Genomic DNA, 144,179 nt, shown 5'->3' on the forward strand with positions numbered 1-144,179 from the left:
AACCTCCATGTACAAAAAAAAGTGCCGTACCTGTACATGGATGTAACAAATGTATTCATTTCTTTTTGCATAACTTTAGAAAAAGTAATCAAAATCCAAGCTAATTGACATCCATTTATATTATTTTTACTGCTGTCAAATATCACAAAGGGTCAAATTTGATCCAAACAGTAAAGCAAGGTTAAACTGTGTCATACTGTGGTGCTGTCACTTTTTCAGATGAAGAACTGACAGTACCACACAGCTGGAACTGGCCACACTAAAACGCCTGCTCGTTTAGAGAATCAATGACTCACACAAGTGGCAAATTTTGGACAGACTCTGGTCAAAGGCATTCACAGTGTTGTACTTGATTGCATTTGATTGCCCTCACATACTCCGCACTGGCTGCCCAAGCTTTGCGACCACTATTTTTGCTGTTGCTGTTCTGGATTGCATTATTTGCTGAGCTGTTTTGTTATTTTGTCCTTGTAGATAGGACGTTGCTGTCAGTTTCCAACAGCAGAGGAATTATAAAGTTGTTGTATAAAGTCGGAAACGTTGTCAGTGCTTTTTCATAAATTCATATGCATGGTTGGCCACACACACACACACATACACACACACACCAAATGGCCATGACAGTCGAGATTCACACTGAGTAAATCTGTCACTGAAAAAACACATTTCAAATGCACTTTGGATACAAAGGAGCTTGCTCACAGTGATTTCTTTTTGAGAAACGCTGATTAGAGAGCCAGTTGAAAGGAACACGAAAAAGAAAAGTTGTCTATTTCTTCTTATACCACATTTCACAGTCATTCCTAATTATTCTTGTTTTTAGCTGATATTGGGAAGCTGATTGATGATAAGACTGACAGCACCAAAAAGATTTTTTTTGGGTGGTGGGGAAACATCTGCTGGGAGGTGATTGATTCCCAGGATCACCATAATCATAATGAGCTACTTTCCTTGTCCTGTCTGACTGATTTAAATACACTATCAAATGGTTCCTTCCTGGCCAGTACTAATTTAAAGCAGATGGCACCCCCTTTTTTTTTTGGCAGGCACCTTGGAAAAAGCAGGGCAATTAAACAAGTGTATGGATACATTATAAAGGTCTGCTGGGATTGTTTTTGTCCTCACAAGGGCCTATTGATTACTTGTCTAGTGACGGCAAAGGATGTACAGTCGATGTCTAGAGGTCGTCTGAACAGTGAGAGTTGAGCTCTCATGAAACATGGCTCCTTTTTTAAATGCAATACCATGAAAAAAAGAAAAATTTACAATCAAGTTCCCTACAACTCCATTCATTTTCATTAAGTTTTCAGCCAAAGCAAACCTAAAAGAATAACGGAGGAGTCAGGACAAATTTGGAAACATTCATTTCTGTGCTGTAATTGTCACTAATTAAGTCATGAGGGGAAAAAATCACTTTGAAAATGATCGCTTTTTTTTTACATTAAAGTTGGTGCAAACGCAAAGCCATTAGGAAATGCACAGATAAAGGCACTTGAGCAGTCAGCAAGACGCCTTACAGGGTCTGCCAGTATCTCCCTCTGGGTGCAAGCTATCTTGCAGTGTGATTGAGCAGAGCAGCTCAATGAATGCAGATATATTTACTCAGAGTGTTGGTTTGGGAAACATCAATCCAATAGACATTGGGTTGTTTTTTTTTCAAACATGGAAGAACATTGATCCACAAAACGTGCTAAATGATTTAAAAGCAAGTATTTCTCTAGCAGCACTTACATAACGGTTAAAGGGCAAAGCTTGTAAAGAAAAACAGACAAGACAAAAGCGGAGTTTAAGTCTATTTGTGACGGGAAAAAAAGAGGACACGCTCTACCAGCTACAGAGCAGGAACAGAATGAAAATTTATTCGTTAGATCATCACAATTTTATTTAAAGCTTCGTGGCAAACTTGAATAACCCAGCTGGAAGCATATGCAATCATGTGGCTCATAAATTGTGTGCCAAGTTCATTATATAACTGCTTCGGATAATCTTGTGTGACCTCTGGTCAATATTGTTAATATTAGCTCAGCATATAAATATATTTTTATGAATCTCTGAAAAAGGAGCTGAAGAGAAGGAGGAAGAGGAGGCTAAACTACTGAATAATTGGTAGCTTTTGTGTATAATAATAAGCAGGGAATGGAAAGTCAATATAAAGTGCATGCTGAAGGCGACACAGAGTTCTTAATATTTTATTTTGTAATTCTTTTGAAGGTATTTACACTGATTAGATGCAGTCAAAACACATGTAAAAGTAAAGACAGGATCGTCCTACTTTACTTTTCAGTGACTGTGGCACAAGTTACCTTTGCAGATATTGTCCTTAGTTGATTAAGTTTAGAAAGCTTAAAAAAAAAAAAAGCAAAGCAAAAAAAAAAGAAAAGAAAAAGAAATGTGGGTATTTTAGCCTCCAGATCAAATCATTTCACAAGATAATTTATTCTTCTTCATCATACCATAAGCTGTTGCACTGTAAGGAGTCTTTCTGTCCCTCACCACATGATGAGCTTTAAGGGCTAAGTTGAAAAATTGGGAAGAAGTTTGCAACCAGTGGGTCGTCCTTTTGAGAAATACACAGGTACAATTAGTGGTACTCACAACTGAAGTGAAGGACTTATAGTTAGAGAGCAAGCGAGCAGTCATTTCTTGAAATCTATTTACTGGAAGGAGGCAAAATGAATAAGCTTAACAATATCAGAGATTTTCTAACAAATTTTGATAACTAGATGACTGAACCAGAGCAAGAAAAGATCATCTTGAGTATTCCTGGAATGCCGACATCGGCACATAATTCCACACTTACTAAAAAAAACTAATTTACCATAATCAGTCCACCAGACAACTGGTGATTCATCACTAGGGTCATGGTCACCCAAGATTAGCTGTTGCATGAGGGGAGCTCAGGCCAGATAGTACTTCATACTCTATATGATAGAAGTGTCAGAATACACAGTGCACTACAACTTGCTGCACATAGAGCTAGAGATTGGTCACAGTGGCCATGCACATGTCCAGCTGAGTCACCAAAGTACTCCTGTGAGAACACTGCGTTCTTACTAGGGATGGGTATCGTTTAGGCTTTATCCGATACCAGTACCAAACCGGTACTTTTGAAATGGTGCCGGTGCTTAAACGGTGCTTGAACCGGTGCTTAAAGTATGAAGAACATAAACTTTGTCCAAAAACCTCTCATGTTTAGCTGTTTTTTGTAAAAAGATAACAATGTTAGCCTTTTCTGCAGCTATGGGGCATATATGGTATCACTCATGGCTGGAAGCAGTGCTTAATCAATGGAAAAAAACACAAACTTTGTCCAAAAACCTCTCATGTTTAACTGTTTCCCACTTTTTCTTTGGTCATTTTAGCTTTTTTGGCCAGGGTGAAGGGAGTATCTGCCATCAAACAAGAAGACAGCCGCATGTAACTACGACGGTGTTTGCTAGTTCACCTTACATGCATTAATGTAATAACGTGGTTAGCGTACTCAACGTAAATTACACACAAATAACATTAAGCTACTCACACAGAGAAGAACGGCTGCTGCTGCCATCATCATCCGTCATCATTTCTGCTACACTGGCAGGGCTAGGAGCCAGGACTCTCCTCTTCGGGTTTTTGGGGGATGTTGCTAACTCCGGGTCCGATAACAGGCACCACACCCGCAGTAGATGTGCACGATGTGAGGTCTCGCAGCAAGCTATCAAATACAGTGCATTTCTCGGCTTTTAACAAAATGCTATACGTCGCTAGGTGTTTCATCAGATTCGAGATGTTACCTCCTTTGACATTATCACAGTATCAGCTTAAAGCACTTGTTGCAGGCTACTGAGTTTGTATCTTTTGCTGTGAAGTACAGCCAGACTTTTGACCGCTTGGCCTTGGGCATTTTTAATCTGTAGCTCTGCTCTAAGAGAACTTGCATACCTGGGCCCGCCTACTATGCTTGCAAAGGTAAAATGATTGGCTAGAATCCAAAGTGTATGACATCTCAGGGAAAAAAAAGCACTGAAATAAAGCACCGAAATGTTCACTGCTTTTTGGTCTGGTTACTACTGTTTATGTCAGAACCGGTGCCATAATAGCACCGGATACCGGTACCCATCCCTAGTTCTTACATTTAATTAAAGCACAGTGTCAAGTCTCTTCTGATTCTGATCTCAGCCAATATGGTCAATGTTTTACAACACTGACAACATTGAACATTTTGTCCTGTCATATAGGAGGAACTCAGCAGAACTGGGTCAGGTAAAATGGGCCATTTAGGATTTGAGTGTTTTAGCCCTTTAAACAGCCAATAATATAAACAATTTAAACCTTTGTTGCATCAGTACCTGATTGTTACCATTTGATTCTACTGGTCTGACGTTGATAACAGATGTGGGCCACCGATATCCACGAGGTTGTTGAGCCTCTGAAGCTTCGCTATGGCAATGACAGCAAGTTTACTCAATATGCTGGATGATCTTTTGCATATCTGCTCATCATTTTGAAACCACCAGAAGTAGTATAATGATTGACCTGTCACATGACAAGACTGACCTGATAAGACTTGATAAATAAATGTACATGTGCAAGTAATGATTTAAAATCAGTGCCATGATGCCCTCTGTTGTGTTGCACTATACAAAAAAAGTAACTATTTGTAGACGTTTAAAAAATATTACGAATAATTTTTTTTTCTTGGCAAGTCATCGAAAGTGCCTTAAACAGGAAAAAAATACAGCCGATTAATATTTGATTTGAAGAGCGTCAGTACCTTTAAAAATTCTTACTTGCACACATTTTTCATGGTACATGAGATATTTGAAGCTTCTTGGAGAATTTGAGGAGGCCTCAGCTGCTTCTGTGTCTTCATGTAATCCCAGACTGATTTGATGATGTTTGGTCCCTACAGAGCCACAATCTAATCTGTTGAAGGACTTCTTGTTCTTCCCATGGCTGCAGATGGTTCTTTATGAGTGTGCTTGTGTAGTTGGTGCCATTGTTGTGCTGCATAATAAATCTGGGACCAATCAGATGTCTCCTTGATGGTATTCCTTGGTGGATTGTAATCCAAACATCTAAAGTCTAAAAAGCTTTGAACAGCACTGTATGCGGGACTTTGTATACTATCAAATGCATCAGATCAAAGAAGAGCCAGCATAGCTTTTGAGAACACTGGTTTATTCCCAGTGCAGTTAAGGAGTGTAAACCCAGTTATTAGGCAGATTAAGAAAGAAGCTTCCTCTATATTTCATGAAATTTACATGATGTCATAGATTCATAGACTGTGCTGCTAAAAACTGACATATTCCAGTGTATGCATTTATCTAATATGACATTATAATACCAGTTCATTTCTAAGTGTTATTTTCCAAGAATGCATAATAAAAGCAGCAGTTTTGTTTTACAAAAAGAAATAACCGTATGCATCAGTGGAAACAGTGGGAGCAATATTTCCCTGTAATGTTTAGTGAGAAGAATTATAAAGTCTGCATGAAGCAACACTCCAGCTTTTTACTCAGCACTTCATTAGTTCTGACGTCCCCAGGCGGCTTCTGAGAACAGGTAATCTGCTAAATCAGTTTACCTAATTAGGGCCGTAACCACCTGTAAACCATAAAAAAGACTAAATGTCATAAATTTCAAATGTTTCTGTATCTTTAGAGGATGGTGCTTCATAAAACCATTCAATAATTTATGAAAAACTTAATGCGTGAGCCATAATCATGCAAAGAAGTCCTCATCTTTTAATGCGAACAAGACAACAAGATGTCTTCAAAACACCCAGCACTTCCCTTTCAGTTTCAGCGAGCCGTATTTTTCTCTCAGCTAAGTTGTTATGCAAGTGTTCAGCTCAGACGCTTGCTCATTCACAATTCATGCTCATTGCTTGCACACCCACAACCCCAAACCTCTTTCCTGCCTCCTTATTTTTTTTTATTTATTTTTTTTTTGCTTCCCCAAACTGTAATTCTAAACCTCATAAAAAAAAACAAAGAAAAAAGGGTTTTAAATAGTCTTCATCATTCCATTTCACACTTTGCTAATGGTTTGCGCCTTCTGGTATGTGTGAATCTCCGTGTGACTTCCAGGGCAGGCTGTCATTTATTTAGTAGCAGACATTTTGTATGCGGTTTGCAACATTCTTCTTCATCTTGTTATCCTCTCCATGGACGGGAACAAGAGGCAATGCTGTGCTGGATGCGTCGTGTCAACATATTGGAAGTTAGGTAGTAAGTAGTAGCAAAAATAAATAAATAAATAACAAAAAACAAATGTTAGCAATGCATTAAGCGAAGTCCAGTTGCACATACAGTATCAGTACTTATCTAATCAGACAACTGCTCTCTAGTCACTTTTATACTAAGTTCAAATTGATTCAGTCTCCAGCTGAGTGTTGTGAAGAACACAGTATGTACAATTTGAATGTCATTATTTAGATGTGGGCACCCAGCGTAGCAGAAGTGATATTCTTATTAATGTCCCTATCCAACGTCAGCGTTTTAGTCATTGGAAGCCAACAAACTGTAAAGTGAAACAGAACCTCTGCACTGTGAGAAGCAAATTAAAACGCAGTGTGAGTGGTAGCCAGCCGTCCTAATTAGCCAATTTTGTCGAACATGCCTCAAAATGGTGCTTGTGTTTTCTTTTTGTTGTGTAAATGCAACATTTTAGTAAAGGAAAAAAAATCTGAATAATTCAACACCTGGCAAGTCACACTAGGTCAAGCCTGTTGTTACACGGGAGAGAAGTTTGTTGTCTCCCTGGAAACTGTGAGAAAACACGTCGAAAAGAAAGCTCAGAGACCAGTAGGTCTACCTCGGGGAATAGGGGTAATCTTTTGATGTCGGTGTTAAAAGGTGCAGAGATAATAATCCACTTTGGGAATTGGGAGCAGCTTAACATTTTCTCCATCATAAGTGCCTTCAGTTATGTTCCTCAGTTGTGCAGTAGGCAGAAATGATAATAATGATTTACAGTATTTCACCATGAACGTGAAATGATTTGCACAAAGCTGCATTTCTGACAAGAATAGCAAGTCGTGTAAAAAGAGGACACAGGTAAAGATGACAACAACTGTGGTAACTTCCAAAGTCGAACAACTGAGAAATGAAAATAAAATTTGCCTTTCATTTGAATTTCTGTCGAGCTGTTTGTTCTGGCACCTCACAAAGTTTCAGTTTACTATGACAACAAGGTCAAATTGCCCATATGAACTCTTCTGAAACATCGATCCTTGGTTAAAAGTGTAGAGACAAAAGCATGCTTCTTTTGCTGCAGGAAATGACACCTCTAAGAAGCAGATTTTATCACCCATGGCTAGCTGTTAATTATATAACGACTTAAGTAGGCTGAAAGCATTCTAGTCTACAGCTGGATAAAGATAAATATATTGCAGGACAACCTGCCAGCAGATATCCCATCGGTGCAGATGCAGTGAGACCCAGGTTTGATTCTTTGCATGTCATTGCCCTATATCGCCTGGCATCGGGCATCCTCTGGGCAATAAGAGGAACACCTTAAAGCCAAGATCTACAAGACAGTCATACAGCCAGTGGCCCTTTATGGAGCACAATGCTGGTCAGCCACCAATAAACACGAGCAGATCCTCAACACCATGGAGATGAAGATGCTCAGGTGGATGGTGGGCTTAACCCGCCTTGATCATGTGATGAACAAAGATGTCCGAAAACGTTTCAGAGTTGCCCCACTCAAAAAGAAGATGAGGGAAGGGCGCCTACGGTGGTATGGACACGTCACAGAGAGCGAGGAGAATTCAGTGTCAAGAACAGCCCTTCGACTTGACCCTGGAGGCCGCCGACCACGAGGAAGACAGAAGAAGCTGTGGATGGACGCAATCACCGAAGACATGCACAGTGGATCTTGCACCAGAGATGAAGATGTTAGGAAAAAAGGCTGCCCGAAGGACATCCAAAGCTCTTCTTTGAGTGTTGCCTGCCTTTTGTTCTGTTCTCTGTCAAGATGATCCTCCACTGCTTCAATAATGTTGAGGAGGCCAATCCATGACTGATTTTTTCTATCCAAGTATGCTTTTACTACACTGGCAGTTTGTTTGGGATCATTCTCATGCTGAAAAATGAAGCCGTTATCAATCAAAGGTTTTTCACAGTGTGAATAAGTTGCCCTAACTTAGTCATCTTAAGTAGGGTGTACTTAGTTTTTTAAGGCAACAAGTTTACATAACTTTTTTTAAGTTCTGGGATCTAATTAGATTTTACACTGTGGTCAGTCGAAATCTGGAGGTACAGCCTTAAACCATGGCAGAGCTTTTCAAAATGGCTTCTTGACAGCCACTCTTCCAGTGAGACCATTTCTGATGAGGCTTCAGTGAACAGTAGATGGGTCAACTGAAGAGCCAGATGCATGTCTTGTGCCCTCTGTCAAGTCTTTCGGTTTCTAGATTTGGATTTTCTGGATTTTTTTCCAGCCTGCTACTTCTTTCTTTGCCCTCCACTTGTAACTTGTAAATCTTTGGCAATCACATTGTTGGTGCATCAGTGCTATTTGTTCCTGTCTAACTGAGATAATTTTGGCATTATTCATAGATTCAGCTAAAGAAGATGCAAAAGGTGGAGTGATATGTGGCTTAGCAAACAAACAAAAAATCCTCTCAAAAATTCAGCTCCAAGGACTGGCCTGAAATGAGTGTAAAAGCAGCCAGTGTCCAAAGAAAAAATTTGAAAGACCTTCAGAAAGTCTAGAGAACTCTTTGAAAACTGATAAGAAAGTCTGGCTCCTTCGAAGCAAAATATGAAGAAATAATAGAAGACTCAAAACCTTTGCGGATAGTATTGTATAGATGAATAATTCACAAGAGAGTCTGAAGTTTTATGTCACAAGAAAAAGAATTTGGCACCTTCTTGAGTACATAACTCCTGTAAATCCAAGGAAAATACTATTAGGCTGTGGAGGACCAGGACAAATACATATGGAAAAATGCATTGCGGTCAATGATAACAAGCTTGACTGGAACAGAAGCATCACCTTAAATAAATGCTTATCTCCATTAAAAGATATTTACATATGAATGATCAGAATCTGCAGGTAGGATAAGATTGATTTACGTTCATAATAGTGTTCTTTTCTTTAAAAAATAAAGAAAAATTCACCTGTATTTGTAAACAATGACCCAGCAGATGAAACAGGCCGTCAGGCAGACTAGATATCCACTGGCATACCCACAGGCTAAATAGACAGACTAGGAGTTGGATTCTGAGATTGAGCAAAGTCATAAATATATATGCTAGCATTGCTGATCTTTTCAGCCATCTATAAGCCCATATTTCCTGCCACTGTTATCCATTTCCTTTATTTTTCCTGTATAGTTTAAGTATTTCTTTTCCTGCGGCACTGAATCTGAACCTAAAGTCTTGCAATGCTTACTTATAGTTTTGATTCACTATGTAATTAAGCCTTTCGTAATGGTGCATGGTAACCTCAGTCATTTTAGCACACACAAACATTGCAAACACTTGGTTTATTCCTGCTCTTTTGCTCAATCCACACGTTTTCATTTAATTTGTCCAGAGGTGTCCCAAGGCAGCAATGGCTCTATTGAATGATCCCCAAGCTGTGACCTTTAAGTCAGACCTGCCGCACTAATTAATCCTAGCAGAGCGATACATTCAGAGGCTGAAACAGCATGTAACACAGGCATCAGCCTGCTTAGAAGCCTGGCAGATGAATACATTTCACACCACGAGGAAGCACTAAAACCCCGTGTACATATTCCAACAGCAAACATACGAATGCAATACTCCCTGAGCTAAGCGCTTTAAGGAAGGTTTGAACTGATAATAAAGATTTGAATAAATGTTGAGGAGAACCTATGTCCTATCTTGGGAATATAATATCTCTGGGAACAGTTGGCAGAGAAATTCATGAGACAAATATTTGCACCAAAAGATAAAAGTAAAGAGCCAGGGATTTGAGTCCCACACCTCGCTGAGCACTGCTGGTTTGGTATTCATTTCCCAGCTGGATGAAAACAGAATTTAGTGGACACATAGATTATTCATCTGTGACTGCAGCACAACCACTTACAGCCCTATATCTCAAGAGCAGACCAGAATGTAAAGCTGACGAGAACAAGCGCACGATTGATGATGAATGTGAGATATTTATAAAGCTAATGTGCTGTCCTTAAATATGACGGCACATCTACTTCAACCGAGAACATGCATTTTTCTTCAGACTGCCATTGATAAACACAGAATGGCTTACAAGACAAGCAGCACTGTCTCCCCTTTCAGACAAGACACCATGATTTTCTGTTTTTTCCTTTTTTATTTATAGAGGAGGATTGGCAGGAAAAATGGCATTCACCCGATTCCATTTTTGATGTGATCTGGGATTCTTAAGTGAGTGTGAGTGATGGACTTAAAACATGGATGAATAACTGATGACTAGAAAACAGCTGAAAATTAAATGAAAAGCCCCGAGCTTGTCTTGCCCCCCTCCCTCCCGCTTTCGCTTGTTGTCCTGCTTCAAATGCAGCAAAGCATTTTCACTGAGTTACCATAGAGATGATTATTGCAGTTGCTGTTGTGAAAAATTTGGCTCAAAACCTCAGGGACAGTAAAAACATGGCAGATATGCAGAGCAAAGGAAAAAAGATAAATAAACAGGCGTGCTTCAGAGAGAGAAGCTATGTAGAGTCGTTTAGGGTCAAGAACTTTCAAGAATGGTGCGTATACCCTCTTCAAAAACTTTAAATTGCATTAATATCATTTTGTTTTCTGTGCTTTGAGTAAAGAAATTTTATTTTATGTATATTTATAAGAAGCCATGTTAAAAGAAAGCATGAAAGCAAACAGGTGAGGGTCGTGTCAGGCCTCAAAGGGCTTGTCACTATTTTCATCCAAGTGCCCTTGAATAAGACAGCTAAGTTAAGCTGCTCCAGTGGAGCTGCTCAGTGGTCAATAGTTGAAGACTAGCCTGAGTTGCTCCCAGGCGTGAATGTGTGCGACTGTACCATGAATGTTAAGCAGGGCATAGCTGGGCAAGAGCAAGCATGTTTAGCTGACCTTCCCAGTATAATGTAACTAAAAGAAAAAAAGAGATGCTTCAGTGGTGTTCTAAGGTTATGTGATTTTCAGCACAGCTGTGAGTCAGTCTATATTGGGCTGGGCTGGAATGATCCAAAATGTCATTCCAGCACCTTTGGTTAATGAGCAATTAAATCTGATATGGAGGTTAATGCATATTGCTATTAAATGAGATCTTGTCTTGTGTGCTGCAGCATGGCATTTCTTCTAATGATAGCATGGACATACATGTTTAAGAATACAAAAATAGTAACATCCCACAGCTTGTTTCTTCTCATCCCTGTGATGTGTTCATGCTGCAGTTACTGTGGAGTTGCTCATCTAGCTGATGCTGCAAAAGAGGGGTGAGCACAATAAACAGAGTAACGGATTTTTTGAAATGGCAGCTCCTTTCAAATGCAGCATTTCAAACACCTCAACAAATATCAGCAGACACACAAACTGTGTGTAGCAGACTGGTAACTAAACATATAGATGCTTTATTTCCAGGGACAGAAAAAAACATTAATGTGGGACACAAAGATGGAGAAAGATGTAAGAACGACAAAACAGGAGAAAGGGGTAAGAAATCATTCTCAAAGGTGAGCGCTGTTCAGCAAGTGCAATTTTAAAAACTCTACATTTAAATCATTTTTGGATGGATGGATGGATGGATGGATGGATGGATGGCTGGATGGATGGATGGATGGATGGAATGTCGCAATTCGATTTGATTTTTGTTTGTTTTATAAAACCAGAAATTTGATCTAGACATGATGTGTTGCTGAAATACAGTTTTGTGAAATCAGAATCAGAATCAGAATCAGAATCAGAATACTTTATTGATCCCTGGGGGAAATTATTTTTTGTTACAGTGCTCCATTATAAACCAACATTAAGACAAGACAGACAATATGCTAACTAAGAATAGTACAATATATACATATATATACATACATACATACATAAGTCACTTATAAATAAATATTTGGAAAAGAAACATGTGTAGTTGTAGCAGCAAACAGTGTGTTAAGTGGATGCGTTGTACAGGGAGATGGCCACAGGCAGGAATGATTTCCTGTGTCGTTCAGTGGTGCTTTTCGGTAATCTCAGTCTCTCACTGAACGTGCTCCTGTGACTGACCAACATGTCATGGAGTGGGTGGGAGGTGTTATCCAACATTGTCTTTATCTTGGACAGCATCCGCCTCTCCGACACCACCTTGAGGGAGTCCAGCTCCATCCCCACAACATTGCTGGCCTTACGGATCAGTTTATTAAGTCTGTTGGCATCTGCGACCCTCAGCCTGCTCCCCCAGCATGCAACAGCATAGAGGATCGCACTGGCCACAACAGACTCATAGAAAATCCTCAGCATTTTCTGGCAGATGTTGAAGGACCTCAGTCGCCTCAAAAAATAGAGACGACTCTGGCCCTTCCTGTAAAGTGCTGTGGTGTTTTTAGCCCAGTCCAGTTTATTGTCAATGTGTACTCCAAGGTGTTTATAGTCCTCCACAATGTCAACACTGACCCCCTGGATTGAAACAGGGGTCAAGTGTTTCCTGGTCTTCCTGAAGTCCACGATCAGTTCCTTGGTCTTTGCCACGTTGAGCTGCAGATGATTCTGCTCACACCACGTGACAAAGGAGTCGACCACAGCCCGGTACTCTGTCTCATCATCCCTGCTGATGCATCCAACCACCGCAGAGTCATCAGAAAACTTCTGAAGATGGCAGGTCTCTGTGCAGTGGCTGAAGTCTGTGGTGTAGAGGGTGAAGAGGAAGGGGGAGAGGACAGTCCCCTGTGGTGCCCCTGTGTTGCTAATCACCTTGTCAGACACACACTGTGGGAGACGTACATATTGTGGTCTTCCTGTCAGGTAATCAACAATCCAGGACACCAGAGAAGCATCCACCTGCATCGCTGCTAACTTATCACCCAGGAGGGTCGGCCTGATGGTGTTGAAAGCACTGGAAAAGTCAAAAAACATGACCCTCACAGTGCTCGCCGGCTGGTCCAGATGGGTGTAGACACGATTGAGCAGGTAGATGATGGCGTCCTCTGTTCCGAGACGAGGCTGATAAGCGAACTGAAGGGGATCCAGATGTGGTCTTACTATGGGTCGCAGCTGGTCCAGGATGAGCCTTTCCAGGGTCTTCATGATGTGGGAGGTCAGTGCCACGGGCCTGTAATCCTGGGGGCCACTGGGACGAGGCGTCTTTGGTACAGGGACGAGGCATGATGTCTTCCACATCACCGGGACCCTCTGCAGACTCAGACTCAGCATAAACAGTTTATGAAAGACTCCACACAGCTGGGGGGCACAGGCCTTGAGGACAAGGGGACTCACTCCGTCTGGTCCAGCAGACTTGCCTGAGTGAAGTCTCCTCATTTGCATCTCAACCTGGTATTGAGTGAAGGTGATGGGTGGGGGAGGGGTGTCAGGAATCTCACAGGAGGCAACATGTGAAGAGAGAGGCTGGCACAGTGGTGTGGCTCTGGATTCCAGGCTGACTGCAGGTGAGGTTGTGGGGGTGGGAGCAGACACTGGCTTGCAAAAGGAAATTGATGTACACTACTTTTGTATTATTCAAACTTTCAATTGAAATATTGTATTATGCAATTGGGTAGAGTTTCTTGCATGGTACACTGGTGAGTTTGCAGGGCTGTGGTGAAGTCTATGTACTATGTTGGCTCTCAAATTTGAGAGCACAGGTATGGGTATATATATGTATTTGTAGGTTGTGTATCCTTGAGGTGTTAATGGGGTTATTGAAAATGTGTATATGTGCGTATGTGTATATACGTATGTATGGATAGATAGAAACATATATGTATATATATTTTAAAAAATAAATAAATAAATAAATACACATGACATATAATGTAATTGCAAGGAGGTATTTCTGTAGTCTATTGATACTAGATAGTGGAAAAGGGGTGGGATTAAATAAGCTTATGCTTCTTCCTGCTCCTTTTTGAACATGAAAGTTATTTGGAGTTGTGGTTGCTCGTTTTCCTTTTGTTTTGCTTTGTTCATTTGTGTCTTTTAATTCTATTTTGTTGTACTTTTTCAACATGTTCAAAATAAAGATTCAATCAATCAATCAATCAATAATCAAATGGAAAAGTCCCCTTTTAAAACTTGTTTTATTAGTTTTAATCTTTTAACTTTATGCATCAAGCAAAAATTAAATTATATGCAACATTCTCTGACTGGAAGAAATTTGTTTAATATTTAAACCTATTTTCTGCACATCCCAGCACATAAAATAATTTTTTTGTGTGTTTACACTCAGTCTTTCAAATAGTCAAAGACTATCGGTCGTGTTGCTCTATTTTCACCTGTAAAGCAGGAGCGGGGTAGGTGGAGGTTTACCCTGGTGCAGGTGTGCCGCAGCGGTCAGTGGAAGAATCCGCAAGTTTCTCTGTGAATTTCCCATTACGTCGTTGCGCACTCTGTGCTTTCTTGGAAGTTTAGGGGGTTTTGTTCGCTGTAAAAAGAAGTTTTCTTCCCACGCACAACGGACGCTAATGTTTTTGTCACTTTTTATGGAATCAAACTCAAAGTAAGGTCAGTACTTCCACGCTTTAAACGCTGCACGCTCATACTCTCTCCCGCACTCGATATATTATCCATTGTTGATCTGCACACAGCTGTTGCCACGAACGTTGCACTCGCTTATGTCACTGTCATGAGACATTCTAGCAAAAAAAATCACGGTTTTAGTAATGCAGTAACGCAGCGTTCTGACGGGAAAGTAACGGTAATCTAATTACCGTTTTTGCAATAGTAATCCCTTACTTTACTCGTTACTTGAAAAAAGTAATCGGATTACAGTAACGCGTTACTACCCATCTCTGCCCAGACCTGTGTCATTATGAGGACACACAAGATTTTGTTCTTTCACTGTTTAACTACTAACACAAATCCAACTGATAAGTTGAAAACCACTCAAACAGCACTTCACAGTGATCTGCAGAACCACGTAAGGGCATAGATCGGCTATTATAACTGCTCATCACTGCTTTTTCACCTGTATAACACTACTATGCTAATTGTGTCGCACAAATGGAATAGCAAAGTTTTGTAGGTGCAGCTCTTAGTTGCACACGTAGTTGGTAAGGCCTTGCACTTTTTTCTAATCCTTTTTCGACTTCCTTATTCTCTCTGGAAATTGCTTAGCTGTGTTTGTCCAAGGTAGCCGATTGAGAGGAAATCAGAGTGGAAATTTTCCCTTTGAGCATCAGCATTGTGCTGTGTTTACTTCATCACATGAAGCCCTAATCAAGTCTGGTCTTCACTGCCGTTACAGTCACCTGTGTTTTGTTGTATTTTTAGAGCTAAGTGTTGCTGAGGTCTACAGGGTTTCTTTAAATATGCCAGGTTGCAGAGCTTGAAGCCAATCAGTCCTCACTTCTTCCTGTGTTGGTGAGTAGCTATGTGGGCCCTGGCCTGTAAAGGGTGTTCCAGCATCTTCCATATTTCCTAGCTCCCGCATCAAAATAAATAAATTCAAAGAGTTTTCATGCATAGTGTGAATCAATTTACATACCTGGTTGCAACAAGTCGGTAAAGACAGCGAGAAACCTGCTGTCTGGTGTTAGAGTCACAACAGCCACATTCTCTAATTCTGATGCAATCCATAAATTCATTCAACCTCGTCTCAAAATGCAGTCCAGCCAGCAGTAATGCTGCATGTAAGCCTGACTGGGATAAGATATTTTGCTGTGCAAGTAACCAAACTCTTCAGGACGGTAGAGCCACATCTGTCTTTGTGTACAAATGGATCAAACAAACATTTGTTATTGGTAGGCAGGTTTTTGAGCTTTTCATGGAGCTCTGTCACTGTTTGTCCTTGGTGTCATTCAGCTAATGACTCTGAGGCAAACAGTCTGTCACCTGCATGCAATGCTATTGGCTATTTGTCAAGTGTTGGTGCCATCATTTGCCTGAAGTTAGTAGGTGTTTCTTTAAGGAAAGAGAGGTGCATTAAAGTGGAGTATCATCGAGCACAAACACAAAAGACCCACGTTTGAAGAAAAAACGAGGATGCCTTAGTACCATGTTCTGAAGGATATTTTATAAACTAACAAAGCTGATTTATTGTCAAGTAGTACTCTATAAGAGGGGTGGTAGAGGGAAAATCTAGCTCCTATTTTTTCAAACAAAGTATCTTTTACTTCTTCTGTGTAAAGGAATGGTACCTGGTCAAGGACAGGACTTTCAGGATTTCAAGCATCTATGGGATAGGATTACAAAACATGAAAGCAAGTCATCTAGAGTAAATGCACAGCAAACATACTACCCAAATTGAAGAGCACACACAGAACTGAGCAGTATGACATTACCTTCAGAAACTGTAAAATGGTGCACAAAATAAAACTGTAAAGTACATTTTCTAAAGCTGTAAACATTCCTGAAACATTTCAGGTTAAAACAGATTGAAGACCAGGTGAAGATGCAGGATGCACCTTAAGACGAGTTGTTATTGTCTTGTCGTCCAAAGTATTCCCACACTCCCAAATGATATTACAGTTAATCAAATGACCACAAACCAATTTCCACACAGTGAATTTAGGGCTTTCGGGGAGGGTTGGACCACCTTGGACTAGGTAATTTTGCTTTGTTTAGGAAAATGAAGGGAACGCTTCAAAAGGGTAACAATTCTGCTTTCTTTTACACACATTATATATATATATATATATATATATATATATATATATATATATATATATATTAGGGGTGCAACGATATTCGTATCGATATTGAACCGTTCGATACAGTGCTTTCGGTTCGGTACGCATATGTATCGAACAATACAACATTTGTAATTTATTTTATCAATTTTCCTTCTGACGATGCTGTCTGTGTTGAGCGCTCAGTGAATCTGTGTTCGACTACTCCGCCTAGGCTGCACTGTCGAGCGCAGATCCACTGAGCGCTCAACACAGACAGCATAGTCAGAAGGAAGAGCGCAGGGCAAGCTAGCGAGACAGAAGTTAAGCTCTCCTTGCAACAGGCAAATTGAACGTCATTCAGATCTGGCGTTTGGAATTATTTTGGTTTTCATGTGACGTATGACCCTGAAGGTAAGCGAGTCATGGACTAAAGTAAAACAGTATGTTGAATGTGCCATGCAATGCTCAATTACATTGGTGTGAACTAGTGTGTTAGCGCAGTTAGCTCGTTAACGTGTTGGCCGTCTAGCCCCATGCACGGGGCGATCGGCGGTAGCTCGTTAACGGAGATTTGCCGTGTTGTGGCGTTAAGGTCATTTCAACGAGATTAACCTGAAAGCACTAGCGGGAACACAACGAATATGACTGCACATTTACGCCGACATCATCCTAGTGCAAAGACAAGTGGAAGCAGACAAAAAAAAGCAAGCATGCTACTAACTTTAGCCGAGTCATTTAGACAGCTGTTAGCACATGATTCTCCTTATGCTGCTGAGAATATAGCCCAGAAGAAGCGGATAGTATAGCTTTTATTTTGGAAAGAGACATTTCTCTGTAATAAACTCTCTTTTCCAAAGATGAGTGATTCCTCAATCAGATACAGGGCTTGCAATATCGCTAGCCCGACGTCCCGGAGCTAGCGATTTTTTCAGTCGGGCTACCAAAATCTATCTCTTCCCTGCCCGTCGGGCTATTGTAGGAAGGAAAAATATATGTCAATGCTTTTGCATTCTTTCAGAAATGTAGCTGGGTAATTATGTCATTGGCATCGGTGAGCCACTGTCAATATGTGACATATTGAAATCGCGTTTGAATTTGCGCTTGTTTTTTTGCTTTCACTTTGCAATCGTGCGAACTGTGTATAGAGAGCGACAGCACTGATCTGTGAGTGATGATAATTTGTGCACCAATTCCTCTGACATCGTCTTATTAATCGTTAGCTTACTATGCAAACATGACAAGTGAAATCTCCCACAGCAAGCTTAAACATGTGAGAGGTTGATCGCGCAGAGAATCGCTGAGCTTATGTGAGTGAGTGTGTAAAAACATTTCAGTTCTGCTGAGCCAAATAAGACAGGTCGGGGTGAAGAAGTGACAGCCAAAGAAAAGCTTACCACAAAACGGAGAAGTTATGACAAATCAGACTATAAGGCAAAAAGAAAGTGCAGCTTCATGGTTTCATGGACAAAAGAATTTCTGTGGCTGCAATATGATGAGCTAAATAACCAGGGCTGCACATAAGTGGTCCGCAGGTGCGCGTTCGCTGTCAAAATAAAAAACACGCACAAGGGTTAGGGTTAAATTTAAAAACTGTACTTTTGAGTTAAAATATATATTTATAATTTTAATAAATGACAAATTAAAAATGCATGAACATTTTTTTGTATCGAAAAAATATCGAACCGTGACACCAAAGTATGAATGGTAAGAACAAGATCCGGGCCATCAACACGTACGCCCTGCCCGTGATCAGGTACCCTGCTGGGGTAATAGGCTGGCCAAAGGAGGAGATAGAAGCCACTGACATAAAGACAAGAAAGCTCCTTACCATGCATGGAGGGTTTCACCCCAAGTCCAGCACCCTGAGGCTGTACGCTAAGCGGAAGGAAGGGGGCCGGGGACTGGTGAGTGTCAGCACCACAGTCCAGGATGAGACAACGAACATCCAAGAATACATTGGGAAGATGGCCCCAACTGACCGAGTGCTCAGTGAATACCTCAGGCAGCAGAAACCCAAGAAAGAGGAGGGAAACGAGGAACCATCATGGAAGGACAGGCCCCTGTACGGTATGTACCACCGGCAGATAGAGGAGGTGGCTGATATCCAGAAATCCTACCAGTGGCTGGACAAAGCTGGACTGAAAGACAGCACAGAGGCACTAATCATGGCAGCACAAGAACAAGCTCTGAGTACAAGATCCATAGAGGCTGGGGTCTATCACACCAGGCAAGACCCCAGGTGCAGGCTGTGTAAAGATGCCCCAGAGACAATCCAGCACATAACAGCAGGGTGCAAGATGCTAGCAGGCAAGGCATACATGGAACGCCATAACCAAGTGGCCGGCATAGTGTACAGGAACATCTGTGCCGAGTATAACCTGGAAGTCCCGAGGTCAAAATGGGAGATGCCCCCAAGGGTGGTGAAGAATGACCGAGCTAAGATCCTGTGGGACTTCCAGATACAGACGGACAAAATGGTGGTGGCTAACCAACCGGACATAGTGGTGGTAGACAAACAGAAGAAGATGGCCGTAGTGATCGATGTAGCGGTTCCGAATGACAGCAATATCAGGAAGAAGGAACACGAGAAGCTGGAGAAATACCAAGGGCTCAGAGAAGAGCTCGAGAGGATGTGGAGGGTGAAGGTAATGGTGGTCCCCGTGGTAATCGGAGCACTAGGTGCGGTGACTCCCAAGCTAGGCGAGTGGCTCCAGCAGATCCCGGGAACAACATCGGAGATCTCTGTCCAGAAGAGCGCAGTCCTGGGAACAGCTAAGATACTGCGCAGGACCCTCAAGCTCCCAGGCCTCTGGTAGAGGACCCGAGCTTGAAGGATAGACCGCCCGCAGGGGCGTGCTGGGTGTTTTTGTATATTAGTGCTGTCAATAGATTAAAAAAAATTAACTAACTAATCTCACAATTTTCTGTTATTAATTGCGATTAATCTCAATTACTTTATTAATAGCCTGGCTCCAATTACATTTTTTTATTCTTTATATTTTAAGTAATTATCGTTGTTCACCGAAGTCCGGTGGTCTCCGGTGAGAGCGACATTCCTTACTTGCACAAGCTTGCTGCACTGCTGAGCCCTCTGGTCCCCATACAAAGTGTGCAGTCTCGACACAATGGTTCCTCTCGAGGGCAAATTGTAACACTCATCTCCTGATGCAGCACGAATGACTTCTCTCAGTCCATCATCTTCTACTATGCTAACTGGTCGGCAGTTTTTAGCTATCCAAACAACCAAGGAATTGGTTACCTTTTCTCTCACATTTTTTGTTATTCGTCCACAAGCACCATACTCCTGAAGCGTAGACTGGCGAGGTCCCGTAGAGGTGGATTCAGTTGGGTGTTTTGCTCTCAGGTGATACGCCAGTGATGAACTGCTTCTGTGGTACTTGAATTCAGCGTTGCAAATTGTGCATCTTACTCTCGTTTTGTCCAACAAGCCATCAGGCAACTTCTTAAAGAGAAACTTTCCACCCAAAAGTCCGCCCTCGTCCATGCTTGCGTGTGTTAGCTAGTGTTAGCTAGATAGTAGCATGGTGTCACTTCTTCTTCTTCTTCTAATCATTTCTGTCAGGCCAAACGCCAGCATAGCACACTGTTGCCCCCTCCTCCAGAGGTGCTCATGAATTTAAAGGTCTTAGATTACAGGAAATTAATAAAAAAACAAAATCAGAGACAGCGTTAAATTTTTTTAATGCATTAAACATTTCGCGTTGATCTTAACAATTAACGCGATAATTTTGACAGCACTAATATATATATATATATATATATATATATATATATATATATATATATATATATATATATATTTCTCAATCAAAAAAACAGCACTATATGTATTTACTTTCCTTGCCCTTAAAAAACAGACACGAAAAAAAACAAGACGAGTCCAGACAGCTGCATTTTGGGTGGTATCGGACTCCCTATAGTCCAACGAAACCTGCTCCCATTTTCTACCCTTTTCAGGCATCACACCTGTAACCTTTAAATCACAGGAGATTCTCTCTCCACCTTTTCCAAAGTGTTGTTATACAGTAGCCGTTTCCTCTTGGACTTTTGTCTAGCTATCAACTTGTCCACAGAGACTCTCTGCACTGGCACTAAATTTAATAAAAGCACAACACAGAGAAAAGTTTAAACTGTGTTACGGCTAACATTACTTGATCTGGTGTGTTTTCTTGGGGTATGATGGATAGGCAGCTTGAGGAGGTACTCCGCAGCATTGTGCTATAAGGGACTGAATGAGCTGCCAGAGGAGATCACTGCCTTTCTGATGAGACTCCAGGCTGTTAGGAAGCCATTATGCGGCAAAATACAGCATTCTTCCATCTTCTCCTTATCAAAAGCGCAGGTAAACTAACCTCTGTGCTGTGAGGAACACAATGGCTGCGATCAATACATCAATCGGGAAACGATGCAGTTTGAGACAGCTCTTAATAGTAATCCTCTGTTCAGTCATCCTTCTGGTGAAATAGAAGTTACAATACCTTTATCGTGTGCGGGGCTGTTTTTATGAAGGCCCAGAGTGACTGTGGAGACAGCAGCAGGTGAATTCCCAAGCTTGGCTATGAATAAAATGCGAATCAATAATAATGTGCGTTTTCTAACAGAATTTCAACAACAAGTTCCTAGGATCTATGTGAAGCTTGGGTTATATCTAAGCTCAAAGATGATAAACTTTATAAAGCACCTCAACTACCGCAGCATCTCATATCCTGAGGCATCACCGGGAGCTGCAAATCATGACTTATGAAGAGATCCCTCCATCCTGCGGCTGCAGACAAACAAAGCAGCATGTAAACTGAAAGTCAAATAAGCATTTAACGATCAGAGGAACTTACATTAGACATCCCTTTGTAAGTTCTGCTAACTCCATTTCAGTTTTAGTGGAATATCTCGCCTGCTGAACGACATGATTCAGCTTTTTAAAAGGCTACTGATTTTTTGGCCTATTGAAGGAAGGAAATGACCAAAAAAAATGTTTGTATTAATAAAATATGATGAGATAGGCTTGTGTTGGAGGCAGATTATTCATTAAATTATTCCCAATACACACGTGAAAGGAACTGTAATGATCTTGTCAAGATCTAATTCTGTGTTTTAGAATTCCTATTTGTGTCAGCCTTGTTCCCATTTTTTTTTTAACAAACATCACTTTAGGCAAATTAAAAGCCACCCATGGTGATGTCATGAAAATGTATCACTGCACATCAAAGCCAGTCCCTTCTCAGTATCAGCCCACACTGCGGTCATTCCCACTGGGAGGAATGCTGATGAGCCACGGCACTGACTGGTTGGACATGATAACCCAGCATGTGAGCTCACCATTACAGTCATTACGTGTTCACCAGTGGACCTGGCTGTAAATTAATTTAGCCTTTTCCCAAATCCTCATGTTTTCTTTCCTGTGAGGTTGAAACTGTGGGACAGTTTGAAACAAAAAGATTTAGAAATTGAGCCTAATGTCATTTAATAAGTTAAGTTATAATCTGTTAGTAAGATGTTAATACTGTTTATTGTTATCGAGCTAATGTATTAATTTACAAACATATAACTGAGCCAATTATTGGGTACACCCCATATTACTGTATATTTGCTTTCAAGGGCCAGACTTTCTTATATTTTTTAAAGAGGTCTTTAATAGTACTTTTCTGTAGGTCTTTCAAAGTTTGTCTTTGAACATTTTCATCTTTGATCATTTTCAGGCCAGTCCCCATACCTGACCATTTTTAGAAAAATGCTATTTTTTGTTTGTTGGTTAAGAATTATTATTATTTTATTTTTTTAATGACACATCACTGAAGGGATAGACATACCAGAGAACCTAAATTGTATCCTAAGGTCCTTGTCCTTGTTGAAATAACATAATTTCTTCCCATTTATTTAGGTAAACATACAAAGAAATACAAATGATTGATGGAGTTATGAATGCAGATTTTGATCCACCATGCAATACCATCTGAACGCATCAAATTGGCAACAGCTTGATCCCATCAGTAAAAACATACCTGGATAGAAAAGCACATAATGGAACACAATCAGTCATGGATTGGCCTCCACAAAGCACAGACCTCAACATTACTAATGCAGTGTAGGATTATGTTCACAGAAAACAGAACAAAAGGCAGAAACATCCAAGGAAGAGCTTTGAATGTCCTTCAAGATGCCTGGACAACTATTCCCAAAGACTCCTTAAAGAAATGACAAGAAAGCTGCCTAAGAGAGTTTAGCCTGTTCTGAAAAATAATGCTGGTCATACCAAAATACTGAGTTTATCAGAAGGACAGCTTAAATCTTTGGAGATAAAATTAGAGCGCCAAGGCTGAGGTGGTTTGGACTTGTATAGAGGAGGTTTGTGGTTATACTGAAAAAAGGATGTTGAATAAGAAAATTCAATCTAGGAGGAAAAAAGGAAGACCACAGACAAGATTCATGGATGCAGTGAAGGAGGACATTCAGAGGGTTGGTGTGACAAGAAGACATGAGTCTTCTTCTGAGGAGGCCACTGTGGTGACTCCAAAAGAAGCAGCAGAAGCTTGTTGTACGGCAAAGCTATCTTTGTCTTATGTACCCTCATGCACTGCATTTCCATGTATGTTTGCATATTTCAATACATGCATACACCCAAATTCCTGTTTTCAAAAGAAAATATTATAAAATATGGGGTGACTTTTGCACAGTATTTAAAAGCTAACTCCAAAAATGTGAGTTTATTTAGAAAAATCTGCAGTTCACTCTCTAGATGAAACATTGTTTTTCTGTCCTTATATCCTCATAAGCTAGACAAATAAAGCCTTTCCTCTGTCAGAAGAAGAAACTAATCCGCTGCTGACTTGGGGGAGAAAAAAGAAAGAAAGAATGGGGCTCTGTTTCAAGATCCCTGTACATCCGCTCTTCTATCCTCATTCCTGCCCTCAATTCCCAAAGCAATCTCAAGTTAGTGCTTCTATTAAAACAATACCACCTCATGCAAATTGCTACTGCCAAGCCCCGTGATTTCGTTTCTGGTCCATACTACTACTGCTCTCCGATGCTTTAATGGAGACTGCGCCAACCTGACACTGCAGGAGGTACGTTCAATGTTATCAATAAAACAATCTGATAACGATCGCTGGCACTTTCAGGCTGAAAGGAGCAATATGTGACACTAAACCGATTAGCAGTTCATTGAAGACCGCTGCCAACAAACCAGGGCAATTACAAAACAAAACAAATCTAACCTGCACCTGCACCGCTTCCAGATTGCACAGCATTTTTGGTATTTAAGCACTGTTATCCTAATTGGCAGGTAGCAGCTCATGCCACAGATACATTTCAATAGGAATGTTAATGACCCGACACACACTGCCGGTTAGCTTCCCTGAGCATACTTTTAAAGGAAAAGCCTTTACAACTCAACACAAGATTTACCTGGTCTGTGCCTTTAGCAACTGTTTAATTAAATAACTGATTTACATGCTGGGCACCTTGGTGCTGCTAACCTCTCCTCTTATAAGGTGTTACAGCGTGCACAAGGGCACTTGCAGAGTACCCTGTTGAGTTCATTAGGGCTGCTGCCTGCTCCGAGGAATATTCTTGTTTCTTCAGCTCAGACGATTGACTCGGCTGAAGTCAGCTGAACTCTCTTGGTAATGAGGACTTTGCTGCAGGTCTGTTGCTGGACTTGACTCAGCCATTTATAGCTTTATGAATAAAGTTAACTCTTTGGTCTGAGGGAATAAATTGTCAGCTCAGGCTGTCCAGCTACTCCACCCAAAGAATGACATCAAATGCAGCTGTCATCAACGCCGCTTTGTTAGTGGAGTCCAAAGGTTGCATGTTATGTTGTAAAAGCAACGTCCACCGATAACTAAACAGAAACCCAAAAAACAACCCGAGATGTTTTCAAAATGAACCGAGCACACTGAACTCCAAACCAATTTCAATAGATTTATTATGTCAATTATTGGGATCATGTCTGTGAAAGGTGCTTTATAAAAAATTAATATAGTGCTTTTCTACTCCGAGTACTCAAAGTGCTTTTATACTACAAGCCTTTCACCCATTTATTTACAAACACACACACACACACACACACACACACTCTACAAGCACATTTTTCAATGCCAATGTGCTTTTCATCTAACATTCACAAATTCACACTCCACTGGATGTATTGGGGACAACTTAGGTTTCGATATCTTGCCCATAGATACTTCACTGATCTTTCGATTAGTTATTAGTAGATCTATTTTACCTCCCGAGCCACAGCCGCCGCTGTGTCCAAATTTCTGAGTATGACTGGAGATAGTAAACAACGTTTATCATCTAAACTAGAAAAACTTCCATAGGAAATTAACCTTAAGGGCTTTGTATGACTAACAAGATGAAAACAAGCCAGCTTCCAAAGTAAGTTCATTTTAATTTTGAACCTGCTGTTACTTGTGATAAAGTTGAGTAAATCCTAAAGACGGAGCAGTTAAACTGCACTAAAGGGTTAACTTTGGCCCGATTTAGTTCTTGCATACAAGCAGAACACAGCAGAAGTACAAGAAGGAACTTCTGAGCCTCTAAACAAATAAGCTTTCTGTGCCACTGTCAGTCATTATGTTAATTCACTAATGCAGATTAAAAAGTAATTGTTAACAATGTTTACACATAATAATCTGCCTTGGCTGACTGCTGTGGAGCAGATAAGAATAGGCTGTAAAGATGTCCAGTGTAGGGCTTTATATGCTTCATTACACACTTTTGTTCCCAGTGAGTTAATTTAAATAGATTCTGTGGGCACAAAACCAACTGTAACCTTATTTTCCCCTTTCATTTTCTCTCACCCGCTCCACACTCACCTTGTGTTCAGTAATGAGGTGTCGGTTTAACCTGCAACTTTTTGTGGAAGTTGACTTTGTGTTGATCAGAGAAAAACCTGAAAGTTTTCTGTGAATGCTCACACAACCTGTATGTTGCTCAAATATACAGTCTTAGAAAATACTAGCATTCAGAGCAAAGCTTCACTTTACCTTGGCTCGATAAAACTCGAAAACCACACACGACTGTTGTAGAAAGCTTGGGAAAAACGGCAGCCTCAAAAATAATCATGCATTATGAAAGTTTTACGTTTTGTTCCAGAGGTAAGAAAACCTATTACACAACCCAAATGAAATTTGTTATGCTAATAACTAAAAATCCAACCACTGAACTGAAGTTCCTCATTAGTATGTCACACAGTGCACTTGGCTAAGTGTTCATTTTATTTACTTATTTAATATTTTTCAGCTTAGATGCCTCCACTCAACAATTTTCCTCATAACCTCTGGATGTTCAGTGGATAAATGTCACGACGCAAGAGTCGTGCCCACGAACTAACGGAGAGAAGAGAAATCTGTTGAAGGTTTTAGATTAACGATTATGGGTGTTGTGTTGTCTTAAAGTCAAGCGCAAGGACAGGCTTCATTTTTCAATACTGACAAAGGAAATGCTACATTAGATACTGCATTGAGTTGCAGATACTCGTGGAGACCATCCCTGGATAGACGTGACATTACGACTTCCACTCTCTTCACGTCCTTTCATTCAATAGTGACTTGAGGATAAATGACGCTTCAAAGAACTTAAAGGACACTTTGCTCACAATTTATTCAAGGGACATATTTGTGGTACTGACTCTCGACAAACCTCAGAGCAGTTCACGCTCCAACAAAGAGAGGTTGAGTAAAAATGGAAGGTGAAACAAAAGCTTAGTCTATTTTGTAATCTCAGAAATTCCTGCTCTCCCTCAAAGATTGGCACTGACAAGCTGATACTAGTCAATACTAGTGTTCGACTTTATGACTGAATGTGGTAAATTTGACTTCTAATCTCTGAACGAAATAATCAATTGGCCTAATCATCGTTTCTCCTTAAGAATGAGTCAAAACTGAAACCAGATGCAGTGACTTTACAATGGCAGTCAAATGAGGCGTTTTCAGAAGTGGGATTTATTAACATTGCAAGAGAAGCACTTTTGTCATAAATGCTCACCTGGCAGTTGTTTCTGTATCTATACCACATTGCCTGCACCTTCTGCATCCCCATTTAAGTGATGATTTGTACTTCTCGAGTTACTTTAAGGATGCCTAAAAATCTAGGGACAGCAATGCCGTTCTACAAGGAGACCACATCTGTTTCTTACATATGCCACGTGAAAGTACAGGCGACACAGCTGACAAAATGATATGAGAAATGTTTGTTATTCGGGTGGGCAACCAGTGAAATTAGTGATGAAATCCATCATAGAGCAGGAACAGCAGAACAGAACGAAACAGATCACTGTGGCGTCGATCCGTAAGCTGCCGACATTGTGTGGAGAAGGAAAACATCCATAAAGCTTTTCATAGTGTACAATGGTTTCTTTAGGATACCAGTAAAACACTGTTTTATTCTTTCCATTTATGTGCAAGGTATGAGTTCATGGCAGAAATTACAATATAAACACTTCGTGTGCGTATCGTAGTTGAAATAATCGGGGTTTACAGACACTGTAGGGGCATATCCACCTCCAGACTCAGGCTGCTCATCTCAATTTCGAGGCAGGGGGTAAGAGGTCAGCTGCCTTCTTACGCAATTTACAACATCTTCCTCTTCTCAAACTCCTGCAGAGATGGACAACACAGAGGAAGAAGAAAAGAAACAACGTGACATGAAGTGAGACAGACGTGAATGATTTATTCATGCAGAATTCACTCAGCTCTGTTTTGATCCCATGTATCAGATCTGCTGTTGAAGGGGGAAAACAAAGGCGGCTAGAGCTGTGGAGTGCCTGTTTTTTTTTTTTTTTTTTTTTCCTTCTTTCCTGGAGAGTGCAAATCATGTAGCACGCACATCTCACTAAGTTCCAGTTGCCAGCATTAAAACAGCACACTTCCTCTGATTGATAGGGACTACCCATCTGCAAAAATCTGATTTATGCGTGGTTATGGTTGTTCTGTTTATCAGCACGGTCCAACCATGTGACTATAAATGAGAAAGCATTATGTTAGCCATTAAAAAGGATGTTGCTATTTACATATTCAATTTGGGAAATATCACACAAATCATAGGATGATAGAATACGTCGTTCCCAGAGAATTTTCCATTCCACAGGAGGAAAGTAACTTAATGCAAAAGTCATTTATCAGGTCTACAGAACACACAAGTAGTCATGCACATGTCGGCCTATTCCTCTGTGGCGTCTGGATACCTGAAGGTCTACTGCCACCTTCAGGAGGAAACAGGCTTGTGTTTGAATAATGTAAAATGCTCGGTAGCCAACGCAAGCGCATTCTTTGAAGCAACAATTAGATGGAGTGGGAGGAGGGAATTGGGGAGCCATGATCTTGTTCACCAAGTTTGTGCTTTACAGATGAGGTACAATTAGAAGAGGGGAGGAGGTTAGGCTTTTGGCTAAAAAAAAGGAAAAAAAATAAAAAAAATTAGAGGACACAAAAAAAGGGTAATGGGTTGGAAAGAGTGGCAAGAAAGACAAGAGGGGGTGTTTGTGACAAGCAGACAGATGCTTTGTTGGTCCGTGTCAACAGACACTAACTCAAAGGTAGGAATCATAGCACTAAGGTAAGAAAGCAGAGCCGTCTGTGAGGGAGGGGGAGGAGAAAAAAAAAAGGAAGAAGAAAAAAAGAAGCCTTCTTTGTGAGACAGCGTCTAATGGTTGACAAGTCAAGAGCAAGAGGGGGAGTAAAAATGAGCAAAGTAGAGGTTGCCACTCAAAAGCGACAGGTGAGAACACGCCTGGATTGAAACTGGGGAGAGCAGACGAACATGTAATGTGAAAGAAAAGCAAAACCTTTACAAGCGAGCAATGACAGCTGTGACACTTGGGCGCGGATACATGAAGAAAGCAGGCATTGTAAATATGGTCAGCACGCCTGCTTTAACTTTTAAATATATTACAAAAACAAAATCCAGATTCGATATTTTTGTGTCTCCATAAACCTTTGCAGCTTTATCAGCGGGATAAGATAATACTGTGATTTTGTAAACAAGTAAAAGGTCATAATTATTCTTCCTTTGCATATAAATTAAGTTGTTCTCAGATAAATATAGGTTTACTGATTTCTTCTCCTTGCACCCAGCGCAACTAAATTTTGCCTTTGTTTATCATTGCGAGTGTGTTACTACTAATTTTTGGCTTTGTGTGGGACGTGGAAACCTACAGGAGCTTATTGTATTTTTTGCATTTCTTGCTGGTCTGCAGTGGGCAGAGATTGTTTTGAAATGGATGTCACACACATAGTTCAGCAACAAAGGAATCTCATGACATTTGTAAGGTTGTTTGCTTATAACTAATACTGCATGATAAAAACCACATCCATGCAGCTCTGTTGAAGATTTTTTTTGTAGTGGGGTGCACATAAGATTTTCTTTTCCCCCTTAATTTGGGCGTTTAATGTTATTTGGAGATTCAACAGTTTAGAAGTTGTACTGTAACAAAAACATACAGTACATGCAAAGAAAATGTTTTTAGTTAACTTGAATAAGAAATAAAAAGGGTGTCCTAGCTCTGCTGAAACAATAAAAATGGCACAAACACTAAAAGGATGATCACAATCCTGAGATCTGTGGGAAAGAAGGTGCAGCAAACAAATTGTAAAGATGAATAAAATATTCCACAATAAATATCAGGAAAAAAGAGAAAACTTCAGGCTTTAAATCTTTTAAGGCTATGACTTTATATCTAGTTAAAAATGAGCCATGAACTGGTCGTTGTCTAATCTTCATCCTGTTACCCCCCGTCTGATAGAAAAAAAGCCGCTGATTCAGTGCGTTAGTGCAGCTTGATGCTGAAGATGTACACCTTGTTCAGTTTCATTTTCCTGTCTAACATGCATTAGACAACAAAGGACCAAAGTTACACCCGAGGAATAAATATTCCTCATTCTGCTGCATTTTATTATTAATATTATTTTTTTTACTTTTACTAAATTTTCAAATGGCTACACACAGAATGACAGAAGGAGGCACTATTAGTATACTGTGTCCTACTTACAAGTGAGCTCTCAGTCTGAACTTGATTATTCTTATGATGAACATGGTGCAAGGATTGGAGTGGGAACAAAAAGCAGTCATGTTCCATTAAGATGTTTAAGAGGTTAAACTATTATTAACACTTGGAATTAGAGATTTTACTGAAACCTTGGCCCTTCTGAAATGTCGAAGTTTTCTCGAGCTCACAAAATACTGTTATAACATCTGATTGCATTTGATGACGCATGTATAGATTTCTGCAGATGCACGTTTGGACTCCTGATGTTCAGGTTCATGCAGGTCAGCTGACACAGTAATTCCCCGGTTGTTGTTCCTGCCTGCGGAGACAGCATTATTTCTACTTTCTTCTCTTACATGTTATTACTCCGATTAAGGCGGTCAATGAGATTAACAGAGATGTATGAACACAACGTGCAGCAATATGAGCAACCACGCAGCACGTTTTTCATCATTACACGCAATGATTATGAATTAAACTTTGGGAAAGAAAGTCATGTAAATCTATATCTGCGTGCAGTTGTGCCAGCAGTGGTAATGAAAGTATAAGATGATGAATGGGTGTAATACATGCTTTCACTTTTTATACATCTTGTTAACAGTTCTTCCCTAGAGATAAACTGAAATAAAGAGGCAATGCCAGCAACTCTGCCACAGTAAACACACATTTATTAATTTCTGCCCTTCTCTTCTGCCTTTCTTTATAGCATATTAAAAGTTCAATCTCAGCCTTTGCTACTCAGAAGAGATAAATAACTAAATAAACCTCCTTACATGAGTACATTAACTGTGATAAGAGATACAAGTGACCAGGATCACAAGATATTTTGGTCTGCAAACTAAAGAGAAGAATTATCACAATTTCACTTACATGTAATTATGCTTAAAATATGTTTATTCATTAGTTGATACATTGCATAAACTTTAAAAATAAAATAAATGCAAACAAGTATATTTTATAGTTCTACATTAAACAATGAACCACATATTTATGCATGGGGTAGATATCATAATTTTTTGCTTTCTATGCATTTCTTGTCCTAATTTTTAAATTGCATGTATCTGAAAAAACATAAGTGTGACATAAATTGTTTGGGATATAGTTAAATTAATAAGAATTCTGCTTGCTTCTGTTTAAAGCGAAGCATTTTTAACACCGTTCCCACCAATGACTAAATATTCCAGCAATAAGTATTTTCATATCATGCGATACTGTTAAATTTAACTATCAATCAGCTCTGATCCACACACAGACACATGGGGGGGATTAATTATTTATTGGATCACCTGCTGAATTTGTAACTTCGCCCATGACATTAATAGTCTCTAATTTTTGTGGCAGTTTTGTTTGAGAGAGAACAACTAAAAAAAATGCATTTTTCACTCAATGAAATTCAAATAGATTTGTATATATGTATGCATGTACAGTATGTAGGTAAAGTATTTAAAACCCAGCCAGAATTCCCAAAGCAACGGATTGCAGTTTGTGTGCCTCATGGGGACACATGCCAATGAATTACAGATACCCCTGATCACAATTCAGTATGTTTAGAAATCACACTTGTTCACAGAATCTCTTCCTTCTATTCCAACCTTTCCACCACCACAGGTGAGACCAAAGAGCTGTCAAAAGACTGCAGAAGACTACTGGTTTAAGCCAGGGCCTCCTCGCGGTAGGATATCCCAGACCGGAAAACCTTACCCAAGAAGCAGCCGTCTCCCTTCGATGTGGAGGAGTAGCAGTTCTACTCTGAACCCCTCGCAAAGCACTGAACTCTTCACCCTATCGCTCAGGGAGAGACCATCCACCTTTCGGAGAAAGCTAGATTAACAGATTGATGGCTTTCTCATCAACAATGCGCCATTTGGTGACAGACTGTTGCATAACATTTAAGACAGTTTACCGACATAAGCCATCAATTCAATTTTACCAATTAGATTAAACGTCAGCTAGTCGACTAATTACACACATACCTAGTCGTGGGTTTTCCAGTATGACAATGTCCCAAATCATATATAACAAAGACGCCAACAAAGGAGTGCCTAAAGAAGCACATTAAAGTCATGGAGGAACCTATCCAGTCTCCAGACCTCAGTCCTATTGAAATACTGTGAAGATTCAAGCTGCCAAGTATCATTTAGAGAGTGTCAGTAAAGAGGGGTGAACCAAAATCCCTCCTGTAATCTTGCAAACCTGGTGATCACCTTAGAAAGCATCTTACCACTGTGCTTTCCAACAAGGGTTTCTCCACCAACTACTAAGTCACATCAAATACTTATTTCAATCAATGACAAGCAAAATTAATTAAAAATAATTTTGCAGTGATTTTCTGTCTCCCTCCATTAAAACAAAGCTATAACAATAATAATTTCTTTATGTGACCAAACTTAAAAATTCAGGAGGGATCAAAATTATATCCCTTACTATAGAGACTTTTTTTTTTCTTTTTCAGGGCTGTCAACACTAACGGGTAAACGCCATCATCACAATTAACGAGATTAAAATTTTTAACGCAATCAACCCATCTGGAGCGTAGAATGACTCTGAATGTCTCTGCCAACGCATTTTGGGCAGTTTATTCAAAGTTTGTCCGTTCTGCGGTCCAGATGCGCTCCAAAAATTTTAATCCCGATGACGGCGTTAACACGTTAACGTTGGCAGCCCTAGTTTTTTTTTTTTCTTATAAGAATCTTACTGAATTTAGGTTTAAAAAAAAAAGAAAAAAAAAGAAAAAAGTGCTCCTTACACAAAATAAACCTTTTGCAAAAGTTAATGTACGTCACTGGACTCCCTGAGCATTTTACTGCTGTAGGTGGATGAAGCAGAACTTGTTGATCAATGGTTTAGCAGTTTAATATATAGCACTGAATCATAATTTATGAACTCATCATACATTTCATTTAAAGTTTTTAATCTGAATAATACTGATAATGATAATAGATGCGGACAGATAATTTTTTTCTAAAAAAAGAAAGAAAGAAAGAATAACTATGGCTTTTTCTCTAAAACAGACTCTCATTAACCAACTAGTTTGCAAACACAGAACAGTAGAAAAATTTTTAAAATGTGGATTCATGATCAATTTAAAAAATAGAGATATAGATAAAGAGAAAACTCCAGACAGTCAAGAGAATTCGGTTTGAAATGTTTGTATATATAATGTGTGTATACGTGTTTGGAAGGTGTGTGTGTGTGTGTGTGTGTGTGTGTGTGTGCGCGCGCGCGCGCACGGGCAAACTATTGATGTGGTTTTTGCCCTTTATTGCAACTTAGAGACAACACTGTTAAACTAACTTCTTAAAGACTACAACCACAAAAACATGACAATGTAATTTCACCTTTCATTTTCAGCAAGACTCTGATTTTAGGCGACAAAATTGGGTTACTCTAACAAATACCAGCTCTGGATCAAGCTTAATTTCACCATGACAAAACCATGCAAATACACCCACCTGGGCATTTGTTATTTATGGCACTGCTAGCTAAAAAGCTTGCTGTTCTCAACTGATCTAAAGTTGCCTGCAGTCATTTCTGACAGTTATCAACCACTGACACATTGGAGCCGTACTTTCCATCACTGTTCATGATTACTAATCTTTGAGCCTTTGAATATTTACTGGTCCAAGTGACTCACCTTGAACATAGTGCTGCCCAACTGAGCAGGGGACATGCTGACTACAACTCCAGCTGACTGGAGGGCTGCAATCTTCTCTTTGGCTCCACCCTTTCCGCCAGCGATGATGGCACCAGCATGGCCCATTCTACGGCCAGGAGGAGCAGTTAGACCAGCGATGAAGGATACCACAGGCTTTGAATTATCACCCTGGAAAAGGAGGAAAAGGAAAATCGGAACATAAAAATGGGGTGAAGATGCACAGAAAAGGGGAAACTGCTCAAGAGAAAGTGTCAGATGCAAATAGCATCAGAAAGCACAAGAAGAGAAAAGTTGAATCCTCTTTCTGCACCTGCATTTTATTCATTCATTAGAAATGAAACACCCCTTGTCCTCCTATTAGAGAATCCCATGATAACAGGCTTGTCTAACCTGCCATCTCTGTCTCAGTCTGCAATATTAAAACAAAAGGGTCAATCAAGCCATTTAATTGCATGGGTTGGTGTATGACCAGATAGGGGTTCAGGCTCCCGCCGTTTCATATCATCTCATTTCTAAAATGGTAATTAGTCATGTAGGCACTGATTAGCTCAGCACCCATCTATACTGCTTTCTCACTGATGGATGATACATTCAACAGTTAAGATCATTTCCAAGGTGAAGAGAGCTAATATTTCATCTTCACCAATAACACAACTAGCAAGGGGGACTGTGTGTGTGTGTGTGTGTGTGTGCACACACGCACACACACACACACGAACAGCAGCTAATATTTCATACTTAGGAATAACAACATAATTGCAGAGGACTGCTTGGTGCGTGTGCGCATGCACAAATTTAAACTAGCGCACAAACAAACACAAGTGCACGCACGCAGCCTTAGTCCTGTGCTTTCAACAGAGGCTGTGGCTCATCCGGTGAGCTGCTTTCAGAGGGTGAATGTGGCATGCTTTACAGCCTTTACAGCAATATAGTGAGGTCCTTCAAAGACACCCACTTCAAACTGCCATTTCAGCTTCAGATTCAAACCTGACACTGGCAGGAACAAAATGGCAGCTACTAATATATACTAGAGATGACTTCTGATAATTAAGACTCACAGGACATATACCAGCCGGGGAAATGCTGAGGACCTTGGCTCAGAAATGCACCACTAATGAGGCATTAACACTTGAATAGTTAACAGGGAAATGAAAATAGGGAGGGAACATCATTTTAAAGTGCTCTAAATATGTTGGAAGCATCTGCTCTATGCATCGAAAATGTATGCATAAAAACAAATTAGCACAAACAGCCCACTCAGTATTCAGGAGTCAAATCACGTTCTAAATAAACAAACCAACCTCGTGTGGATCAAGTCTTAAATCTAACTCAAACGCAAGAGGTTTAATTACTCCATTAATCCCTGCTTCCCCGGGCTCCAAGTAACAACTCATACAGGGAAGGGTGTCATATTACAATATCCCTTTACCCGTCTTTTGTCTTCCACTGTTAGCTGTACAGATTTATTACCTTAATTATGAGACCAATCGCATAATATAACGTTCTAACACCTCCTCTGTGCCAACATGACTGGAAAACGCCTTTGTTCTATAAACACAAAATACCCTGCTCTAAATTGAGGAATTGTTTTCATAAGCTTAAAAGTAAAACTGGGACACGCAGGTGGCCTCACCAACATGATGAGGGCGGGGTGTAAATAACATGTGCCAGCGCTTCAACTTCAGACTTCATCCAAACTACAGCCTTCCTTCATTTTCAGGGTTTTTTTTTTTCCTCACAGAATAAAATGTTTATTTAAAAGGTCAGTGGAGATGGGGTGAGGACATTTTATTTATACATACCCACCACAGTAGTCGAGGTGCCAAATACTATGACGTATTTGGCATGCATGACCCAAATTTTAATATGGCGGGGAAAGCCTTTTTCTGTTAGAAAGCCTGTGAGACTCTTGTATTGATAAACCGCTGATACAGGTGATGTTATAAAACCACTTTTTACTTGGCAATAGAGGGCATCAACACCAATGAAGGCTTAATGCTGACATATGCCCTACATCATAAAATCTGACAGCAGAACCTAGTGGGAAGTATGAGTTTGTTTTCTTGCATTTCACTGAATTAAAGCAGCGGTAGACAAAATAGTGTGCAGTAACTCAGCTGTAACACTGATGGATACTGAAATCAATACTTTCTCCCCTTTTGGTCTAATATGTCGTTCGCACGTCAGGAGATCAATTTATTAAATGTTGCATAACATAAATCAATCATGACACTCAACCTTTAATTTCAATGGGCATTGAATACACAACGTGTCCAATGTGGCACAATTTGTCAAGCTAATGCGAAACGGGGCATTTAAGAAACAGTTTTGGGTTTAACGTCTTGAAATGAGTAATGTGGCCCTCTGTGAATACATACTGAAAAAGCTCAGCACAAAACTGTTTATTTCACATGAGATATTTTAATCTTTCCTGTACTGGCTGTGTTGTGCCAGGTTCAGCCAAGGCTCAGCTGGGAAAAATAATAATTTGCTAAAAATAAAACGCATCCCTTCAATAAAACCCAGTTATTATGGAGTATGAACCTGTTTTTGAAAGATGTCGAATCAGTTCGGAGGTCTGGTTATATAAAAAGAGAGTGGATGATGTAACCACGCTAAAAGACCAGAGAATAGTAGATTTGTGGTGGTGCTGGTGTGTCGAAATTTTAGCAAATAAAAAAAAAAAAACTGATCGATTTATACTGTAAAAAACAAACAGAAACAAGAATGACCTCCATGATTTATGAAGTCTGCTACATGTGCTGCGCTCTAGGGACGGCCATATCGTTTTAATCTTTGAGCGTTTGTTGAATTACACAGAAGTTGATAGTTTATGTGACGACATGTTGGTCTGGTAGTGAGCATATCTACAGCTGCTGGTAGAAGGTGATGGCAAGGCACCGTTGATACTAAAAGATGGAAATCCAAAGACTATGCCAGCTCTGTGTTCAAATCCAAAATAAGATTAATAAAAATAAGAGCCTTTTTGAAAAATCACAAATCTATCAGAGGAGATCAAACCAAATACCAGAATATCAAACAATGACCATTAGAGAGATGTGTAAGATTAATGCTTAAATGTGGGATTTCGTTTGGAACAAGACATAAGGTGGGTTGATCGCTTATATCACTGCTGTCAATCAAATTTAATCAAATCACACCTACGCTAACCTGATGACGCACATTGCCTGTTTTATAATGTGCTTGACACTAAACAATAATATTTGATATGTTCTTTTTCCCTCCACTCACCTTAGACCTTATTTTAGATAAATCCAAGTTTCAAATCAAACTGAAAGTTTACTGGACCAGGTTTTGGAGTTTTCCACCCTGCGATTAAAACCAAGAAGATACTGACAGAAGCAAAACATACTTACGTGTATTAACATTTTATTTTAAGGTAGCCTACTGCTTATTCCAGACACTGCCATTTTCACTTATGGGAGCACACCGCTGGCAGTGCATCAGTGACTTGAATTTGAATGTATCCAAATCTAGAAAAGTTGAGTTAAAGTAAAAACAATGTCTTCAGATATCCTTCTACCCTTTTTCAACTATTACAGTTAAAGAATGCCATTTTATGTACGATGTTCTACACAACTAACTTTCAACATGAGATCTGCAGCTTACTCCCACGCTCTGCTGGGCTTTTTCTTGCATGTGTTTCATTTGAACTGTCCCTTCCTGTCAACACTCTGGGTGATTGGGTGGCGGGTGTTTGTACTTTATTTGTAGAGTGTGAGAAGTTATTCTCCTGAGACGCCAGGAGGAGATTTGCATGCATTAGAGAAGCTGAGGGCAAATCAAATTCATTTCTTAGCTCGAGAGCACCATAAGCGCGCACGTGGACACAGAAGCAAACACATGCACACGGAAAAATTAACAGGCTAAAAGTATTCAGACCCCGAACAAAAAATTATTTTTTAAATATATACAAGTTCACAGCCACTGGGATACACAAGTCAATCCTCACCCGACTCTTTATCATATGTGGTCTCACAAAATGTTCACTGTTCATCAGCACTGCTGATTTCAGAACATGTCCTGTGAATCATACCTTCATCCCATCTGTCAGCTTATCTTGATCACACAAATCACACTGACACAGAGAAGTAAGAAAGCCAGCCTGAAGATACGATCACGCTCATAGCTCATATGATGGCTTCCAGTCTTCACTTGAGCTGACATATTTTGAAAGGGCATAACTGAGAGCTAATTCAGAAAAGGATACATTTTTTATAAGAACAGATATATGTGTTAAGGTGAAGCGCTGTGTGAGGGGATATTAGCAGGAGAGTGAAGTGAGATTATGGGTGTCCAGTGTGTCATTTCCTTACAGAGTTGTGCTGTTTCAGGTACTCTGCTGCATTCTCCTCTGCATTTCCTCCAATTTCTCCAATAAGAATAATGCCCTCCGTCTTGGGATCCTGCAGGAACACCTCCAGACAGTCTATGAAGTTTGTGCCATTAAATGGATCCCCGCCAATACCTTGCAGGAGACAAAGCAAACACTTGATAATGATAATGCCTGTGAAGGAGGATCACATGGCTGTTCAGGCTTCATCAAATAAGCAGCCGCTGGAAGCCAGCTTCACGTCAACAACATCCGATAACCACTACCAAGATAATCTGGGGATGCTTTGCCCGGACTGTTTCACACAACAATTAATATTAACTGATTTAATTTCCCTGTAAATCTGGTCTCATTTTCATTGAGCAGTGCCTTGATTAGCAAATGATGTACAATATACTGTATATCAAGTGACTTTTAAGCTCTAGTTTAGCATTTCAGCAGGGCAAAATTGACTCTGCACAACAAATAAACATTGGACACAGATCCTTTAAATGTCCTACTACTTGCAATGCCAGTGCTGACCAGTGACAGAGAGCTAAAGCAATGAGCTGGAAACGCTGTAAAGCTCTATAAAATCAAAAATAACTGCAGAGTCATTTCTGAGACATTTTGTTAGGGGAGAAAAAAAAAAGTTCAACTGGACAGAGTCAAAAAAACCAAACATTCTCAATCATTTTTCAGTTTTACCTCAATTGTCCCAAATCATCTGCATCTCTGCGTGGTACTTTAATGTCTTTTGTTTCATATCCAGGAAACAAAAATTACAAAGCTTTTGAAAACCACAAGGGTGCAATAATCATTTTTAACAATACTTTCCATCAGGATCTACAAAAGCAAGGGCAAATCTCCACAAGACAAATCTCCACAGACTCAATGTCTTCTTAATTTATATTCGCACCATTAGAAAACCTGGCAACACCAAGAAAAAAAAATTACATGCATACTAATCAAAGCGCACCCACATTAACAGCAACAAAGATGACAGTGATATTAAATATTGCATTAACTGTAATTTGTTGTAGCCCCTAGGTCATACTCAAACTTCAGAAGTCACGAGCAGACCCACCAATAAACTCCGTTTAATGAACTCTACAATATTTAATACTGTTGCGGCACTAGCTTTATGAAGTCTGGCTAGAGGACACTCCATAATTAAAATGTCTAAATAATGATGAAGCCAAGTTGTTTTTCATTTAATTCCAGAGTCCAAGTAGCTCTTTGATATGGATTTTCTGGTGGCACACAAGTTGGCCAAAAGAATTTGTTTTTGTAAAACAGTTAATCTTTTGATGTTTTGCCAAGATGTAACAGAGCTGGATGTGATTGTGTCGTTACTGAATGTCAAGATGTTCTAATAAAATCTAAACAGATATTCTGAGCTGCCTCCTAGAAAGCAAACATGCTGATGCTCATACTGTGAATAACAATAGGGAGCGATACAAAATTGACGAATGAATACACTGGGTTTTTAAACAGCGGGAAACAGAGTTTGGGAAAATGTCACAGGTTGTGCTATCAAGCAGCATGTGTTGTTAATCCATGCTGTAAATCAATGAATTATTAAAACAAGGCTATGAGACACTGTAGAGAAAGTAGGGTAATAAAAAGATGGGTGGGTTAATGGAAAGTCCCACATAAACATGTGAGATATGCAGAAAATATGATATTACCTGCAATCCTTTATCTGCTTTTATTTACATTTGTAATAAATGTGTCATTATTTTACAGAATGTGTAAAAGCTAGTATTGTCTTTTTTGAGATGTACCTAAAAAAAAACAAAAGAAGCATGAATTTAAGAGAAAAAAGGATATATTTAAGATATATGGTACACAATCACATTTTATGTACGGCTATAGATGAGCGAGTGAGATGAAAAACACTATCCTTAAGATTTTCAGGACAAAGACTTTTGAAAGTAAGTTTCTATATCCATCTGAGCCACTCAATGGATCTGTCCGATCTCAATAGGGCTCTTCAAAGATAGCAGCACCTTTAATGCTCAGATCTGAGAGGAATATTCTGAGCACTGATCAGAAAAGTGCCTTTTTATTAGAAAACGTCTGAGCTATTTGCTGAAATGTATTAGCATCTGATGAGTTTTAGAGCAAGGTGATCTTCCAAGTTCACCTTCCTATTTCTACAGAGTCCTGTAAAATATTCTTTTTTTTTTTTAAATTTAATCTCTGGAGTAATTATTAAAGATGAAAGTCTAATATCTTATCACGTCTAAGGTCCTGCCAACATTCACAGTGAGGTTTAAATTAAATATAAGGATGTGATGTTGAGTGCTTGGTAATAAGTGACCAGCATGTCTTCAAACCAAATGCAGCACATACTAATATAAAATTCTCTCTGTTCATGCCTACAAAATCTCCCTGGCATCTACTTCGAGCAGTTAAAAGCTTGTTTTATGTTGCACAGATATAAAAATGCATTCAACAGCACTGCGTGTTCAGTTTAAACTTAATATGCCAAAAGTCATTGGTAGCTTACCAACACAGAGTGACTGGCCCAGGCCTACTTGCGTAGTTTGATGCACAGCTTCATATGTCAGGGTACCCGATCTAGAAACAATGCCTGAAAGAAAGAACTTCTTAGGTTTCTTTGCTTACAGTTAAACATCATTAAAAGAAATATTGGTCAAAGGTGATATAATAAAATAAAATGCAGCTGCCATTTTTTTGTCAACATCTTTTTACCAAGACATAAAATACAAAACGGATCACCATCATAACAGCTGCTCCCTCTATGGTGCGGTAAAAAAATAAAAATATAATAATAAATGGCAGGCGATTTACTACATATATAACAGACTTCCTGTAAAGGTTCACTAGCCGGGAGCACATGCTGCACGTCAAGCTGTCAACAGCAGGAGCTCGATGTAAGATCTAAATAGTGCTGTGTTTAAAAATAAAAAAAAAAAAAGGAAAAAAATTTCAACCTGGAAAGAAAGGCAGCGTGTTTTTCTTCAGCCATTTAATGACTGTGGTTGGAGAAGCCTGAACCAACAGGTGAGTGTTATTCATTTTGAATTTTGACCCCTTTATTGAGTGTCCCTGTTCAACTACTAGTTAGCACCAGAGATGGGCAATAACGCGTTACTTGAAAAAAGTAATCAGATTACAGTAACGAGTAAAGTAAGGGATTACTATTGCAAAATCGGTAATTAGATTACCGTTACTTTCCCATAGGAACGCTGCGTTACTGCGTTACTAAAACCATGATTTTTTTGCGAGAATGTCTCATGACAGTGACGTAAGCGAGTGCGACGTTCGTGACAACAGCTGTGTGCAGATCAACAATGGATCATATATCGAGTGCGGGAGAGAGTATGAGCATGCAGCGTTTAAAGCGTGGAAGTACTGACCTTACTTTGAGTTTGATTCCATAAAAAGTGACAAAAACATTAGTGTCCGTTGTGCGTAGGAAGAAAACTTTTTACAGCGAAAAAACCCCCTAAACTTCCAAGCAAGCACCGAGTGCGCAACGACGTAATGGGAAACTCACAGAGAAACTCGCGGATTCATCAACTGACCGCAGCACACCTGCACCAGGGTAAACCTCCGCCTACCCCCAGTCCTGCTTTACAGGTGAAAATAGAGCAACAGGACCGCTGAGTCTTTGACTTTATTTATTTTCTGCTGTGTTTTACTTGCATCTATTTGAAAGAGTAGTGAGTGTAAACACAAAAAATATTTTCTTTTATGTGCTGGAATGTGCAGAAAATAGGTTTAAATGTTAAACTAATTTATTCAAGTCAGAGAATGTTGCAGATAATTAAATTTTTGCTTGATGCATAAAGTTAAAAGATTAAAACTAATAAAACAAGTAAAAAAAAAAGAGACTTTTCCATTTGATTACATTTTGTATGATGGATTATGCAGAAAAAGTAGAATTGGGCTGAAAGATCTATCGCTTTATCACCTCTTCAGGTTGTAAATCGTGTTTTTAAAAACTAACTAAGTAACTAAGTAATTAATTACTTTTTAAAATAAGTAATCAGTAAAGTAATGGGATTACTTTTTGGGGGAAGTAATCAGTAATTAGTTACTGATTACTTTTTTCAAGTAACTTGACCAACACTGGTTAGCACAAATATCTAGTGAGCCAATCACACGGCAGCAACTCAGTCATTAGAATGAGAAAAGAAAGGTGATTTTAAGTATCTGAGCGATCCATGGTTTTTAAATAGCCTGATGTACTGATCTGAGTATTTAAAAAAAAAAAAAAAAAAAAAAAAAAAGAGCTGTTGATCTGCTGGGATTCCCATCTTTAGGGCTTACAAAGAATGGTGTAAAAAAGAGAGAATATCCAATGACAGGCAGGTCTCCAGGTGAAAATGCCTTGTTGATGCCAGAGGAGAATGGCCAGACTGCCTTAGGTTAATAGGAAGGCAACAGTAACTCAAATTACCACTCGTTACAACCAAGGTATGCAGAAGAGTATCTCTTACACAACTCTTCAAACGTTGAAGCAAAAGGGCTACAGCAGCAGCAGATACCACTCATGAACAGAAAAAAGGAAACTGTGGTGACAATTTGCACTGGACCACAGAAGACTTGGGGAAAAAAGGTTGACTGGTCTGAGAAGTCTTGACTTCTGTTACAGCAGTCGAATCTCTAGGAATATTTCTAGCATCTTGTTAAATTTGTGCCATGAAGAATTAAGAAGGTTCTGAAGTTGAAAGGGAGTCCAACCTGATACTGGCAAGGTGTGCCCATTTAAAGTAGCCAGTGAGGGCATACAACACCATGTAAGCTCTCTAGATTTCACACATTCTTAAATACATTAACTTTTGGCATTTTAAAGTTATATTCAATTATGCTTAATGTTTAAAGCTTTTGCCTGTGTGACCTTAGACACATCACCACTCACCGATTCTTCCTTTCTTGTGAATGTGGCCTGGCATGATGCCAATCTTACATTCCCAGGCTGAGAAAACAAATAAAACCCACATATTTCAGTGTATATCTAAAACAAAACACATTGTTTTTTGCAGTTCACATTTGCAGTTCATTATTACTTCATTGTAATTTTTTACAATTTAAAAACCTGTTTTTAAACTTTTTCTTCTATAACAATAAGTAATAATAATATAATAAATAACAATTTTTAAAAAGACAGTCATTTGTCATTTTCTCCATTTTATCTACTGGATAAACTCCCATGATATTAAAAAGGAAAAAAATCACTGTTATTATTAATGCATTAAATCTCAGGGAGTCCATGAGAAGGAATTTGGGCTTTCAACCCTCTCAGCCACCCCCACTCACAAAAAAAAAAAAAAGGAAATAGAAGTAAGTATATTTGTCCTCCGCTGTGTATTTATGTATGCACTTACATTAATGACTCCTGGGCAGTTTGGGCCTATGAGGCGAGTAGCGCTCTGGCGCAGAAGCTTATGTTTGACTTTAACCATGTCCTGCTGGGGGATGCCCTCAGTGATGCACACCACCAGAGGTATCTCTGCGTCAATGGCCTCAATGATGGCTGCTGCCGCGAATGGAGGAGGTACATAAATCACAGAGGCGTCTGCCCCTGTGCCCTGCTTTGCCTGAAGCAAAGAATAAAAGGCATTGGCATTGCATCAAAAAAAAAAAGAAAAAAAAAAAAAAAGGGACATTCTCAAGTTATGAAACAGTGCCACCTAATGTTACGTTACAAAAATCCATCTGCAAAGGATCACAGTAGGAAGAATACAAACTACATATTTTAGTTCTTGTTTTTAAAAAAGAATTACAACAGCAATAAGCACAATTACAACACAATTAGACAAGGAGTCACACACACCTCCTTCACAGAGTTAAAAACTGGCAGGCCAAGGTGGGTCTTGCCACCCTTGCCAGGGGAAACTCCTCCAACTAACTGGGAGCCATAGTCGAGAGACTGCTGACTGTGAAACGTCCCCTACAAGTGAAGAGGAAGAGAGCGCAATCAGTTTGTGTACACATGTGTAATGAAATGGGTACAGCCACTTCTACTGCACCAACATTGAGATATCATTGCAGACAGAGTGGAAGTAGGAAATATGATGCCATCCAAGATTAATCACCGGTGCTGCTGAGAAAAAGGATAAATACAGAAACTAGGCTGGATTCTAGCAGGGGGTGAAGGCACCGGTAAATATATTCAATGAGAAGGAATCTAAATGATCTTGACAAATAAGTAATGATGTAAGCTAAGTTTAATCTCCTAGCAGAACATTTGAAAAACAAATCAAAAGCAGCGTTGGATAGTCGCCAGCGCAGAGTGTGAAATATCTCCCAAGAAAGTTAGTTTACAAAATATTTCACACACTGTCACTTCCATGTGGGCCACGGAGAACATGTCGTGCTGCACTGCCAAGGTTTGTGCATTTTATTCTAGACACGCAGGAAAGCGATTCACCACTTTGCTTCAACCCTGCCCATAGAAACGCGTAAAATATGATAATCTCAGACATCCTAGCTCAAGCATCGGGTTAAGCATAGTTAAATCTCAAGAGTATACACATTATGATGCACTAATACTTGATCTGCAAACACAAATGGGCTGTTTATAACAGTCTGTGAATGCTGTAACTTTAGTAAGACACTTAACTTCCACGCCTACACGTAAACAGAACATTTAGAATATTTCACATGATCAAACTACAGTTTCAATAAAGAGCTGAAAGCAACTGGCAAACAATATATGTGCCGTACACATGCTTTAAGACTTACTTCAATGAACAGGATACAGCCGCAGTAACACTAAGGGATCACAATGCATTTTGTAGATCTGTGAAAGAATAATTTAACTGAACCTCAGTTGCACCTTCGCAGAAAATGAGCTCATGAATTCAGACCGAACTGATTTTCTGCTGAACGAATCCTATCTGCGTGCAGTCAGTTAATTATCACTCGAGAGGCTGAAACAATGTAGATGGAGCAGCACAGACCGTAACTACAAGCGCAAATAAATGACCTTAATGTAAAAATTATAACCAGCCTATTAAGAGGAATTAGAAGCTATGAATCAGCATTTTCCCGCCCATTTGTAATATAGTTCTTCACCCTGCTAACTTTGCTGTTTTTGCCGGTCATTATTATCGCAAATGTTGGTACAATAATTTTGAAAAATGACTTGCTTATCAAGCCAGGAAGACACGGCAATGTGCACTCAATAGCACTTGCTTCATTTCTCATCCTTTTCTAATTACCCAGAGTGTTCACTAGAACTATATTTAACAACCTTTTATTATGTTGAAGAGAAAATGGAAGATGAAAAATGAAATGTGAGGAAGGACGCGGGGCGGGGGGGAATATAAATCTGTGAAGTCCACGTTTCTGGCTTGTTGAACACACTTGCCAAGAAGATTGTAATTCTCCTTCACTGCCACTTTTCAAAGCAAATCACATAAGGTTTTTCATGCACGGAAAAAATAATAAATGAATCAAAGGCTCAACAATCTGCCAAGCAGAGTTAAGCTTGGTTAAAACCATGATAAAGGGTAGTTGTTGGGGGGAGGGGGGAGGGGGGGAGACAAGTCAAATTAAAAATGAAAATTATTTTCTATTTAAGAATAAGCTGGAAAAATTAAAGGATCAAACTTGATTTATAAGGCTGAAACAAATCCACAAAATCCACAGCAAACAGCAGAATCACAGCAGTATCAAGTGTTCCAGCATTTACACAAACTTAGCATCAGGGACTTTTTACCAAACACTTTTACATTTTGCTAACTTTAACTATTTAAATTATTACAGTGCCGCAAAGCCTTGAGCCACCCCTTATTTCTTTGTACTTTACTTCAAAGGAGCCAGGCTTTCTTGTATTTTTAAGGTGCTCTTGAACAATACTTCTCTGAGCTTTTTGAAGGTCTTTCAAAGCTGTTCTTTGGACACTGAATGTTTTTTCACTCATTTATAGCCCAGTTCTTGACACTGACCTATGAACAAAGCTCAAGGGACAAACCAGCGTTGTGTTTACATAGCATTGAAAAAAAAGGTTTTTAAAAAACTGTTTTAAATTGTAGTGATGGCAAAGCTTAAAGCTCTACAGCATATGAAGAGTATCCGAAAGTCTGGATGTAAAAAATCCAGGAAAGACATGCACCAGCCCTTCAGCTGATCCTCAACTGATCACTGATGCCTCATCAGAAATAGACTCGCTGGAAGTCATGTCCCACAGGTACACAAGAATTGGATTGAAAGTCAAATGTAAAAGAGTCCTATGGAGTGATGAATCCACGTGTGAAATTTTTGGTTTAAGGCAGGTGCAGGCTGTGTCATGGTTTGGGGCTGCATTTCAGCCAGTGGTGTTGGAAATCTTGCCAACAATTCATAAGTGTTGGACTTATGAACACAGGAAAATCCTCAGAGTCTGGACCTTAACTCTATTAAGAACAGAACAAAAAGCAGTTAACATCAGAAGGTCATTCAAAACAGCTTTGAATAACCTTCGAGAAGCCTGGAGAACTATTCCTGATTATTCCCTGAATGTTTGCACATGTTTTAATAAAGCTCTGCACTTACTTTCCGTTTTCCCAACAAAACAAAACAAAATGACCAGCAGACCAAGGCTTTTGCACAGTACAGTATTTGATTCCATTTTAAACCTTTTAAACAACTTTCAAATTGTTAGTGAAATTATGATTCTCTGTTTTGACATGAGTATGTGCCCTGAGAGAATAGAGTAAGGAGTAATAAAGGATTCTGCTCTCCTTGGGACAATGCAGGAGCTTTTCTTCATCTTAGCCAAGGTTTTAATGCTAAAAGGTCTGAGACAAATCTCTAAGACACAACAGACTTATTAGGCTGTAAACATAAAATTAACTTGAACTATACTGACATAACTTGTGCCATTAAAACAAAACTGAATTTAGGCAGAAATAAAGAATGAGATTTTTACAGCTGATGGAGATGCACTTTTAAAATGTCCTTCTGGTAATCTTACTCATACAGAAAGTCTTTGACATACAAAAATGAGGAATTGTGTGTGCAGTAAGGAAAACCTGAGATTTCACAACAAGATTGCAGTAACTTAAACTGATGTGAAGCAAAAACAACGAGAGGTTTTCAGTCCAAACCTGCTTCCCCGTGAAACCTTGGCAGATGACCTTCGTGTTCTTGTCGATGTACAGGTTCTTTCTTGTGCCTGTGTAGCAGTGTCTGACTCCACTGTGCTGCACTAATGGACGGGGGAAAAGGGAACAACAGAGTTTTTTTGTTATTTGTGAGAACTTAACATAGAGGCAAGACTACACATTAAACCTGTTTTGTTCAAAGGAGACATGTTTTGCAACAAGTAAACTGCAGTTTCTCTCAAATCTGAACCGATCCTAAACCACTCTTCTCACAGTGGACAGCAAAGTGTTTAATCAAATATTTACCTTTCAGGAGAAACCTAAGCTCCACACTGTTTTTGGCAACAATCTTTTACCCTCCAACTATCCTTCAAAGTTGCTGAGCAACATTTAAAACTTTCTTTTAAGACTTACAGAGATATGTTTTACAGAAAATGTTACCAAAAAAAAAACCCCACTCAATTTTTAAGACTTCTGTTCAGTTTTATGATAATTTTAGTTAACCTACGGAGGCATTACAAGTTAGTTAGTGTTTGGTGTAACAATGTGTCCAGCAGCTGCAGGTCACGACTCAGTTGAAGAACTTTAATCAAGGTTTATGCATGCTGCGAGGCATCTGATAAGACAAAGACTGTAGGTATTACATAATCTCACCTAACAGGTAAAATGAGAAATATGCTGCACTACTCACAACATGGCTATGAGACACTTTTACTACTATACTACTGCATTAATGTCAAAAGACTATGTAGTTAAACTCCCCTCACAGCAGAAAATTACCATGGAAATCAATAAAGAATCAAATATAAGAAGAACTGATAGTGACATTGACGACATTAATATAAATTAAAGCTCATCAGTCTCCAAGCAGCAAATGGGTAGCTAGGTGTTTCATATTTTACAATTCACATCCAACTGCAAGAAAAAGAACAACGTATTTTCTCATTGTGCGTACACACAGTTCGAAATGCATTTTCTATACAAATATTAATTATATTAAAACTGCATCTGTCTGACTAATAACAATTATTATTTCAGTTCTTGCAGTTCCTTCAATGTCATGTGAGACTCGAGCTTGTCTTGTGGTGATCCTTTCTTCCCTCTTACTCACTTTGTGAAGCTACTATTCAAAAATAAAGGTGCAGCCTATTTACTAAGAGGACACTGCCAAAATAAATAATATGACACCGCGATCTCTACAGGCTAAAACAAATAAACTCACAGGCTTCTTTTGCCGAACACACTGTCCTGTAGCCCAAATGCCCCAAAATCATTCCTGTTTTTCTTTTTCAGTTCAGCCCTAACGCGTGTTTGTGACTGGGCTAATATTAACCAGCAGCCTGACTAACTGAACTTTGGCCCGCTTTCAAACCTCCCAACAAGACACAATTTATCAGTGAGATAAGCAAAGTTCATCTTAGCTAAAGTCTCAAGAAAGGCGTACTAAATTAAAGTTATGTCGCCCTCTAAAATCTAACGCAAACTTATTTTTACATTTTTTTAACTGTCAGAAAGTAACATGCAAATAAACTGCCTCAAAAAGTTCATTTAGCTGCTTTCAGTTACTGCTCGATAACATGGGCTGATGAACCTGCTGTCACACACAGCCGTTGTAGTTCACAAGACATGCAAGGTCAAAGATCAACGATCAACAATTAACACTTGTACGGAAGCAGGCTGGTAGGTGCTTAAAGTTAGATTTTATTTAGCGTAAGGCTAAGGTCCTGCTAACTGTCAGTGAGTTTTCCCTGCATTCCTCTACGGTCTCCAGGCTAACGTGGCTAACTAACGTGTAAGCCCCCTGACAGCCGACCCACAGGAGCCTTGCTAGCCGGTGCAAAACTATACGTGCCTGCAAAGCTAATGTAGAGCACACAGACGGTAAGTATACGTGCGATACCGAAAGCAAACTGTCAAACAATTTGTATGACTAAACTATTGTTTGCTACAATACTTACAAAGCAGCCTAGCAAACAATCTGCTGTGAGACATCTTCGGTCATTCACCAATGACACTGGAGACTGAGGACCTCTCACAGGGATCTTAGTTGACCATAAATATCCCGGTGGAATCGAGAGTTTTAAAGAAAAGCACTATAACAAGTCGTTAATTTGCACTGAATTTATAATTGTCAGTATTAACTCAAATAAATTACTATTATTTATTTTTAGTAAGCGGTGAGCTTGACAGTTGCTACACAAACACCGGGGTTAAAAAAAAAAACAGGCGAAAAGTAGGATACTTGAACCCACAATGAACTATGGGTAATGAAGTTCTGACACAGTACTTGAAAGACAGCACCAGTGCCATAATGGCACTAGAGGGCGCATAGATCATGTTGATGTGGATAATGCCGCTGAATGTCACTTTACAGGACCCTGAGCTAGAAATAAATATTGTATATTGTGTTTAAGATGTTTGTTTCTTGACCTTGGAACAGCAGTAATTTGAAAGGGTTCTAGTTCACCAAGGTCCTGGCAGTCTTAGGAGCTTGAAAATAGGGCAACTGAACTTATTTAAGTTTGTTGAAGAAGTTTTGCCTCTCATCCAAGAGGCTTCTTCAGTTATAAAACCAAAAGGTGGAGAGTGCTGGGTATTTAAACTCTAGTGGGGATTGTCTCTTAGGAGGTGGTCGTTGACCCACTATTAATCATGTGTGTAAACACATGAGCCAAGGTATGAAAAAAGGCGTGGATCATTACTAACAGTAACAGTAATGATTCAGGTGAAACCATCGTTTTTGGAGTCCATATTTCGAAACACATTGAGGCGATTGATGTTTGAACTAGCACAATATAAATACATCTGAGGCTTTAGGATATTTTTAACTGCAGGACACAGGTAGGACACACACACAGATTATTGCCATTTTGTGAGATTTTATTTGTTTATCACAGGTACAGTAAAAACAAAGGTATTTAAACTTTTATATAGTAAAATGATACATAACAGTGAATATTACCGATACATCCAGAATACAATGCACAGCTGTAATCAACAAAACCAGACCACCTTAAATATATATATATATATATAAATATTAATATTAAACAGCCGTTAAATAATCTACAGACATCTTCAGCTATTAAAACTGCCGAGGTTTTCTTTCTTTGGAAATCCCATTCTAAAGCAAAGATAATGTGTACTGTTGCAGACTTACGTGTAACTCCTACTAAGAAAAAGGAGCTTATCCTACGTGAGTTTACCATGATTGGTGGGTTTCTAAAAATGAAGGCAGGTTTCTTTAAATTTTGAATTCACTGTGAAATGACAGTGCTCTTATAACTGCTGCTAATTTACAGTTCCACAAGTGTGAAACACGAAAAAAAGACTTTAAAAAAGGGGGAACTACTTAGGCTTAGGGGTGGACCGCGACAGTTACTAAAAGCGTGCAATAATTTTGAATCAGAATCATCAGAATCAGAATACTTTATTGATCCCTGGGGGAAATTATTTTTTGTTACAGTGCTCCATTTTAAACCAACATTAAGACAAGACAGACAATACACTAACTAAGAATAGTACAATATATACATATATATACATACATACATACATAAGTCACTCATAAATAAATAGTTGGAAAAGAAACGTGTGTAGTTGTAGCAGCAAACAGTGTGTTAAGTGGATGAGTTGTACAGGGAGATGGCCACAGGCAGGAATGATTTCCTGTGTCGTTCAGTGGTGCTTTTCGGTAATCTCAGTCTCTCACTGAACGAGCTCCTGTGACTGACCAACATGTCATGGAGTGGGTGGGAGGTGTTATCCAACATTGTCTTTATCTTGGACAGCATCCGCCTCTCCGACACCACCTTGAGGGAGTCCAGCTCCATCCCCACAACATTGCTGGCCTTACGGATTAGTTTATTAAGTCTGTTGGCATCTGCGACCCTCAGCCTGCTCCCCCAGCATGCAACAGCATAGAGGATCGCACTGGCCACAACAGACTCATAGAAAATCCTCAGCATTTTCTGGCAGATGTTGAAGGACCTCAGTCGCCTCAAAAAATAGAGACGACTCTGGCCCTTCCTGTAAAGTGCTGTGGTGTTTTTAGCCCAGTCCAGTTTATTGTCAATGTGTACTCCAAGGTATTTATAGTCCTCCACAATGTCAACACTGACCCCCTGATGGTATCAGATTAAAAAATAGACTTCAGACTATAGTGCTTCTGTGCTGACTCTCTGACGAACACACACACACACACACACCTTTTTTTTTTAGAAAGTGCACATGAAATTGCAGAAGAAGCCATCCTCACGCAAAATTCAAGTTGTCCAATCGTAGACGACCAGGTCCTCGGACGCTGATTGGTCTGACGCCACCGTCACGTGCCATCGTTACGTGTATTCACAGAGACGTCTACGCTTCTTCTCGGTTCTTTCTACTTTTCATCAGAAGGGGCTTACGTACCGGCAAAAAAAAACTGCGCTTAGTAATGAACGCCGTGACATAAACGAAGCTCAGGAACTATTCAAGTCAAACACAAAAGCTCCTCAACCGAGCAATTCACAATGGTTTTAGAGACGATAGCAAAAATAATAAAAGTCCAGCTTCCAGCCTACCTCAAGAGGCTACCGCTGCCGGAGACCATCGGCGGATTTGCGAGGTTAACAGGTAATTAGCAGCTGCTGTGTTGAACTTCAGACAGTCCTGGGGTGATGAGTAGTAAACTCGTGGGAGACAGAGTTTTTTTACTCTAGCTAGCTGCTTCTTCAAACGCTGCTTTAGTAGTGTCGTGAAGAGCAGTCCTACAAAAACAGGGATTATGTCCCAGAGTGCTTCTTTGAGTCATGAAACAGCTAAGCGTAAATCTTTTGTGCTTGTCTGTGTGTGTGTCAAAGACAAAGTAATGACCTTACGGTCGTGCTTGTTGGTTGTTTGCGTCTGTTTGAATGTGCAAACACTCGTGATAATAACCACGAATTCGTTATAACTTTACAAACATTGTCTTTTTGTAAGTGAAGTCCTGTGAATGGTGTGATGCTAATTACCTGCATATCGCTTGTGTAAAAACGATTTTTCTTAATTGTCCTGCTCATTCGAGCACTGGCCAAACTGTAATTTTGTGAAAAGCAAGTTTTAAACACATTTGTTTTATTTTGCACCATATGATCATCTGGTGGCGCTCCTGCAGAAGTTTTTAAATTATTTTGAATAAATCATACAAATGCGTCTGAGACTCTCTCGGGGCCCGTTTTGCATACTAACCTACTACCCTGTGGTCCCAGCTGCGCTGACTTTCAGACTGTTCTGTGAACTCTTAACATCACACGTAGTATCTGCTGAACCAGTTTAACTGAGAACCGAAATGCTGAACTTTGGCAAGTCTTGCGCAGTTTAAATATAGGAACGGAAGAAGTAAACCAGGGCTTCGTGAAGTCAATTCAAAACTTGATCTTTTGAGCCAGCATAGATCATTGAAAAGTTTTGGATTTGTGGATGAGGACGTTTAAAGCAAGGCATGTGTAGTTATAATACTCCTGAGTCTGCCTGAAGGAAGCATGTGCAGTTGATACTCTTTGTAGTATCATGATAGCTTGACCACAACACAATGAAAGGCACACAGTGTCACATGCACCCTTTGGTAATGGCATTTACATCACTAGCTAACCCTTGTGGAGAAAGTAAAACATTAATGCCCATCTGAGAAGGCCTTCAACCAAAACCAACACTCTTCTTTTGGGAGATGGCGTTGGTTAACACTCACTGACAGGCATAATATTAGTGGTTTTAAGTTAAAGCCTAGTTATGAAGGCCCTGCTAACTGTCAGTTTGTCCTAAGCAGCAAAGTGGGTCAGTTCATATTAGATGACGGTGCATAGCCATTCTCCCACATGCAAAGACATCCCTTTTGAACTGTGTACAATTTGTTAAAAGGATTAAGGATTAGAAATGTCCCATTAGGCATCAGAATCCTTTTAACCCGCATAAAGGTATTATCAAAAGCTGGGGTCTGACACAGTGCTAATAGTGAAATTACACAGCTGTCTTTAATCCCGATTGTGTCTTCACCATGTATAATTTCCCCCAGGGATCAATAAAGTATTCTGATTCTGATGTATGGTGGAGCATAAGGCGGGTTTTCCCAGAGCACTTTTAAGGTCTCGGTGTGGCATTTCCCCTGGTAGCTGTTGGTGTGATATGACACTCGAGTTGGATCGAGTGTAATAATACATTAGTAATGCAGATCAGACACAAGCTATACAAGAAATGTGGATCCGAGAATCCACATTTTGATCCACATTTTTAGCGTGCATAAATCACTAAGATTTCTCTTATGCATTATTTATGCAAAATTATGCTTATAACTCCATACTGGTACTCAGGTTGTTGCACTCTGCTTATCGTGTTGTTTTATTACTTGTTATTCTTTTTCGTTAAACAAACCTATTCATTGATTACTTTTTAAAAACATTTCTGTTTGTTTTTTGTTTTTGTTTTTTTTTTCATTATTCTGTCTCTTCGCTCCGGGACCGTGTGTACATAATTTCGTTCCACCTCATGTTAACATGTGATGCAAATGACAATAAAGCTCCTTGAATAAATTACATATATGAGGCTTGACTGGCTCACTAATGAGTTCATCAGAATGAGGAAGAGTGTACGGAAATGCACACAGCACTGTTGAAGATGTGTTTTTGTCACACTTGACAGACAGTGCGAAATTTAGTTGAGGTCAGTTGATTAATATAACCCCAAATCACAATAGTAGTATAATTGTGTATTATGGCGTAAAGACCCCATAATGAAAGAAAGAAACCCAGACAATCACCCCTCCCCTCTCCACGAGCAAGCACTTGGTGATGGTGGGAAGGAGAAACCCTCTAAACAGGAAGAAACCCCCAGCAGAACCAGAAACACACTTGAAACGGTAGTGATAGAGTAAAAACGTTTCTTATGTATACATTGCATATGAGTACTAGTACTGGCTCATCAACATATATGATACATTTCCTGTCAGTTGGTTTCATCTCTAATCTGAATGGCCAGTAGTAAATGCCAGTTTTAGGACCATAGAATCCAGTTCAACATTGTATGCGTGTTTTTCTTCTTTAGCTAATGTGTGTATATGTGTATGTTGTTTATGCTATAATATCTATAGTGTCTGAGTGGCTCCGGTTGCTTCCTCTTCTGGGCATCTTGGCTTTGCTCGGTTATCTCACCATTCGCCCCTTTCTGCCTAAGAAGAAAAAGCAGAGGGACAGCCTGATCAATCTGAAGATCCAGAAAGAGAACCCAAAAGTGGTCAATGAGATAGACATTGAGGACCTGAACAGCGCAAATGTGTGTTACTGTCGCTGCTGGCGTTCCAAAACTGTAAGTCTGTTAGTATTTTCTGAAGTATACTGTTAGTAAATCTAAATATTGTTCACACAGACTGCAGGATACATTTCTGTATTATCCACATTATTATTATTATTATTATTATTATTATTATTATTATTATTATTATTGCTTGTGATTTATTGATAAACCCCTCTAGTTAAGCTGGGACAAGTGTTTGGGCATTTTACATCTTGCTGATCAGTTAATATTGTTTCCTGTTTTAGTTTCCTGTATGCGACAAGTCACACTTAAAGCACAACGAGCTGACTGGAGACAACGTGGGACCGCTCATACTTAAAAAGAAGATACTATAATTGACCACTGATCGGATTTTTTTCTCTAAACAGTTTTTCTTGCTCTTGTCTTGGTGTTATATTTACTTAAAAATAGAAACCACACTCTGTTTGAAAGCTACATTTGGGATACTTTAATGATAGTTTGCAATAAGGGAAGTTTTTAAAAAATAAAAAAAGAGTAACTTCGTTTTTGTGTGGGCCTTTTTGTTCATTGTTCACGTTTGTTGTTTAACAGAGGAGCAGTTTTATTTGACTGGGACCACTTTGAGGGGGAAACTTGAAACATAACTGCATAATTGCAGTGACTTTATGATGCATTTATCTAATGTGAGGCCATCAGGCGAGAGGTTTTGCAGATAAATGTCTGTTTAAATGGAGTCCTCAAAACTAGTCTGACCTTCCTTCATTTTGGATGATATTGGACAGCTTTTTTTTCCTTCTTTTTTCTTTAATTCCTTTATTTTGTTTGCTTCAGATATGTGTGCCAAATACTAACATTTCCATACTTAATGGATGTGACATATTTTAAGTTATTGTGTGTATGGGAAGCTACTTATTCTTTAAATCTGTTCTACTCATAGCCTTTAAATGTTGAGTTTTACATTTTGTATTCTGTTCTGTTGCCTTAATACATTTCAAACCACACAAGTAATTTCAAGATAAATCGTGTTTCACTAAACTTTCAAGGTTTGAAAATGTCTGTTTCCTTTGGCTTTTGTCATATCTGTATGAAGTTGTCTTGGAAATTTTTCTTCATTAATGACTATCAATAACAAATCTGCATTTTGTTTGTTTGTTTTTTACAGTATAACTGTTCATGAGCTTTGCAAGATAATGGTGTGAATTTATTCATGCTAGATGTAGAAATAAAGAGAATTTTGGCATCTTTAATGTTAAATTAATGAGATGTGTCTGCTTGTCACCTTTGGAAATAAAAGGTCTGTAAGGTTGTACTTAGAGAATGCTTTTTTTTTTTTTTTTTAAGCGGTTATGTTTATCATTTTAATATATATATATAATTTTTTTAAAGTCAGTTTTTCAGGCAATGGTGGTAATGGAAGGGAGCTACAAGAGTGTGTGACTTTTCAGAGGTGGACTTCATGCCAGTCCAACAAACATTGAGCTGTTAGTATTCAGAACAAGTCTTTTTATTGGCACTAGAAGGTTGAAGTTACCATAGTCAAAAATGATGTGGAAAAACCATCAGATTCACTAGACAACTGATAATTTTGGCCTTTTGGAAGCATAAATGTTGTTGGATCACCATTGATCTTCTCATATCATGAATGTCTACTAATTTTACAGCAGTCTAGTAGAGGCATTTGTTCCAGGCCCACACTGATGGCCTTACCCACAGATCCTCACTAGAAGCGCACCGCTAGTGTGACCAGAAAGGAAACTGCTCACACAACACTTTTGAATAATTTAAGCTTTTACTGCAGCAATGTTAAAGATGGACAATAAATTTACTTTTACATAGTATTTGGGTAAAATGGAAAAAAAATTTCATAAATAGCTGCTATTATGAAATCTTTTAAGTGAGGTCATATAAATTAAAGCAAAAGACATTTCATGTTACACCAGATACATTCTGCAATTAAAAAAAAAAAAAAAACTAAGAATACTGAATATGTCTGAAGGTTCTCAGTCATCCAGGTCATCGTAGATGGTCGCTCACAGTGGTCATAGATGTCCACTGTGAGCGACCATCTTTGAACAGAGGCGGGGTTTACGACACCAACTCTCTGCCATCTATAATCCAGTTTTGGACTGAACTGAAGAAGCTTCTCGGATGAGAGGTGAAACGTCTTCAAGCAACTTAAAGAAGTCCAGACGCTTTTCTTTGCAAGCTCCTTTGACTAAGAATACTGAAAAATCTATATTTCTTCTTCAATTATAAAATGTTGGATTCATACAGTTTTGCAGATATGGACATGATCACACTGGCTGACATTTATCAGCATCGTACTTAAACTAAAATATTATCAATTACACAAATCCTTCCCTGACTCTTTGCAAACTACGCAACTGATCTCACCATACTGACAGAGGGCTAATATGCATACACAAATCAAAGTAAACAAACACAGCATGAAGATGTAGGATGCCTAAAACTTGCATGTGGTTTTACAGTGTAGTCTACTCATAGCAATAAAAATTGCTTATCAACAACATCCCAAAACGTTCTCTGTCCCCCACGAAGAAAGCTGCTTTACTTTGACCTTTCAAGTCAAAGTAAAGTGCTTTCTTACTGGTAATCCAATCAAGAACAGTGGAAAAATTCTGGATTTAGTGAATATGACAAGATCCTTTTAAAAGTATAAACCATTTCTATACCTTGAAAACAATATTATTTTTTTTCCAGACAGTGCAATGTGGGTCATTTGTTTGCAGTGTTAGGCCTGGAAATCACCAGATGCTATAAATACAAAATGATTCACGTGTTCCTGCAGGACTGCGAACACAGAGAGCTGAACAACAGAGACACAGCGAGGGCCACTCGGTGGCCAAAGAGAAGTTCAAATATCTGAGGTGTGAGGAGTTTCTTTAATTCTCCTCTCTCACACTTGACATCAGAGTGTACTTTCATAGGTGACGGGAGTTTCATTGTCATCTTGATCTCCTGCTGCAGTGCCTAAGAAAGAGGAAGAAGAGACAGGGAGGAAAAAAATAATAAGAGTGAGAAAATGAAAGATTTAAAAAATGAAACTAGCTGCACTTTTTGCACTGTGAATAAATGTATTTACATGAACACAATACCACTGTTGTGTGCCTGTAAAAAATCGTGAAGCTGCTGAATGACACAGTGGCCCAAGCTATGCAAATCTTTATGTCATAAGGGTGTAGCAGGAAAAATATTAGGAAAGGAAAGGATACTCACTACTCAAACACACCTAGTTAGGTTAGCAAAGGTTGCTGAGCCGAGCTTGAATTTTCAAAAGAAAGACTTTACATACCTAGGAAGAAAGCTGATAAACTGGGTTTGACTCGCTCACCGCTGACTGGGTTCTCTGGCTTTTGCAGCAGGCGAGGGCCACACAGCCCTATGATAAGTGCACCTACAGGGGCTGTGAGAAGGATGGCGAGCACAGCCACAGTCAGCACGTCCATGCCGTATTTCTGCAGCTGCTTGTCATCCTTTGTCCTCGCCATGTCCAAAGCTGTGGATCCTATAGCTGCCTGACAGAGACAAGCCAAGATGCGGCACAACCCCACAGACTTCAAAGACATTTAATGCATATGCTTTTCATTCAAAGATTTGCTAAGGAGACATACCTGCACTGTTGCTTTAGGCATCCATGCTAGGGCTATGAACACTTTTTCCTTTATGCTAAAGCCCGCAAACAACACACAGACGAAGGTGAACCCCACTCTAACCAGCAGACCAATGAGGAGAGAGACGATACCCAGACCTAGAGACATGTAGAGGCAAAAGTCATACAAGGACAACAATATTATATGTACACCATATAAATCCCCCCCCCCCAAAAAAAAAAAAATTACTGCAAGAAAATTATGTGCAGTGTCATTTCAGCTGCACTGACTCATGCAAAACAAACATGTCATAAGTTATTTAGTAAACTGCTATAGCTGTAAAGTGCTAACAAAGACAGAGGGATTAGTATTTACAGGACGGGAAGAAGCATCATATCTCTCACATTGCCTCTTTTTTTGGGTTATGCAAATATATTTTCATACACAGAGTAATATTTGAATTTTTCACAGTGATAACAGCCATCTTGCTGTGGGTTATTTTGAAGGCTGTTTGTGTGTGTGTGTCTGTTTATCTCACCAACTGTGTGTCCCTCCAACTCAGAGACTCGAATCTCAGCTCCTATCAGTCCAAAGAGAAGAGGCTGAAACACATCCCACGCCCACCCTATCACTTCTTCCACACGTGCCTAAGGACAAAGAATGCAGGACATGTTCACTGTTCACATTTAATTATAATATATAACAACCAAGAAGTTTAAGAGAAATTAGGTCTAAGATTTTGGACAGTTAGCCTCGTTCAAATTCACCTCCAAAGTCAGAAAACTGCAAACAGACGTACTGATGTACTGTAGTTATTAGATGCATTATTTTTACCTTTTCTGTCCCCCAGCCGAGGCCAGCCAGGAATGCCAGCACCAAGGTGCACAGGCCTCCGGAGCCAGGAAAGCCTGCCACACCGCTGCCAAACACAGCAAAAACAGACAGACCCAGCACCAAGAAGGAACGCTTCATCACCAAGTGTTTCTAGAAGAAATAGTTAACAGTAGGTTTCTAGATAGCGAAAAGGATTACAATATGCATTATTTAACAAATAATAGCTCTAAGGTCTATAAGAAATCATTTGCAAAGAAGCTAGGACGTGTTGGTTCACAGCACTTTCACTTTTGATGAAGAAATAAATCCAATATGTAATCTAAAGCTACATAGTATCGAGGTTTTTAAACAACACATGCTGCCATTGAGATGACAGTAAGAGTCCTTGGGCTAAACTGGCCTGCTTAGTCCAAATATGTCCCCAGTAAAAACATGTGGCACATTCTGATGTAAAAAGGGCAAAATGAGCACATTAAAAATAAAACCTTTCACATCTGATACTTTTTCAGTTCACTTTTTCAATTAACAGGGTTAAAATCTGCAGTTTTATTCTTATTATGTTTCCTATTCACACACTACCCCAAACTTTTTTATGGAAAAAGGGTTATACTTTTGTGGAGATATCATCTGAATTTCAGGAGCGGGACCACTCCTCCTTCATGCCCCCTCTGGCCTCAGGCTATAAAAGCCCCCCTTCTCCAACACCCACTGTTCTCATTTTCATGCTCCACCCTGCCCCCCGCCCCTTTTTTTCTTTACTCTCTTCCTTTCCTCCCTTTATTTCTCCTTAGTACAGAGAGCCGTCGCCAGTCCCCTTCAAGGCCTTCCCCAAACCGCAGCACTAGTCACACTCCCTCATCCCTCATTGCTCATCGTTACCAAGGGAGTGGTCCCTGCTAGTGAATTATCCATACAAGCTTTTCCTGGCTGTTACTTTACCTGGTCAACACTAGGGAAGTACTGGATGAGAAAACCAAGAAGAATCCCAGCAACCATCCCTCCTGCCACCTCCAGCACCCCCCTGAGGAGGTTGTACCAAGTTGAACCTAGAAGAATCAATCAAAACAAACATTTGTGAAATTGTGAATTTCTAAAATATTTTAATTTGCCAGTTCAGAAACAAGTCTCTCTAACTAATGCAGCTTAATACAGAAGCCAGCAAACACTCAAAGTATATACTTTACACTTTCTTACACTTTATTTAGTGTAAGGAAGGCTTAACATGTTGGACATTTTGGCATCTACAGTTTGAGTGCTGTTGAATTACACCACAATAGAAAGAGTGTTGCAGCAATACAAAGGTAACCCTGTAAAAAATTCAGATTCTGCCATATATAATGAACTGGTGCCAGAACTCTGTATTAAGAGTAATCAGCACGCTCACACCCTCTGGTGACATCTTTACAAACTACAGCAAAAAGTTATTTTCTTCTATGTGTTTCTCTTCGGGAGATAAGGTGCTGTTGTGTGTCAAAGGCAAAACCACACATGTAAACGCACAGAGCAGAGATTACCTGTGGCAAAGGCCATGCCCAAGCATGTTGTGAATCCTGTGATCGCAAGAATGTCATCAAAGCTGCCTGCAGCCATCAGCAGGGTGGGGATGCCCTTCTCTACACCGTAACCGTCCTTCTGCAGCAGGAGCATGGAGGGAACCACCACTGCTGGAGACACAGCTCCTAGCACGAAGCTGCAACGTGGAGAAGATAGAGGGTTCATTTATTCACTGATAAATGAAAAACTGAGCAAGCTTTACAAACATTTGGTAAGAATTTATTATATCATAGTTAATAAATAGTAAATCAGTTTTTAAGCAAACAAATAGTTATTGTATTGTGAAGAAGATGACATTATAATAGATTGTTTTTTGTCTGCTAATCATTAACAATTTAAAACTTGCCTGTATGTCATTAGTTTGTGTAATAATTATTTATTTTAAGAAACATATTCTGTTCTTGTATCAATGCTCATAAAATGCATTTAAACCACACGATGATACTAAACATGTTAAATAATATAATAATTGATCATGATAATCAGACATTACTTTACTTTTATAGTAATTGTGTTACTGTTCAATTGAGAAACATATTGCCTAACATTTATTTAGCTATACATTTACCATTTAACAATGTTTATTATGACGTCTTACCATTTGGGTAGAAGCAAAAGGAAAAGTTTGAGCTGACTAATGTAAAGTGGAATTAGTAGAAAAAGATTTCTGTGGTTATGAACAGCTAACAGGGCCTTCTTTCTACTAAGTCATCCATTAACCACAACATGCAACACAAGAAGAACAAGCTATCTAGATGTAAAATCAGAGCTTCTTGTTTTTTTACAAATACTAATGCTCCACTTAATACCCTCAATGCTGATGAAGCAGATATGCATCTTATTTAAATTTCAGTTTTTGTGCTGTTCTTCATGTAAACATGTTCCTTATAACTGCAGTGTTTTGGTTTCTTTTTTGGTTTTTTTTGCAGTGTTAGGTTTAATTTTTCACAAAGTAAGATTTGACCTTCACTCAGCTCTCTAATTTCTCATGGACCCAGAGAGCTAAGTGGTCACATAATCCAAATATGAATATAACACAAAGTTAAGTTGCAGGTAAAATCCAGACAAAAACAGGACAAAGTCTGGTTCATTGGGCCCTAGTCACACAGGCCTTGACACCAATCAAGGACTTCCTAGCAGCTACCAGTCGCTGGGATTAAAATGTCTATTCCCTGACTAAGAAGATTTAAAAGTTGTGCCTTTTGAAATGTGATGGTCTCAGTAGCAATGGACAATCATCCTCCCTTTCTGGTTTGTTCCAGGCTTTTTTTAATGTTTCACTACCACTTGGCAAGTAGTTTGCAGCAATGTCAACATCTTTCATGCCAGTTACAGGTAGCCATGTCAATCTGCTAGCGATCACAGCAATTTCTGGGGCAGCACCTTCTTTGCGACCGATTTCACCCAGCGAGTCACCAAATACAAATTTTGTGTTTGTGACACACCTGGGGATCACGAATGAAACAGTAATTTTAAAGTATGTGTATAGATTTGCCATAGACATCAATCAATGGTGATTTTGGTTATGAAGTGAGAGTAGTGTTGTATTTACCCAAGGATGAAGGCCCACACCCAGGGCAAGCCCATGAGGAAGTGAGAGATCACAGCTACGGTGCAAGCCTCTATCAAGCACGGCCCAGCTGCCACACGTATACACACAGCTTTTAGTTTCCTTAGAGCCTGATAACAGACACACACATCAAACAAGTTATTAGGTTCTGCACATCACTACAAAAAGCTTTAACAAGCATATTTAGTAGTACTGAATGATGAGGTAAATAACTGACTAAAACATGAACAGATTCTTCCTGTCATTTCTTAACCTCCGAGGACCTGGCATCCACATATGTGGACATCACATTTTGGGTTCTCTAGACCAAAATACTAAATTTTGCTGTACAAGGGCTAGAGATGGACCGATCCGATATTACGTATCGGTATCGGTCCGATACTGACCTAAATTACTGGATCGGATATCGGAGAAAAATAAAAAATGTAATCCGATCCATTAAATATCACGAAAGCACCTCACAAAACTTGCAACACGCCGTAACTCACCTCAGGTTAGCACGTCGGAGCAGTATGCATCACGTGATAGAGCGGCTGTGGCATGCGGGGGTGGTCTGGATAGCATTTGGAGCTTCGCTAGCAACCTGGCATTTCATCTCCGACAAAGTTATCCCGAGAGAAGTAAAGCAAGTGTGTAAGTCCATCTCTGAATGTTTGTAAAGCATTCCTGCGTTAAGCTTAGCAAACGATATATGGAGCGACTGCCTCTTCTTGCTGCTACTTCAATCATGAAACTGCTTAACGATCAGCTGATCGGCTTTTCTGTCGCAAGTCCGTGTCTCTAGTTTGCTTTTGGCCCACTTTGCACCAGAAAGAGGAAACCAGCGGCTGAACAACAGCAGCACGTTTAAGCTTGATCAGCTGTTGTTAGAATTTATTTAATATTACTTTCTACACCAGGATCTTTTTCTACGTAGCTGACGGCTGGTAACTGTGCAGGGGCGGATCTAGCAAAGTTTAGCCAGGGGGGCCGATAGGGCATTAACAGGGAAAAGGGGGCACAAAGACATACTTTTCTTTCTTATTCTCATTTAAAATGTCTAGCTTTTAATAAATAATTATCTGACACCCAAAGTTTTAATTTGATGCAAAATGAATAGAAGTCCATTACTGTATATAGTAACTATTAAGTCTAATATATATACCCTAGTAAGCTATACTACTTTTTCCTTTGGGAAGGTACCATCTGTGCAGTCTGCAATTTTGTTGAAGAAAGATGTTGAATCTATTTAATATTTCTTGAAAAATAATTGATTTCTGTGCATTTTTTTTTCACACTGCATCAAATTAAGGTTGATTACGGCGATTAAGCATCATGAGGTGGAGCGTGAGGGGTGGTTCCCTATTTTTTATTTATTTATTTTTGTTGTTGCTGGGAGTTGGAACCCTATTAGTTAGGTTGCTTAATATTTATGCTAAGTACTCTTTAAAATACCAGAATAGGGAGGATGGTGTAGGTTTAAGTTTATTAGATTGATCAGTATTGCTGTACTATGAAATATTTTTTTTTGCATACAGGTATAACAGAATAGCTTTAGTGTAGTTGTTGTTTTAAACTTGAGTATGAACTTATACAAAATGCAGCAAGATATTTAAAAAACAGTTTTGTTGATTAAAAAACACCATATCGGATTCATATCGGTATCGGCAGATATCCAAATTTATGATATCGGTATCGGTATCGGACATAAAAAAGTGGTATCGTGCCATCTCTAACAAGGGCCTGATATCCACTTACGAGGACATTATACTACCACCGTTTTATCGAAATTTAAAGCGAATGTCCTCATATGTGGATCTCATTTTTCTCAGAAACAAAAATTAGGTAAAAAACACAAAACTTTTTATTCTTTGTTTTTACGTTCATCAGGTCCCAATCAGCCCAAATGGCAAAGAGAAATTAAAAATGCATGCCATGAAAGAGTTTAGGCCTTAGAAGGTTTAATTAACTCTTCTTTTAACTACTTTAACCACTTCAACCAATGAATTGCACCAATTCAAACCAGTGAGAATTTGCACCAGTATAACAATGGCATGTGAAAAGAGATGAGATTAACATATAATTACTGTATTTCTACCTCTCAATGCTGATGTTAAGCTTCTATAGTATCTAGCATACCGTGGGATCCAACCCTAGACCAGCTCTGGCCAGAATGACAGCCAGAGCAATGTTCCTGAGAGATGCAGACCATTTGAAGTCAATGTACACCCCATCTGTAACAACTGGAATGTTCCTCAGCAGGAAGCCCATGAGCAGCATACCTGCAGCAAAGCACAAGTGAGGGTGAGAAAGAGGAAAGCTGATCCTTATTACCATTAAGGTTTGTTTATTCTTTGAAGCTTTCTTTCATGTTGCTACAGAGAAAAAAAAAACACAAGCTCACCAGTTGCTTTTTGAACACAGGGTGTTAGAATCAGATACTCTGCAAACTGTGAATGTTGAAACCCTAACACCAGAGGTTTCAACAATCCACAACCTCTTCTAAAACTTCTTGACTCGGATAATTGTTCGAGTCAAACAATGCAACATTAGTATTAATTAATTATCTATCTAAAAAAGCAGTAGAAAGGTTAGATTTCGGATCTACAGAGAAAGTCTTATGCTATAATAAGTGGGGAAAAAAACATATGATGCACATATTCTAATGGGTTGCCAGACAAATATTCTACCATGGAAGCTAAGCACCATCCTCTAAATTTTATAACAGCATTCTAGTTAGTGGTTTATTGAAAGACTAGACAAACCAGAAACCTCAAAAATTAACACCTAACTGTTAGGCAAAGCTCCTTTTTGAAGACTTACTGAAAATGAAAATGAAAAAACATGAACGAGATGTTTAGAGATGCAAACTTCTACCCCTCCCTATAATGTTATCAACTAAACAAGGAGTGGTTACAGTTTCCTTGATATTTATCAAGGAAATTGATCAAATGAGAGAGTCACATCACATCATGACAATGCACAGTGCAAATAACACTTCTGATGATCAGCACGTTTTCACCCCCTGAAAACTAGCAGCACAATTGGCATATCTTTTCAAGCCAAAGGTGCCACAATAATCTTTGCTGTGTAAAAATACAACAAAGAGATGCAAAACACAAAAAATCCAGAACATCAACGGATAACATGATTTTTAACTTTTCACATGGATAAACTTACAGTAACTTGACAAGCTCATGCAAATTAAAAGTTTCTCAAAGAAATTCAACCTTAGTCCTAGATGATGGAGAACAGAGGTGGGGAACTCCAGGCCTCAAGGACCAGTGTCCTGCAGGTTTTAGATATCAACCTGGGTCAACACACCTAAATCAATGACTAGTTCATTACCAGGCCTCTGGAGAACTTCAAGACATGCTGAGGAGGTAATTTAGCCATTTAAATCAGCTGTGTTGGATGAAGGACACATCTAAAACCTGTGGGACACCAGCCCTTGAGGCCTGGAGTTCTCCACCCCTGATGTAGAACGTCACGTATAATAAGAAGTATTCAGTTTTCAATTTAAAGGTTCAGGTTTTTTGGTATTGTTTTGTTTTTTTCTAAACACGCAGAAATATATACCGTCACCTGACTTCCCTCTCACCCACAGCAGGGATCATCACTCATCAGTTGACCTCGCTGTTGCCAACATACAAACAACGACAAAGCTTTAACACAGGACTTTTTTTCAAAAAGCTTCTAGATAAAAATATACAGACAGCACTGCAGCACTACTAGGTCTTACTCCCCAGCAAGAGCTCAGTTCAGAGAGTGAAGCAAACCTCTTTTTGTATAGTTCAGTGAGCTGCAGGATGAGTTGCCCAGATTGAGAATGAGCACCATGTGAGATAAGAACATGAGGTTATTACAGGAACAGCCATACTGCCACCTTGCATTGCATAATCATGTATGAGTGTCCTTGGAAATGCGGTTTTTAGAAACTTTACCTGCATGCTGACATAACTGCCAACAGTTTAACAAATACTGATGTCTATCATGCACAAAAAAAACAAAAAACAAAAACAAATAACAAGGTTAATACCCATTTGTAGGCAGCAAAAATCCATTAAGGCAGCCTGTTAGCAAATGCTCATGGCATGTATGCACTTTTATGTCATAAATGACACAGTGCTCCCATCATTATCAATAAGTGAACCCATCATTAAAACTGTATGTGCTTTACAAATATGGAAGTTTAACAATCACAAATCTAACAACTAGGCATGCACCAATGTTTAAAATGACAATCTTTTTTTCAGTTCAATTTTATTTTATTTATATACATTGAAATAACAACAACAGTCCTTATATTCTAAGGTAAAGACCCCAACAAGACAAAAACCTCAACAACGACAAACGCCTATGAGCAAGCATTTGGAAACAGTGGGAAGGGAAAAACCCCTTTTAACAGGAAGAAACCAGGACCATGACTGGGGTTGAGGTTTCACTTTCTTTTATGTTAACCCCTATTGTTTGAGAGAAACAAAAAACAGTGTGATAAAAAGCGTTTAGCTGCATGAGGAAGAACACCGGATGCCCTTCACGATCCAGTCCCAATGGGATTTGTGTTTGATTCTAGTTTTCAAAGTCGTTATCTTTTACTTCTTGGGCAAATCTGTACACCACTACACTATGGAGCAATGCCAATGTCAGTTAACATGGCTAATATCAGTTAGAACTATATATCACTCTGATGGATAAATCTGTGTAGATATATATGGACTAAATACTTAGATTAACATGCCAGTGTCACCATAAAAAGTCAAAGCACCAGATTTTCTCTCTTACCAAGGAGTGGTGGGAAAGGTGGAAGTTTGGGCAGACGAATGAGAGACACCAATTTTCCACCAACAACTGCACAGATGAAGAGTATTGTAATGCCAAAGAGGTTTCCTCCTGGGAGACATTCATCCTCTGTGATTGACCAAACCACTCCAAAGAGCACAACTGCCAAAAGAACTAGAGAGAACAGGGAATTATGGGGCTGCATTTCTCAGGTAGTTCAATAACTACTGTATACTCATGATCTGCAGTTTTTACACATTCTTGGATGGAAACATACAACAAATGTGCTTTGGAGGACAAATCAGCCTCCTTTTTTACCTTTGGTAATAAGGGAGGCGAGAAAGCCTCTTGGCGGACAGGGGCAAAATCTTCGCAGCAAAGGACAACAGACCACTGGTGGATCTGTGTTGGTACCGGCGTCCACTACGGGGTTACGAGGAATAAAATAAGTGGTCTCCTCTGTTACATTTGGACTTGAGCAGCGACGTACCACCACCTGGATCTGGTTCACATTTAGGTGCTTTAAAAGAAGGATCACGACATGGAGTAGAGCAGGTCAGTGTTCACACAAACTGTTCTGCTAGATGACATAGCATATTTCTAAAGGCAGTGCATAACAGATGACAAATAAATATGAAATGTGCAGATTAGTGTGCAAATTCAAATTTACTGCTCAACTCCACAACTCGTCATAACATATAGTATAATAACATAAGCATAAATACAGCATTAACATAACTAGCTAAATAGTGGCACGTGTTTCTGGATTATATTTACTATGTCTTATTTTGCACATCTTCAGTCAGAAGGATACCAGCAGTTTTACAGAGGCATGCCATATCCTAAGTTTACAGACTGCTATACACTTGTGAAATGAACGCCAAAGTGATATGCCCTATAAACTGATAACAATTTCACAGAGTTGCTCAAGGGGTTATGTTGGCTCAAAGTTGGGAGAATTCCTTGAACTGGTTTACAATTCTTTCTCAGAGGAAAAATTAAAAGAAAAAAAAAACATCAATAAGGCGACGGTATTAATTTTAATGAACAATATATACAACATAGAATCATTAAACAGAACAACAGGTGCAAAAAATTATTAGCAGTAAAATACTAAACCTCCACATGGTTTGGCACAGGCAAAGGAATTCTGTCCAATAGTGGGCTGGGAGCTGGACTAGGCACTGGACTGGGTGCAGGACTCAGGTCCGGGTTTGCAGGTTTGTGCTGGGTGTCCTCCATGGCGGTTGCCTACAATCTTTCTGGTCCACTCTTGTATCACAAGACATCAAGCTGAGGGGTGGGGTTAGCCATCAGTGGGCTGTTCTTTTACTTTTCTTTTGGCATATCCACCTCTATCCACAGGTTTCCATTCATACAATAGGTTTTTATCAGTAAGAAAAAACAAACAGTATCAGTGGTGCTGGTACAAATATTGACATAATGTGAAATGATATGGTTAAATCTCCTACATGCGCATAATTGACTAAACACACGAGTGTTTGGTGTTTAAAAGAAATGGATTTCATTACATTTCACAAATACTGCATAGTACAAGCTATAACGTGTGCAAGCAGCGATTTATCAGGCTAATACACAGGTGGACACATGGGACTGTTGAGGAGAGCTGCTGTAACCTCCACATCAGTCCCAGTCTCTCGCTCTGTGTGCTGTATGTACTTAGGGTTGCCAACTCCCTGAAAAATAAATAAGGGACACCTCGTGGCCAGGGCCGGGCAACCCAGTTGTCTTCACCCTTCCCAGTGTGGTAGCTCTTTTTTTTGTGTGTGAAATTATTTTTTAACCATTTGACTTGAATTTGATTTAAGCAGATGCATATTCTTTGTGATATGACCATATGGGAAACAAATGATCATTTAGCCATTTATTTTTAGCTCAAAATGACAACATTAACACAGTAAAACAGGTCTCTTTCTTAAACAGAAGCCTGTCATGCTTAGCTTTTGAGGATATAAGTAAATCTTTCTTTAAAAGAACTCTGTCCTGCTTAACTTAAAATTATATAAATTAATAGAAAACAATAGAACAAAATCATTCTTGTAACTGTGCACATTTAGTGCATTTAGTACAATTGGCTTCAGTTGAGGTATTATTTCAGCTTTTCTAAAGCTAATCAGGTTTGTAAACCCACTTGTTCCCATGATTACGCATCATAACTCATCATCATTATTCATCTATGTATTACTTTTATGTATTAGTGATCTATTTGTTGTAATCATCTATCCTTGCAGTTGTTTATTACACAAAATAAGTTATATTATCACACTTCTGGCCACATAGCGCTGATATTCACTGCACATGCCCATATTAACCTTAACCAGAGGGTTTAAACAACAAACCAGTGTTTACATACCATATCTGCTTCTGCCGTGGCCTGGTGGACAAGAAATTGGTTAAGGGTTCCCCGAGCTTTCACGCCCCTCATGTTCTTCATGTGCCCACCACTAGAAGCATGCCTATGGAAAAAGTGCGCCGGCACACAGTGCAGTGCGCTTTAAAGGTGTTATGGTGTATTTTCCCAGCCAGGTGTTTCCCTTTTCCCATTCCTCCCAGTACTTTTGCAGCCTATTTTTCTTTCTCTGAGCGAACAAACATTGCTGCTCTAATGCTGGGCTTACACTGTGCGATTTTTGGCCCATTTTGAACCGATTTTTGAGTCGTGCGACCGATTTGGTGATCGGCCCGATTTTGGCCTTCATCGTGCATCGTGTAGTATACGTGGGGTAACGAGAAGCGATTAACACCTCGAGCAGCTCCCGATCATCAATCGCTCGTGAGCCGCTCACACTGCTCACGCGCAAACACGTAAACGTCGGTGAAAAAGACGGAGCAGCACGGCTGTGCAGCGTGTGATCTGGACACAAGCGATGGAGGCACAACTTGTAGAACTTTGGAAAGCTCATCCGAGCCTTTTCGATGTGGCATCACAAAATTATCACGACCACAACAACCGTGAAAATAGTTGGATTTACACTGCTGCTCAATCACAGCTGCCTGATCATGTTTTTTATTAGCAATTTAGCAAAGTTGATGGTAGTGGTGTGTCTGTGTGAGTGAAAGACAGAGAGAGCGAGCGACAGATTTTCTGTTATAACCTTCATGTTATGGAGGCACAGTGTGAGCACTCAGGTCGCATCAGAGCATCGGGCCGTATAGTGTGAGACCCTGCATCGTGACCTACCAACTTCTAACCCCTGCGAGTCAATCGTGCAGTTTGAGCAGGAGCTGAATAACGCGACTGAAAAAAATCGCACAGTGTCTGCCCAGCTTTAGGTGTACTGTCGTCCGAGACTTGCACCGCAGAGTCGGCGTTTGTTTCCCTGTTGGCCATGCTTCTTGTTGTGGTCATCTGTTGTCTTCCGGTATTTTCTCCGTAAGCGACCTTTCATCGACCAATGAGATGAGCGGTAATCTGAATTGTCATACTCGAATTGTCATAAGTGTGCTGTCAGCTCATTGGTCACAAAGCAGGAGAGGGGCTGGGAATTATGCTTTCCAACAAAGCGTTAATTCTATTAACATTTATAGACTACTTTTGATTCTCACTGTATTACGGGACAAAGTGCGTCCCTTATTAGCTCAACACGGGACGTGTGCTTTTGTTTCTAAATACGGGACGATTCCGTATTTTAAGGGACGGTTGGCAACCCTATATGTACTATAAAAATGTGAGTGACTTGTCAACGTTTGTGTATAACAGTGTATAACATTAATATGGTGTTTTGGTGGTTACAAGTACCACATACACAGGAACGCCAAACAGACGCTACTACAATGTTTTGAAACTTGCTTTTAGCGAGCGACAGACGTCCTGTTAATCCAATTGTAAGCAAACCCCGCTAATCAATGCTTACAGCTACACCATATGGCACAGTAGCTAGCGTTAGCTCAAGTAGGTAGGTTACAGAGCGCGGATGCTAAAGCAAGTAGGTTAACGTGCAGCTGTCAACGGCAACAACCCGCTCGCACTGGTATCACTAAACCTAGTTTGTCAACTATCGCCAGCAAATCTTCGAGATATAGGGGTGTATCCATGTTTCATTCACTGTAAACACGTGTATGGCCAAAGCACAGAAGAAACTTTTGGCCATACTATTCAATTGGTTTCACTAGCTGTGGTTCCATTATCAGACATGACCCACTCCTGGGTGTGCACTATCGCCAGCTACCACCGCTCCTTCCGCCACTAGCTATTTTTTCGTTTAATATGGGAGCGTTTCGCAAATATCTGTGGATTACAGCGTTTAGGCTGTGTACAATGTCCTACTGCTAAAGTCAAACAACGACCCTAATTTCTTTAAACGTTAAATTGACGGCCGAGGTTTTCTAACTTCGGTTTATACAATCAAGCTGGATTTTACTTTTCAGTCAACTGGACCAGCAAGTATGGGGGCTAGTTTAATCTCCACCACCCTGACAGCTGGTTCTTGTCCGATATTTGATGTCCTACTGTCCAGTAGCTGCTTATGCCTGTGTACCGCCTACTAAAAGCTGACAGTGCACCCAACCTTTTATGCAGATAGCTAGCAAGCGACCGCCTCTGACAAAAATTACCTATAATTATAGAAGAAAAAACGCGCTCACCTCATATCGTAAACACCAGAGCATGCGGGCTGTCTGTGGCAGCTTTTCTCGTAGGCCTGCAGCAGATGCACCAGCTGGTACATGAGGAATGAGGCGGATTAGTGACTGCCAAGCAAGTATGTAGCGTCCACAACGGTGCATGGAGAACTTGGGTTACTTGGAAAACTGGTTTGCTTAACATCTTGCACATAGCTTTTGTTTCACTATTATGCACAGAGTAATGCACAGTAATGGAAAACGGGAAAGGTTTAAAGTTGATTACACACTTCTGTACATTATATATAGTTTGAATTTAGGATGACAAATATATTTGCAGCATAGGTTTCAGTTGCAAAACAAGAAAATTTTCCATAAAATATGCAATATTACTGATATTTTTTTCTTATTTTATAATAATAATTTTTTAAAAATTATACATTTATGACAACTTTATTTGAATTCAAGGTTTGGATTCCACTTCTGTAATGATGTAGTCCTTCCAGTTTCCTCACAGTCTCCAACCTCCATCAATGATGTGCTCTGTCCCAGTCACATAGGCTGACTGTGGAGGGCCCAGACAGTTTAAAACCACTGGTAAATTACTTTACTGACAAAAATATCTACAGCTTTCTCTAGGTATGTGTATTCCTATGATACCTACACTCTATTCATACTATTATTATACCTCCTGAATTACATCTGTGCAAGCACTCACCTCATCTGAGGCCAGGTATACGCACAGGTGTGCAACCTCTTCGGCTGTGCACAGCCTGCCAGTTTTCTGTCTTGCCATAAAGTCTTTATAAGCCTGTAAATGAGTTATAATTGGATCATTCATTATCTTCATCATCCAGTCATCATTATTTAACATTGTGTAAATAAAGATAACATATGACACATAGTATATGAATCACGCAGGCATTACTGTCAGGTTGGCGAAAATGTACATCAAAGCCTGCAATACCTGTTCTGGGTCGGGCTGAGCCTGGATCCTACCCCTCAGTGATGGAGTATCAACAGTCCCTACAGAAATAGAAAGAGAGCAAGCCTAATGAAATGTTTATCAAAAGACAAGAGTTAGTTAAGAAATTATGGTCTTTGGCTAAATGAACATTTTTCTATTAATAAGTATCAGTATACTTTGAGTATCACTGAGGAAGACTAAAAACACATGGTGATATGGTGATTTGTTGCACTGTGTTCTAACCTTACCAGGACAAACACAGTTACAGCGAATGCCTTGCTCAATGAAATCCGCAGCTATGGACTTGGTGAGCCCAATCACTGCAGCCTTGGAGGTACTATAGACACACCGCTTAACAACGCCTGTGTTGAGGAAACACATCTGTCACTCACACACAGCCATACGCAGGCAAAGCATTTATCTGAGATAAGAGGATTGCAAAGACTGGCCAAACTTCAAAGACATCGTGTCCCTTTAAGTAGGAATAGTTCTACAAGCAACTGCAATAAAAAAAAAAAAAGATCTGAGGAAGATCGTTTACCTTTTATGCTTGATGCAACAGATGCCATGTTAATAATGTTTCCCGACTTCTTTGCCAACATCTAGAATGACAAATGGCATATTAACAGAATTGTTTTTGTTGAATCCAGATTAAAACTACACAAACAAAGCAATAAAAAGTGCCGAGATCTGCGCTAAAGGTACAGTTTGGCAGTTTGGTTAGTTTGCAGCTAAAGCAGGATTAGTAGCTGAGCAGTCCTCACCCATCATGTCATGGGTTCACAGTGGTACAGTTAATGCAGCTAATCCAACAACGGATGAGAACAAAATTAAAGGCATATGTCACACTATTATCAGTAGCACCTATTACATTCACGGGATAAATGGTGTTAAGAGTTTGGTGAAGTGGCCAAAAGTCACCTTAGGCAAGAAAGCCTTGCTCATCAGGTACATGCTCCGCACATTGACATTCATTGTGAAGTCCCAGTCATCCTCTTCACAATCCAAGATGGTGCCATGATGCACAAATCTGTGTACGAGCACAGACATTTAGTGGAAAAATAGCCTCATCTAATAACTTTAGACAGCATTAATATGACAATTTGGACAAACAGTGAGACACAAGTGACAATATCTGTACCTAATAACTTAATCAAAACCAGAGTGGTAAACTACTGCCATTTCAAGATAAAACTCAAAGGTGATAATGTAGAAGAAACCTGTTAATAAAATTGAGAAAAGGGGAGAGGGGGTTATGTATGTATGTTATGGGGTTTTGGAAATGTAATTAAGTAGTAAGCAGGAGACAGATGGGTGAATTAGAAAAGTGTAACTTCAATTTTATCTTTTTTTCTCCTTTTGCGGTCACCACAGCAGATCATCCAACTGACATCACATCTTATTCCTAGCTTCCACCTATGTCACACCAACACTGCATGTCCTCCTTGACTTCATCCGAGAACCTCATCTGTGTCTTTTTTCCTCCTTGCTGGCAACATCCTCTGTCCACTGTCCCTCCTCTGCACATCTCCAAACCATCTCAGCCTAGACTTTCTAACTCTGTCTCCAAACCGTTCGACCTGAGCTGTCCCTCTGATGTACTCAGTTCTAATATTACCCATCCTGTTCACTCAAAAATCTGAGCATCTTTATTACCATCTTTTGAACCTTTTCTTTCACTCTTGTTGCTATCCTTCTGTCACAAATTATCCCTGACACTTGTCTCCAGCCACTCCATGCTCCTGCAATCTCTTCTTCACCTCTCTTGTGCACTGTCCATTGGTTTTGATGGTTGAACGCAGGTATTTAAACTGATCTACCTTCACTACCTTCACTTGCATGTTCACCTTTCGACCTGTGTCCATCTAATTCACATGTATTCTGTCTTTAAATAATCATAGTGCACAGTATCTCCTGTCTGACCTCATCTGTCATCCTGTCCATCACCACTGCAAACAAGAAGGGGCTCAGAGCTGATCCCTAATGTAATCCCACCCTTACCCTGAACCCATCTGTCACTCCTACTGCACACCTTACCGCTGTCTCGCTGTCCTCTTACATGTCCTGCACCACCCTCACATACTTCTCTGTCTCTCCTGACTTCCTCATGGTTAAAAAGAATAACTTAACGTTTATTTGAAACTACAAGTAAAATGCACAGTGACTGCTGATTTAGGAATTCTGGTTTTGACATATTTTTTTCAGTTTTCTACTTTAATCTGTTGTCAACAATAACTCACATGAATTTACTTCCAAAAATGGTGCAAATTACAGCTTTATTTGTTTTACTTGATGTGGAACTTCTAAATACCATACATTTTGTTTTTCCAAGAATTATGTAAGGTTTTTGTTTCTTCAGTAAATCAGAGAAATAAAAACTAATTTAAAAAGTACCCAGCAACGTTGAACAGAACATCTACATGGTCATGTTCCTTGGCCAGGGCTTCTACTTGGTCCTTCTTGGTCACGTCCACCACTTTGGTCCTGATCCCTGACACCGAAAACAAAAACAAGGACAGTTTAGATTATACTTGCACTGCTTTTGTCTTCATAACAGCTGGCTTTATTTTAGTGCATGAAATAATTCAAGGTATAGCAGCTTCATTTATCAATCATTTTCACAGTTACACAGCAAAACAATGGTCCTGGCTGCTATCTTCTTCAACATACATCTTTTCCTACTGACCGCTCAATGGCTCTGCAGAAAGCCAGTTAAGAGGGTGAAGTGCTCAGGCGTGAAGAAGAATGTTGCTCATGTCCTATTTATTCAAACTCATTTACTGCAGAGACCAGAATAAATAGAGATATGGTTCTCTTCTCACAGTCTTGAAGAAAAGACAATTAAAACCCATATAAAGCCTTTTACAACTAATATATGATATGCACACCAGAAATGAGATAATCTGTTTGTTTTTTTCTTTTTAAAATTACCACAGTGCAATTTCAATTTCTCTAATAGAGATACGTTAAATGGCTCTTGTAGAAAAAACAACTTCACTCTGGGGAAAGCATAGGTGTTATGCATTTATACTAATTAGCTGCTTTGGCCAAAATGAGAGAAATTAGTGGAATGCATGCATTGCTTCTTCCACTTATCTGGTGCCGGTAACCTAAGCAGAGAACCTAGGTCCTAGGCTTTATAGGCTAAAACCTCCTCTCAGTCAGACAATCCCAGAAAACCTCCCTCACGGTGCACCCAGGAGGCATCCTTGTCAGATACCCGAACCATCTCAACTGGCTCCTTTCGATGTGGAGGAACCACGGTTTTAATCTAAGCCCCTCTTGAATAACTGAACTTCCCACCCTATCTCTAAGTACAAGCTATTTCAAAGTAATCAAAATTTTAAAACTTTGCATCAAATAATTAAGTTGTGAAAGAACTTGAATGAAGGGATAGGAGTAAACTGGCATCCCTTTTGCAATGCCTCAAATAGCCAGAAGATGGCAGTCATAGATCAGCAGAGATGAAACTTGCCTTGAATACCATCCAGCTCCTTCAGCTTTTCTCCATTTATGTCTGTGGCTGTGACCTGAGCTCCCTCCTTAGCAAATGCCTACAGTTTAAAAAAAAAAAAATCAGTGTTCAGTTCCAAGTGGTTCCTCAATGTTCTACATGCTGTGCTATAAAATTTAAGGAAAAATTTGCAATTATGATGATTGGTTATGACACAAAACCGAAAAGAGAAGGACACCGAGCCACAGACACAACTGAGCAGGAATCTAAATTGCTGTACGAATGGACGAGGGCACTCCAACTACAGGGAATAATTCAGATCATCAATACCAATCAATATCTCATTATCAAGCATCTGAAAGCAGACTGTCAATATCCATCCACAGTTCCACAACTCTTCTGAAATCCATTCAACTTCCCATCAATAAGGCAGGTTTTTAAAGTGCAAATGGATTTGCTCAAAAGACCCCTTATAACATTTGCATCTTTTAACTTTTAGGTTGAATTCGTCCAATAAAAACCCAGTTCACTGTAATACAAGGCACCTTTGCACACTTTAAGATCACTTGGAGGGAACAGATGTAGCGATGGTCCAATCCAGTGTGTGAGATTTTCAAGTGTGTTGTTATCTCTTTGGCAAGAATATCCCTAAAGGACGGTCCTGAACCTTTGCCTCCATTAACTCAGGAATCACTATTACAGCAGTCATTTACAGGACATTAGGTGACATGCTTAAGTGTTTCTATACATAAGGAAGTTGGAAGAAACATGTTTTAAATTACATTAAGAAAAATTACATCACGGGACTTCTTAAAATCTTTAACTCTAAGCAGTATATCCTATATTAGTTAATCTATATTTAATACTTATCAAAATGTAAAGAGCACTGAATAAGTGCAATATTTAACTACTAAATAAACATTTTCTGCTGTGATTTAGAAGCCACTAAATCAGTGAGATGTTAAGAAGAAGATATGAAATGTTTTTACCATTGCTGCAGCACGTCCAATCCCCTGAGCAGCAGCGGACAGAACAATCACTTTCCCATCCAGGCGACCCATAGTTTACCTTTCACTGCTGCTGTGAACAAAACAAACAAAAGATTGGAGAATAACAGCACATTTATTTAGATAAATGCTTTCAGTCTTAATTTAAAAAGGTATATCAAGCATGTTTTTTACACAAATGTACAAATTTCTATACTTTAATTCGTGGTTTTCAGCAGTCCAGACATGCAAAGACATACATTCACTGCTAATCTCTGAAAAGTGTGGTGCAATTAGTAATTTGGTTAGATAACTGTGCAATCATTGACCATTGGCAAAATGGTCTTTCGGTAAACTGCAGCATTTGATGGCCTACAGCTAAGAGAGAACTCTTAAGTGACCCCACAAAACCACTTACGAAGAGGACTTGAATTCATTAGAAGCTTGCTGTAGTGTTAGGTTTAGCGCATTCAGTCACTAATAGTGACAAAGTCAGGCATTATAAATATTAATGTAAATTTTATTACTTGGCTCAAAATGATTGTAGCTTATGGTAAAAAGGCCCTATTAACAAATGTGCTTTATCAGTGAGTCTGTCTTCCGCTTCCAGTACCAGCTTAAATTCAGTTCACAGAGTGCTGGTCCTTATTTACAATAATGTCACCCAATTCACCGGACAATTATATCCATGCTCTTTGGTTCTGTCCACCAGTTCAGAAGTTTTGGCGCGAGATATGTGAAGACTTATCAAAGTACCTGAAATATAACATTCCAACTTCCCCCTTAGTGTGTTTGTTGGGCAGCTTAGATAATGTCACTTCAGAAAAGAATATAGCCCATATGGTTTTCACTGCCCTATGCATAGCCAAGAAAACTGTCCTCATGAACTGGAAAAATAAAAATAATCTTAATTCTAACCAATATAGAAATTATCTATTAGATTACATTAGTCTTGATACAGCCTCTGCCACCACATCAGATCAATTTCTCTGGGCTCCTTTGATCAGCTCCATCACCTAGTGGGGGTGGAGGGTCATAGTTTGGTCCCGCCTTCACTGTTGTGATTGGTGTGGGGGTAGGGACAGGCTTAGGACGTCGGGGGGTTCCCCGGAGGCATCTTCCTTGGGGGGCTCAACCCGGGGTAGCGGTCATGTCCAGTTAGGGGCTCTGTTGGCTCTCAGGTGACTGTTTCCTCGTGGCTGCGTGCAGCAAGGCTAGGGGAGGGTCTGTGCTGACGGACGTGGGTTACTGACCTGGTAGCCTGGCTGCCCCTGGGTGGGTCCGGGATGGGCGTGAGGTTCTGGGGGCGCTCAGTCTCTGGGCTGGGGCCCTGGCCGGGCCTCGGGGGCTTGGGTCCTGGTTGGTGTGTTGCCGGGGTTGTGGGCGGGTGCGTGCATGGGGGCCCAGCCCTGGCGCAGGGTGCCGCTGGTGCGTCGAGCCACCTGGGGGGCTCTTCAACTGGTGGGGGAGATTGTCACACCTTGCAGGAGCTTTCCTCTCTTCAGGAACTCTCTCTGCAGGAGGGGGAGATACAGGAGAGGTGGAGGAAGATCTCAGCCTGGGCGTTTACTGTCTTATGTAGTCTGGAAGATGAGTGGATGGTGGGGTGGGTGCAGTTTTTTCTGTGGTGGGGTTGTGTGGACTGTCCCGGGCTCTGTGGGGCCGGGAGGCGCTGCTGCACTGGGCCCCGGTCCGGATGGGCCTGGGCCCCCTTTCCCTGGCGGGTCGCGGAGTATGGGGGTGCCTACTGGGGTCAGCGGGGGAGCTGGCCCCAGGGAGGGGTCACTTGGCCCTCCCTTCTTTCCCTCCCCATCTCCAGCTGCCTCCCTCTTCCCGCTCCACCACAACCACCCACACATGCAGGGCCTTGGAGTAGGGGTGTGTCACCAGGGTGCAGAGGAGGCTACCCCCCCCCCCCCTCTGTCCCCTTCTGGCTGCCTCTGCCTCAATTTTATCCCACAACTTAGACATTCACATTACTCACACTCTCATTACACATACATATAGGATCTTGGGGGTGGGCACGATACACGGAATCCAAAGTACCATCAGGGTGTACACCTCACCCCTGGCGTCGTTGCCCACCTCTCAATTTTAAATACACGTAGACATTGAGGGCTAGCAGGAGGGACTATGTGCTTACCTGCTGCTCTCTGGCAGGTAGCTCCATGCCCTCCTGGGTTTTAAATGCACCTTAGAACACACATGCATCAACACTACAATGAGCGGGTGGAGGGAGGTTTGGAGTCTTCTCTCACCCCCATTCTCTGCGGCCTGCTGGAGCGGGGGGGCTAGGAGGAGGAGTTGGCCGTCCGACTGCGGTCTGGAGTGTGGGGCCTCCCTGCTGCTGCGGAGTCGGGGCGGTCTGCCTCTCCCCACCGCAGGGAAAAGGGTAACACCACCTGGGTCTGGGTGCAGTTCCCCCCTCCAGGGGCAAGGGTACCTAGACCCGGTTCGTAGAGTACCTTTGGGGAGTGTGATCGTGTGTACAGCGTCTCTTTATGTCTGTCTCCACGTTGGTTGAGTGTGGAGTAAGTGCATATGAGAGCATGAGGGTGGGAATGGATGTTTGTGTCTGTGTGTGCCTGTATGCCTGTCTCTATATGTCAGGTTGGGTATCAGACGCCACCTCTCTGGGGACATCTCAGGCCCTCCAAGGTTTGGAGGCCTATCTCCCCCCACCACCACTTCCCCTGCCAGTGGCGGACTCCCTCAGACATCGGTGCGTTGGAGGTTCTTTGTGTCCGGGGATGGGCGTCCAGGTACACACCGGCTCACTCCTTGGCGGCCGCTTATCGGTAGGGATGGGTATCGTTTAGGTTTTATCCGATACCGGTGCCAAATCGGTACTTTTGGAACGGTGCCGGTGCTCAAACGGTGCTCAAACCGGTGCTTAAAGAATGGAGAACACAAAATTGGTCCAAAAACCTCTCATGTTCAGCTGTTTTTTGTAAAAAGATAACAATGTTAGCCTTTTCTGCAGCTATGGGGCATATATGGTATCACTCATGGCTGGAAGCAGTGCTTAAACAATGGAAAAAACACAAACTTTGTCCAAAAACCTCTCATGTTTAACTGTTTTCCACTTTTTCTTTGGTCATTTTAGCCTTTTTGGCCAGGGTGAAGGGAGTATCTGCCATCAAACAAGAAGACAGCCGCATGTAGCTATGATGATGTTTGCTAGTTCACCTTACATGCATTAATGTAATAACGTGGTTAGCCTACTCAACGTAAATTACACTCGAACAACATGAAGCTACGCACGCAGAAAAGAACGGCTGCTGCTGCATCATCATCCATCATCATTTCTGCTACACTGGCAGGGCTAGGGGCCAGGACTCTCCTCTTCGTGTTTTTGGGGGATGTTGCATAACAGCCAACCCACCCGCAGTAGATGCGCTCGGTGTGAGGTCTCACAGCAAGCTATCAAATACGGCGCATTTCTGGGCTTTTAAAAAAAACGCTATGCATCGCCAGGTGTTTCATCGGATTCGAGGTGTTACTTCCTTTGACAGTATCACAGTATCAGCTTAAAGCACTTGTTGCTGCTGAGTTTGCATATTTTGCTGTGAAGTACAGCCAGACTTTTGACCGCTTCGCCTTGGACATTTTTAATCTGTAGCTCTGCTCTAAAAGAACGTACGTACCTGGACCCGCCTACTATTCTCGGAAACGTAAAATGATTGGCTAGAAGTGTATCACAGCTCAGGAAAAAAAGCACCGAAATAAAGCACCGAAATGTGCGCTGCTTTTCGGTCTGGTTACTACCGTTTATGTCAGAACCGGTCCCATCCCTACTTATCGGGGCCTGGAGCCTGGGGCTCGCTCGGGCCACTTCGGAGGTGGGGTGCCCCCGGCCTCTCGGCCTGGGGCTCGGTCACTCAGGCACAGCTGGCTGCCAGCGGAGCTCACGAGCGCGTCACTGCAACTCCCCCTGGCATCTGCTCCGCGACTGCTGAGTGAGCCCTCATCTGGGACTCTCCTCAGCTCTTCTGGGACAGTGGCGCGGCTGCCCCTCTGTTGGTCTTCCTTGGTCTCTTGTGTTCTGGGGGCCTCTGGATGTCTGGAGTTTTGATCTCCTCCATACCTGCTTCATGCGCTGGAGGACAGGGCTGTGGCCCCCCCACACCCTATAGCAGATCATTACATGAAGGAACGTTTTAAAAAAACAAGCGTGTCCATGCTCACAGGTGTACACACGGGTGATCACACCCACAAACTACACCCTTTTTGGCTCCTACCTCAAAGCACACTGTGTTCTGTTGATGTTATGTGCTGCACAATAATGTTTAATATTTAGTATTTACTGTCATATTCCCATATATCATTGTGATGTTGTTTATTCTATTACTCTTGTTCTCTTCTGCTTGTTTTATTTTTTCTTTCTCAACAGGTGATCCAGGTGATCGATAGATGCATTTTTTTTTCCTGCCCATTCTGTTGGTTTTTGTTTTTTGCCCTTCTCCCCCGTCCCTCTTCTCAGCTGTTTCTCTTTCCCTCTTTCTTTCTCCCCTTCTTTCCTCCAGTCAAGTCTGTCCCGTATTCAGCAAGTGAAAATAAAATAAACAATAAAGGGTGAATCAAATGGACCATTATGGCAAGGCTGGGATGGTCAATTTGGTAAAGTAAATCCGTTGGGCATCTTTCTTTGCCTTTAGGCAATAATTCTGATGGCAAAAGAGCCAAACAGGACAGGCAAAAAGACTAAAAAAAAAAAAAAAAAAAAAAAAATACAATAATGTCACCCAACAAATCAGACAAGATCAGTACCATGAAACTTGTAGTGAAAGTTAGTAATTAGACCAAATATGACGTGACACAGCCCAGAAATAATGCAATATGGCAGTTTCTCAGTCAAGGACTTAAAGATATAGAATAACATACAGGAATCACATCTGTCTATACAAAGTTCAGAGCACAAAAGTTCTTCTTATCATTTCATCAATATTACCAACATGAAGATGATATATTTATGAAGATTATTGTGGGCTCTTTTACGTTAGAATATAAAGCACCACAAAGCAACTGTTGCTGTGATTTTGCTCTATATAATTTAAATTTAATTCACTTGAGTTGTAAAGCATAACTATCTATATTTTATAACTCTCATCTTACTGAACATGTGTACTTACTTACCTCTGAATCTAGAGAACCATTAAACAGACCCCCATTGGGTCCTACCCTCTAAGAATAAGGTGTTTATGAGAGAGTATATGTATATGTAATAGTATAATAAATTGCTTGTTCTTTATAATTGTGACTCCCAAGAAAATTGTCTGAATAGAGTTCAGGTCGTCCTGACTCGGGAAGGCCTGGTTTGAAAATGTTATCTGACCCTATCTCAACCTTGAGCACAGTACTGCATGTCCCTCAATTAAGTTCAAGTTCAAATTTTATTCGCCACTTGCAGTGGCAGGTTGCCCTGCAGTGGAATGAACCCGCCCCCGACCTTACACACACAACACAGACATCACATGGGGATACAAGTCAGAGAACGGTTGCATTGCAGAAAAACCACTGAAATGTACACTACAATGGGAAAGTACAAGAGGAAAAAAGAGACCTCTACTCATGCTGGGCTATAGGAGGACAGCATGAGAACAGGAAACAAAAAAACTCCTCTGCACAGAAAGCACATAAATGTCCACAGTACAACATTATAGAGCATGTGACCAGCAACAGGGTTGGGTAGGGGATGAGGAGTAATCCCAGGCAACACAGCAGCCTTCCTGCCACTGCGCCAACTCTCCAGCCCGGGCCCAGACCCGCCTCGTATTCCCAGGAGGCAACAAGCATCGAAGGCTTTGGAAGGGGAGGCGGGCTAGTATACTGACACATGGTTTTTGTCACCCTTAAGAACGGCAACGTGCGCCAAAAGTGACGTCACAACTCTTGGTACCAGTTCCACTCTTTACTTTTGTTTCAACTTTTCGTGCAGGCCTTGTTTTTTGTAACCTGGCGTGCACAAGATGGTCATTGTTGAATACACAAGTTTGCAAGAAGTTCAGAGCTCAGAGATGCCCAGGGTTTACACAGAGCTTAACAACTTGAAAATATTAAACTGTTCTGAGGAAAACTCTGCAATAGCTGTGTTTACTGTTTGGACTTCTCCTTTTGTATTAACAAAAGGAGAACAATAATATAAAATAATCCTCAATAGCAACATCTATAGTTCAAAAGCAGACATTGGTGAGTCCGGTAAACGGGCTCTTGTGAGGTTGCAGTTCATACAAAACACAACCAAAACCTGGCCAAAAACAAGGCTTAAGGTTCTATAGAAGCTGCCAGAACAACTATGCAGTCCTGGTCTGACAAACTAAACCTGACAGCCAGACCTGGTTGTTTGCCTCAATCATGGAGGCCACGAACTATCCCGAAGCCTGGGCATGTACACTTGTCCTCCAGATTTATAATTCAGGCCTGCAGAAGCCAAATTCTGCAGCAGGCCCTGAAAAGTAAGCCAACAAGAGGGAATTGATGCACACCAGTCTTGTGGCCAAGGATTAAGCATTGTAGGCCCCGCAGAGCTAATTAACAGTTCCTACAGTGCCTGTAAGGATGGATCCAATCCTAGTTAGCACTTGCCAAAGAATTCTTCATTTATATTTAATTCATAAAGACATGGCACTCCTTCTCTTGTGAGTGGTAACAGTCGATGCTGGGGCCTAACAGTTCTGGAGACTCCTACGTTTTATCAATTTTTCCAGGAGAAGTTTAAAATTTTTGAAAATACTGGGTTTATTACTGAGCTAATACCATTGCCACAGGCAAATGAGGTGTATACCTTTTCAAATGTCCATGGCCTTGGTGAAGCTATAGAACAAAAACACTTCACACCACTCTGGTACCTCCAGGAAAAAAAAAATAACTTTTTTCTTTTAAATAACCACAAAATGGCACACCATACCATGTGGGCTGCTGGGCACTGGTGGACTGACCTGTCATAGGGCCAGTTTAGCATTTGAATGAAGATTTCAACCATTCAGTGCAGGATTTCCACATTTTGCACTTCTGCATTGTCTTAAAGCAAACTGTAAAACTTTAACTTACCTATCAGTCTGCTGTTGCTCATTAAGTATTAACTCGTGTGTAAATCCTCACATGAGATAATGAAACACAATGTGACTCAAATGAGAAATGACATTTTAAGCTTCACTGCTTACTGCTTGTGCCTGTTCTCAGTTCATTAGTCTTAGAAACAGTGCAGATTTTCAGTTACTGTGGCCATCTCAGACAAAGAAGAAAAAGTGGCACCAGTACAACTATGGTGAATTTGCAGTGTATCTAAGGATGTGCAGACAGGTATTACTAGAAACCATAATTTCCATAATTCCGTTGTACATGTACAATGGCAATTAAGAGCTATTCTATTCTATTTGATTTTAAACTGAGATAACATTAAGAAAAGATACAAAGGTGAGTGGTATTGCTAGAATCTCCTGTCTTCTAAGTAGATTTGGATGGTTTAAAAAAACCCTCTAAATACAGTCCAGAAAATGTAACAATTCAAAGTAGCATTGGACTGTAATCGCTTTTCAAACACGTTAACCTGTAACTGCAGAAATGTCATTGATTCCTATTGTTGCATAACAGATTTTTTTCAAACGTGTGTAACCTACAAAAACTTTACTTGCATCAGCTGCTCAAGCGCGATCAACCACACAGTAATGACTTTAACTGATGAGCATGTGCAGATGCTTTCTGTAGGTTGGACTGTTAGCTAACGTAAAGATTTTAGAAACTCACCCCTCTGCTCAGCTCCGACTTCGACAAGACGCACTCAACGTCAGAGTTCAGCGAGGCTGGACACGTGACACGCAGCTAGAACTCCTGTTGGTTCGAGACCAGGAAGTTCACACGAAGGGGCAGGGTGCAATTTGAGAAGACTAGAAAGCAAGGGAGCACACCAACAAGGCTTTCTACTTTCAGACGTTTTTTTTTCACCCTTTAAAAAATTAAAGACATTAAGCTTTGTACGAACTTTTTAAATTGTTAAAATAAGTTCTCTTTTGAGTGTCCTGTATAAGAAAGTACATTTGATACAAATATTTTATTTGTAAGGACCAAGAAAAAAACAATATAAGAAAGAATTTTTCAATTATTCATTTTGAGAGTAAATATGAAATTTCACAACAAAAGTTGAAATAAATAGTATGTAATGCATAATGCACATGACTCACATACTCCTTAAGGTGAAATTATATTTTGAGTTTAATCTTAAAATAGTATTTCAAGTTTATTGTCAAAGTGAACAATAATAATAATAATAATAAAAAAGATCACTCTAAACTGTCTTTTTTCTTAATCTAGCCCTTATACTCTGTTATTGTTATTATGAGTTGGAAAATTTCACTGTCTTTGTAAATCATCTTGACTTGTAATTGGAAGGACTTTGGAAGGAAAATGACCTTTGCCCCTCCTTTGTCAGGTCTTTTCAGTGTTTATTGTTAATGGTTAAAGAGCTTAAAAGTAGGATAAATCTGTTGGCATTTTAAGAATGTCAAGATTGTAATTCAAATGAAACATTTGGGGAAAAAACATTTATTCTTGTAAAATAAGAAAATAAACAAATAAATCTTCTATTTGCCTGAAACAGAAGTTGGTTTTCACGATATAATAAGATTTTGAAGGCACTTTCACATGTGACCAAATAAAAAATAACCTCATGCAGACATTCACAAGGGGCGATCGTGGCTCAAGAGTTGGGAGGTCATCTTGTAATCGGAAGGTTGCCGGTTTGAGCCCCGGCTCCGACAGTCTCGGTCGTTGTGTCCTTGGGCAAGACACTTCACCCGTTGCCTACTGGTGGTGGTCAGAGGGCCCAGTGGCGCCAGTGTCCGGCAGCCTCTCCTCTGTCAGTGCGCCCCAGGGCGGCTGTGGCTACAATGTACAAGTCCATCTGGTGACAAAGACCATGCATAACTCAAAGCTCAAAGAACATAACTGCTACCCTCAAGATGAGGCGGATTTCTCAGCTGCTATTTCCAGGGTCATAAATAAATTCTTATTTTACGCTCAAGTGAAGCATATTATTTATTAAATCAAATCTAATTTTCATTTTTATTGGTTCATTCTTGCTCTTTCAAGATACCACACTGTTACACATATTGCATTTTGAGTTCTGGGCTCTCAGCTGAATATGAAAACAGTCTGTCATTGTTCTCCATCATCATATTTCTTTTTAATGTTTTATCAAACTGCTTTATACGTTTTCCTGCATAACATTTATAATTTAGTGGTTCATTGATTGAATGTTTAATTTGAAACTAGTATTCCATCTCATTATTTTCATTTAAGACTGTCTGTTGTAATTTTGATAAACAGAAGACAGTTATGATTCATCATTCCCAATAATAGAAATGCCCAAACTGTTTAAAAACACTGATCAATAACATAATAATAATTTGAAAAGATTGATTAAGTAATGGGCCAGCTCCAAGATAATAATAAGTGCCCCTGGTTACTCATGGATGTGGGAAATTATACCATATACCTAGCTTGTGTTACCTGATTTCTAGTTTATTGTAATACATTACAAACTCTAATAAACATTGTTGTTGTTTTTTGTTTGTTTGTTTTACCACTGTGGTGTGGTGGTTAACACATGTTAGTGTGAAAGATCCCCAGTTTGAGACAAGATCTCAGGTCACCAGCTAGGGGACTCCTGTAGTGCTGGTCCCAAGCCTGGATAAATGGAAGTGTTGCATTTGGTGTAAAATCAGTGCCAAATCTGCGAATTTTATGCAATACTATCATCATATTTTTAAAATAACTGAAGCCATATTATTCATTAGATATTTGTGGACTTTCTTCTTACACTTAATGTTGAGCCACAAAGCATAATCTACAGTATCCACTACACTCTAAGAAATAAAATGTTGTATTTACTCCACCCAGTTATGTCAACCGGTTCCACACAACTGGGTTAGTGAAATATAAAATGTATGATACATTTAATTTGAACAAGAAATTTTAAGTACATCTTATAAGATTTGGATAATTAAATGCAAATCAAAAGAATCATGTTGTATTAGCTGAATATCATAATGTTGATATAACTAACCTTGTTGATTTAAATTGAGAAGACTAAATAAAACCTACTCAACCAAAACAAGCTGTACTTACTTTGAGAAATAACATGTTGTATTTACTCCACCCAGTTATGTCAACCGGTTCCACACAACTGGGTTAGTGAAATATAAAATGTATGATATATTTAATTTGAACAACAAATTTTAAGTAAATCTGATAAATCTACTCACCCAAAACACGCTCTACTGAAACTATAGGATTAAATCACTTTAACAGAATTGCAACTTACTCTATTTAAGTTTGTAAATTAAATAAATCGAACACAAGTTTATTCAGTTAACCTAACTTTAATAACACTTTGTGTAAAACTTGTTGAAGCACACTTTGAGCAATTCAAATGCTTCTAGATCTTTTTCCCCAAACAATCTTTACATATATTCAAGTGCATTTTAGGTGCAGGAAGACAAGATACAGAATGTCATGTTAAACTGAAATGATTAAAACTGGAAAGTGTTGTGATTCCAACATTTTTAACATTAACATGACTTAATTTAAACTTGATTGGGCTACAATGAAAAGCCCACAATGCAGCCCTGCAAACAGCAGGTAGAAATTACTTTTGTGTCATTTTTGTCCATATTTAGAAAAATAACCTTTGCTTCAAAACTTAAACTGAAGTCCAAAGTTAGGAGCAGTCTTTTTCAGTGTAGTTGGATGTTGGTAAAGGTTCAAGAACAAAGAACGCAGAAAAGTGAAAGGCCTTGCAGAAGTTCTTGTGGCAATTCAAACTGAACAGTTTATGAAGTGCAAGGAGAAGGGTTCGAGAACCTTAAAGTTCAGTGTCCTCTATAGTTCACTGCAGGCTGTTTCACTCAAGCAGTTTGTTTTTCAGAACCTGCACCTTCATGGATAGGTTGTTCCCATCCAACTCCATCAGCACCTTCTGAAGAAATTCAGATGTGTATTTCAGGTGCTTTGGGTAGCTCAGATTTAGACTATAGATTAGTCCAAGCAGGAGGGCACAACCCTTTGCCACATCACTAAGAGCTTGCAGCACAGTGCATCCTTCTATGATGACACCAATGTCCTCAGGTGTATCTGCAGAGTTTGCTCTCATGTCTGACAACATAGACTCCCAAAGTCAGCTGCTCCGTTTCTCTGCTTGCACCAAGATCCACATCCTTTAAATAAAAATTAAAAAAAGATAAGTTAATTGCGTACATATACATATGGACAAGTAAGTCCACCTTCCATTTCCAATCCCAAATTTAAAAAAGGAAAATAACTGATCGTTTTCCTTTTTTAACTTACCAAGAATTCCTTGAACAGGTCATCTGGCTTTTCATTTAAGTAGACACAGACAGCTTTCAGAATGCATTCCTGTCAAACATCAACGCTGGGATTCTGGTGGAGATAAGAACTCAATATGAGAGAAGTTTCCTATTTTGGTTCCTTTCAACCTCTTTACAAAACAAAGTCAAAAATATTAACACATAGCAGATGATTAAGCAACGTTTCATAACTCACATCAGTGATGTGCAGTGAGGTTCATGATTGGTAAGGCACTGACTCCTCTGTGTCAGATTAACAAATATATGAACCCAAAAATTGAAGCTTTTCAATTTTGACATTACGTGAAAGCTTTCATTTTTGCTTTAATCAATTCTAGATTGTTCAACAATATATTTAATAATTGTGCCCCTAAAAATATTAAAATTAAATAGAAGATTAGAACTGGGCAATATGGACTTAAAATCCTATCATGACATTTTGTGGATAACAATAAGTCTGTGAAGGTTCACAGTCATCCAGGTCATCGTAGTCTAAGGAGCTTGGAAAGAAAAGTGAAGCTTCTTCAGTGAAGATTTCTGACACTAAACCAGAAATCAACATGGAGTCGAATTCTTTCAAACAATGTAGCAACTTAATTGATGCACATTTCTAAAATATACTACACATTCATTTCATTCTTCAAACTACAGGATCGCTGGCGCTCCCAGTGGTCATTACTGATGTCAGGGAGCAGGTGCGGTAGATGTTGGGAGTAATTTTAAAACTGTCGGTCTTAGTAGGCAAGTCTCATCTTAACAAGAATTGCAAAAGATTTTGGAAAATTACACCGAAGCAGGTTCAACAATATTTGTTAAATGTTTTCATACTTCTAACATGTGAGAGAGATATACAAGCTAGAGTGTTAAAAAATTTGCCAGGCATCATTTGTTTAAAAAAAAATGCAAAAGTATTCCCGAAAGTGTCAGGTGTGTATCAGTTAGTATACATTAATCAAATTTGTCATCCTTAAATTGTTGTACTTACCAAATAATCCTCAGATGGCGATGGATTCTATCCAGGATGCTAAGCATATGCAAGTTTCAGTTGAAAATGGCGGATGATCAAACTTCCACACTGCACATGTGCAAACTCAGAAGTACGGAGAGCCTATTAGGACAATCCTCTTTAAATTAAAGTGTTCTTCATTTTAAATGAACTTTTTACGTTGGATTTAATTTACTGCATTTTGTTGTATTGAAATATTATGTTGTTAATTAAATTCAAAACAACATACTTGTGTTTAAAGTTAAAAATCAATTGGTGGCATTAGTTTTAACATGAAGCATTTACATAATGCTACCAACATCAGTGTGTCATTTCTTAGAGTGTATTCAGAGCACGCCTGCGATGATTTTCAGTGACATTTAGCATTCAGAGACCATCTCTCCCTCTCTCTCTTTCTCTCTGACAGAGGTGACAAAGTCTTCAAGATATGAAAATCTCACACCTTTCTTCAAAACAAGCTACCCTGGCAGGCCTTAGATGACCAGTGATAGTAAAGGAGGCAGTTGAGTGGACAGTGACAGTTATAAAATTCAGAGTATGGTTCTTACTGGTTACTGAGTTTAGCACATGCCACCATATCACATTAATCCAGGCTTTTTCTTCCAGCTGATTTAAGATTTTACTGATTACTTTCATGAGACATGTGATAGTTTGAAATGTTGTTCCAAAGTCAAAGATTAAAGCTAAAGATGCTCGGGCTCTCTTCCACAGCGTCTTTGTCCTGTTTTGCTCCCGTTAGCTTCAACTGGCTGCCCCTCCCTGAGCCAGGCTGTGCTGGAGATTTCTTCCTGTGAAAAGGGAGTTTTTTTCCTTCCCACTGTCATCAAAGCGCTTGCTTATAGGAGGTCATCTGATTTGGGGGTTTTTCACTCTGTCTTCCCTGTAAGGGTCTTTACCGCTCAATATAAAGTGCCTTGAGGCAACTATTTGGTGCTATATAAGTAAAACTGAATTGAACTGAATTTTCTATATTATTGCTTAGCTTTGAAATGAGCTTCTTGTTTTATTATTGTCATGTTTTTATTGCTATTTTATTTGTATCACTTTTATTACTTTTAAATGGCATATTTGATATTAATATTTCGCATTATATGAGTACTGGGAACTAAATACAGCATTTTTTGCTTTTTATTGCTGTTGTTATTTTCTTAAAGTTCATGCCGTTTGTGCTGTTGAAAGTTATCCTTTTATTTCACAGCTACAGGCTGGTTTAGAAGGCATGGGAGTGTTTGATCTGCTTTCAGAACAGGTGTAACCTGTCTTCTCTGGAGGGCTTTTGTGAGACGAATGATAACCAAGCATGTGAGTTGTTGCACACTAATGATATGTTTGGACACTTTTTCAGTTTGTTGGTTTCAGAAAGTTTTTTTTTCAGAGGTTTGTGAGAGAGGATTTCAGATGCTCTTTGAAGGTACTGCATGCACCTTGAGTGAGGAATACTGATTTAGTACTCTTTTGAGAACCAGGGTTTTTACTGAGGAACAAAGGTCTATTGACAGACACTGGAAGATGTAGGATCTTGGATTCCTGGAGCTGGAACCATAGGGACTAGAATCAGGATATCTCATCCTTCATTGAGCTGATTCAAATCAATGTTTGTGACTCTTATGTGAAGAAGGACTAAATGGCTGGTGTATTCCTATAAGAATCAATGCACACGCACAGAATCTAAATTAAATGTGACTTGTTGCGAACCTTTAATTACTTATTGATTCAAATCAGTAATTAATAGCACTTTCCTCCTTAAAGCTACTATCCATTTAATCCAAGCCAACCTATCAAAACCTTATGTAAGATTTACATTAGTTGTTTAAACTAAATAAGCAATACCTGTTGAGCCTTTACACAACAGCAAAAGTGCTTAACAGTCTGTATCTCAGGAGAGATCATCAGCCAATACAGCCAAACAACAGAGTGAAGCTTAACCCATATTTTAGTGAACCACTTTTTTCTGTAACTGCAGCAAAATAGATGTCCTTTTTGTGTGATTATTCTGTAAAGTTTGCATTATAGAAACCTAAATGTATGAGTTAAAACAGTGTCAGTATGAATACCTTATAGGTTAAAAAGCTACACACAATAAAATAGCAGCTGTAATGATATTTGCCTGGTATTTCATGAGATTTTGGAAATCTGACTACCTGCTGATACTTCCCTTTCTTATCAGTTGTGCAAACTAGCTGGAGTAGAAATAGTCTGCCATACCAGTTACCTCTTGTGATACATCTATGTAATCCAGTACAACCTTTCTGAGGACTACAATGTTCACATTTTGTGTTGTTAATTGTACATTTTTAACACATTGTTTAACATTTTTAACAAATTAATTAAATATGATAAATTTTAACAGTGTAATAGTTTATTATAATATTATCAGTATACTATAAGTCCAGTGCAATACCACCATAAGACAAGTAGTCAGCTGTGGGTGTAGGGTTGTATAGCAACTCACCTCACTGGAGACTGGGACTGATAAGCTGTCTCAGGTCCCCTGTCTGATAATAGGCCAGAGCTCAAGTAATGATAGGTAACATTTGTCATGGCTCAAGTACTGGACTGCAGATGCTAAAACATAAATATTTCCATCCGTATTGCAACTGTCTAAAAAGAGATTTTCTTGCAAACAAAGCAGTTGCACAGCGAATAGGGAAATGAGTTTGGATTTGGAAGGGTACAGGCACTCTAGTAATAAACAAACCATTCAAAAAAGCAAATTCCTACCATGGCACAGTATTAATTTGGACTGTGGGAAACTATCGTCTTCCAAATAAACTCAAAATGTGCAGGCTGATGAGACAGCATTCTACCTGGGCATGAATCCCACTTGATTCTTGAGTGGCCAGACTCCTGCTGAATGTTACTAACCTGCTCTTATTTCCATCTTTCCAGCCTTACTTTCATAGCTCATATGTAACGGCAATAATGATTTCAGAAAGGAAATAAATAAAAGCTGCAGACACAAAGGGGTGCCCAGATAACTCATTAGATACTCAGAAACAGTTTTCAGTTGATTTCATGGTTCTGTCTGCTGCATGCTTATTTTTGCTGGTGTAATATTTCGGGAGGGTACATATAAAAATAGCCTTGCAATGTAGTCGGCATAACATTGTAGATTTCCAGCTTTCTTATCTGAAAGTCACAGAGAGCATTCTTTAAGCAGCACAATAAGGAATATTTAAAAAAAAAAAAAGCTTTAAGATATCGAGAAGCAAATGAAGTCCAGAAACCAGAGGTGTGGACTCGAGTCACATGACTTGGACTCGAGTCAGACTCGAGTCATTAATTTTATGACTTTAGACTTGACTTGAAAAAATGTTGTAAGACTTGTGACTTGACTTGGACTTTTACACCAATGACTTGGGACTTGAATTGGACTTGAACCGGTTTACTTGAAAAGACTTGATATTTTACCCCAAATATAAAATTTAACATGCATATTATATAGAGATTGAAAATGTGATGTCATTCACGGGTAGAACCGCAAAGGATTCTGGGAACTCGTGGCAAGCGGTACTAGCGCACGCAGGCTTTCAATTAAAATCAGTTACACAGAGATAAAAAGAAACACAAAAATGTCAAGAAGCTGTTGTATTATTAACTGCAATAGCCGGTCGCATGACAGCCACGGGAAGCCGACGGGTAAAGAGATCGGTTGTTATCGGATTACGTCGTTGAAGAGAAATTGTTCGAGCCATGTTTCCGAAGTAACAAAGACGCGACGGATGGCCTGGATTGCAGCCATTCAAAGATCAAATATAACGTCCCAGAACACTCCAGCTCACAGGTTAGTCTGCTCCAAGCATTTACACGAAGGTCAGTGTTTTTTAGCAGTTAATACGTCATTTTCATAACATAATTGGTGATATAGGTTACAAGCAAGTCTGGCGCTGAACAGAAATTGTCGCGCTATGCTCCTTTGTTTATTGTGCATAAATAGTGAATTGTCCTGACACAATATTGCGTTTCGCTTCTGTTATTATGGTACATTGACAAAAACACATACTTTTATTCACAGGATAAAACAGGTTTTTTGTATCACTAATTGCCCAGTACGATTACAGCATACAATATTGTTGTCACTGCTACATTTCTGTGATGCTACCAGAAATTATTTCCACTACTAATTAATTACCGTTGAGCTCAAAGGTCCTATTAATAAACGGTTAACGAATGTGTATTTATGAAGACGATTTGTGAGACTGGTAAACTTATGATACGTACGATGGTCTTTCGTTCTACACGGTGCATTTCAAGGTCCTGTACCCATCCGTCGGTAAACTGTACCTGGGCTTGTTGCAGTGACCGGAAGTTACTAAACTTCATGAGTGTATGCACTCACTCCAAGAAGCGTATAATTATAAATATGCATATAAATATGCTACGATGAGATAGCTGACTTCATCTAACTAGCAAATGTTGTCCAGGCTACGTTGGTGATACAGTTTTTTTTAATGTGTATGATATTTTTGTCATGCGATTTTAAAGCTGGTCCTACAACCGCATCCAAGAATAACATGCAGCTTATCTCAGAACTGTCGGTGAAAATTATTCTTGGAGCTAGGTTTAATTGAGCTGCATTTTATAGAGGTGCAATTTCACAATTTGTGTATATTTTCTAAGTTCACTATTTTGTCATGTGTTGAGAAAAACACAGATTTTAAAATTACATGGTCTAATATTTACATTTAGCATATAACTGCAACATTATTTTTTCGTTGTTTTTTTTTTAAAGACTCGAAAGGACTTGAAATTCAAAGTTTCAGACTTGTGACTTGACTCCGACTTTTACACCAGTGACTTGAGACTCGACTCTGACTTGCCTGACATTACTTGAGACTTGACTTGAGACTTGAGGATAAAGACTTGAGACTTACTTGAGACTTGCAAAACAATGACTTGGTCCCACCTCTGCCAGAAACAGAGAAACTGAGTGCACCTCTACATTGCCTTCATACTTTAAAATCTTCCTAGCATTCATGTTTTAATGTTAGTAATTAGCTCAATTATGTTTCAATGACAATTATGACTGCAGAACTGCAGAACCTCACTATTACTTTGGAGGTTTGTTTTTGTTTGTTCCATGTATAAAAGTGTGAAACTTTAGTTTTAGATCATCTCAACTTTTAAAAGGTTTTATAGAAAAAAAGCAGGTTATATAAGAAGCAATACGGATGGCAGCTCAGTGTCTTATCTGGAAACATAGTAACAGCTTTGGTCGGAGTGCAGAAACTGTTTGCCATGGATTTGCTGGAAAATATCACAACAATTTCCGCTCTACCAACGTTGGATCCTATCATTGCTGCAGAATGAGAGCACTGAGTAAAGTTTGCTTTTCTGGCAGTTGCATTGCCAAACAAATGGTACACGGCCTCAGTTTACAATGTAGATATACTTGAAGCAGTGGGTGTAGAAAGTGGAGCGTGAGAATTTTTGATTCTGGTTCTAATTTTGATATAATCTGATCAAAAAATAAGCATTTGTGTGGTAGGCTTCCATTTCTAATGCTATTGTTTTTCCATCCCACTATAATCGGACCACCTGCTTTCAAGGAGCCTATCCCTGAAATAGTTTAATGAGAGGGGTCCACCCTGAACAGGATGTTAGCGTTTAACAGGGCTAACACATAGAGACAGAAACTATTTATGTTTATATCCACAGCTTTAGCTAACATGCATGTCTGACATGCAGGCACACAGAAAACATGCCAGACTATAATTTAACCAAAACAAGTGGTGTATCTTTAAATACAGTCAGTTCGCATTTTCCTTCTCATACTTTCCTAAGAGGAATGGGTCTTTAAGAATATGTTTCTGGTAATTAGTTGCCCCTGCCTTGATAGTATTGCCTTAATGACTGCTTGCTTTCACTGAGTCCATTAGATTAATTTCAGTTTGTGGGACGGTATTGAAGCCTGCTGGACATGGCAGCACCTGCAGTTTATGCAGTCATGGCCATGCCTTTCCCTCTCCATGTGCTTTAAAGCACGAGGAAATAATCTTCTGATCTAGCTCTAGCATGTAAGCAAAGAGAGCAGTATTACCTAAATCCTCTAATCTTGACTTGTTAAGATAAAACACTATAGCCACTCACAGATAAAATAAATGTTTTGACTAACGTGTAGTATTGTTGCACTCTAAGATCGAGATGGGGTAAAGGGAAACCTTAGAGACTTTGATAATGACCAAGATCTCAAAGCTTGTCAGACTCCCACAGTTAAGTCCATAGTCCATAAAATGCTTTGTGGAGGAGATTCTAGGAGAAACACCAGCGTCATACCAGTGACAAGGTGTTGGGGAGCAACAAAGCTGATCCAGGACGTCTCCAGTTCATAATTGGGAGGGTTTGAAGGCGGAGCTACTAAGACCTCAGCTCCAATTAACAAAATGCAAAAGTTTTGTGGAGTTCATGTCTCATTTTGTTGAAGCTGCTTTGGCAGATCTGTCTCTGTCATAACAGCTGGACTCACTATAGATTTGTGATTTTTATCTGGCAAACTGTTATGTGTACAGAATTACACATAACAGTTAGAAAAAGAATTAGAGGAGCCGTTGCATTTGTTGAGCACTTTACAAACAGGACATTTTTTTCAACTGTTTCTCACAAGACCCATCTGACTATATGGTCTTGATCTCAGTCCATAATATTTCCTGCAGGACTTTGAGGAAGAGGCCCAAATAGAAGACTCTGCTCCATTTGGCTATAGCAAGTGAGAGGGTTCAAATACTGGCTGCACTGTGTTGTGTTTAATAATAAAATTAGCATTTAAATTATTTAAGCTTGAAAAATTGATATTTGAGTTGACATTGAATAAAGTAGTTTTTGCCTCTTGCTGAGGGACGTGTTTACCCTCACAAAAATATAGCAAATGGAAAATCCTCATAACAGCATAGTGACTTTTTTCCCTTATGAATGTTTTCCACACAGGCTCGGCAAACAAGAATTCCCTTTCTGCTGTCTCCAAGGAGCCCTTCCAAAATAATCAATGTGCTTTACTCGCATGTGTAGTTCTCGTACCTTTCATACAATGCAGGAAAAAAACAGCATAAACGATAATTATATTTTATTAGCAATATATTTCCACTTTGAAAGGGCCTTTAAGCTACAAAGTTCCACTAATAATAATCGCCAACTTCTAATTGAATTGCTGTCAGAAGTCTCAAGCGTGCGTCGCAAGTTAGTGGCACATGGATCCATCGCACTACAGCAAAAAGTCATTATCTGCCAGAGAAATGAAAGCGAAAGACAAATTGAAAATAACCTATTAAATTAAATTCCCCAAAAGAGATAAGATATAAAGATGCATTACTAAAACCAAATGTGCAACACAAAATTAGTGCCCTATGAGAATGTTGAACACTCTTTGCCATGGAAGCTGAGGGAATAAATGACCAACGGGAAATTTAGATATTACACACAAGCCTGCACCATTGTATTTTATGTTTCCCTCTGATACCTCTTCTTGATTATCTTGAAGAAAAGAAAGCAGAATAAAAAAAACATTTGTTATGGTTTGGTAGAAATAATGCCGTAAGGCCACATTGACCTTGAATATAGAACCAGATGCTCAAGGTTCCTTTATTATTTCTAATCAGATACAAAATGAGAGTCTAATAAGGTTTTGTATAAAGAGTTCAGGTAACAGTTAAATTATCCAAGTGTATTTTCTGTTTTTACATTTCTAACAGGAATTTAAAGACATATAGCTTCCTGATTTGAGGGGCTTTTACCTTCATAGAATCTGAGTTTTGGACGTTGTTTTCATAAACTCCATCTGAATTTGTGCATTTATGTTCATTTGTTATAACATCTGCTGCCTTCTTTCCAATGTCAATTTTGTAAAGCACACTTTTCATCTCAGTGAAGACAACATCACTTTAATTTATTTCTATTACTTCCCCTCATTAAAGGCACAGAGAAGGCCTGTGATCAAACTGATGCAGCATCTATACAAGGATGGATTCTGACATCTTTCCATTCTTCTCATGTTGTGTTGTAGATGAGAATCAAGCTTGAGGCACTGACAGAGTCTTGTGGCCGGAGCCAGTTAGATGAAGAGATGACGTACAGATTTGTTTTTTTTGTTTTTTTAAATTGTAACTAGTCTTTCTGAAATGTTTAGACAGACATCCATGTGCTCTCCCTTCTCAAAACCGATTCCTTCGAAGTAACAAAACACACAGCAATTGTATTGTATATTTACATTTATGATCATGTCTTACTGTAACAGGGCAGCCCTTAGCGGCTGGAAACACAGTGAGACAGACCAAGGCAAGTGTAGTGGAACAAAGTATTTATTTGCTATATGGCTCTCCTTAAAACAATTAACTTGTCGAGCTTCTTCACAGCACAAAAATCCCCTAATGACAACTGGCAGCCTTAAATATGTTCAGCTGTCACAGACTTAACCATTATTCCACTCTCAGGTAAATTCTTAAATCCCAACCTTCCACCACAGTATACAATATATCAATAAGAATAAATAAATACATAAATACATCTTCACATTTACATATTAATAAATATTTCACACTTTAATGTTACACAAAACCCAATATTATAAAAACCCAGAAACCCAAGCACAAAAAGATTCACCACACTCTTTACCCATGGTCTCTCCCGGAACCTTTAAATGGTGTCTGGACCCCCGGGGAAACATTTGCCCAAACACCTTGAAGAGGACACAGGCAAGAAAGGTGAGTAATCATTAACTTACAAACACTTATTTGCACCACTTTTATCCCTAGATTTCACACACACATTTGCCTTAGTTTTCCTTATTGGTAAACCTTAATCACAATCTCAATCACCATTCTTCTCTCCTGACAGACAACCACCACATTCCTTGATGAGGAGCAGCTGTGCAGGATCTGAAACAAGGCCACCAACTGATTTTAAAATTCCCAATAAATAGTCAATAAATATTTAAACTTCTTGTGTGCAAATCCATGCTTAAAGTGCAATGCTACATAAAGTGCTTGATAAGGTGCTTTTAATAAAGTGAAAGGTGTGCTCTAAAGTGCTATACAGACAATACAATATAAATAAATGCAGTAAGGGAGTCCTCTTCCTTACACTTACAGATCATCAAACTGACAATGTTGAGGCATGCTCCTGGCAAATGTGGACCAGGGGATCACTGAGCTCCTGGACAGTCTGAGGTGCAACCTGGCAGTGTCGAATGGATGAAAAGATAATGTGTTTTACTGAATTTAGGTTAGATGAGCATGGGGGCCAGTTAATGGTATCATTTACCAGAACATGCAGGAACTGCTTGCAAACTCTCACAACACGAGGCCAGGCATTGTCGTGCAACAGGAACACAGGACCCACTGCACTAGTGCAGGGTCTCATAACAGGTCCAAGGATTTCATGCTGATACTAAATGGTAGTCAGGGTGCTGTTGCCTAGTCTGTAGAGGTCTGTGCGCCCCTCCATGGATATGCTTCCCCAGACCTTCACTGACCTGCCACCAAATTGACCATGATGAATGATGTTACAGGGAGCATCAAGTTCTACATGGCTTCTCTAGACCCTTGTACCTCTGTCACATGTGCTTAGGGTGAACCTGCCGTCATCTGTGAAAAACACTGCCAGTTCTTGTATTCTATATCACATCCCAATTAGGCTCCATGGTGCCAGGCAGGGAGCACAAGGCCTGCTAGAGGAAGCTGGGCCCTCATTAAGTCTGTTTCTGTTTCTTTAGTTGGAAACAGTTGCACTAGCTCCAGCTGGAGGTAATTTTGTAACACTCTGGCAGTGCTCATCCTGTTCCATCCTTGCACAGAGGAGCAGATACCAGCTCTGCTGATGGGCTAAGAACCTTATAAGGCCCTGTCTAACTCACCTAGAGTAACTACCTGTCTCCTGGAATCTCCTCCATGCTTTTCAGACTATGCTGGGACACACAGCAAACATTCTGGCAATCCTGGAGGTTGCACTCCCTCACCAGCAGTGACACTGACCCTAATCAAATGCATAACTATTGAAAAAAACAGTCAGAAAAGATAAGGAGGGAAAAGATTTCACTGTCATCCATGACAGATACAAAAAGTATGTTTGGCCACTTTTTATTTGTTTTTGGGGAGGGGTTCTTTGTTTTATCTGTTTGTTTTTTCTGAGGCAAACCTATTTGTCCCTCCATTTCTTTGTACATTTCCTTTTCACATGTCAGGTTACAGCTAGATTACAGTGCAGGGTTTCACAGGTTTGCTATTATGATGTACCTACAGCGTGAATTAAACACAAAAGTCTAAATTCCCTTTTAGCAGGAAATTACTTCTTGGCTGTCTGATCTCCAGCTACCCTTGTGTCTTTTTCTTGTATGGAGGAGGGAAGTAGGACAACAGGTTATGTGCTTAGTCAGACAACACTGTGTGCTTTTGAGCACAGATAAAGGTTTTGTAACAAAAGTCAGGGTTTTTTTGATGGTAGTTTTAAAATTGAGTCTTGTGTTTAGAGTTTTCAGTGGATGGAAGGTTTAAAGAAAAGTGTTAGCAACTGTAAAAATGTGCAAAAAATTTAATTTTCCAAAGAGAAGAATTACTTTGAGATTAAAATGCAAGAGAAGATTTATGCTGCATCATAAAAGGAACAGGGCAGGTAATCCAAAGGTAGCATAATAAAAGAAAAGAAAACAAAAGCATAATGGACTGTTCCACCCAAAGAACAATAAATGATCTTGTATCAGAGCTATAACAATACAATGAATTGTATGAATTTTTAGAATAAGTAATGCACAAAAAAGAATGTGCTAAAATGTCAGTGTTCCCCTTTATTTTGACGATTTTGCAGTGATTAAAACATTTTGCTTTTTTACTCATGTTGCAGTGCTGACAGCACTGAGCAGCTCCTTCAGTGGCTGCGGCACCCACGATGTGGGACAGAGAGATTTTGCAGGTCTTTCCTCCCCACTGCTGTCAGACTGTACAACAAAGACTTTTGCAGCTGATCAAACACACACAAACCCACACATGTGCAATAACACTAAGTGCAATAATCTTTTCTGACAAAGTTGTATTTTTACTCAGTTGTATATAGAATTTGTATTCTATTTTTATCCTATTGTATATTTTGTTCTATTTTATTCTACTGTGTATAGTATTTTATTTTATTCTATTCTATTCTGTACAGTTGTGCACAGTATATTATTCGTATTGTATTCTAATTTTTGCTATATAAGTTTTGCACTGTCCACTTCCTGCTGTGACAAAACAAATTTCCCACGTGTGGGACTAATAAAGGTTATCTTATCTTATCTTAGTCTTGTTGGCTCAATTTACAGCCTGTGAATGTTTTGGACTTTCAAAATAGGATTACCTTTAAGCATCTCTTTTTAACTGTGTCGTTATCCAGCTTTATCCACCAATAAGCAATTCATAGCTTCTCTCCACACATCCTGTTAACTTCTATTGGCTTCCAAAACTCAACCGGCTGTAGGTACATTGGGACACTTAAAATTTCATCAAATATTTTTATTTAGAAATGAAAAAAAGAAGAATATTTGTCATTTCATTGTGACGCACACCATGCAAGTGATTCAATATTTTACAACAATATTTTAATATTCAAACAGCATTTTTTTTTTGACATGGGGTCAATTTCATGGCACCTTGAGGGGAAAACATGTTTTTATTGTCACTGAATGGACTCTTCTTGTCATTTTCTGTAAAGCTTGGGGACAAATAGCTGACAGGATGAAAACCTGAGAAGATCTTTGATCCTTTTACAGGCAAGCAGAGTGTGTTGGAGGAAGGCAGGGTGTCTTTTTTCTGTAACTGAATGAAATTATTAAACCTGACTCACAGGCATGTAGAGGAAATCTATTTAAACATATAAAGATTAGACTGATATCAGTGCACATTTTGATTGAGAATAAAATATGTAATAAAATAAACTGTTTGCTACCTTTCTGCACTATGGTGTAGGGAGCACAAAGTAGGAACTTATAGTGTGGGGTTCAAGTCAAAGAAGGTTTGTACTTCTGCGATGTGAGGAGTCATGTACAGCAGGGGTTCACAGTATATCCTGAGATGAGTCTTACTTGTGCTGCAATGTCTTATTTTTATCTTGCAAGTTTTCTTTAGTGTCTGCTGCATTCTGCAAATGCCCGCACACCCTGCTGTCAAGCCAAATCCTATAAATATGTAATGGTCTCTCTCAGAGACACTAAAGAAACACTAAAGCATATTTCATGCCAAAGTGCAGTAGTTATACGTGGTCATTTTGTAATGCTGGACTGCTCAAGTTAAATTAAATCAAATCAACCTATTGTAGAACACATACATTTTGTGAAGCAGCCTGTATGTATAGGCAGTTATGGCAATGAAGCTAAAGCAGTTTTCATTTCTGTGACTGTCAGCAGCAGAAATATCACATATTTCACCCAAATTCTGATTCTAAAACTACAGCCCACAATCAAGAACATTACTAATTAATCCCAATAGTGCTGAGGTTTTGTGGTTAGTCCTTTTTGAGACATATGCACAGCTTGTGAATATTATCCTGTGGTGTGATTTACATGTATTCAAGTCACTGCCTAAAGATTTTCTTCTCCTCAGTGGAACAAAACACTCCTCCTTTTATAATGACAACATTAATCCACTAGTTGGTAAAAATTCACGACATTCACCCTTTCAAGGCAACATCCAGGGAGGAAGTGAAGTCCGTATTTGGAACCTTCCTGTGTGATAACAGGCAGACAGTTTGTGCTTTTTTTTCTGTCAGTATGAAATCTCTAAGATGAAAGAGCTGAAACAGAATAGCTTGTCAGATAGCTGGCACGCTGGCAAAACCAACAACAAAGAATAGCTTCACTGAATATGTGACTGCTCAACAGCATTTTCTTGTAGGTACTCAGAAAAAGTGTTTCAGAATAATGCATGAACTACTTGAGGATCAGGGAAGGGACCCCTCCTGTCTCACTGAATTAGCCGTAGTAAGTCTTCACATCAAGCCCAATTCAGCTGCCTTAAGAAACAGGTTTGCTGCAAAGTGTGGAAAATGTCTGTCATGAAGTTATAAATGTCTAGGTATAATGTACTGTGCAATAGTCTTGAGCTACCTCTCGTCAGTTTATATTTTACTTCCAAGGAGCTAGACGTTCTTTTCTTTTCAAACACTGGCTACTTTTTCACTCATTTTTAATCCAGACCTTGTAGCCGACCATTTTCAGAAAAATGTTTTTGCTTGTTATTCCATTTGACACTGACTACTACTACTGACCTTTAAGTATAAGAAAGCACTTAACCAAGCAATTTTAAGCTGTATCTTTAGGCTTTGTTGCTAGCAGCCTATCACAAGAAACACAGAATTTGTTTCCATTTCTTTAGTCTACATTTCAGCCAGTTGTTAAGTGATGATTGTCAAAATTGAATGATTTATAGACACAGAAAAGTACCATCAGATTTGGAAAGTGTCTCCTTGGCTGTACAATGACACACTATCGATCATGGATTGGCCTCCTCAGAGCCCAAAACTCAGCATTATTGAGGCAGTGTGGGATTTTTTTTGACAGAGAATAGAACAAAAGGCAGCTAACATCATTACAGTGAGCAATGATGTATGATTAAGTTTTAATGCTGTTAAATGAATCTGATATTTGTTTCTATGCATCTTGCCACCGTTTTGGTCAGGTTCCTCTTGTAAAAGAGATCTTTGATCTCAAAGGGACTAACCTGGGTGAATAAAGATTAGATAAAATAAAAATAATAATAAAAAAACATCCTTTTGAATGTTCTTCGGACTGAAAACAATTCCCCAAAACTACTTGAAGAAATTACAAGCAATCTTGCCTAAAAGTTTCAGGCTATAAGGTCGTCATAACAAACATTGACTTTCAAGCTCATTAGAACTGAACAAACACAACCCAGTACCATGGCAAAGCATGTAATAGACAAGCTGGTCCACTGTGTAGAAATAATATATTTAAAGCCAACAGGTTGATACTGACCAAAGAAGGTATGAAATATATTACATATATTAATATTTACATTTCTTATTTCACACTAACTGTTCCCATTTTGAACTGTGTCATGAGGAATAACTATAGTCACACCATGCATGTGTGCTTCTAGCTCAAAAAGTTTTTATCTTAAGTATTCTGGATTTTGGCAACATTATTTATATTGTTTCCTCATTTGATTCCACTGCTTGAATCTGACTATTACAGTAATTTTTTTTAGAAGATCAGTAAGAAATTATTACAATGAGTGTATTGCAAGGAAAGGCAATGACTGATAAGTCAGTGAAGCAGAGTGCTTACTTTGTACAGAAGATATGTTGTTCCAAATTGTGGTAACATCCTAGTTATTTCCTTTTCAGTGCAACTGACCACACCACTGACATGCACAGTTCTCTTCAAAAGAAAGAAAAAAGAGAGAGAAATGGAAAGAAATGTGTGTGCAGGAGACTGGGAACATCATGTGTTCCTCTACAGAATAATATAGAATAATATAGAAGGATGATGACACGGTTGAATACTTTGAAAAGACGTGCAAATTGTGGATAATGATACCAATTTCAAAACAAGCAAAGCCTAGGAACATGATGTCCTTTTCAGAGACGATAATGTAAAGGACAATGAAGTAATATCATGGAAGACGTGACACATCTGTAATGTGAAGTACATCTCATCCCAGAAGTACCTGTGATATCTACACTATGTAAGAAACAATGACAGTCAGAACCCACTGTTATGTCTACAGAGGGCTTTGAGGAATGTGAAAGTTAAAAAAAAACAATAACCTCTCAGGCATCTTAAGCATCGTTTCTAATCTTTAATGATTAAAGGAATTTATATTCTGACAAGCTGCACTCGTACAGTTGCTCCGAATCTTTACAGAATTCAAGCGTTTCACTTTTAGGACTTTACCGGATGGCAGCTTCGCAAGTCTGGAAGATGAATTCATTTTGTGAATGGACAGTGCTATAGTTGCACCTGCTTTCCTTATGAAATAAACTAGTCTCTGGGATTAAAATCTTAAATTGCCATGGTAATCCATCTTGACCTTTTTCATGCATTTCATACTTGAAAACAGCTTTACAGTGTTTTAGCAGACACTTTTCTTCTTATTAGAAGACCAGTTTCACACATTTTTTTTTAGATGTTAAATTTTTAAAGAAACTCAGAGCAATAGGGGTCATTCTGAAATATTTAAAGAAGCATGAATGAATGAACCGTGAAAGTTGACAGCACTTTTACCAGCAGGGTCTTCTCCTGGGTTCCTGCCCTTTGACTTTGCACGCCTGGAGGTAATGAGCTCACCTGTTTGCAATCATCTTATCTTCCTGCTGCTGCTTAAGATGGCGGAAGATGTTCAGTCGATCTAACTCCATTAATGAAGTTGGCTCCCTTCTGAGTGTATTTCCTGAAAGAGAGAATCTTGTGGAAGAAAGTAATTGTGAACCTGCTGACTCCAGAGCCGTGTGTGGAACTAGGAATGAAATAATGCTGTTTTTCTTTTTTTTTTTTAAATATGAAAATTTTTTATACAAACAACATGGATATACCACATTTCTTTATAGACGATTGCTCCTACAAAAGAGAAAATGTATATGAAATAAAGTCATTTGCAGCTTTTGGTTTTGATTATATTGTAGCCCTAAGAACTAAGTGTATCCTTTTCTACTAGTCACGGCTCCAATGACCTTGGAGAATTGGAGCACTAAAGACTAAAGCACCTAACTTATTTCTAGTGAAATCTAAAACGAGACTTTTAGATTTTATGACCCCTCCCCCATCCCCCGAGATAACCCTTGAAATCTAACATTCAAAACTGTCTTTATTTCTGGTAAAGGCCGTTCGATCTTCCCCTTGCTCTCAGCTCCTTTGCACTGCTATAGAGGAGCATATCTATCAAAAGAGAAGTCAAACCAAGGCTGGTGTCAGTACAGGTTGAATGAAATAAGTACTTTAAGGGTCCTTATATGCTACTCTGCTATGCTGTTTTTAATATAAATTCGCTTCCTTAGCTCATTGATAACCACGTTGTGGATTTGATTTCTTACACTGATCTCCTTCCTTTACAACTTTTTAGATTAAAAAAAGTATAAGATTAACCACAGGCCCAATTTATTTGACAATTCATTTTAAAGACTCTTTGTGCCAGAAACCTCATCCAAGTAATCGCCATCTCCCTTTCCTCTGTGTTTTGCTGCAGCTCACCCCGGGCTGATCAACATCATTCACATTCTGTCTGACCTTCATCAGCTATGCAAAGCACAATTTACACCATGGGCCCTGCTAATAATGAAAATGATAGAAGGAGAGAATAGCTCACTTTGCCTGGGAAGACAAGACTCCTTGGGTCAACAAGGTCAACTCTCCGTGACTAGCAACACTGTAGATGTAAGTGCAGATCAAGTTGCTTTCAGAAGGAGGTTTTATCAGAGCAAGCCAGAAGCAGCTGAGGCAGGCCCAGCTTACTTTTATAGTGTTGTTTATAAAATTATATATAAAAAAAAGAAAATTAAATAAGAAACGAGAACAATAAACAGCTCTTCATGTTTTATTAAAGTCCCATTCATCTAGCTACAGACCATGAAAATATTGTGCTGACTCTGGATTATATTGCAGAAATATCCTCATACAATTCAAATATAAAACACTTACGACACAAGTCAATATTTCCAGAAGTAGACATCAAACTGTACCATAGTGAATGTGACCTCTATCATCTCAGTGTTATAAAGTGCCTTCACATTGCTGCCCTTCACAGCTGGCTATTGTCTCTGGAAGCAGATTTAACTCAGCTATGATTGCAATGAACTCCATAGGGAGCCAGCATTTTGTCCACAATCTGTTAGCAATGGCTTGAGCTTGTCAGTTGCTTGACTTTGGTTTAATAAAACAGACAAGTTCAACAGGTCCTCAACCAACATTTTCAGAATATTATGTATACGAAATTGGCTGAATATGCTAAGTTTAATCAGCTGTTTACACCACTAATAATAATACACCACTGTTTTTTTTAACTGTGTCATATATCAATCAAGCATTTTAATTCAGATGTGTGTGTCTTTTAAATTTAAGGCCAATACTTTTTCATATAACACATGACTATGTTTCTTAATTTTCTGTTTGGCCTTCTGTAAAAGTCACCACACACCACTGATTTTCTTAATCTTACTTTTTGGCTGCGGTCAGTGTCCATAAATAATCAATTTTCAAATCAAGTAATTAATGCCATTGTCTGAATAATATAATTCGATGGTAGTAAAAAACCTGCCCCAAATAGTCTGTAATTATATATTTTAGAAGACTTAAAATCTACTATTTAAAAATAACAGGGACAATACATTAACAGTAGCATGATAAGAATAATTAAAATAGTGATGTTAATAGTTTACTGTGATACTTTTAAATTATTCATACACACTTATTTAAAAAGTTTCTTGTTTGTGACATTTTTAACCATTAATTAATAACTTCACGTGGCAACAGGCTTTAAAGAAAAAATCAATACATTTCCCAGTATATACATGTAAAGTGAGGTTCAACTATTTGGAAAATGACACTTTTTTTGTACACAACTACAGTTGATTTTACAGGAAACCTACCAAACATAAGTTGTTATAGAGGTGCAACATTTTTCAACTTGCATTAACTTGCATTAATTGTGTAGGAATTATAGCCATTTTAAAATAATTTAAAAAATAGTATGAACTTGTTGGATGTGCTGTGAGTACAATTAATTCCACAAAAACTCACTTTATTTGTCAAATAATTGTATTAGCTCCAGAAAGCCTCAATACCACAATTCAGGTAAGAGGTCCAGCACAGTGAATCTAAGTATTCACAATGCCCCCAGTAATGCAACCTGTACACCACAAAAAAATTAAATAGATAAGTGAAAAAAAAAAAACTCCAGACTTTCACTTGAAGACAATTAATCATAAGCTGTTCATAGTTTTCAGTGATAAACTTTTCTCCTGAAGACATAGAATAAATTAAATAAATTAAAATAATTAAATGAATAATTTAAAAAATAATGTGATAAATTAGAAGTTTTACAATTCATGAATAAACTTTTGCAGCACATGAAAGCATTAATTACTATTCTTATCTTATTCTGATCTGGAACCAGTCATGTAAAAGATAACTGTTAGGTTTTGTATTGTTGATTGTCATTTATGCTTAGAAATATTTAACCATATATGCTTAGACGTGTATAATCGATTGTGTAGTGATAGGATGTGTGATCTTTAACAGGCTGCAAAGGCTACATCCTGGGAGCATGAGAAGAGGTTGTACCTTGTTTTATTGTTTTATGGCAGGATATATCTGTTTTAGGCTAAGTGCCTTTTGTTTAGATGAACTGTTAGACTTCCAGACCAGCAGGTTTAGAGAAGTCATTTATCGGGTCACACTCTGACCACACACACACACACACACACACACACACACACACACACACACACACACACACACAGTATTCTTTGTTCACATGTATACCTATGTAAGATGTTATATGTTAATGACCCTATGCATTTTCATGTAACCACAATAAAAGGAGTGCTATGGGGAACCTGGCTGAGAGTCTGACGGAGGTCAAGTGGTGGAACGACACTTGGCTCCAGGCAGGTCTCCCTCATGCATGAGTAACAAGAAGAACTTTGCCTACTTCGTGTCTTGCTTGCTGTGTAATTATATTGTCTTCAACGTTCCAGCGAATAGGTTCAAGCTACAAACCTGTGCACATCACTATTTATTATTTTCAATTTCATTTCTTCTCTAAAGTGAAATTAAACCAACTTCTCAGATTTATTTTTATGTGTAGCAACACACAACTGTATTTCAGTTCTGCCAGCTGCCATTATTCTTCTCAGTTACTATCATACCTTTAAAAAAGAAGAAGAACCATGTCCCTAGAGAAGTTGCACACATCAGTGTGTGCTGTGTTAGATAAACAATATTCCCCTGGGGCTTCAGTGGAATTTACATAGTTGGCTCTTCTTCACAGAACTCTTTAAACCAGCAACCCTGTGGCTCAAAATAATAACATTGAAAAGGCTTTGAGTTTAAACAAAGCAAAACAAACAAACAAACAAAAATGTATTAAATCTTCTACTATGGGAAAGAGTCATAGGTGTGAATCATAGATGCACTGAACTTATAACAACCAGTTGAATTAAGTATTTCACACCTTGAGACATGAAAACAACTCTGACCTATCGGGGCATAGATTGGACCTCTGGGGGTCTGGTTTCCAAGTTGGGTCTCTGTGGGTTGCGGCATTATTCATATGCTGTTCTTCCTAAGTGTTTCCAGAATGAATGGACAAATTGTCCTCCTGGGGGACTTTGCTGCTATCCAGGATTAGTTTTGCCATGAGGAGTGGGTTTGATCTGCAACAGTGTTTAGGTGGATGGCAAGGGTCAGCAAAACATCTGCATGAATTTCAAAACTTGAGCCTTCCTAGCTGAACACTGCCTTGTAACTAAATAATCAATGTTTCTGATTTCAGTGGTTTTAATACTGTGTAAAATAAAATCACAACTTAAGAGTAAATTTATTCACAGCTAGGCTATATTATAAACAAGTATATTATGCAAACAAGTAACTTAAATACTACCTGTGAGCTCAAGTCATTCTAATGAATTCAAAAGAATGCCACATATGAATCTAGTTGTGATGCCATTGCTCTGTCTACTTACAGTTACTGTTAAATAAAGATGACCAGTCGTTTCTGAGATCAATACTAATATGTATGATATATTTCAGTAACCATTTGGAACAATTTAGCATGATGTATAACAATAGAGAAATTGATTAATGTATTAGATTAGACACTGATGACCTATCATGGCAGAACAGAATCCCAGTGGTGATAGTATTTAGGATAAGTACACCCCAGAAATTAGATGCTGGTGGTGGTGAAGATAAAGACTGAAGCTTGGATGCAGCTCTGAGTGACTTGGGTGAGGTGGAGATGAGGAGGAGAAGGGAGAATGCCTGAGAGCACAGTTTTATAGAGTGGAAGCTGACTGGCTCAAAGAAGATGATTGAACAAGACTAATGATGTCAATATTGAGATTGACAGCGTGGGAAAATGTAAAGGAGCTAAAACCTGTGAAAGCAGGCAAATGAGTGATTTCTGATCTTTCTTACTGAACTTACGGATAAGCTTCATTTTAATAATGCAAAAGGCATGCAACTGGATGAATCACTGACATAAATTAAAAGTGTCAAACAGATAAATCGTGTTGTAGCCTGTTCATGAAAATAACAAGAGAAAGAGGAGAAACAGTGTTTCTTTTAGAATATAATATATCTATTGCAGGTGAGAAAACAGAATACCTTTTATCTTCTTAACATATTGGATATTGAACATGTACTGGCATGAGCTCCAGCACCCCCATGATCCTGAATTGGATAACCGGCAGTGGATGGATGGATGTTTAGCCTGAAAATAAATGCATTAAATAACGCAATCAAAGTCTGTATTTCTGCTGTCTTACCCTACCTGGCATGATTTCAACATACATTTATTAATTTTTTGTGGTCTCAGTATCAGAGTTTATTTGATTAATTTTTTTATTTTTATTTTTCTAAACTGGCAAAATAACACAAATTTTTACATGCACATGTAGTTTGCCTGCCTGCAGCGACAGATTGTGTGGAGCGAGGATGAGGACCCAAAAGCAGACATTGGAGGCAGGACTAGACTTAACAAAACTGAGCCATTTATTTTAGGCGGCACAAAAGCAAGCAAAAGTCAGCGGGAGTAGAAACACATGAGAACACAGCAGGAACAAATTAGACATAATGAGACAGGGGTTGGTAAAACTAAACACACTGAACACTGGACGAGAGACTATTAAAATAAAAGAGAACATGACACGCAGACTCAGACCAGGGCAAGGACATGTACGCTAGGCAACAGGACAGGGAACAGACGGACATGAAAGCACATTCTCCCTGCGTAAACTTGAACCTAAATGATCTTAATAATCCAAAGAATTGTAAATTCATAAGAAAACTCAAAATGCTTGGTCAAATACCCAGAGCCATGCCAAAGTTACATCTTTCTAGTAATACAGTTCAACATCTGACTTGTTTTTCTGTGACTTACATTAATCGTTTTAAGAAATGTTTATGGTCACTGTTAAACTTAAAATATAGTGTGACTCTTTTACTTCAAAAACCTTTTGTTCCATACATTTAAAACAGAATTGATTTAAAAACTGGGCTTTGTCTATTCATTCATCCATTTACAAGATTACTATATATGTAATTAAATAAATGCCCACATTGTGTAATCACTTTGTTACAGTTTGAGTGATTAAAATATGCTGTTTTTTTCTTACCTGGTGGTATTTGAGCCATTGAGATTCTGTTTTTCATTTGCTCGGTCATTAGAATTTAGCTTGTGGTCCCAACAGCATTGATTCTTTTAATGCTGTAATGTTTGGATGAGTAGACTCCTCAATAGAATTGCAGCTGCTCAGTGTTGACCTTGTACCAATCAATCGTCACAAACGACCTCAGTGGTCACACTACTCATTGAGCAGCTCTCCGTTCTGGACAAGATGGCAGGGAAGAATAGTTCTGGTGATCTTGTATAATTGTCACAGATCTAATCACTAAAATAACCCTTTCTCCCCACAATTTTTTTCATTTGAAATGTGTTTGAAATCTAAGTACTAAATGGACAAAAATATGCACATTTAAATAAGAAGTTTATTACTTTGACAGTGACATGTCTGAGTCCTGCGACAGACAGTTGATCTGTCCAGGGTGTACCCTCCCTCTGGTAGCTAGGATATGCTCCTGCCCCCCACCATGGATGGGTAATCTGATTACTTTTTTCAAGTAACAAGTAATGTAAGGGATTACTACTGCAAAAAGGGTAATTAGATTACTGTTGCTTTCCCGTAAGCACGCGTTACTAAAACCATGATTTTTTTGTGGGAGTGTCTCATGACAATGACGTAAGCGAGTGTGACGTTCGTGGCAACAGCTGTGTGCAGATCAACAACAACTCGATAATAAATCGAGTGCAGGAGTGAGTATGAGGTGCAGCGTTTAAAGCATGGAAGTACTGACCTTACTTTGAGTTTGATTCTGTAAAAAGTGACGAAATCATTAGTGTCCGCTGTTCACTGTGTGGGAAGAAAACTTCTTTTTACAGTGAAAAAAACCCTTAACTTCCGAGCAAACACCGAGTGCGCTACGACAGAACGTGAAATTCACAGAGAAACTCGCTGATTCTTCCACTGACCGCTGCGGCACACCTGCACCATTATTATTTATATAGCACTTTAAAAACACACCTGGTAGACTAAAGTGCTGTACAATACTAACTCCACACAGAAAGACCCCAGCCTGATGTTGGAGTTGAACTCAGGACCTTCTTGCTGTGCGGCAGCAGTGCTAACCACCGTGCCACCGTACTGCAGTAGGTTATATCACCACCTAAATGACACCGTACAAAATAATATTTTATTTTATGTGCTGGAATGTGCAGAAAAAATAGAATTGGGCTGAAAGATCTATCGCTTTATTACCTTTTCAGGTTGTAAATGGTGTTTTTAAAAAATAACTAAGTAATTAATTACTTTTGAAAATAAGTAATCAGTAAAGTAACGTGATTACTTTTGAAAACAAGTAATCAGTAATTAGTTACTATTACTTTTTTGAAGTAACTGGACCAACACAGCACCCCACCCCCCAAACCCCAACCCTGATAAGGACAAACAAAAGACAATGGATGTATAAATATCATATTCATGCATATTACAAGGGTAAAAATGAAAAATTTGATCCACATCAGAGTGAAATACAAGTTAATTTTCAAAAAGGATTTCTGAAGAGGTGAGCACTTAAGGGTTAAGTGGAAAAAATATTTTGAATCATTCTATGTGGAGTAGACATGTGCATCATATGGCTCTATTGTGTTTCTTTCATACAGTGTCTTTGTGCAACTCGTACATGTGTGAGGTTGTCTGTGGACGTCAGTCAAAATCAAGTGCCAGTATGAATTTGTAGACCTCCCCACAACAAACCCGTCAAACCAGCAGAGTCATCTGGCAATGGCGTGTCCAGCGAGGTGGCCTGGGGGGGCACAGGCCACCCCCCCAACCAGACTGGCCACCCCAAAGGTAAAACAATAAAATTCAATCAAATGTACGATTATGACCTGCAGTCTATCTGGGTCAGATATAAACCAAGTTTAGGTGGAGTTTATTTTCGTTGTGCTGACTTTTTACCGTCAGTTGCAATAACTCGTACTGCGTACTAGCCAGCTTGACGGAGTTTTTATACAGCTGGGTGGGTTCTATGATGTTACTGATAGTGAACTTTATTTTATTCATAAGGTTAGTAGAGTTGCCAACGGCTCCTTAAAAAAATGGGATGGTCCCTCGTTCAGAGAAAATATTACACGTTTCGTATTGAGCTGAGAAGAGACGCAGTTTGTCCCGAACTTTAGCTAGAATGGAAAAAAGACACAAAGCTGGATTTATTCTGTCGTTACGCTGCACAGCTGCCTCTTCTTCTCTCATTCTCTCCCCCTGCCTCTCCTGTTTCTACTTCAATCATGAAACTGATCAATGATCAGCTGATCGGCTTTTCTCTCTCATTTATTTATCGCCCACTTTGCGCCAGAAAGAGGAAACCAGCAGATGTCGCGCTAAACAACAGCAGCACGTTTAAGCTTGATCAGCTATTGTTAGAATTTATTTAATATTAATTTCTAGTATCAGCTGATGTTTGCTGGAGCCACAGCTGTAAAACTGCTGGTCATGATGTTGGTTTGTATATGTGGTGAGAGGGAAACATGAAGATGAAACCAGGAGATGTCCTTACTGAACCATCAGAGCTGAACAGGTGATGGAGAAACAGGTTTACCTTTTAGGTGACATGAATGAGTTGAAGGGAAGTTATGAACTGTTTCTGAGAGACAAATAACACCAGGATCCTTTTCTAAGCAGCTGAGCTGGTAACTGTGCAGAGGTGGATCTAGGAAATATTTGCCAGGGGGCCAGGTAGGGCATTAACAAGGAAAGGGGGGCACAAAGAAATACTTTTCTTTCTTATTCTCATTTAAAATACCTAGCTTTTATTAAATAATTATCTAAATCTTACAACCAAAGTTTTTATCTGACGTAAAATGTATAGAAATCATACATATACCAACAAGACTGTACATCACTGTCACAACAGCATTTGTTTTCATTCAAAGTCTTTATGGCTTTAATACCTTTAATACCAGTCTCTAGTCAAAATGCCAGATTTTCTGTCCCGGTCCAGCCCTGCATGTTAATACTGGCAGTGTCACCATGCCAGCTGACTGGATTTCATCATCAGCCAGTGTTGTTCTTTATCAATATTACCAAAGTTTACCATAAGGCAGCATAGAAAGTATTTACTTGCTTTCAGGTTTTATTCAAATGTTAGTCTTTTCAGTTGTTTCCCCACTTTTTTCCTGTTTCAAAATCAAACACCAGTTTGTGAGAAGATTATCTTCTTTTTTTAACAGGCAGATAAAGTTTTGCATTGGAACTGGCTAATTTGTCAATTGTTTGTTACAAATGTTCATATTTTAATATTAAAAAATGTTTTTGCCCAAAACATATGTGCACTACATGTCAGTAAAAATACTATGCAAATATTGCTGTCCTTGAATACTGAGTAAACACTGACAAAGCACTGATTGTATCTCTTGTACTTTATCAACGCAGTATCTAAAAACTTTGCACCGTAGTGGTTAAAATCTCATTCTAATAAGAGTTAAAAGCGCATTTGGTTATTAGGTTTATAGGGTTATTGAATTATGGTTAATGGTTGGTAGAATTTTTTTTAAACATTATCTGCCAATTAAATCTGCCACCCTTCTCCAAATCTGTGCCCCTACCTGGCCCCCCCAACAAAAATTTTCTAGACACGCCACTGTCATCTGGATTAAGATCAAGCTCCACAGCTCCAAAGCTTCACAGCTCTATTGTACTTTTAACATTTCTAGTTTAAAAGAAGAGTTAGACACAAAGAATTACACTGGAATTGCAGTAAAACTAAGAAAGATTGAGTCTTTTTAAGAGCTACAGGGGCTCTTTTGCACCATCAGTTTTTTTTAATGGGTGATTTGAACTGCTACTCATGAGAAAACATATGTTGAAAAGCAGCATATGCTGTCTTGCCAATTTGTCATTTTTGATTTGAGGCAGCTATGGAGGATTAAAGGAAAAGAAAATGCAGTTTCACCAACAGTGAAAGAAGAAAACGAGATTAACGGAGCTGTGCAGTCAGCACAACATCAAACTGTCATGCAGCTGAAATGAAAAAATACATCAAACCAACTGGGTCCTCCACTGAAAATAGTACTATACAGTAACGTAATTATGAATGTTGTTGGAGAGGATTCACGTACAGCTGGCTGGTGTACAAAGCAGCAGTGCTGACCGTTTGGGAACCTTTTGGGGGATGAAGTACCCAAAAACTGTAATGGCTCAAATGACAGCTTGAGGCTGTCAAGCCAATCCAGAAATCACTCTCTTCTCCATCTTCCAGAGACCCTGTGTCTTCATTAGGGAAATTACATTTTGGATTTTCTGAATATTATTATATGTGTTTTATTCCTTGCAATAGTGGCTTTATTAAGCTATAAATTGAACCCACTGTACCTTTTTTTAAAAAAAAATTAGTTTCTCTTCAAAATGTAATGCTTAGGTTTTTTAATTATCAGATCCAATGTGTGCACCACAAACTACTGTTTACAATCCTGTACAAACTATCAGAGCAATGTGACCCAATTTTGAACTCGTAACAGTGTATATAAAGGTGAAAAGATTCAGCTGATGAAGAACCTCAACTTGGCACATAGAATACAGACCATTAGACAATCAGAGGAGTTCCCAGTAAAGGTGAACTTGCAAGTTCTAGATTTAAATGGAAAAACACAAACTGGAAGCCATGACAACCAAGTGAAAACAAATGTGGCAAGACAAAGCAAACCAGAGATGAAAAGCCAAGTCAAGTCAAGTCAAGTCAAGTCAAGTTGGTTTTATTGTCACTTCAACCATATACAGTTTAACAGTACACAGTGAGGCGAAACAACGTTCCTCCAGGAACCAAGGTGCTGCATGCAACATAAATTTACAACATAAATTAACAGAAAACACTAAACTAGCTAACTAAGAGGCCTAGTTAGCTGGCTAGCAGAGACAAGACAGACTGACCTAACATAAATTACAACATAAATTAACAAAAAAACAAACAAAAAAAACCTAACTATCTAACTATCTAAGGAAGACTTTTTTTTTTGTTATCAGACAGCAGACAACAAAGTGCACGTGCAAATGTGCAAACAAGAGCAGCAAAATGACAGAATGATACAAAAACACAACGTAACATAATACAGTTTTTGCCCGTTGCTTGAACACCATGAACCCATGCCTAGACTAAAGTAACACAAGTTGAAGCTTTTGTTACCATACCTCAAACACATGTACCCCTATCTTAAACAAAAGCGCTGCTTTGCACCCCAGTTCCAATTATGCAACACACCTACTCCTTTATGCAACACACATGGTCCTGCATGCTACACTCCATTTCATACATAAGACACTTCGCTCATAAAATGAAATTTCAGGGTGCCATTCGGAAAACACATGTATCCAAAATACAAAACACATCGGGTAATTGCAACCGCTCAAATACACACCTGAAGGCACTTACTTGCAAAACCGAACACCAATTAGCCAACTACAAAAAGCCCTCAGCGTAGCCATTTCAAGAACTTTGCAAGCATGGATGGAGGGAGAGCAAGAGGAAGAGGAAGAGGTAGAGGAGGAGGAGGAAGAGGAGGAGGAGGCCGAAGAGGCCATGCACGGACCCATATTTCTGATGAAATAAGAGCAACTTTGGTGGACCATGTCATCAACCATGGCCTGACTATGAGGGAAGCTGGGCAGGGAGTCCACCCACATCTAAGCCGCTTCACAGTGGCATCTGTGTATGTCTTCACCTCCATACCTTCTGCTCTACTCAGATAGTTTTATAGCACTGTTCTACAGTATATCACATTACCATATCAAGTGTACGGGGTGCTAATGCTCCTTTTGCAGCCAAAGTGGCTGATTCCTTATATTGAAGTAGAGTGTTGTACAGTGGATGACACAGTACATACAGTAAAGTACTGTAAGAAAAATAAGCAAACCGATGACAATATGTGGTTGTATTTCTCCAGAATGACTCGAAGACCTTCTGGGGGAGGACGGCAACGCCTGTTCACACAACAGCAGGAACTTGCCGTTGTGGACCTAGTGAGGGCAGACAATGCCATCCGTCTCCACCAGCTACGACGGAAAATACTTGCAGGCAGGCGAGTGTTCAGCAACATAGACCATGTGAGCATCACCACCATCAGACGCATCTTGGGTAAACACAGCATCACCATGAAGCAGCTCTACAGAGTCCCATTCGAGAGGAACAGTGACAGGGTCAAAGGACTTCGAGCTGAATATGTACGGGTACGTGTAACTGTCCCTTACATTTACAATAGAGTATTGGTGAAATCCAGTAGCAGCTGAATATGTACCATATCAGTACCACATGGATCTATTCTGAGAGCTACACAGGTACCTGTGTGATGGGGTGAGGGTGCTGTATGTGTAGCACTGTAGTACAGTGATATGTTCCCCTTTTTTTCAGAGAATCTTGGCCATGGATGGAGCTGCACAGCCTCATGAATACATTTTCATTGATGAAGCTGGATTCGACCTGAGCAAAACAAGACGACGGGGTCGTAATGTAATTGGCCAAAGGGCAATTGTGCACGTCCCAGGGCAGCGCGGGGGAAACATCACATTATGTGCCGCCATATGCCTTCGAGGGCTTCTGCACCATCATGCAATACTAGGTCCATACAATAGCCAACATATACTCACATTTCTAGATGCTCTCCATGATATAGTTGTACAGAACAGACCAGATCAGCCCAGGTTTGTGGTGATATGGGATAATGTCAGTTTCCATCGGGCTGCTCTGGTCCAGGCCTGGTTCTCCAACCACAATCAATTTGAAGTGGTATACTTGCCCCCTTACTCACCATTTTTGAACCCTATAGAGGAATTTTTTTTGGCTTGGAGATGGCGAGTATATGACCGCCAACCACATGCCCGCATGCCTCTTCTGCAGGCAATGGAACAGGCCTGCGGCGACATTCAGGTGACAGCAATCCATGGATGGTTTCGACATGCAAGAGGATATTTTCCCCGGTGCCTAGCGGGAGAGGACATTGCTTGCGATGTTGATGAGGTCCTGTGGCCAGACCCCAACAGACGGCGGGATCCATGAGCCCACTTATGCACAATTGTCATGGTTTTTTGTGTTTACAGTATAGTGTTTTTTCTATTGCAGTATTATTGTGTTGTTGTTGTTGTTTTTTTTGCTTTATCTGAATTCATGGTACTGCAATGTACAGTATTGAGTAGGTCTATTCGCGTTTTTGGTTGTTTGAAAATGTGTCTCCTGTAAATGTGCCTTCTGAATAAACAATGGAAATCAAGGACTGCAGTGTTTTATATAAAGAAGACTAGTGTGTTCCCCCTGATCTGTCAGTGTTTGCATATGATGCAAGTATGTGTCATTTTGTCAACAGAGTTACATTTTGACAAAGGAATGTCAGGTTTTGACAGCAGAGTTTAGGTTTTGGGAGTAGAGTTTCAATTTGGCACAGATGTGAATGGTATATTTCCCAGTGTTGTGTCATGTGTACTTGTGTGTACAGTTTTGGCACAGAGAGCGGAGTTTTGCAAAATGTGTTCAAGCAGTGGGCAAAAACTGTAATAAGGTTTTGTGATGATGAGTTGAGGTAGTGGAGGAACAGTAAACATTCCTTAGTGTAGCAGCAAAAATTAGGAAGTACAGAAGTTAGTGCAAAAAGTCCAGTAATAATATTGTGCAAAAGAGCATTTACAGGTTGGTGTGTACGATGGTTTGGTGGTGTAGGTCAGTGTGTTTGCGCTTGTGTTGATTAGTCAGTCCAGTCTCAATGTTTTGAGGTAGTTGAGTTAACCTGAGTGATAATGTTTGTGTGTGTGTGTGTGTGTGTGTGTGTGTGTGTGTGTGTGTGTGTGTGTGTGTTTATCAGTCAGTCCCTTTTTGCTGAGGAGACGGATGGCTTGTGGAAAAAAGCTGTTGCACAGTCTGGATGTGTGTGCCCGAATGCTTCGGTACCTTTTTCCAGATGGCAGAAGTGTGAAGAGTGTGTGAGAGGGGTGTGTCCGATCAGCCACAATGCTGGTGGCTTTGCGAATGCAGCGTGTGGTGTAGATGTCCTCAATAGAGGGGAGAGAGACCCCGATGATCTTCTCTGCTGTTCCCAGTATCCGCTGTAGGGTCTTGTGGTCCGATATGGCACAGTTCCCAAACCAGACAGTGATGCAGCCGCTCAGGATGCTCTCGATAGTTCCTCTATAGAAGGTGGTCAGGATCGGTGGTGGAAGCCGGGCCTTTCTCAGTCTTCTCAGAAAGAAGAGACGTTGTTGGGCTTTCTTGTGCAGGGAGCTGGTGTTGAGGGACCAGCCGAGGTCCTTCTCCAGGTGGACGCCCAGGAATTTGGTGCTGTCGACGATCTCCACAGAGGAGCCGTTGATGCTCAGCGGTGAGTGGTCGCCTCGTGTCCTCCTAAAGTCAACAACCATCTCTTTTGTCTTGTCAACATTCAGAGACAGGTTGTTGTCTTTACACCAGTCCGTTAGTTTCTGCACTTCCTCTCTGTACGCTGACTCGTCGTTCTTGCTAATGAGACCCACCACGGTCGTGTCATCAGCAAACTTAATGATGTGATTTGAACTGGGTGTTGCTACACAGTCATGAGTCAGCAGTGTGAACAGCAGAGGACTGAGCACACAGCCTTGTGGGGCCCCAGTGCTCAGTGTGGTGGTGCTGGAGGTGCAGTTCCCGATCCATACTGACTGAGGCCTTCTGGTCAGAAAGTCCAGGATCCAGTTGCAGAGGGAGGTGTTCAGGCCCAACAGGCTCAGCTTTCCGATCAGTTGTTGGGGGATGATCGTGTTGAATGCTGAGCTGAAATCTATGTACAGCATTCGGACGTGTGAGTCCTTCTTGTCCAAGTGTGTCAGGGCAAGATGGAGTGCAGTGGAGATGGCGTCGTCCGTTGAGCGGTTATGGCGGTATGCAAATTGAAGTGGATCCAGTGAGGGGGGCAGTAATCCACGGTTTCTGGTTGGGTCGTGAGATGATGGTCTTGGAGACAGTGACGTCATCGGTGCACTTGTTGATGTAGCTGGACACTGATGACGTGTACTCCTCCAAGTCAGTGAAGTCGCCGTAAGTTGCAGCCTCCCTAAACATGTTCCACTCAGTGCTCTCGAAGCAGTCCTGAAGAGCAGAGATGGCTCCTGCTGGCCAGGTTTTCACCTGCTTCAGAACCGGTTTTGATCGCCCTGAAGTGCCCTGAAGTGAAAGCTTCATATGACAATTGTCTCAAAATGGGACCCTGAGCCACAGTGTGTCGTAAAAGCAGGTCAGTGAATGAGGCCACTGAGACTGAGAAGGGTGGGCAGACCTCATAATTTGTGGGTTTGGTGTTTGATGTGAATGAGAGAAATGAAGCATGGACTGTGCAACTAAATGTAGATTCCATCCCAGTAGAATTTAAGATCAACACAGGGGCTGATGGTGTTGTGATCTAGAAATTTCCTTCCCACTGTTGCCAAAGTGCTTGCTCATAGGGGGTCATATGATTGTTGGGTTTTTCTCTGTATCTATGAAGCGCCTTGAGGCGACTTATGTTGTGATTTGGCGCTATATAAATAAAATTGAATTGAATTGAATTGAATTGAAATGTTTGAAATTATTTGCATTTCATTACAGTTTTTGCCCGTTGCCTGAACACATTTTGCAAAACTTTGCTCATTGTGCCAAAACCCTAAACACAAGTAAACATGACACAACACTGGGAAATATACCATTCACATCTGCACCAAATTGAAACTCTACTCTCAAAACCTAAACTCTGCTATCAAAACCTAACATTCCTTTGTCAAAATGTAACTCTGTTGACAAAATGACACATACTTGCATCATATGCAAACACTTACAGAGCAGGAGGAACACACTAGTCTACTTTATATAAAGCATTGCAGTCTTTGATTTCCATTGTTCATTCAGAAGGCATATTTTCAGGAGACACATTTGCAAACAACCAAAAAAGCAAATAGACCTACTCAATATTGTACATTGCAGTACCATGAATTCAGATAAAGCAAAAAAAACAAAAACAAAAAAAAAACCATAATACAGTAATAGAAAAAACACTATACTGTAAACAAAAAATCATGACAATTGTGCATACGTGGGCTCATGGATCCCACCGTCTGTTGGGGTCTGGCCACAGGACCTCATCAACATCGCAAGCAATGTCTTCTCCTGCTAGGCACTGGGGAAAATATCCTCTTCCATGTCAAAACCATCCATGGATTGCTGTCACCTGAATGTCGCCGCATTGCTCAGGTCGAATCCAGCTTCATCAATGAAAATGTATTCATGAGGCTGTGCAGCTCCATCCATGGCCAAGATTCTCTGAAAAAAAGGGGAACATATCACTGTACTACAGTGCTACACATACAGCACCCTCACCCCATCACACAGGTACCTGTGTAGCTCTCAGAATAGATCCATGTGGTACTGATATGGTACATATTCAGCTGCTACTGGACTTCACCAATACTCTATTGTAAATGTAAGGGACAGTTACACGTACCCGTACATATTCAGCTCGAAGTCCTTTGACCCTGTCACTGTTCCTCTCGAATGGGACTCTGTAGAGCTGCTTCATGGTGATGCTGTGTTTACCCAAGATGCGTCTGATGGTGGTGATGCTCACACGGTCTATGTTGCTGAACACTCGCCTGTCTGCAAGTATTTTCCGTCGTAGCTGGTGGAGACGGATGGCATTGTCTGCCCTCACTAGGTCCACAACAGCAAGTTCCTGCCGTTGTGTGAACAGGCGTTGGCGTCCTCCCCCAGAAGGTCTTTGAGTCATTCTAGAGAAATACAACCACATATTGTCATCGGTTTGCTTATTTTTCTTACAGTACTTCACTGTATATACTGTATCATCCACTGTACAACACTGTACTTCAATATAAGTAATCATGGTATGTTTCACAGAAACTACCACTTTGGCTGCAAAAGGAGCATTAGCACCCCGTACACTTGATATGGTAATGTGATATACTGTAGAACAGTGCTATAAAACCATCTGAGTAGAGCAGAAGGTATGGAGGTGAAGACATACCTGTTTTCTAGTCGGAATGTTCGTATTACAGATGCCACTGTGAAGCGGCTTAGATGTGGGTGGACTCTCTGCCCAGCTTCCCTCATAGTCAGGCCGTGGTTGATGACATGGTCCACCAAAGTTGCTCTTATATCATCAGAAATATGGGTCCGTGCATGGCCTCTTTGACCTCCTCCTCCTCTTCCTCTTGCTCTCCCTCCATCCATGCTTGCAAAGTTCTTGAAATGGCTAAACTGAGGGCTTTTTGTGGTTGGCTAATTGGTGTTCAGTTTTGCAAGTAAGTGCCTTCAGGTGTATATTTGAGTGGTTGCAATTACCCGATGTGTTTTGTATTTTGGATACATGTGTTTTCCAAATGGCACCCTGAAATTTCATTTTTGAACGAAGTGTCTTATGTATGAAATAGAGTGTAGTATGCAGGACCATGTGTGTTGCATAAAGGAGTAAGTGTGTTGCATAATTGCAACCAGAGTGCAAAGCAGCACTTTTGTTTAAGGTATGGGTACATGTGTTTGAGGTATGGTAACAAAAGCTTCAAGTTGTGTTACTTTAGTCTAAGCATGAGTTTATAGTGTTCAAGCAACGAGCAAAAACTGTAATCCGTGGAAAAGATTTGAGGTTTCAGAAAGGAGTATTCTAATTGTATTTTTGTTTTGGACATTTTCTGTGAGTTATTCTAGTTATACTATCCCCAAAAGGTTCAAGTTCAGACTGGCTTGTGATGTCACGAGTGAGCATGAGTGAAAATGTGAGGAGTAGAAACGAATATGAGCAGTGTGAGATGAGAGAACGTGTTAGCTATGGGATGCTATGCTTCATTAAACTCCAAAACTCAAAAGAGGGTAATAAAGTTGCCAACAGGAGAATGGAGTCATGTCTCTTTGAGAAGGACAATTAAAACCATCTGACCTCCATCAGGAGGGGAGCTGTTGTGTCTCAGCTCTTTTATTGTCACAATATGATACAGGGGCAAAGACTATCCTTTTAAAGACTTTGTAGTCCATGAACACAAAGTCAACAACCTATTCAGCCATTTCCTGTCAGTTAAGATGAATCTGATGAGGCGTGTGAGGTGTATATCAAGACAAGTGTATATTAGCAGCCTTACGGGGAGCACGGCACTGCCCACCTGGTGCCTTATTCCATGCTGCTGAAAGTAGAAGAGGAACTACAAAGGATGGAGATCAATCATGTCATTGAGGTGGTGATATAACCTACTGAATGGTTAAAAAAACTGCACTACATCCTGCCTACCCCTGATTAAAGAACCTAAGTGGCACAACAATATACCGTATTTTCCGCACTATAAGGCACACTTAAAATCCTTTAATTTTCTCAAAAATCGACAGTGCACCTTATAATCCGGTGCACCTTATGTATGAATTCTGGTTGTGCTTACAGACCTCGAATGGATTTTATGTGGTACACCGCGCTCAAATGTTGTAGTACACCTTTGGTAAGCTACGAAGCCGCACCGCTTGATGGATTGTCGGAGCATTACGGCTACCGTAGTCAGGAGCCTCGTGGAGTACTCTGGGTCCAAAACTCTCTCCGGTCCCAAAGTCAAACGAACACTGCGTTTGTTCGTCACTGAGAGGTAACTGAGAGGTCACTGAGAGGTAAAAACTGTCTAAGTTCTTTCATCTTTAATGAAATGATCAGCGTAGTTGCTTTACGAGGTGTAACAATTAAGTTTAACATCCAGGAATCCATGAAAACAGAGTTTTCTTTGCGGAATCAAACTCAAAGTAATGTCAGTACTTCAAAGCTTTAAACACTGCATGGTCATAATCTCTCCACACTCCATATTATTCATTGCAGACCCTAGAAGACTTGCAGATGCAGAAAATATAATCTCAGCTGCCAGTCAGGATTTTCTGTGAGACCGTTGGAGGTGCATTACAAGCTGCTTTCTGCTAGAATTCCCCTCACCTAATCAGACTTACAGAACCATACCAGTTGACCAGGTTTGGAAGGATTTCTGTTTATTAATTAGAGCTTAATTACAGCTTCCTGTGTTGTGAATTGTTCTGACTTACAGTTTTTTACAGTCGCTAACAAGCGTTTGTCCAAACAGTTGTCACATTTGCAAAACTCTAAACACAATTAGCACAGGATCGGTCTGTTGTGGCCATACCATTCACACATTTCATGTCGTGTTCACCCAATATGCAGTCAGTGAACACATTTCCACAATGCTTACATTTTCTTAACAGACAAGTTATACCTCCCAACAAAACTATGGACTGTTCTTGTAGTATCTACGAATGTTAACACACAACATCCCACAATAGCAAAAACAATATTCCAAACCGTAGATACAGTATAAAAACCTCTGCCCCTGCAATGATATCAGTACAAAAACAATATCAATATCAATAATATATCTCAGCTGTAAACAAACAAACAATTGAATAATTGACACACAGCTGATTTATGTTGGGTAAATTGGGCCAACCACACCTTCTTCCATTCTGGCTTAGACTCAGTGGGGTTCATAAGGCAAGACCTTGAGGAGTGATGTTTTTGGAAACAAAAAAAAGACAAACACTGTAATGTCTGGTCGAGGAAGAGTAAGAGCAAGGGGCCCAGGGAGAAGAGCAGGCCCAAGGAGAGGGCAAGGTAGAGGTGTAAGAATGCGTGGTGGTGGCATTCCAAGGGCTGCAAGAACAGTAGTCAGTGATGAAATTCGTGCCACTATCATTGACCATGTAATCAACCATGGTCTTTCACTAAGAGAGGCTGGTGAAAGAGTGCAGCCCAATTTGAGGCGGTCAACGGTTGCCTCCATTATACGCACCTTTCAACAAACCAACAGGTAAGTATTGCATTTTACATGGATTGTTCCTATTCTCACTTGACATGTCAATATGGTCATACAGTAATGCATATGTTGAATTGTCTGTCTTTCTAAAGAATGCAACGTCTTCCACCCTCTGGGGGAAGAGGAAAGCTCCTCAGTAATGATCAGGAGCTTGCCATTGTGGAAATGGTTACTGCAAATAATGCAATAAAACTGCGTGAAATACAAACCAGAATTGTGGCGGACCATGAGATATTCGACAATATCGATAGAATCAGCCTCACAACCATTTCGCGGACATTGTCCAAACATAGGAGCTACGACGACAATATGTCCAGGTACAGTGTATATTCAATCCAATGTCCAGTTCTATAAGCTTTGCACTTTGCAAGTAGGTAACCTACACAATACTAGGTTACAGTACAGTATGGTATACAGTACTAACATGACTTACATAAACTTTGTTTCAGAGAGTTATGGAATTGGAGGCCAACCAGGCCCCTCATAAATTCATATACATCGATGAGGCAGGATTCAATCTGGCCAAAAGGCGTCGACGTGGACGGAATGTAATTGGAAAAAGGGCCACAGTTGATGTGCCAGGACAGAGAGGGGCAAACATTACCATGTGTGCAGCAATTGCAAATGCAGGATTACTCCTTCACAAATGTCAGGTTGGACCCTATAATACAGAGCGCTTGCTTGCCTTTCTCAATGATCTCCACCAGCGCCTGGTTCCAGAGCAGGGTCAGGAGGGTGAAAACATGAGGACCTTTGTAATTACCTGGGACAATGTGGCTTTCCATCACTCGCAAGCAATAACAACATGGTTTGAAGTCCACCCAAGACTGGTGAGTCTCTTCCTTCCACCCTATTCACCTTTCCTCAACCCCATAGAGGAGTTCTTTTCTGCATGGCGGTGGAAGGTTTATGACCATCAGCCACATGACCAGATGTCCCTCCTTGAAGCCATGGATGCTGGCTCCAGGGACATCACAGTTGACGATTGCCAAGGGTGGATCCGACATACCAGGCGGTTTTATCCCAGGTGCATCGACTTGGATAACATCAGATGTGATGTTGATGAAAACATGTGGCCTAACCCTGAAGATCGCAGAGATTAGATGCAACTTTTTTGCCTTTTTTTAGCCCCCCTCCCCCCCTTTTTATCTTGGCTTTTTGCTGTTGTTTTTTTGTTCAGAATGCTCTTGTGTGTTTCATGGATATTTTGTTCACTGTAAGCAATACTGTAAAACTTTCTCTGTCCTATCATACCGTGTTTCTACTGTACCTCCTGTGGTAAACAGTAAAGAAACAAAAACTTGTTTGCTTTTTACTGGAATGCTTTTGAATGTGAACATTACTGTACATGTGGACATACAGTTACCAACCAAGACATTTCTGGTGTCAATATGGTGGATTGCATGTTTCGCATGCAAATACCTGTAAAACTGAAACATAAAAGTCTATGCAGTTTTTGTAATGTCAATAATAGCCAGTATTTTGAAACCTTGTGTACTTTGATTGACTGCATGTACCTTGTGAAGTGAAAACAAGTGTTATTCTTTGACAGACTAATTTCATTTTGAGTCAGATTTATAGTGTTTTTGTACAGTTAGTGTGTGCAGAGAAAGATGTGTTCTAATTTTGAAATGAGGAGTTAGTATATATTTAACAAAGTGTATTTTTGGGAAGGATATTATCCATTTGGCCAATTGTGTTTTGTAGGTGTGAGTCTGTGTTAAGAGTTTAGAAAAAGTATCTGAAGTATGGGTAGGCGCTTGTTAGCGACTGTAAAAAACTGTAATGCCCACCGAATTGACCATTTTCTTGAATCATGAAACTTGAACTTGTTTGTGTTGTCCCATGGCTGTCTTTTGTCCTGTCTTCCTTCTCTTACCCCAACCGATCATGGCAGATGGCCGCCCCTCCCTTAGCCTGGTTCTGCCAGAGGTTTCTTCCTGTTTAAAGGGAGTTTTCCCTTCCCACTGTCGCCAAAGTGCTTGCTCATAGGGGGTCATATGATTGTTGGGTTTTTCTCTGCATGTATTGTAGGGTCTACCTTACAATATAAAGTGCCTTGAAGAGGCTGTTGTTGTGATTTGGCGCTGTATAAATAAAATTGAATTGCAAATTAAATTGAATTGTTGTCATTGTTTTTATGCAGCCTTTGCAGGGCTTTTTTAAGCACTAATAATTCTTAACTAATTTATCTTTTTCCAGTGGATGAAGCAAGTCAAAGGTCTGAAGTTGCTTCTAATGCAAAATTGCATTCAAAAGTCCCCTGTAAGAATCCACAACATGCAGAGAAGAAAGCGCGTCAGTAGACTGCCAAAAGAAAACATATTCAATAGAGAGAGAGCAACAACATTAGTTGTGGCCAAATCAAAAGTTAGGTACCAAAAGTTAGGTACTTTATGCAACACACACACACACACACACACACACACACACACACACACACACACACACACACACACAAAGAAAATGCTGAAATGTAAAAAGGCCTGCACGGCAATAATGAGAAGACAAAATTGGTGGATGATTGCGGGATCCTTATGGAAAGGAAAAACATCTTCAGACCTGGCAGTAAAGTACAGAACACTTTCCATGAAGTAGGCATATTATTATCCTACCATAAAGAGAGGAATTCACAAGAGTAAATAGAGAGGGCCCATCACAACTCACTGTGCAAATCATTCGCCTGCTTCAAAAAAGGCAGGCTATATTAGGCTTTGTCCTAAAACTGACCTGTAACAGCATGACAGGAATAAAACAAAAGAAGAAAAATTTAAATATTGTCATGATCCTAGGTTTTTTTGTGTTTGTATGTATTTATTCTTACTCTATTTTCTATTTTATCTTAGTTGTTCTTGATTCTGTTATTGATTGAATTTTGATCTATATTTATTCTTGAGTATTTTTTAAGCACTTTGTATAATTTAACATAGTTATAGAGTTGAATTCCATCAGTGTTTGCTGTCTCATTCTTCTGTATCAATTTCCTTATGGTCAGTTTATTTATGTGTCTACATTTCCCATGGTAGTTCTTACTTCCTGTTTTATTTTGGTAGTAATTTGTATCCTATGTCTTGCTTTTAGTATTACTTCCCCTCACTTGTGTCTCATTGCCTTGAACATCCTCAGCTGTTGCTCTTTACCCTCCACTTTACTCTTGTATATAAATAGTGCTGTCTTCCCTAAGTGTTTCATTCAGTTCCTCTAAACCTGTCCCATGGATTTAGTTTCACTTCACTCTGTGGACTTCATGTTTTGCTTTCTGGACACAGAAGGGAGGCCAGCAGAAATCCTACTGGCACCCTGTATCTACATATCCTCAACCTTTTACACTCCATGAAGTCAACAAACAAGCAGCATGTACATGAGTTCCAGATAGGGCTGCATGCTTATGGTCAAGATTAGAATCAATAAAATTATAAAATAAGGATCATCAAAGACTCCAGTCACCCCAGACATAAACTGTTCAAATTACTATACTACTATAAACTGTTCAAACTACTTCCATCAGGCAGGAGGTACTGCAGTATCTGGTCCCGAACCAGCAGACTGAGAGGCAGCTTTTTTCATCAGGCCATCAGACTGCTGAACACTTCATAGACATCTCACCTTCACTTACTGGAACTTCGACATTATGCACTCCATACTGTACATAAATACCATTTCTTTTGCACAATATCCAACTGCTAACCTCTGTACATATAAGGCTACAGTGATAGATGGAGCTGTACAACCACATGAGGAAGAAGAAACAAGAGAAGCTTGAGAAAACCAAGGGTTGAGAGAGGAGCTAGAGAAAATGGGTTAAGGCAACGATGGTTTCTGTGTGAATTGTAGCACTTGGGGCAGTGACCCTCAAACTGGGTGAGTGGCTCCAGCAGAAGCTGTTCAGAAGAGCGCAGTTCATGGAACAACAAAGATACTACACAGAACCCTAAAGCTCTCAGGCCTTTGGTAGAGGACCCGAGCTCAAAGGATAAAGACCACCCGGAGGGCGCTTGGGATTTTTTTTTTAATATTTATATATATTTTGACTATTCTCCAAAACATTTGTTACTTGCTGTGTTTAATGGCCACATACCATTGGCCAAATGAAATATGATGATGCGCTGTACAGGGTCGCCTTTTATGGGCATCTGAGCTGATGTTAGGACAGTTCATGCTAGCTACCATTGCATTGTTTTTCCTGGCCTTCATTCATTAATTATACTGGAGTTTGTCATGTCTTTTCAAGCGGTTGAATAAATTATTTGTGTTGCCTTGCAATGCAGACACAATTCTGCAACACTCTTCACATTTGATTTGTTCTTGGTTAACATCAGTTGCGGTAAACCCAAAGAATTTACAAACAACAAATGACGATCCACTTCTAGGAACATGCTCTTCATCGTGCCAGACATTTGATTTTCATTGTATATCTGTGTTTTAACGTAGCGTTATTCATCCAGACTAGTCCAGGAAACTTCGAGCTGCATGGTGTAGCTCACAGCTCTGATGGGTTCGTGCAGGTACGTCAGGTGCTTGATTTGCTTTTTCTTTGCTTTTTACATAATGGAATTGTATGTAAAATTAAATCTTGCTCGATCATGCCGATTAGTGGGAAGCCAAAATTGTGATTGAGATTAAAATGTAATTAATTTTTATCTCAATCACTATTGTCTATAGGATTTTTAGAAAATTATTGAAAGTTAATGTTATTTGATTTTTTTTATTTGTCCAATTATATTTGAGCTCTCTAAAAGAGAACCTAAAATAAAACATGGATGCAGTTGCTATTGAATGAATTAATGAGCTCATAGGAGAACCTGAACTTTAATTGCATGAAAAATTATGAAAATTATGTCACAGTCCAAACATTTACTGTCCTCATTGTATCGCATGCAGATAAACCTAAAAAATCACAGTAGGAAAGAATGATGGTAGCGTTCCATTAAGTGGCATGATACGCCATCATATTGAAACCTTGCAGCTTGTATCTACTTTCAAAATAAAGAGAAGCATAAATAAACACTAATCTGTATATGTGAAAGAACTGCTCTCTGAATTTGCTCTTTTATTTCTGCCAGAAAAACCACAAGATAATTTTATTCACAAATGTAATGCATTCTGTCTAATGTGTCTCTTCTGTTGAAATAAATAGTTAAAATTGGGTCATGAATAACAGCTATATAAATACATGTCTTGCATGGTAGATAATTGACAGAGGATTAGGAAAAAGATACAATTTAACTGTGTTTATAAGAAATAACAACCACAAATTAGCCCATTCTTTTATTTTATTTTTGGTTATATTTCTTGGTTCACAATAAAACAGCTAACTTTTCTAATCTTTGTATACGTCTTTACATAACTGCAAACCTTAACATGTACTCCCCGCGACAGTAACTACATTACCGATTGAACTTTATTACACTGTTGAGTTTCCTCATCTCACGCAAGACTTAACTCACAAAGAAGTCTTTTATTCACATTCCTAGGCTCTAATTAAGTGTTTAAGAGGCTCCTCAAGAGAATACAACTTAAGCTAAACATTGCTTAAGAGTTAATCAGTAGATCCAAGCACTTTTTCCAACAGTATCCAGAGAATCACTTGAATTTTTGACTGTCTGCATACAGATAAACAAACTTAAAATTTCCCCTTAACAGTGTTTTATCCATTAGTTCTTGTGACTGCAGGGGCACAGGGAATGGAATGAAGCCATTATTTAACCTATTAGTCACAGCTTTGTTTGACAACTCAAAATATCTCACAATACTCCTTGCCCTGCCACACAAAAGGATTTTGCACGGAACATTCTGATATTGCAAACATCTTAGATCAAACCACAGGAGAACACTCACAGATTTATCAAGTTAATCTTCACTGGCCGGAGTTCCAGTCAGGCGATGCTAGGTCTCCAGGCTCATAATTTGTCACATAACTCCTAGTTCAGGCCTGGCAAGTTCACAACCTGGTGCCTATCTCAAACCTTGCCTGTTGTCTGACATTTCTCTAGTGCAGCTGTGTAAGCTTTTCTGAATGAGGTTAATCTCTGGGGGTGTTTGAAAGTCAGTGTGTAAGAAAATGTAAACTTTAAGTACTCATTTTCACTGATATTTTTTAACTTCAACAACTAGACTACGGTGCAAAGACAAAATTTTAAACTGATTCTTGAGAATGAGGCAGATCACTGGAATCTTTTCTAGCTCAGAGTGAGCAATCTATGAGACACTCAATAACCAGTTGATTACTTACACCTGCTTGTTAACACAAATACTAATGGACAGCCTGTTAGGGTATGGGTAGACTAGCTCTGGTTTTGTGTTGTATCTTGTTTCATGTTTTGTTTTTTGCGAGCAGGTGTGTCTGGGGTGGAGCTGGGTGACAGATTATTTTACTACCTATGTGGTAACACTTACTGGCCTCTGTGCGATACTTACTGTCTGCATTCCTTGCATTCATTTAACCTTTCTCCAGCGTCTGTTTCCACCGACTCACCTCTCCTTCCAATTGTGTCTCAGTCTGAAATCGCAGCTCCTTTGGTCTGTTTCAGATTTCACAGTGAAAGCCTTTCCTGTTTTGTTATTTAGCACTGTCTCTGTAAATAAAGGTTACATTAACTCAAACATTGTTCTTTTGAGTCTGGTTTTTTGGTCCACCTTTTGGCTCAACCTGATATAGCCACTCATAATGGTAGTGACTCATTGCACTTAAACATGTAGATATGGTGATGGCAACCTGCTGAAGTTCAAACTGAGCTTCAGAACTGGGAGGAAAGGTGATTGAAGTAACTTTAAACGTAGCATTGTTCTTGGTGTCAGATGAGCTGGACTGAAACTGCTGCAGACAATGATCCATAAAAGAGAAAATATCCAGTGAGTGATCGTTCTCAGTGTGTCTGAAAATGACAGCAGGTGCTGCTACTGTCAAGTGAGAGCAGGAAATCTAGACTACAATTTGCATGGCCTCTGCAAAATTGGACATTAGAAGATTGTAAAACCATTGCCTGGTCTGATGCGTCTTGACTTGTGCTGTGACATTCAGATGGTACGGTCAGAATTTGGTGTAGATCAAAGGATTCATCTCACCAACTATTGGTGGTTCAGGCTGATGGTGGCAGTGACGTAATGATGTCAGAACTATTTCCTCAGCTCCGTTAGAACCAACTGAGCCCACAAGAGAATCATTCCTGATCATTTCCATCTCTTTATGACCACAGTGTACCTATTTTCCATCTGTTCCACGTCACAAAGCTCAGATCATCTAAAGTTGGTTTCACGAACATGACAATGAGTTTGTTTTACTGTAATGGTCTCCACACCCACCAGATTTAAATCCAGTTTAGCCCCTTTGAGATGTGATGGAACAGATTTGCATCATGAATGCACAGCTGACAAATCTGCAGCAACAACATCCTAAAAATTTAATGATCCCTTCTTGGTTCGGACCCATGTTTGAGGACTGTATTGCATTTTTTAGAATCAGTCTAAGCATTTAACTCTTGCCAGCTAATATTACAGTGGCCTGTATGTCAACCCTGCCACTTACATAGGACAGAATGGCAATCCTGGGGTGAGATATATTTTCTATGAGAGCAAACTGTAAACAATTTGACAGAGATCTGCAAAACAGAACCCTAATGACCACCTACCAAATGCCATTTGTCATCATTTAAAACACAGGTAATTTAAACTTATGTTAGAAAAAGAAGGTGGACAGGGTGCACAAAAGGTAAAGCTTACATGATTAAGTTGCCAGAAACCCACACAGGGCACCATTAAGAAGTATAATGCAGGTTTTACAAAATGAAAACAAGCTAATGTTTGTGTTTGTTGCTGGTTGCTGTGTGTTGGAGTCTTTGCTAAGTTTATCCCTTTAGCTTCATAGAACCCAATCTATTCATTCAGCTATTAATTATGTCTGACAGGATCAGGATCAAAATCTTTTTCAGTTTTCTAAACCCTAGACAAATGAAAAGTCACAGGGCTGACTTTTGAGCCTTGCCAGTTGTGGGAAAAATTATTTATTGTACCGTTATTAAAAGCTTGATCTGTTTAAAGTCAAAAGTATTTTTGTCCATTTTGTTTTATCTATATTTGCGTTACATCCCGTCTGTGTTTTGGGGCTATTTAAGGAGAGAGTGAATCTAATGAGTCAAATGTTCTGGAAATGACTATTTTTCCAAAAATCCTCCACCACTTGGTTATCTGTTAATCCATTAATGTGGGATGAAAGCGTTCAATTTGGATGCACTTTTGGGGTGTCGTAATAGCATTTAAAATTGTATTGTTAAAGTGCCACATAGCCTTTAAAGTGTAAGTGAAACAGAACTAGGAAACTAAGGTAGGTAGGTAGATGCCTGCAGAGTTTAAACATCACACTGTTTATGCCTCTGTTTGCCTACTGCGGAGTGTCAAAATGTAACAAAAGGCAAATGCGGCAATCTTCAGACAGCCCAGAAATTAGCCTGTCACCCCCGGCTGTTTTCAATCAGGCTAATTAAGAAAGTGCTGAAAAACTTTTTCCACACATTTGTCAAATAAAGAAAATTGCTGCAGCATGCCATGATAAGGATATTGAGTGTAAATTATTTTGTTCTGCAGTCACAAGTCAGAATATTTAAGCAAATATTAAAATATTTGCAAGTTTTTAAAAATAGATTGTAAGAAGTGTGCATTGTTTTTAGCACATTTCGTGTGAGTTACATTGTGGGCCCAACAATGTAGGTTTATTCCTTCAGACTGGGAGTATAAGCAAAATGTTTTGAACTGCCCAACGGATATGTGCAATTTTTTTTTCATGACTTTCTTTCATCTTGAGAAGCATTGGATTCTTTGTGGGGAGCAAGATATTAACGCTGATAAGCACAACTGTGTGCTTATAGGACTGCATTTTTCACACATCATTTGCTAGCCTTCTTGCAAGGTGGGGCAAAAAGGGTTTGAGTGTTCTCTGCTGCCATAAAAGCAACATTAATTGCAGTCACTGAAACAGAATCATTCAGTGTTTTAGCAACATTAAAATCAGTTTCCAGAGCAATTAAAAATATATTTTCTTCAACACAGGAAGGCAAATAAGTTATTGTGCATTAAATGTCCACTTTGATAGGAAGCTTTATACCACACTGGTGGGTAAGATGCCACACTGCAAAAAAAGGAATGACCTGCCAAACGATCTGACACAGACCAGCAGACCAGCACTCCTAAACCGAATGCACTAGACATGGACTACTGCACAGCAATTTCCTTATTTAGTGTTGCAGATCCATGCTTGTACCTGCTGTATCACCCTAATATGTATTGACTCAAGATTCAGTGCTTTGCAGTATTTCATGTTTCAGCTCTGTGTTCTGACACAAATGCAAATATTTAGGTTGTAAATTGAAAGATTTGGGTCTAAAAATCATTCCTTGATGGAGTTAAATGTGATAGAGTGTATTTTTAAGGAGCATTAGATTTACTGCAGATTTGCATGAACACTGTGAGGATGTTTCCCTGCTGGTCCTAATTATCATGCTATCCTCTGAAAAGGACAAACTACACCCCCAGATATTTACATGTTGTACTACTATCAGTCATTAAAGTCTTGTTGTACCCACTGTCTCTTTCAGCCTTTGTAATCTGCTTCATCTCCAGATGATCGTTTGTTTGCACTCCCTGCCTACGATGTAAAAAAAAAAAAAAAAAACCTCCTGTTTTTAAACTGTGAGATTATGATCCGATCAACAGAGAGATACCACCACAGACAAAAAAAAGTATCAGCTGTCTGATGAGTTTAACTCACTTTTCATGTAGACAGGTTTTTCTTTTTACTTGACTGCTGATCGTTGCATCAAATGCTGCAGCCGAAATACTGAAGACTAAGTAACAAGAAAGAAATAATCAAGGAAAGTTATCTCAAATGTTCTGCTTTGATGACAAAACAACCGGAAGCTAAAAGCTCCTGCTAAGCACATAAATTTCAAAGCATCTTTTAGATTAGACAAGCCATGCGGTAATGATGCTTTGAGGCGGCAGAGAGATGAAACATATCCAAGCGGCACAGCTTGTAACTGAAAATTTTAGGGGATTGAGACAGCAGCAGATAGAATTTCATTTACTCATTCTCAAAACAGCTAAACACTATTAGCCAGCTCCCTGTGAAAACTCAATAAGCTACCTCAAAGCTGTTTTTTTGTCACCTTCAAGTTGCCTTAATACTGTTATTTTTTTTCCCCTTTAGCCAAACTCATACAGACTTTACTACGCCCACAAGGCCTATCACATTTACTCCCCTGTGATATCTGTCATGAAGGCAGTTTGTAGACCCATTTATAGGTTTATATCATTTTGAAAAATTGCATCAACAGCTTTGAATGGTCCCCTTGAGAGATAGAAGGCAGATGAGTACCTGGCACTGAACCCCCTTTCCCCCCCACTGTAATAAATTTGTCTGGTTTGTTAAACACTTCTATATAACAAGACAGAGGACACAACACACACTGGCTGTTTATTAAAGTTGAATTTAATGTTAAAATCTGTAACATTGTGCTGTCGATTTTTCCTTTCATAGGGACTGATCTTTGCACTGGATTTCATCATCAGACAGAAGCTGCTAAACCACAAAATAGATGTGAATTATTGTTTAGTAGCTGCAGGCACCAAAACTGACATAATGACAGAGAGTAGAATTAAGGTCTGTGCTGTGCAGCGATTATGTCTGCAGAGAGTAATGTTTAGCATTACACATGCATACATCAAATATAGTTTGACGTGTTTTTTAATCTCTGATTGCCAGCAAGTACATTGTTTCTCGTTTATTTTTTGTGCAAAGGTGGTAGCCCACTTCTCAAAACTGAGTAAGCTAATTTTTTACAAAAGGACATGTTTAAATTATTGAAACACTCGGGCTTACGTCGACACAGAAATTCATCACAATAATGAAAAGATAACGCAAGATGAGTAATAGAGCGCAAACAATCTTGTAACTGCAAAATCAAATGTTGCAATGTACTGTATGTGGCAAAGCAAACTGCACAAAACATTATTCTTGGATGCAGCACAGCACAGTAATAATCTTTTGTATAAACGAACAGTAATACTGAAAAGTTTTCTGGCTATCTTTTGTAGTGTTTTTTTTTTTTTTTTTACATTTAACGTCTTTTTAAAAATTGCAATAAGTCACAGCTACATTTCATCATAAGCATATTCTGTCACTTGTAAACACTCATAATGCGACGAAGAAGACCAATATACAATAAAGCTACAAGCAAATATATTAGTACTCACAGAGCAGAGCAATGAGAAATCTTTTGGAGGCCTTTATATAAGAAATGTGATATCGAATTAGAAAGTTATTCATTCTCATATTAACAAATTACTTGACATTTACCAGGAATAATAATTAAGTGTTTAAAATATAGTATACTGCTTTTACACCAAGAAGAAAGAAAGAGACCCATGCTGAAAGAAACTTTAAAGACACAACAAACAATTTAGTCACCGCTGAACAGAGAGAGGCACACACCGTGCTGTACATTCAAACAAACACATTATTTACACACAGAAACAGCAAAATACTTTGATTAATACGTCTCAATATTTAACCAACCTCAATAAAAATGATTGGACAACTTAAAAATGCAAAACACTAAAATGCACAGCATATATGTTTTCACATTCTTTGAAAATACTTTCATGAGTCTATTAACATTCAAATCTCTTTAGGATAATTAAGGACATTTGTGTTGTGTTTGTATGGCTGTACCTTCTGGTTGATTTACAAAAAAAAAAAGTTGGTTTTTTTTTTCTATACTATGTGACAGCTGAATATCTGTTCGCTATGTGTTAATCAACATGGAATATAAATGACAAAATACCAAAACTGTATTTAGCTTTGATCACAAAATCTTTTTTTTTTTATTCCAAAGCTCGGTATGTTCAATAGGAAACCAAAACTATGATTATGCTTGATTACCAAAACAAGTGACAAATCTAATCTCTTAACAGCAAAATCTATGAATAGACCAAAAATATGAAAATTTTCATGTCTGAGACTTGATGAATGCTGAGTCATTGAGGATCTGCCACAGTATGCTTCCACTGTAAACTGTAAATTCAACACAACAGAGGTTGTCGTACTGCCTGGTGCCATCTCAGCACTTGATGTTCACACAAGCAACAATTTCCATGCAACACAGGGAAACAGCGTTAAAACAGCAGTGGCACCGGTAGCGGAACAACGCTATCCTTATATATTGCACGTCACCATGCAACTTCCTGTATTGTTTTCCTTTCACTTGACTGAAAAATATAAATAAAACAATGACGCCCTAGCTCCTAGATGGCTAGTTTGCGTTCAGTAAGCTCATTGAGCTGCCTGTTTATTGACATGGTGGAAATGAACTGGATTTCTCCTCTGGCTTATTGTAGGTCACCAGGAAACAGTTGCATAACCAAGAGTTACACACAGAGCCATGTAGTGCTAGAAAGAATTCCATCAGCAGCTGTTCCGCTGGTGACTCTCTGCAGCCACTCGTTCATGGCTTCTCCTGAAGCCATTAACGCCCATCCTTTGTGAAGTTCACAGCTGTTATGGGGTGAAATAAAAAACAGGCTTTTGATCTGATCTCCATCAGAACTGAATAATTTTATCATCAACTGAATGAGCTGTAGGACAGATGGCTGTGTTTAAATGCTTCTTACAGTGATTTGTATCAAAGGGTGAACTTGAATGAACAAGAGTTAAACTTTTTGCTCTCAGTATTTCTATTTCTAAGCTAACCAAGCACCGTGCGCACTTTTTTGTACATCTGCGGTGTAAGAATGCATGCGTATAAAGCTTTACACATGGAAATGTTTTGTGTACACACACATCTGGAAATGCTCATGTTCAAGGGAATTCTTCAGGCTGAGCGCTGGGAGCGCTTCCATTTTGTGTTTTCACAGCGGTGTCGCTGCAACCAGCAATCTCTGTGTGCCGAGAAGTGACGTAGCTTCTCTTCCTACCAGGCAGGGAATGCTTCCTTCCGGTGCCACCTACAGCGCTGCCATCACCTTCAGCAGGGTCATAAACTACCACCATGGTGTTATCCATCCGTGTCAGTGTGTACATACTGCTCTGGCGTGTTTGGGTTAGCCGTGTAGAGCGTAGTTCCAGCTCGTCGTAGCTGGACACCTTAATAAAAGGGCACCAACGAAATGCTTGCTTGAAGCCTGCTCGAAACCTGTTGTAGTGAGAGAAAAACACATGACAAAAAAATGAGTTCATTTGTCATTTAATTGGCCTTTATTTCTGTTAAATCTTGCATAATTTCTTCTAATTGAAAAAGCAAGTGTTCCCCTCCTTGGCTTGTAAATGAACCACCGTATGAGGTGAGGAAGGCATACAGCAAACTGCTTTCTGTATCACTTGGTTATTGTTGTTCTCATAAGCCAATTTGTGTCTCTGTGTTTTGAATGTTCTATTCTCAGTGACCATGGTGGCAGGCTGGTCTGCAATGCATGAAGGAAATTGTTTTTCTGCATAGTGAGGTGCAGAACAGCTGGCTCTGTATCATCCACTCATCCATCCATCTGGAGAATGCTATCACTCTCTGAAGTCACCAAAACCTTTTATAGAAATGCCTTTTTGGTCTATTTTTCATTTTTGAATTCATCTTTGGCAGAGTGGTGGCACCGTTGAGACAACTGTTTCTGTTTCTGGCACTTGAAAGTATCTCCACTTTTGACTGGGAGAAACTAGTATCAGCATCAGTATATGTGCTGTGCAGATTTAAATACCCTGTCATTTGAGTGGTAGGGGTTGTGGAGACAGCTGCTCCAAAGAGCCTCTGAGAAAACTACCAAGAAGGTCATTTTTCTCCTTGGTGAAGAGAGTAATGAGGCCACTGAATTTGTACCTGAGAACTATAACTGTCCCAAGCCTGGACTGAGTGGTGGTAACACAAACATCCTCTAGTCCAACCCTCAGGTACCCAATGACCTATCACTTGCCGAAGCTGCTCTTGAGGCCTGTGGCCACGACTCAATGTGGCCACAAGTGGATCATGGTCATCAGTGATGAGAAGATCCGACAAACACATCATCACCCACCAATCTACACTGATGAGTTGCTTGCCCCAAGTTATGTGTCTAGAATGCCAAGGCTCACACTGGGTAAATGCAGGACAAGGTTGTCTGAGAGGCCAGTCAGTGTTGAAGCACCTTAGGACAGTGTCTGCAGTTGGCTTAAGATTCAAGGGCAATTCTGATGAGTTTCAAGACACATATTATGAGTACGCTCTGTATCTTATCGACACAGACACAGGGTCATGTCTTCATTTTCACCTTTGCCTTTAGTGGGAAGTGAAGTGGTGTCTGTCATTATTAGTAGGGATGCTAGATGTGAAGCTGCAACGTAGTTGTCTGTTCTGCATTGTTGACCAAGTGTGGCTAGCATAGCAAATGTTATTTTGGAGGTAGCATTCCCCCAGGCAATAGTATTGCAACTGATATATTACTACTGAAACACAGCTACTTGAGTTAGCTAACAGTTAAGCATTAGCTGACTTCTTTATGATAAGTAGCTTATGATACTTCTTGGATAGAGAAGCTTACTTTGCATAGCTAACATTAGATAACACTGTAGGCCTTCCTAGTCATCATACAAATGCACTGAGGGAATGACAATCCCTTAACTGCTTTCATCTCAATATAAACAACAATCATTATGGGCGCCGGTTTAGCTCAGTCGGATGAGCAGGTGACCATATGCCGCGTGCCTTAAAGCGGCCACCCCGAGTTTGAGTCCGACCCGTGGCCTCTTGCTGCATGCCTTCCCCTCTGTCTTTCCCTCCGCTTTCCTGTCAGTCTTCGCTGTGTCTATCCAATAAAGCCAATAAAGTTAAAATGCCAAAAAATATATTGAAAAATCAAATCATTATGTAATACAGGTGTAAAAGACCTTGAATGAATTCCCTCATGCATCAGGTGCCTTTGCAAAATTAGTTGCACATTTGTTGTCTCGTTAAGTAGCAATGCTAAATTAGCAACACTGTTGTTACCCACCTGCTGTTGAGGCAGCAGTAGATGATGGGGTTGTACATAGTGGAACTCATTGCAAGCCACATGATCGACAGGTATACCTGCTGGATGTACTTCCATTTGCTCAGAAACTTGTTGAGACCTGTTGCAATGAAGTAAACATGGTATGGCAGCCAGCAGAGGGCAAACGTCACCACTACAACAATCATCATCTTAACCACCTGAAACAGAGAGAGTGCAAAATGATGAAAAGCATAGATAAATGACAATCATTTGAAAGAAGAATACGGTGCACATAACTTCAGTCCAAAAGCAGGCAAATTATACTTTTATTACTGTAATGCTGTAATAGGACTATCACACAAATACGTGAAACACCAAATAATTAGTACCAAAAATAACTCTTCTGCCAACTCTGTTATGGGAAAAGAGATGCTAAAATTAACGTTAAATGTCCCTGGATCAGACTGAGGCAATAACAATTCCTTAATTGGCCTTACTTCTGCTTTTTATACATGGAAATGGAGTAATGCTAATAATAATAATAACAATGATAATGTAATTCAGAATTTTTTCAACTGAAACATTTCATAAAATCATTTTGAATTGAATGACATTTGAAGAAAATCTGGAGAAATCTGTCATGAAGATCATTACATGGACTCAAGAACACTGTCTGTGAGTCTGTGGTCAAACAAATCATAATTTTCTTCTTCTTCTTTTTTGAAAAATAGACTCTGCATCCTCCAGACTAAAAACAAGAGACTCGTTATGACCATTCAGTTCAAAAGTCGTAATGGAATTGACGGCTTAATAGGCACCATCAATGCTGAGAGGTATTTATAGGTTTCAGAATAACAGCACAACTTCATAGAAGAACAGTCCAGGTGCTGAACTGCCTTGCCTGCAGTTCAATTCTTTCACAAACTGAAAACATTTGGAGCATCACAAAAATTTAAACAAATGAGAAAGAAGACCCAGGACCACTGAGCATCTAGGATTCTGTATCAGTCAAGTGTTTTAGCATGTTTATATTTCCCCCAGCATTCCAGTTTTTCTTTTCTCTTTTATCTATCTCTGTTTTGTTGATGTGTTACTTCCCTTGCCTTCCTTGTTTCTACTTCCTGTTTTATTTTGGTAATTGCGCTTCTTTGTGTGTTTGTCCTGTCTTTTTTCCAGATAACTTCAGATCATTGAGCTATTGTTTTTGTTTTGTTTTTTCATTTTACCTAAAGCTTCGGTATGAATGCACTGTTTTATCTTTTGTAAGTTTATTAAATTCCCTTTGTTAACTGCATGCCTTTCCACTTTTGCGACATCCTGCATTTGGAACCATTTAAGAATTGAATCAAACCATATCAATATGCCCATTTTAAACACGCTACATTTATTGAAAAATAAAGGTTAATAAAAATCAAGTCAGAGGAAAACCTACTTTTTTGCCTGACTGATGGCAGTTCAGGCAATTCTGAACTGCAGTGGATTGTATCTGGGTGGTTACCAGGAACAAAATCTCCAATACTTTGTTTCTTCAGAGAGAGGCTAGAGAGGCACCATGAGCAGAAAGCTTTGCAGATACAAAACAGACATGTCTGAGTCCTCCCTGAAATCTAAACAAAGTCTTGGAACCCTTTGTTTTGAGTATATGTTTTAAAAAGAAGTTTATGGCATAATACAAACTATGTGGTAAACCTTACTAGGTGGCTGCTGAACAGGGTTGAAACACTTAGTTGCTGTTTTATTTAATGACAGTGTCTACATTAAATGAAGGATGATACCCAAAAGATATAATACAACTTAAACAAGTCAAAAGACCAATAAAAGACCTTGTGTGTGTAAGTATAAATGTTTCCATTGCATGTACAATGATCTGTAGCAAAAGAATCCTCCAGCGGTGTAATTTATGGGGAAAAGCTGAGGGGAAGGTTTTGACTCCAAAGTTTATTTTACACTAGATTATTTGTAGGACCTCTCTACATTTATAAAAGGCTGGACATTTTGTTTGTGTGTCACAGAGCCTTGAAAGGATGACAGAAGATAAAAGAGCAAGACATAGTGGCAACCATTGCTTCTATCCATTTTGATTTCGAACGTGTTAACTGATGGTAACTACTACCATTTATATCTTATGGTCTATGCTGTTATTTATTTATTATTCTTGTCCATCTTTTAGTTGTGTTTGACTTTCTTGCATTGCCTATGGAGCCAGTTTTCAAACCTATTTTCTTCCTTTAAAGATCTTTAAAACATACAGTCTTTTAGAATCATTGTCAATCTCTCTGTGTTTACCAGCATGCCTTCTGCCCCTCATCTCGAACTGGTTTGAGTTGGCAGATGGGTGCCCCTTCCTGAGCCTGGTTTTGTCAGAGATTTCTTCCTGTTAAAAGGAAGTTTTTCCTTGTCACTGTCTCCAACTTCTTGCTCACAGGAGGTCGTGTGATCGTTGAGGTTTTCCCTGTATCATTTTAGGATCTTTACTTTACAATATAAAACACCTTGAGGTGGCTGCATTTGTGATTTGGTGTTATATTAATTATATATATGAAGTAATTCACTTGAACTCGATTGAGCTGAATTGAAATGCTTTCAGTGAACACTACAGGAACAGCTGTTAAAAATCTTGCTGCACTTTTTGATTTCTTGCAAATATACCTTGGAAGGCAAAGCCAAACAGGCACTTCCTCTTCAGGCTAAACATGCTCATAACTTAACAGAACGACAGACACATTTGCTAAATTCTCTTATTTTGTTTAAATGGTCCATATTTGGACGGCCAGAAAACGTAATCACACAAACTTAAATATTTACTTTAAGAAGTATGCTTTAAATAATAATAATGAACTATTATGTTAACAAACATAATATTAAAGGGGGAACAGAATATAAAGCATTTCTTTGAAGATTAGGTATCTGTACCATTGGGCATCAAACAAAAGTACAAAAAAGCACCTTTTTGGTAAATGAGTATAGGACAGAGTTTGTTTTTCAAGCTTTTACAGTAAAATGTAGTCCACAGTGGTCAACATTTTGTGTGCAGTAAAAATAACCCACAGTCCCTTCCTTATGCAACTATGGTCCATAAACAATATTAAAAAGGATATTCTGTGACGCACAAGAGACTGAAACAAATAATGGCTAGAGTGCAAAAGGTTTATTTCTACATACTCTACCTTGGGTGTTTTGGAGGTTATTGAAAGGAAAGAGAATATATGGGGACAAAGGGCTTATTCTGTCTAGCAGTGTACTCAAATGAGCTTTGAATTCAAAGTGACATCAGACAATATTAGAATGAAAAATTGAGGACAAACAGGGGCTCATACCTAAAATCATATGCTTTGTAACAGTCATGTTAAATTTAAGTGAAATCCAGCGAAAACAATAAGTAAGATGTAACAACAATTATTTAAAACCGAGCTCACAGTATTGGCAGTAATTTAGCACCAGGCTACTTATAAAGGCAGCAACTGCAAGAGTAAAGTATTCAGTCTAATATTCAAGCAAGCACTTTGACAAGAGTGGGAAGGAAAAACTCCCTTTTAACAGAAAGGAACTGCTGGCAGAACTAGGATCAGGGAGGAGCATTTGGGGTGAGGGGAGGAAGACAAGACACATTTTCCTAAAGAAAAAAGGATTTCAGTCTAATACCAGTATTTAAAAAAATCATCTAACACACACACACACACACACACACACACACACACACACACACACACACACACACACAACATAAACAACAACAAAAAACAAACAAACACACTTAGCACTATGAGAAATTAGAGGCAGTAGTTCCATATTATTGTGTTCTACGTGCTTGGTTTGATCCCAGGAGGAGACACAAATCCATCTGCACTGGAGGCCTACACTACGAAGCAGCATTTCATCTTATCCAGGTGACTCTTGGGATTAATCCTGGGGCTTCTGTAACATGAAGGTGGCTTACCTCGCCATGTACATGGATATGTAATTTATGCTTGGAACAGGTTAAGTTCCAGATTAAAGATATTTTTAACCCTACAAAAAAAAGAAAGAAAGAAATACAGTTTTGTTATTCTACTGTACAAGCAGTGACATTCAACTATTTGTACTTGTGGACTTTGTATCACAGGTAGACTAAGCCTTTGAATTCTGTCTTTGTATTTATTCTTTACTCCCTCTCAGATCATTAAATAGCAGTATAAGTAACCTTAAATTTTTGTCCCCCCAGCCTCTGCTTTTTGCTGTCTTGGCTCAACACTGAGGCGTGCCCATGCCATCTCAGAGACATGATCTCACCAGCATGTCTTGGAAATGCCTGAATGAGTCATTCTATATAGATGCCTAAACCACCTGAAATGACTACTTTTGATCCGGAAGAGCGGCTGCTCATCTCTGCTCCTTAGTGACTGAGCCTCACCTTATCTCTCAGGGTGAGAACAGACACTCTTGAGAGGAATCTCATTTCCGCCACTTGTATCTGTGATTTCATTCTTTATATCACTATCCACAGCTTATGGCTGCACATCCAACCCGCTTTGCTTTCATGCTCTGCTCTGCAGTCACCGTGACAAACAAGTCGCTCACCGACGAACTGAGGTGCTTGTTGTCAATCATCTGCTCAACACTTTCCGCACTTGTGATCAAGGCTCCTAAATACTTGAACTCCTCTTGACATCCAATCTAAAGCGCATATATATGTATTATTTTATATTAAATATATAGATAGATAGATATAGCCTCTTAACAACTAACAGCTTATTGCAGTAAATCTACCCCATGCAAAACATAATTGAGAAATGTGTGTGAAAGACTGAGTGAATTCAGTTCAATTTAAAGAAAATTGTTTTTATGGGTACGATCATTTTCCTTTAACAGCAGGGTAGCAGGAAGGCAGATGACAAAACATAGGAAAAATCTAAGGAAAATCATAATATGATTTAATCAGTGTCTAAGATTTGGACTCAACATATTTTCTCTGGTTTATCTTGAGAAAAGATACTAAATGCTTTTGAGACAGCTACAAAAGACAGTCTGACACCTGCAGTTACTATCCTGTAGGGCCCTTTTGTCTGAAGAGCCCAGTGCAACACTCAAGTCATCAAATCCTCATGGTCAGGACCTTGATTGGTTGATGCTGGCTTCAAAAGCCCCCTCACTGTGCTAATGAAGAAAATCAGCGTTTGATAATGGGAAGACTGCATTTTAATCCATATCTTGATCTTTTACTAACGCGATTCAATAGCGTTTTCTTCTACAACTAACCAAAACTGCTAATTATTGCTAACAGGAGCTAGCCTTCGCTGGACAAAAATACTTTTCTTTTTAATCATAGTTAAGACTTTTTGTCCAGTGATTTTCCCAACTTAACCTAACCTAACCTCAGTAAAATGCTATTCTAGATTATTTCCAA

General features: G+C 39.4%; 5 protein-coding genes and 1 long non-coding RNA gene across 12 annotated transcripts in view; 1 reads left to right on the plus strand and 5 right to left on the minus strand.

Moving 5' to 3' along the window:
- Positions 1-26,310: 26,310 nt before the first annotated feature.
- Positions 26,311-48,838, minus strand: suclg1 (succinate-CoA ligase GDP/ADP-forming subunit alph). The gene is made up of 9 exons (XM_082535423.1): positions 48,732-48,838; positions 46,777-46,877; positions 43,518-43,634; positions 43,065-43,281; positions 42,603-42,659; positions 40,221-40,304; positions 37,710-37,861; positions 33,352-33,540; positions 26,311-27,330 (listed from the first exon to the last, which is right to left on the minus strand). The coding sequence occupies exons 1-9, from the start codon at positions 48,763-48,765 to the stop codon at positions 27,304-27,306; spliced, it is 978 nt and encodes a 325-aa protein (XP_082391549.1). The 5' UTR covers positions 48,766-48,838; the 3' UTR covers positions 26,311-27,303.
- A 2,312-nt stretch (positions 48,839-51,150) lies between these two features.
- Positions 51,151-55,281, plus strand: cisd2 (CDGSH iron sulfur domain 2). Its single transcript, XM_082535462.1, has 3 exons — positions 51,151-51,387; positions 53,876-54,090; positions 54,324-55,281. Exons 1-3 carry the CDS (start codon positions 51,285-51,287, stop codon positions 54,411-54,413), a joined length of 408 nt encoding a protein of 135 aa, XP_082391588.1. The 5' UTR covers positions 51,151-51,284; the 3' UTR covers positions 54,414-55,281.
- Positions 55,282-56,923: 1,642 nt separating this feature from the next.
- Positions 56,924-71,048, minus strand: LOC309707890 (sodium/hydrogen exchanger 9B2). Of its 5 annotated transcripts, none has more exons than XM_082535458.1 (13): positions 70,975-71,048; positions 67,489-67,662; positions 66,688-66,889; positions 66,373-66,543; positions 63,727-63,869; positions 61,591-61,718; positions 59,999-60,174; positions 59,424-59,530; positions 58,485-58,634; positions 58,189-58,297; positions 57,672-57,808; positions 57,353-57,575; positions 56,924-57,030 (listed from the first exon to the last, which is right to left on the minus strand). In XM_082535458.1, the coding sequence occupies exons 2-13, from the start codon at positions 67,609-67,611 to the stop codon at positions 56,969-56,971; spliced, it is 1,731 nt and encodes a 576-aa protein (XP_082391584.1). In that variant the 5' UTR covers positions 67,612-67,662; positions 70,975-71,048; the 3' UTR covers positions 56,924-56,968. The 5 variants fall into 5 exon arrangements, with proteins under 5 accessions (XP_082391584.1, XP_082391583.1, XP_082391585.1 ...); XM_082535457.1 differs by lacking the exon at positions 70,975-71,048 and adding an exon at positions 68,744-70,955; XM_082535459.1 differs by lacking the exon at positions 70,975-71,048 and adding an exon at positions 68,744-70,955 and having other exon boundaries at positions 57,392-57,575; positions 67,489-67,724.
- A 336-nt stretch (positions 71,049-71,384) lies between these two features.
- Positions 71,385-84,196, minus strand: bdh2 (3-hydroxybutyrate dehydrogenase, type 2). The gene is made up of 10 exons (XM_082535461.1): positions 84,104-84,196; positions 76,361-76,451; positions 75,393-75,471; positions 74,312-74,408; positions 72,839-72,947; positions 72,459-72,519; positions 72,166-72,279; positions 71,918-71,976; positions 71,669-71,761; positions 71,385-71,515 (listed from the first exon to the last, which is right to left on the minus strand). Exons 2-10 carry the CDS (start codon positions 76,430-76,432, stop codon positions 71,462-71,464), a joined length of 738 nt encoding a protein of 245 aa, XP_082391587.1. The 5' UTR covers positions 76,433-76,451; positions 84,104-84,196; the 3' UTR covers positions 71,385-71,461.
- A 2,793-nt stretch (positions 84,197-86,989) lies between these two features.
- Positions 86,990-88,759, minus strand: LOC309709107. The gene is made up of 3 exons (XR_014277423.1): positions 88,706-88,759; positions 87,701-87,793; positions 86,990-87,570 (listed from the first exon to the last, which is right to left on the minus strand). It is a non-coding gene; the product is annotated as an uncharacterized lncRNA (long non-coding RNA).
- Positions 88,760-134,276: 45,517 nt separating this feature from the next.
- tacr3a (tachykinin receptor 3a) overlaps positions 134,277-144,179 on the minus strand; it is a 23,998-nt gene continuing 14,095 nt past the window's right edge. Inside the window, exons 4-6 of one of the 3 annotated variants that reach the window (XM_082538022.1) lie at positions 138,818-139,014; positions 136,778-136,995; positions 134,277-136,358 (exon numbers count right to left, since the gene is read on the minus strand). In XM_082538022.1, coding sequence (XP_082394148.1) covers positions 136,330-136,358; positions 136,778-136,995; positions 138,818-139,014 — 444 coding nt within the window. In that variant the 3' untranslated portion in view covers positions 134,277-136,329. Of the gene's footprint in view, positions 136,996-138,817; positions 139,015-144,179 lie in introns of all 3 variants that reach the window. The other 2 variants (XM_082538021.1, XM_082538020.1) reach the window with 2 other exon arrangements.

Source organism: Aulonocara stuartgranti (genome assembly GCF_965226115.1).
Source record: "Aulonocara stuartgranti genome assembly, chromosome: 6".
NCBI lineage: Eukaryota > Metazoa > Chordata > Actinopteri > Cichliformes > Cichlidae > Aulonocara > Aulonocara stuartgranti.

Coding starts and splice junctions, on each gene's coding strand:
- suclg1 (XM_082535423.1), bottom strand. CDS start 48,765: ATGTCTCACAGCAGATTGTTTGCTAGGCTGCTTT. Junction 43,282..43,517: donor TTTTTAACTCTGTGAAGGAG/GTGTGTGTGACT, acceptor TCTTTGCTTCAG/GCAAAGCAGGGCACAGGGGC. Junction 40,305..42,602: donor TCACAAGAAAGGAAGAATCG/GTGAGTGGTGAT, acceptor TCTTTCTTTCAG/GCATTGTTTCTAGATCGGGT.
- cisd2 (XM_082535462.1), top strand. CDS start 51,285: ATGGTTTTAGAGACGATAGCAAAAATAATAAAAGTCCAGCTTCCAGCC. Junction 51,388..53,875: donor CGGATTTGCGAGGTTAACAG/GTAATTAGCAGC, acceptor TAATATCTATAG/TGTCTGAGTGGCTCCGGTTG. Junction 54,091..54,323: donor GCTGCTGGCGTTCCAAAACT/GTAAGTCTGTTA, acceptor TTCCTGTTTTAG/TTTCCTGTATGCGACAAGTC.
- LOC309707890 (XM_082535458.1), bottom strand. CDS start 67,611: ATGGAGGACACCCAGCACAAACCTGCAAACCCGGACCTGAGTCCTGCA. Junction 66,890..67,488: donor CTGTGCCAAACCATGTGGAG/GTTTAGTATTTT, acceptor CTTCTTTTAAAG/CACCTAAATGTGAACCAGAT. Junction 57,809..58,188: donor GTTGGAGGGACACACAGTTG/GTGAGATAAACA, acceptor ACATGTCTCTAG/GTCTGGGTATCGTCTCTCTC.
- bdh2 (XM_082535461.1), bottom strand. CDS start 76,432: ATGGGTCGCCTGGATGGGAAAGTGATTGTTCTGTCCGCTGCTGCTCAG. Junction 74,409..75,392: donor GGAGCTGGATGGTATTCAAG/GCAAGTTTCATC, acceptor TTTCGGTGTCAG/GGATCAGGACCAAAGTGGTG. Junction 71,762..71,917: donor CTCAGCCCGACCCAGAACAG/GTATTGCAGGCT, acceptor ACTCATTTACAG/GCTTATAAAGACTTTATGGC.